Here is a 144,179-nt window from a genome sequence, read left to right as displayed (position 1 = left end):
TTCCATTCTTGGATATTCGAAGTTTATCGGATTCTCTATCTATTGCTTTTTGAGTTGTTCCGCGAGGAAAATGCACAGAAATGTTGGCTATTTGTTCTCGACGAGGCCATGTTTGATATCCAAGTATAAGTTTCGTATGTTCTACTTTTTCCTTATTTCTCCCACACCGGGGAAATGGCGTTACTGGCCGTTTAAAACTCAACCACCAATATTATCAAATAGCTTTGCACTGCAATCAATCTAGAATCCGACGTTTCTGCAGAATTCCTATTTAATTGTATTTCCCTCGCTTCTCGTATTGAAACATTAGAATAAAATTCGATTAAGATTTGAGTGGCGAGATAGCGTAGTGGTATAATCCACAGCTGCAACACCAATGGATTGCGGGCTCGATTCCGACCGAAATCATATCCAGAATTCCTACCCAAGTGTTGGGGGTTTATCTGTGCTCCTCCTCGTCAAATCATCCATGTAGGTGGTGTCATATAAAAGCCTATACCTGGGCCGTGCTGCAAGTCGGCAGCTACGGAATAATTTATCTTCTAACATGGGGTCGCAAAGGAAAATAGTTTGAGCAGCCCCGATGTAGTTACCTATGACAGTCTTGCATTTCATGACACAATGCCTATTGCAATTTTATATTATAAATTAGCTTACATAGCAATCGAGTTATCTTCATCGCTTTATTCAATAAAATACTTAGAAATATGAAATTGGAAACAGTGTTCAGCACGAATAAGGTGATGTTATGCCAGTGGCTTTTGAAGGATCATATATCATCTCCATATTTCAAGAAGACTCGTCATCATCGTTGAAGTCAATCGGTATCCTCCCTAATTTTTCGTCGAAACGAGATTTGCTATTTCGTTGGTCGAACTGCTTGATCACTGCCTCGTCCGGTCGGTCGGGTGAGTAAATATCTTTGCTGTACTTTGCCCCTTTTCGCTAAAAAGGAAAGAATGCATCGGAATTAGCGTCACGTAGCAAAGCATACTGGTTGTGTAAATTTGAATCATGTGCCATGTCAAGGCCGCATCGACTGATACATTGAACAAGTACATCGTGAAGTCACAGTATGAGCAAATGTGAACCACGTACGTTAGCATAAAATAGGACAAAGGAACAGTCCAGTCCTGTATGCTAAGTATAGTAAATCAGTGAAGTGATTAACTGTAAAATTTCACTGGCGTATATAGTTACATCTGTATGTATGAAATTATAGCAGAGTCAATATTTACGCGTCGAACACGAAAATATGTACCTATTGGATTCTTTTTCTCATTGCCCCAAGGTACGGATCACGACATTTTGGACGTGATGTTTTAGTCTTCGTCGTAGTTACTGACTTTTCGAACGGACTCCAATTGTTTAGCAACTCTGCCAGTGCTCGCTCCGAGTCGCTGTTCTCAAACCGCATGGGCTCGCTGTAATAAGATAGTAGGCTACTTATAAAACAATTGTACTATTCGAAACCCTCATATTCTATTGATGATGCTTGGAACATGATGATGATGAAGAACAGTACCTTTTAGTTAATTTACGAAAATCAAAATACATTCTTACTTTTGTCAAAATATCGCCGGGTTGACTTGAGTTTCTTTCTGCGCGTCCATATTCTTTTCTTTATTTCAGAGCGAATAATAGCCTATTATATATTTCATATAACTGAAATGAACAGAATAATACTTTTCGAATCCGAGTTTTGCAATGAATATTTAAATAAGGTTCTCAATAGATTGATAACTGAATGTAGGATTCGCACGCCTGAAATACATGTGTTCACATTCTGTATATCTACATGCAGGTCTAGTAAGTCCTACCCTTTCTCTCTTTACGAAGTATAACCAAGAACTAATGCGACTAATAGCCTACCCTTAATTGCCGATACCCTATCACTCTCCACGAAGTGTAACCAATAATGACAAGAATTAATGCGAGGTAGCGCAATATATAAGGTGGTTTATATAGTATGGTACTCCGTTACCCGTAGATAACAGAAATGGATGGCTTTGATAAAGTTGGCTTTCTGATGAATAGACAACAGACCTGTGAATTCAAGTCTGGTTGTGAAACGGACCGGATGAATTGATAAGAGTCCTTCAACGTATGCAATTAAATATTAGACATCACGACCCGCCCGGCAAGCACCAGACGATACGAAAGCGGCAAAGATAAAGAGAGAAGCTCCAATCGCGTAATATTTGTTATGATTAGAGCCTGACCGATTATCGGTTCGCCGATAATATCGAGTCGATATCACACTTTGAAAGAATTATCCGTATCGGCAATTGGAGGTGAAAAAATATCGGCAATTTTCGTGCAGTCACAACATGGTGGTAGGAAGTCAGAAACCTACAATCCTTGACCACTAGACTGGGTATATTGCTGTATTTCATATAGCTTACAGTTTCAAAGTGTTCAGATTCCGGCTTTCTAGTTTATTTCATGTTGGAGTATGACAATGGCTGTAAAGCTGTTGATAAATATGCTCTGCAGTTTTGAAAATGGGCCTTTTGCGGCGGATTCTACCTTATTTGAATATTGGCTGAATACAGTGTTATCGTCGAAGGTGTTACATATCGGTTGTATCGGTATCGGCCCAAAAATCCAATATCGGTCGGGCTCTAGTTATGATACATGAGCTACCAATTTATGTTGGCTGAATCGATTCTATTTGACGTCGCTTACGCGGTATGGTTCTATTCATTTATATCAGTGGTTCCCTTGTCTCCAGCGCCCCCCAAGGGGCGAATTGGATTTTAAAGGGGGTGGAAACGCCGAGGGGGCGATATGGGGGGGGGCGCTGGGCTCAGGGGGCGGTATGGGGGGCGCTGAAGAAAAATGGCGTCGCAGTAGATGGTGTAGTAGAAACATATGATTATATAGTACAGTGGTCGGGAACCTTTTTTCTCAGAAGAGCCATATTGGCCCTATTTTCCCTCTCAACTCCCAAAGAGCCATATATGCCAATCAACTGTTACGTCAAAATCTTAAATTCGTGGCGTCATGGTAGCACTAAATCGAACTCACTACATGGGATTGCTCGTGTGCGCCAAATTTTCTCTGTAAAAACTGGTATTTATTGTTCGAAAATAAAGGTCGAAACTAGAGGTAAGGCACAGACAGGCCATGCAAGCCTCACCATTGATAACGCAACCCATTGTAAGTAGCTTAGAAATTATTATAACTGATATAAATCGAATGTGACTGTCACACTGATTCCATAAATCTAAATACTGATCGACTTCTCAATTCTCAAAGTATTCGGCGGTAACATAACGTCGCGCTACGGGCATACATTTTACCGCCGGTACTACACAGAGCTATACTTACCAATCAAGAACGTGGATAGCTATGGCGTTATTTGTTATTCGACTTTGTAATTTTGAATGTCACATCCAGAACAGCTCATTTCGCGCCGAAGATCAGGAAGACAATGTGTATTTGAACACTGCGTTTTGAAATGGGCGTCGCCATGTCTGCTATGCTCTTTGATTAATCAGCGTATCGCACAATGCAAGATTTCGAGTCGGGTACATAGAACCCGTGAGTGATATTGGCCGCCGACGTGACAGTAACTTAAATTTGATGATTTTGAAAAGAGGGGCTCGGGCCCCTAAACCTGAAGACGGCATTGTCTTTGCCTTTCAAAGACATGTTTATACTGTCACGAGAATAATCATTCTGGCCGCGATGTAAATTTACCAACAAGTCGCTGCAATATTGATCAATTCAGCACGAAAATAAATATTTGGCAAAGAGCCATATCTTATACCCAAAAGAGCCATAGGTTCCCGCCCCCTGATATAGTAGAACAATTGTTCTATATATCCCTGAATTCCCATTACAAATTAACATTCGACAATATCAAAGTCAAGTCAAATTTCGAAATTTTTCGTCGCGCATTACTATAATCCATGTAATATGAAATGCGCGTACTTTTGGATAGTCAATTCCCCGTCAAAACACTTCCGTCAAGCTAGCTCGGGGTATTTTCCACAAAAAGTTTCCAACTATACTAATTGTACACTGCAGCGCATACCGTGTCGAAATCGAAGAGTTACTGCTGTACCACTTTTGAGAGTGACGCCCTTTGTACATTGAAAATGATTTAAAGCTTTCCGGCCAATATGATTAACGAAATAGAATTGTATTTGAGAGCTACAAAATCAATTCGTCAGAATATTTCTTCACCGTATCATATCATTTATCGTCTTGTCACCCGCAACGCGGATGAATAACGTTATATAATACGGCTTACTTTGTTTGAAATACATTCATCTTAAAGCTAAGAGCTGAGTGGGGCACTAAATTCAATGTGAGAAAAGATCTCTGTAACATTCTCATTTGATTTACTACTAAGACGAAGCAATAAAACAAACACCAATACAATTAACTTGCCCGCGTATGTCGCCAATAGCAGAGGTGAAATCGCGATGTGTAGATCGGGCTCGAACCAGATGGTATGAGCCGGTAGGCCTACTTACCCGATGGTTCATTATAAATAACAATCTTGATTTGATCCCGAATATGGCACATAATATTATATAGTATTATATCGTTAATTACTCGAGTGGTCCTCAGGCTCGATTCAAGCGAAATATATTTCCAATGGTAAAGTCCCATCCCTAAAAGACCTGCCGAATTCGACCACTTTCCCATTGTCTTTGTTATACTACAGTCCTTAAAATAGGGGGGCGCCAGACCCATGCATTGGTGAAAGGGGCGATGTAGGAAAAAGGTTAAGAACCACTGATTTATATGATGTATCAAACGCACCTTATTATATCCGGGCCAGGGAAGCGGCGGGCTGCAGAGATAAAGAGAGATGCGACAATACCCACAACAGTTGCTATCACGCAAGATCAATTATTTTAGAGGAATAGCGTATATGTCGTTTCTGTAGCGGTACCAATTATGCGTAGGCCTGTCCGCTTCATCAAACGCAGTTTATATGTGATAATCCAAGTAATTGAGAATTATAGTTCCGTAGTTGTCTGAGCAAACAATAGTTAGCGTTTTCATATGTTACATTTGAACGTAGGCCTACTACATCCTCTGTTTCAACAACTCTCCCTGTGATCACATCAAGGCCAAGGGGCGTCTAATTCACCTCGTTACTCACATGACTCATTGTTCGTCGAATTACATTCTCAATCATATCTCATGGTGAGTCGCAAAATGAAACATTGCCAACCGATTGGCACCGGCTGCAATTTTCGAAAAATTTACTTCAATTTTCAAAATCGAAAAACTGTACCTTAATGGGATTCGAACACCGTAAACAAGGAGTCGTTAGATTCAGAACTTCAACGCGGATCCGATTGCGCCACTCAAATCATTTCGAGCACTGCGTCTGGCCACTTATGTCGAGAGCAAGCCGAGAATTCGTTGATGAGAAACGTATTACATTTACTGTACTCTTTATAAACCTTAACATGGATATCTGGTGGCATAGGCTTCTTGTGAATCATATCGGCGAGGAAATCATGATCATGGAGATGGCTCAGTCGATCTAATACGCCCTAATATCGCCACTATCCAATAGATACAGTAATGACGGTTTGCACAATAAACACGCGCCAGGCCGCAGAGTGAATGAGTCATCGGCGAGTGAGCGAGTGTCGCGCGTGTATATATTAGGTAGCGTAGCCTTCCAGGGCATTTACAAAGCTTATAGAGCACGTAAATGGGTCACATTAGTATTGATAAACGGAGATTGTCAAGACCTAACCATAAGGACAAACTACAAACGCATATCTTACTACTACGTAAGGTCTATGGCGTTAGTTGGTAGCACTTCATACAAATATGATACACACGTTTGCATGGAATACACAGCGTGTAGAATTGGTCTTGTTGCGATGTATACATCACTATTAGCTGTTAGTGTGATGTAGATATAATCTTATGGGCATGTACTCTCCACAGAAACAATCTAAGAGTGTCTAATACCGATAAAATACCGGATATAACACATTTTGTTACGGATATTCGTCCCTGCGTTTGACACTAGTGTGGTAGTCTGCAGGAATTCTCTTCACGATTTTCAGAAGCGGCCTTGGGGTGACATTGGCATAACTAATGTTGTTTATTTTGGCCTTGAAGGTGGAGATTGGCTAGTTCTATTGAAAGAGACAATCCGTAAATGCCTTTCATTACTACAACGAAAGATATATATCGTTATACGACAGCTCTTTGTATATCCAGATGAACACTTTTGTGTAGGTATATGCGCTTAGTAATATTGTATTTATTCCGATTTATACTTGACTATTAGCCATTATCTAGAATCGTATAGGCAACAACTATTCACAGACACAATCTATGAAGGTATATCACTATTAGAACTCGACACATATCCCGTTATGTGACCAGTATTCATCCATTTGCTTGAAGCTGGTACGGTAGACTGCGAGAATTCTCTTCCCGGTTTTCAAATGCCACCTTGAGCGATGCAGACATAACTAGTATAGTTGTTTTAGCAAGCAAATCAGAAGCTGACAAGCACTATTCATAGAAACAAACCACAACAACTGGCTATGATGAATAAAACCAAATAGACGGCAGGGTATATGATGGGTATCGGGAATGCGCGTTTCCGCGAAATGATGCGGTCTGCGGATATCTTTGTCACGCGGCCTATCACATAGATTTTGAACACCTTATATGTAACTAATATCAGATATGAAGATATGTGTGAACTTGTATGGACACTAACTTTTCACAGAAAGAAACAACTATGCTCTAAGACGGCTAGAACAAAACATACAGTACGTTAATTGAGAGTGGTCAATGACGCGCGCGTTGCCGAGACAGTGTATTTTGCAACATATTTATCTACAGTATTTGATATCTGATTTCGACGTCTTAGATATAATATATATAAATTAATATTGTATCAATGAACTTGCACAAACAATATCTATCCGCAGAAATGAACAGCAGCGACCTAGCACGATTAGAACGGGATATATAGTGGTTCTATTACAGTACGCTACCCTCGTACCGGCAATGGGTAAAAATACCCACGTCGGCGCCAAACGGTTAAAATTGAGTCGCGCGCTGAAAAGGGTTGGGAAGCACTGGCCTAAGCATGCTCTTGGTGTGTGATTTTAAGGGCTATACTCCAAGTCGCTTCAAGACCTCTCTATCTTTTCATTGTATCGCAGTATCGCAGTATGGTATTTTAGACGATGTATTTATTAATAAACTGATACGTATTGCTCTCCATATTTACTTTCTATTGGCGGGTACATTCCTCGGACGCAAGGCATGCACGGAGACCTATGGGGTTGCCATTGACATGAACCCAAAAATAAGAACAGTCGCAAATTAGATTATCATTATGCACATACTTCGTATTTAAACGAGGGTTTGGGGTCGAAGAATCTGATGACTCGGCGAAATACCTTCACCTCGTTGTGATTAGAGGCGTCCACTGAGATGGAAAAAGGCTGCAGTGTACCAGACATGGGGTGATTACTTCATGAATGTAATCGATTGCGATTACGATAACTTCTGAATGACGCGATTACGATTACGATTACAGCAAAATCAGGAAGTAGTCGATTACGATTACATTAGAAAAGTGATCACGATTACATATATTTTGCATCTTAGAAGTTATATTGGAAGGCAATATATGGATTGCGCTGAGAAGGCCTAATGAGATAAGGTACCAATACAAACGATATGGAGCCATTATCTTTTCTAACCCCAGGACCCAACTAAATAATTACATTCACCAGTATAGTGAAAAGGACCTAGAATGTATGATGGTATATTCATTGCGCGTATGCAACCGCTGATTATTGCAACTATCTCGAAATAAGTCTATTGTATTGACAGTAAGGAATTGTACATGGAAATAAGCTCCAATTGTGGAGTAGGCCTACGCCTTTCTAAGATACTCCACTATACCTCCACTATATGCATAGCACCCGTTTGCGACATCTTTAACGTCAATCGTGTTTCTTGAATTTGGCAACTATGCTGGTGTTAATTAGAGTGATTTTATTTTGGACCTAAAAACGGAACATTTTGCACTGAAAAAAATTAAATTACAACATTTTTGACGCTACAAAAACTTCATTTGGACAAAATACTGCCGTCGTGTATGTAAATTAGGCATTTTGGCACATAATGTTATATCTGTTTCACGTTTCTTCATTTTTGGTTGGAACTGTCTGTCGTTACGAAGTAGCTTGGCCTGATATAACTCTATTGACTTGAAAAATGACAAAGTTTTACATGAAAAAGCTTTATTATAACGAAACAGAGATGGAAGCGGGCCGGGTGAGCCGGACCCGAACCCGGCCCGAACCCGACAAGTTCAGCCCGAACCCGGCCCGAACCCGACGGTTGAGTTTTGAGCCCGTTTCGGCCCGAAACCAAGTTCAAATAGCAATTTTCAACTGTTGCGAGCAAATAAGCTGATATACGATTCAAATTTCGAGCATTTCAACGCTTTCAATGCTCTAACTTTGTTTTCTTTCGATAGCAATCTTGCATATGGCAAGAGAGCTTAATATATCTGAATGAGAATACGCTGAAAACAGCCCCACTGTTAACTTAGTCTGCAACTTTACCCTGAATTTTAGTCGGTTCACTATAATTGAGATTTAGTCGCATCTGCATGCTCGATCGTGGCGTCTTTGGTATCATAGAAACAAGGAGATCGCCCTCTACAGTATTATGCCATCGAAAAAGCTATCCGCAAGGTGTATCATAGGGCTATAGGCTGTTGAAAGCGAAAATATTAAGTTTTCCTCAACAATTCTGTTTTTATAACTGCTGATGAACCCTGATAAACTGTTCTGCGGCATCAAACATGTTGCTATTTGAAAAGATAATGATCTTCTCTTCTCAACAAAACATCAATGATTTCTTTACCGTTATTCGTCTCGAAATAGTGTGTGGAATTATGACCTCGGTTTACAGAATTTCGGTAGGCCTGATATCTCGATGCGATGCCGAGTAATCACGGCTGAGTGAACACTTCTTGAAATAGTGATTACGCGATGCCTACGCAATGTCGACGGCTTGTAGCTACCTTGCCTGCAACGATACAGTCATTGGACACAAATCATATAACAGATATGAACAAAATTTGAATGAATTGCCTAAAAACTATGTACATACATGACGCTCACAATATGAAATGTTCATAACAACAGGATTCGTGTTCAAGTCAAGAATCAAATTAGACTTTTTGGTGATAGAACAGAAAGCATCGTTAGACATTGTGAGACCATTGTCAGACAAAACAACATCCACTCTAATGGCACTCTCTATCTATAAGCTACTTGCGGCCATTGTTTATACTGGAAACAACATAAATTGGCCGGCCTCTACGCATTGGAAATATTATGATAATTAAATCAGAAGACTGCTGACTTTCAATAAAAACTAACCTTGGCCAACTAGCACGTATACACACGGAGAAATTTGCTACCGACGCTTGGGCTTGAGATCCATGTCTATTTATAGACGCAGACTTCAAAGGGGTTAAATGGTTCAATACCAAACTAAATTAAAGAAATAAAGGAATGAAATTGGCCAAGATGAGAAAAAATAGTGTGTTCAAAATACAATTCAACTTTCATCCATACAAAGGGCGTTGCATTCACACGTTATACGAAGAATTGATTATTTCAATAGCCTCAACAGTTACTGGAGACAGTCGGGTTCGATCTGGGACAAGGTCAGACCGCACGATGAAAAATCTCTTTCGGATTGCGCACTTGAGCACTGGGCTGCAAACATCTTTCTAGCCACCCTGGAGAGCGTTGGAAAGTCCCGTTCATATTTTCTCCAGAAGTCCAGCGGATTGGGGTGCGATGATGCATTTTGGTATTCCTTGTACCGTTGAAGTTCCTGGAGTAAGTTTCGCTTGATACTGTCAGACGAAGCGAGGCTTGGAGCAGAATGTCTGTCAAGACCGTCGCGAAATTGGGAGAATGGATCATCAAGTTGGGGATGGTCATTCTGGCAAGGTTTTGCAAGTTCAAACGCCTTATAATACGCTAGCACGGCGTAGCCTATCGTTGGTTTGGAATTAAATTGCATAACATCAAATATATCGCCGAATGGTTTCATGAATTGTAAAATTTCCGCGTTCATTCTTCGATTAACAGATGCTATGAGCTGCATGCGGTCTCTGTGTGGTTCTGAAAGAATGCGCACCAAAGCTTCATAACTTTCGTTGATGGAATATGCTCTATCAATATAGCCTTGCCATCTCCGAGTTGACGAGCCTTTTTTCAACGACACGGGCAGTTGTTCCTGCACACCGGAGGCTTGATTACAATACTTTACCAGAGAAGATGCATTGTTATCGTAATCGAGCAATTCTGACTGTGAAGTGCATACCCGTGACCACATGGTTGAGAAGCAAGTGTGTAGCCTATGTGCCATACAGTCAAGGCGTGCGGACGTTTCCAACATTCCTACTCGAAAGGCAGCGACCACATTTGCACCGTGGTCGGTAGTTGCCGTAATGTTTGAAGCATCAATAGCATATTCAGCCAATATAGTCTGTATAGCCCGTGAAATATTTTCAGCAGTGTGACGTTCAGTCCCAAAATGACGTACCGCCAAAACTTGATGTTTCATTTCAAAGGACTTATCAATCCAGAAGACGTGTACGTCTAGGTATGACGTATATGCTTGTATTCGTCCGTCCACAAGTCCAACGTTACTGCGACGGCTTCGGCTAACTGTGGTTCAACTAAAACCTCTGTTATCCTTTCCCTTATTACTGCAGCTTTTTCCTTGCAATATAACGATATAGTTTTACGTCCATATATCACGTCTGATACATTAAAACGTCCATGCGTCGCGGACATGTTCACAAATTGCTGTAATAGCTTTATCAGGCCGTCATTTTCAACTGAATGAAAGGCATGATAGCCACGAACGCAAAACTCCAATTCGGCAGTTTTTATGTCCAGCTTTTCAGATTCGCTTAGTCTAAGCGTTTTATTTGCAAACTGTAACATTAGCTGCTGCTTCTTTTTTCCATGAGGCCCAGGCTTGCAATGTTCGGAATGGCGCTTGATATGGGACGACCCTGTTTTTTGGCAATCGTATTTTAATACTAGTTTGCAAACACCGCATGAAACTATTCCGGTCAAAATTTCCGGCGTGACACCAATTACAGCATTAGTAGGCTGACAACGCCGTGCTACGACTTTCATTGTCCTCCAAAACTCTGATCGACCTGGAGCAGGAGAAAACGTAAACCGTTCTGGATGTCTTTGCAATTCTTTTGATAATTCATGTATCGTCTGCATTATTTACTGTTAGTGTAGCCTACTATATAACAATACTACCGCTGTCACATAGCCTAATACAATATAAGTTAGTTTCCGTATAGACCTAAAGCAATTCACCATGGACGACAAAATCACTATGGGCGGCGCATCTAAAAGCTTTCTTTAATAAATATTAACACCGCCTTAACACATCTATCGATCAATCCTGCTGTGCCACAACGGAAGCCGTCGTCTCATCACCTGCTTCTAGCTGTTCAGTTCAGCATGCCTCATCGAAAATAAAACTAAATTGGTAGTAATCCAGGCTCCAGCATGGTTATCCATCCATCCGTAATTCATGTTTTCGTCACAATGTGGCCTGAACAATGATCAATGTCTGGCGTATTTGGGACGCTTGTTTACTATTTAGCTGACATTGTTTCATTACAATCATAGTCTTCGGGCCGTCTTATAATGAAGTTTATCTGGGTTCGTACTTCGTAAAAAGTTTATTCACAGATATTGCCATACTTACGTGATACGGCAGGGGTGGGCAAACTTTTGAGCTTGCGGGCCGCATTGAACATCTATATCCAATGGCGGGCCGCACTATATAAAATTGAGATTATAAACAAAAACGCAATATTGGTATTTGATAATATAGTGAGGACATGGAGGTAATATATGTGGTTATTCAAAACAAACAAAACATTGCATTGATGATATCGTACTCGCGTCAGAAATATAGTGGCGAGATTTCAGCGGCTGGTCGACCTCAATAACCAATTTGTCGAAACTATAGAGATTAAAGTCGGTTAGAAGCGGATTGAAATTTAAGTCTGTGAGCAGCGATCTGTTCATTGATTTACTAATTCCAATTTTGGTGCGGTTCCAGGACACACAATGCTGACAGCATCATAACCATGTTAGCTTCAAACACACTTCTACTATGTGTAGATAATATATATAAATGCCCCAACTCTACGCATACCGAGAACGAATATTGTCGATTTCGGTTAGGATTTCTGTGATGTTTACCAGTTGAAACCTTTCAAACTGCATAGGCCTTGAGATCGAGCTGTCGCGCCAGAAATTAAACATAAAAATTATAATAGGAAGTAGGCTATGTACCTTAGAACAGTGGTTCGCAAACTTGTTAGCCCCCCTACCCTTTATGATGGTGAAACGCAAACAGGATGCAAGCAAACATAACGGATAATTTGATGGCATGGAAGGTTATGACTCTGGAGGAGAGACTTCTAACTATGAAATTCATGCTAAATACAGAGCAATGATTATGAATCGGATCACTATCGCGCGGAGCGCGAAAATTTTTTTCAGTTGAGCTCTGCTTTGCGCCCCCTTTAGATGCCTTTACACCCCCAAGGAGGGCGTGTACCCCAGTTTGGGAGCCATTGTCTCAAAATTATAATTGTGAAATATACTAAGAAAAAGTTTAATCAAGTCCCTACATTAATTCGATATTTAGTAGAGGCTATATATTTTATCAATATTTTTAAAAAGTTTCTTTAGACTCTCGCGGGCCGCACAGAACGGTGTTGCGGGCCGCATGCGGCCCGCGGGCCGTAGTTTGCCCACCCCTGTGATACGGTATTGGTGTATCTTATATGTAGTTGTGCCACTTTCGAACAAAATTGCAAATCAAATTTGTATATGAAGTCAATGCTTTTCGTAGTGACTATTCGGCCCGATTCAAGCCCGATAATTTTTATAACTTTGGGCCCGAACCCGGCCCGAACCCGAAAAGCCCGGCCCGACTTCCATCTCTGTAAACGAAATCGTGTCCTATGAAGATCTACAACAGTAGTTACATTTCGCATTATGGTACCAGCAATTATTAGAAATTGTTGTATTACAACGAAAGATACTTTCCTACATTACTAAGTAGCTTGCCAAGAATGAAAAACTTCGTTGCTGCATATGACGTATTCCGAATCACTGAGCATTCATTTCTGTATAGTTTCAACTAGCCATACAGATAATGTGTAACACTTTCAACCCGCCCACTTCTACGGAATGTTCAGAAATCAACGGAAACAAACAAACTATTTATCAATCCTTATCGCTCGATGACTTGCGCAAATGTATATTTTGTCGACTGTTGTCCATATATGAATCAATGAGTTGCAGTAATGATATTTATTAGGCTTCTAGCGTATCGGCAGCTGGATAAGAAGCGAATTCTATTATAAATGAAGCTATCTAAAAAGGAAGTGAATATATATTTTTATATCATATATATAGTTAGGTGTCAAGTTCTATACCGCCGTGATGGAATCCGTTGATAGAAGCATTGGAAAAATATTTATTTGAATTGAGTGTTGGGTAAAACTAGCATTCATATTTCGCTACGCTGCAGCAGGAAGTCTCGGTCAATTTTTAGCTAGTACAATTTGAACGTTGGTGCAGATCTTCTTGAAAAGACGACAATCACGGTTGGTAATTCCTAATCTGTAGCGAAATCATACGAATAAACGTGCATTTTAGTGAGGCAACCGCGATTGCTGTATTGAGTACTAAGGAATTTAAGGAATTTGAGAGTCATCATATTGTTTCCAGTAAAGGAAGAGTCCGGTTCTAGTATTATAGTCTATCAGGTTTCGCTATCGCTATTATAGGATGTCAATCAAAACCGTGTTTTCCAAAAACCAACGTTCAAGCAACGTGGTTTTTGTTGCAATCATCTGATTTTTATTGTTATTCGACGAGCCTTGTTCGATTCGAATCGTACGACATCATAAATTATTCACATCTATTTCGAATCGGTAATTCTTTTTCTCATTCCTAACAATGGCGCCATTTTAAATAAAAATCAGCTTCCATACAGAATCTGGTCGTAGTCTAAAGACTTGCTTGAAAATAGTGACTCGAGTTATTGTATTGATACAATTCCCCGAAAGCTTTCCTTGTATGATGAATGCGTCCGCACGTAAAAACAATTGGCGGGGACTTCAAAATTTGTGGATTAAATGGTACATATATCTAATATATTCGAGCCAGGATGAGAACAGCCACACGATTTGTGACGTTAGTACATCCTCCGTAAATATATATGTCCTATGTAGCATTGTGTGCCCATGCGCTTGCCTGTTATCTACGAGAACAAACAACCGGTATCCTTGGGTGACTTGCATGAAATCGATTTTGTTGACTGAGCTGCTTTCGCGGTCCAAAAGTCGCAGTGTCATTGTTCGAATATTTGTTATTATTGACTGTTATTGAACCCCTGAAAATTTGTGGTTCGTTTAAATACGAACCTTTCTGAAAGGTTTTATGTGAAAGCTAACGTGACATCATATCGCTAATTATAGCCCTATAATTCCGTAAATTATTATATATTATACACGATACATCAGCGACGACTCGGGCCACGTTATGCCACAATGCTGAAGTAAAATCTGAAATTTGCGCATCACTGAATGTTTCAAGTGGAACAATCGAATGCTAAATGCTAACGGCACAAATATCTGTAAGGCCTGTTGTAAAGAGATTACAGTTAACTTCCGGTTAGGTACGCACGTGTTTAAGTTCGCGTCCCAGATAAGTACGCAAAAATTCTTCACAAATTCTGGGTTCAACTTTTTCTAACAAGTCATTTATTTTAAGCAGCAAGCACCATTAACTGCATGCCGGGAAAAGTTGAACGTCAACTTAACAATCTCTTCAATATTATCATCACCAACAAACATAAATCCTTTTAGCTCGTATTTGTCAATCGAAATAGTACTAGACCTAAAACAGCGCAAAATCTCAGACATGAAGTTAGCTTCCTCATCAACGCCACCAACGCTTCCGATAGGTAATACCGTGCTTGCTTTACATAGTGAGCAGCATCCAGCAAATGCGCATGGTTCCCAAGCAACACCTGCCGTCCCCCTGGGTAATCTTTTAGCTTGCTCTTTTTTGTGGGCATTCAAAGTCTTGTTAAGCTCGTAAAAGTCCAAAACCTCCCTGAGATATAAATATTTGTACCTCTTCCTCAGTGCCGCGATGATTTTCATGTCCCATGGCTGTTTCCAACTTAGTAAAATCGGGTGGAAAGAAATCCACTTTAACGTTATTCCGTTCAAAGACCGGAAATGGTCTAGAGCGCTATCCAAGAACAAGAGAACCAGGCATCCTGTTCTCTTTTTTACTCCAGGATAAAACTCTTCTTGGAACCCTTTCCAACATGTGTCAACGTCCATCCATGCTTTACGGTAAGATATTTGACAGGCCCTCTCCAATCCTATATACAGGCCGGAGATTTAAGTTTCCCAATAAATGTACATTGTGCATGGAAATTTTGTGTGCTCCAGTGGCATTTGCACAACAACAAAAATAACAGACCACGAAACACGGTCTTTAGCTTTCTCCTTCCCTCGGATGCTGCTTAGATCTTGGAATGGCATAAGCAAGGTATATCTAGGTAGCAGACGGAAAAACAACCCCATGTCATCCATGTTATACACATTTTCAGGATCATATCGTGCAATTATGACATGTCAATCATTCAGTGCAGCCAATAGCTTTGCGTCTTCCTTGACAACTTGACCTCCTTCACCATGAAGTAAAACTTTCTACAATTCTCGACGTGCTCTGAATCGGCTAAGCCACTGCCACGACGATTGAAAATATCGATAATTGTTGAGCGACTTGTTTTGCTTGTGCAATGACCAGTGAGGGGTAACGGGAAGACTTACAAAGCGCATGCTATCAATCCAGAGATATAGAATGACGTTTTAAATGCAAGATATGTGTATTGGGTGCACTAGGTGGCTGCATGACTGCTAAGTTCGTCCTACCACACAAGTTCGCACAAACTACTCAGGATCAGGTTCCGTACTTAACCAGAAGATGACGGTATAGTCCTTTTCACACGTAATGCCGTGACTTGGTACAATTAAGGACACTAAATACGAGGAGAATGTCATGGAGAATAGTAATTTATCAAAAGGTCGTAGTTTGTGTGGCTCAGCGTTTAGCTATCAAAGAAGGTCGGTATGGTGATGATTGGGATATCTGTATCCCCTCAATGTATAGTTAGTTACATCATGGGTCATTTTGGGTATATTTATTTATGATTTATCGCCAATTAAAGATGCCTAGGGTTACAGCTGTAACACCAATGGAGTCTTCAGCGATTGGACCTTTCTATTATGCCACGATTTTTGTATTTGAGTTGTTTTGTTCCAACATTCGACCTCCGATTCAATTTCACTTCGGCAATATTCTACTTACAAGAAGTATGTACGAAACCCGGAATAGGCTTGCTCGAGTGTTCTGATATCGGATCATTTTTTGTTATATTCAAAATTATTCTACCTATATGGTTGTGGCACATCTAATGTCTGCTGCATAATTATAACGCGACAGCTTTTACGATGCCATGATGCATTTGTCCTCTCGCATGGTCTCGATAACTCATTATTTCGACAAATTATGACACGTGCAACAATTTTAAACATTTAAAAATATGACTTTTTTGTGGCAGTCGTTATTATTGCAATTGTAAATCCGATTTTCACGATGTGTGTGGAATTCCAGCCGGATAGGACCATGACCTTTATGTAAATACATATAATAAATACCCCTATTTGATGCTGCGGCTTCATCAAAAACAAGGAAACTGGCCTGCGAGCACATTTGAGTTTGAGGACTCTGATAGGTGGTGTTTACGGCTATACGTAGGAAAAGTGTCATGTGCATGAGTACGCAATTTTCTTTGCATGTCACTTATTGGCTGTAGTACCCAACACAGTCTACTTGGACTTATAAATTTCTCACATGATGTCACGCGAGGCGCGAATAAATATTTTTATTGCAATAAATGCAGAAAACACCAAATGCATATCAAACGATCACTATAATGGCATCGCGTCCCCAGTTTAGATCAGTGATTCGCAAGTGCGGCCCCCAAAATATATTAGGAAATCGGTTATTGACAAAAATAAAACATATATTTATAAAATACTCTTGCTTGACTTGACCTCCATGGTTTTAATTATAGAATTGCAGGAAAGTTGTCCGTATGGACTGCTAACGTTATGTCACTGCTGTTTCAATGCAATGTGCCCTAACTTTCCAGTTGAACGAGCAGTAGCTATAGATATAAATAGGTATTGATTACTTACAAAACCGGAGGAAAATCTCTCTCTCTCGTGGTCGCTTGACTAAAAAAAAAGAGGCTCAACTCCCGGAAAATACAGTTTTTTTTAACATTGAAAAAAAATCTTCCCGGTCCAGCTATGAAATAGCCGCCGTAGCGTTCCTACAGTGCTGACTTGATGTATATCAGTCGAATTTGGCCCTATATATAACCAAAGCACTCAAAAAAGAACACAAAATCTCAAAAAAGATGACATTTGGGCGTCCTCCGAGGACACTTTAAAAACAATCAAAAAATAGGACAAATGTATGGTAACCCTATAACTATAGATGTGCATCACGTGACTCACGTTTGAATACGCCGAGATGCATACTGCTTAGTCGGCTAAAAGCAGCATAATTGGTAGTCCTATATTCAGGGCCGTAACTACCGTCCCCCAAACCCCCCAATTTAGGGGGCCGAGCTCGAAGGGGGACCAAAATTATTTCGTGAATTGGCATAAATTATAAACTATTTTTTGAAAATTTATGCAACTTCTACAAAAAATTTTCGCGCTGGGCGCGATTTCAATTCGCCGCATATCTTGATTATTGGGTACTCTCCCCCAAGAAAAAACACGCAAGATTTATAGAAATGGGCCCATCAGCGTTGGCCATGACCGCACCACAACGCACCAAGACATATAAAGTTTTAGGTCATGTAACATGTGACTCCAAGAAGTGTGAACGATCGGCAGCGAGAAAGCGTTAGCCGTAAAGGACTGCTTTTATGATGACCAAAAACTTCGAAATACCAAAGCTTCGTTATATATACAAAATAGATATAGGTTTATTTGTCCATATAGGCGCCTAAATGACTGGCGCCGAATGTTCTTGTCTTGGCAATCTGAATCCCACGGGACAAATACCATCCTGCAGGAAAGAAAATTATATGCCAGAAGAAATACCAACCTGAAATCGTGTGATCTTCCAGTTTAGTAGGTTTGGACAATTCTACATTTTTGATATAGCAGACATCAGGATGTCACGAAATAACATCATGTGAAGAAGTCATACCTAGTGGTCTGCCCGCCCAAAGATGTTTAATTTTACGGGGTCTGCAGTTTCAAGACACCTCTCACTCAGCTCTACCAGCAAATTGGATTACGTGGGCAAAGATGAGAACCACTCGATTCCCGATCTTATTCACCGATTTTATCATGAATTATCTAAATATTCGGGCGTCGCGCTGTCTCAATAAACAGTACGATTTTAATTTCGTGGCAAAAGCGAACAACGTCATGCGGGGTCAGTTTATCACCTAATGGGAGCCCGGGGTCCTGACGAAGTGCTGTTACGTTCCTGCCAACGGGTATACCCCCGGATATGTTTAATTCCTATTGAGGGGGCCTATACCTTTACAAACACACTTCACTCAGCTCTACCGTTAAATCAGATTACGTGAACAGAGACAAGATGAAAATTGATAGCAAAACATGCAATTCCCGATCATATTGACCGATTCAGTCATGAAACTAAAGAAATATCTCGCGCTTCGCGCGTTTAGACGAGAAAAGCTGATTCACTCAACGGACACCCAATGCAGCAGATAAGTAGCGGTAAGCAGTGTACAGTTTCGAAATCTCGCTAGGGAAATAAAACTACTTCGAAATACCCATGATGACTGTTTGGGTCCGTTTTATAGCCGTAGTATTCGTGCGGCCCCGACCGTACACTGAAATTCTAAATTTGGCCCTCACACCGAAAAAGTTTGGGAACCACTGGTTTAGATCCTTCGCCACCACTGAGCTATATAAACACTGGAGTGCGCTACTCTCGATATTTGCGTGATCAATTGGCCGCCATCTTTGGGTTAAGTTGATAGTTGCACTGTAAGCTGGTGGTCAAGGCAGAAGTGGTTGGGCGATGTGACTGTTTTGATTACTCTGTGGCCTGGAGGTATCGATTTCGATGGTTCGGATAATATAAGGTTATATATGTGTCACAGTATGTATTCATTTGAAAATATCTTCCTGATATAGATTGCTTACCTCGTTGTATCCAGGTCAATAAACGTATGCTTCTGCTAAAAAATTCCTGGCTTTGAGTGCTGTTTTCACAATTACTAGGTTAAGGCAATTGTCATGGCATTGATAATTCGATTTGGATATGATACCGGTAATCCTAAGGGAGCTTGGTGATGTTGTCTTCTTTACCCCTTCAGTTTCAGGTAGGCCTACTGTATATGGCAATTTGATTTGGATATGACGCCATTCGTCCTGAGGGAGCTTGCTGATGTTGTCTTTTTACTCATTATAGCTTCAGTTTCATGTACTGCGTTCTCGAATTGTTGATACAACCGCACACTGTCATTAACTATTCTTACAAATCTTGAAAACCAACAAACAGGCACATTTCAAGTGTAGACAAATAACCAAGCTATCAAATGATTGCAATGGATAATGCCAGTTTTGTTATGTTCCAGGTACTGTATCTATAGGTAGTAAAAGCACCTACGCCTATGACCACCAGCTTCAAGTTATTAACGGAGACTGCCTCAGAATTACCCTGGCCTCGATTCGAAATCTTCTCACAACAATGGCGCTGATGTCAATGCTAATGCTGCCAGCTATGTGGTGACTATATTAAATACCACTGACTGAGAAAAATTCAGCATCATGTGACATGGCAAAGGCACAGCTACAATCAAAGTTATACCATCTAATTTTTATTCTTACTTATTCATTGTGTCAAAGTAGTCGAAATAAATCCTAGAAAGTGAAAGTGAGGATATGTGAGTTATGTGTAGCAATATGGGTTAGTGATTTCTGCAGAGGTGATCAAATGAGAGAAATAATATATTTATATCATTGAATGAGAGATACAAGATGAATGCACGAGTCCTTATTTCTATCTGGGTACAATTGCCTAGCGGTCACAGAAATTGACGCTATGTCGGTTACAGCAATCTGCGCTCTAAGAGTTAATTAACTTTACTGATTTGATCAGATAGCAAGGTAACTCAACGACTTGAGGTAATCTACACCCACCCAGGCCTAGGCTAAGTAAAGAGGAGGCATGTAAAGTAAAGAGATGGGGTGAGAGCAAGGTCAACATACCAGATCATACAGGGATCACGCAGTGGTTGCCTATGATCCTTTCCTTCCAATCTAGATGAAGCATTCCCACTCAGTGCGTTTTAGGATCATCATCATCATCATAGGTTTATTAGCAATTTTTATCAGTTCAATACACCACAAAATGCGATACAATGAAAAGACAGGAAGATGTCGAAACGACTTGGAGTAGTCTATGTCATAAATGGACGCCACAAATGCTGGTTTGACTCCTTTAAAGGCGATTTATATCCTTTTGCGAACGGGTTTCTCGAATTAAGGATATCAAAAAGGCGATCAAAACTCCGCAAAAACTTGACAGTAGCAGCACTACCCCGAAAGCATCTCATTCTTAGGTTCTTGTCACAGTATTCTATTGCATCTGCAACACTGCTGCTGATTGTTTGAGCAGCCAAATTTACTTTCATCTTTTGTTGCTGCCATTCAACATGAGACTTCTTCAACTTATTGGCAAGTCTCAAACCTTCTGAAGCCTCTAGCTTACAAGCCACTTGGCAGTAATATAACATTACAGTCACTCAATGTAAATTCAACTTAAACCCGTCCGGTAATCTAGCTTTTCAAGCCAGACTGTATTATTACAGACACCTCTGGTATATTCAGTAGGGATGGTGTGAACGTGAGGTTCACGTTCGCGTTCTGTGTGTGAACCTCGGAAAATTTGAGGTTCGCGTTCACAACAGAACCTTGGTAGGTTCTGCACTGTGAACCTTTTTCATATATTGCAATTTTCATTTTATTATAACATCTTTGATTCAAATTTATTGACTTTCAACTGCGGGCCACTCTATGCATGGACCTGGCAGCATAAACATTCAACACTAAACGAGCATGCCCTTGACAATCTCAAAAATTTACTTGTATTGTTACAAAAGTTTGCTCAAAATATCCACCTTTCCGCTTGTGCATATTTAGTGTCACTGTGCTGTGAGCTTGACCCGCAATCACATGACATCAAGAGCGAGATACACTGTATTTTGTCACCGACTGATCCTTATCCAACCAATCCATGAGATTGATATCGTCTACTGATGTAAAAATTTAGCAGGCGCACGGGGTCAATCTGGACTACATATGTATACTGTATCATAAAAACCAAATCCGTGCGACTGGGGTGTTGGCTATACTGCTGTATAACTTGTTAATCGGTAATAAGTATATAAAACCGATTTTACACTCTGCTCGATATCCCTGTGGCAATACTCAGCCGCCGAATACATTGTCCGATCAGGTCGATATTGTTGGCAAAGCGACGCAAGATACTGATTTTATGGGATTATTATATCATTTGATTGCCCCAGTTGATACATTTGGCGACGTTTCAAACGTCAATATGTACTTAAGTACTGAGCTATTATGTGGCCCCGAGTCGTCGCTCGGTATCGTGTACAGTAGATTAATATAGGCAATCACCTAATTGAAATATGGGGTTGAAATTAGCAATATGACGTGACGTGACGTCATGAGGTTCACGTTCGTGTTCACACAGAACCTTTCAAAAAGGTTCACGTTCACACGAGCCTGAACCTTTCAGAGGTTCACACCATCCCTAATATTCAGTCTACATTCTCTCCTGTACATTTACGAGCGAGACTGTAATTTTACCGCCTATACCTAGTACCTACAACCCTACACGCTGTCCTTTGTAAATTAGATTACATGCCAGCTTCTAAATTCACGTACATCCATACCTATCCCACAGCAACGCAATGCCGAAATACCGCTCTTAGAACGACATTGGGACAACTGTATATTTATTCATGATTCACTATGAAAAAGTATTGCTGCTGGAACTCTAATTCTTCTTTAGAAGGAATGCAAATATAGCACAAGTGGTCCCACGAAAAGGTGAATTAATTCCACCGCCGAATAAACTTCCAATTGTTCCTTTTTCTCGTCTTATTCCTTCTGTGTGACTAGTATCTTGCAGTTCCACTAAAAAGAACTCATGCGCAAGTCGCTATATTAAGCAAAGTTTGCAACCTAGACATGACATTACAATAACTACTAATACAAATAGGCTGACAAAAATATAACAATTTTTGAAGTACCGGTACTGGTACATTGTGTGATGACGGCTCCGCCTTTTAATGATATAGCAGAGATTCATGACCTACTTTATCTAATGCAGCGGTTCTCAACCTTTTTGGACATGCGCAAACCCTCGGCGATAGCCTAAAAGTTTGCGCCCCCTGCACTTATCGTCACGTCAAAAAGAACACACCATCTAATACAGAGATAGGCAATCTTTTTGCTAATCACGGTCACATCACATTTCAATTATTTAGGTAGCCTAAGGCCGCATTCCGGGGCATAGCAACCTATATCGCATCTAAGTCTGTCTTAAGCAGTGCAGTTCGCCAGCTATTACCAACAGCTACCAAGCGCACTGAGCTTCACGATACTGCCAAATCTATGACGTAATAAATGACTTACACGTGGGAATTGCTCTGAATCTTCAAAGAATATAAAAAATTTGCTCAAATGAAGTTGAGTGCGACTGCTGTAGTTTGAATTTGGCAAGCTTTCTTGGATGCAAAATAAGTTTCTTCTATATGCTGGATTTGCGCAAACTCAAAAATAACTAGCGGGGACTTGAAACTCGTGGTACAATACGTCTAGATCAGTGGTTCCCAACCTTTTTCGACCCATCGCCCCCTTTTCAAGGTCAACACCAATCATCGCCCCCCAAAATTTTGTGCACCGATAATTGGGCATACAGACTGTAATCACCGGCGGGTTGACTAAAAAAAAAAAGAGCTGCAAATAACGTTTTTTCTCTCGGAATTGCTAGGTGGATGACTAAAAAAAAAAAAAAAAAAAAAAAAAAAAAAAGGTCAGCCGTTTTGACGCGTCATCGCCCCCCTATCGCCCCCTTCGCTATTTTCGCCCCCCGTCGCCCCCTTTGTCCATTTTCGCCCCCCTATCGCCCCCTTCGTCATTTTCGCCCCCCTAGATCGCCAAATCGCCCCCTGGGGGGCGATATCGCCCACGTTGGGAACCACTGGTCTAGATATTAGATATATCCGATCATTTATTAAACCAACAGTATAAGTATGGCGAAGTTTGTACTTGTGAAGTCAATAAATATTTGCGGTGTACTAATGCCATTCTTTACGTTTCTCTTTCTGCAGAAGGAATCGATTGAGCTGATTGCCAATTATCATGCATGGTGCACCCTCATTTTGCCGCCCCTGGCAGCCAGCGGCCCCTGGCGCACAGCCAGAGTCGTCAAGTGGCTGCTACGCCAATGGTTGACATTTGGCATATAGGAATTTTAGTACATATTCATATTGGTTGGTACGACATTTTTGCATTTATCACGTTCGCACTTTCGACTTTCTTCGACCATAACGATTAGCACATAATATCTGTAGCAAGTGTTGTTTACTCGCGGACCTAACCAAATATTAGATGCTGTTAAAAAGGAAATTAGAGTAAGCGCATTTGTGTCTTACGTCCGATGAATCTTTATCATGCATTAAATCGAATTATTAAGTCACTCGGCACTTTATCTACTGACCATTGTAATAGCCTGTTTGCAATGCGAACTACGCCATTTAGGCTTAGACACGCTCTCCTGTTCTTACACTGATCACATCAGGCCTATAGTCAAGATCCTAAAGGCATGGGCGTACATATGAATAATTGGTGATGTCATTAAACTTGCTTGCTGATCCATACGAAAAAATGGCATAGTTAGTATTTGTACCGCGTTTGTTCGTACTACAAACTTTGTAATACTGTGAACTCTACCGATTTAAATCGAGTACCCTGTGCAGAGCAAAATCAAATCCACTAAGGCGTATGCCTTACTATATTCCTTCTGCAGTCTAATTAATGCTTAATTAGACTCTTGAAACTTATTTAACTTCAAGTATAAGGGTATTTGTGATATTAAAGATTATTTGGCATTATTTCAGTAGTTTGCCAAAATTGTACGATTGCCAAGAGCCATCCCGCAGTTGACAACCCTTTACCGATATAACTGTGTATTAATCGTGAATCTTGAGTAATAAGTGTGCAAAGAAGGTGTACTCGTTGGCGTTGACAATCACAAGGATATCGCACGTTGTTCTTGAAAAATATGTTGATTTGTGTTTTGTATAGATAAAAAGTGTTGAAGCCCAAGCCTGTACAAAAATGACCGTCATCAATTAGTCGGATTGTGAGGGCTTATATAGCAATGCATTCTTGCTTTAAACGCCCAACGTACCGGTACCATTCAATCGGCATCTTTTCGAACGTTGTCGGAAAATGAACCAAAGGTGCTAAAGTTGCAACATTGATATTACGATTCAAAACAGTTTCACTCTTTTGTGCGTTCTAAATGCGAGCACATTCACATTGCGATGACGTAACATTTTATTTAGTGGAAAAGTGATATTATTGCGAGTGAATATTGTTCTTGGGTTCGCCCTCAACCCTTACGAGGTGGGTGTATCATATATGATATGGCATGTCTTCGACACCGGTTTCTCGATGTTGACACGCCCTAGACATCGGGAACAACGTTTTTTGAAAAGCTGATACTTTTTAGATGCATTTGGTACCTTACTCAAATATTTTGGTTTGCAAAAATAGTATAAAAAATAATTTAGCAAAGGAAAAATGGTTATCACCTAAAATTTCCATTGTCGGAAAATCTGCCAGAACATCAGAAGTCGACATGTACATTATCCTGTGCAAATATTCATCGTTTCAAACATGAAAACGTGTTCTGGGGAGTTTTCTGAGGGGGATTTGTTAATTTTGGCCCTGCCACGCATAAACTGGTTTACTCTGCCTGTAAATGGTTGTACATGACAAAAGAAAGCATATCGCGTTATTTTATTTCATAAACTAGACGGCAGGGGCCGATTGAGTCTTTATCATGAACTTGACGTTGATGGTCACTCACTGACCACGCCCATTTGTAAATTTGATATGAATTTTCCATTTTCGATATCTGACGAACTACGCGGTTCACAACCATGGTTGATGGCTTCTTTTAAACTAGGCAACAGTGGCTACGCACTGGAGCATCATATTTCTCTTTTTGACGCCATCCTGAGGGTCAGCCTTGAAAATTGAGAAAGAGAAAGATTTTCTTGGAAAAAAAGTCTGTTTATTTAAACTTATTGAAAAACCCTAGGGGTGTCGATAAGTGGTGGAATCGGTAGAGGGCTATACTCCGCCCCCTTTCACGGTGATAATTTGAAAAGTGAAGGTCAATCCTGCAAAATATGGCGCCACCTCGTAAGGGTTAAGCTTGTTAATCAATAATACAATACGCTGAATGTAAAAAAAGGAAGCTCTCTACCCCCACGAAGCTCTCCGAATACAAAAGTAATAAGTTTTTTACTTTCTTTTAGTGAAATTGTTTCCGGCTGGCTGGTGCGAATGGTGCTCAAAAAGGTTAAAAGGCATACTGATTATAGAGTATTACTAAGTTGTGGATATATTTGACTGTTGACGGGTCATATTTCCCAAATATAACTCGAATATGATCAGATTTACCTTATATATCTCAGAGCTCCAGATTGACAGTCTAGACCTGTTGTACAGAAAATATTTGTCATAGAATGAAATGGACGTATGTATTTTCAGTATTGGTATATGCGCTAGCGAATTAGTACCACGTTATCAATACAATGACAGAAGGGTGTCAAGATCAAAATTCTGGTGTAGCTAATGCCATCTCTACATCATTATCACCCTGGACAAGCGGTATGTAATGCCTGTATTATATTTGATCTCAGATAACTTGAAATTGTTATTGATATAACCCATACTAAACGTACGTAGAGTGTCTCAAAGGCAGCGCATTCCACTCGTTGTGTGAATAAGATGCCGAACGGATTCAAAGAAAATAATGGAATCCATATTATATTATGATATGAATATGTATGGATCCTCAATCACATTACAATAATCGCTTGTCTATTAGGATCCGCAATTTTGGCTGAAGGGGAAAATGTCAATCTAGAGTTCGCAAATAGCACTGTTAACGTCGTGACCGGAGATCAAATAAATGCAAACAAGATCGTATTTAACATTACCGGTGCTGAAGGAGAAGCAACTCCCACTGACCAAGGTGAGTGCAATGTTCTCTCATTGAATATGGTGTCTCAATTGGAGAAAATGGTCTGCTTGATCACACGATACTTGAGCATCCCGCATTATGAGGAGTGACAGTTTAATAGGGGCACGTCAGCGGGGCGTTACGGCATGGAACATTGTGATAAAAAAAAACATAATTCAACAGTTACGTCAATCCAACCCTAATCCTATTCGTTATGAGATCACGTTAGCGTGTTTTCGCCAAGGTTTCATGAGGTCCGTAACAGTGTGGAGATGACTTGAGTCAACTTTCTCGTATTACTTGAGTTGACTTGACTCGGCGCATCAGAAATGTGGATTGACTCGTGACTCGGAGCCAAATTCACGTATTAATTTCAAGTCATTAAGTAAACGGTGTCGATGAAATCACCCTATCATTGTATGCTAAAATTGTTCGCGATTCGCCGGTGTCACTTGTGAGAGCAACTTTATAGTTATTCACTGATTGTAAGTTTATGTGATACTCTAACGTTACACCACACATAGATTGATCGATCGAGTATGGACACTACGACTGGCAATGGAACCGTTGCTCCCTTATTGGACTCGGGCTTGCTGGTTCGTCGGTGAATTGAAAATGAAGCGAATTGACTGGAGTAGTAGGTCTAACTATAAAATTCAAATTGACTTGTGATTCGCATCTTTATGATTTCTCCCTACCCTGGCTCTCATAATAAAACAATTTTTAGTCTCGACGTGTTGTGATGACGAAATTCATAAAGTATCGTAATTATTGTCCTTGCATGTCAATATTTTTATCACACAGTAGCTTATTAATATCCCTGGATAGTTCTCAGGGCGGAAAGGAGTGAAGACCAAAATTATAATGTCGCAGACATGCCGCCACGATCATCATCATCATCATCGCCCGGGGCAAGCGGTCAGTAAATCATAGTTGCTAACCCTTTTATCGATCATATCCAGGTATAATAATATTTACTGTTGTTTAACCTGATACTGGTGTTATCCTTGTGTATCTCAGGATTTGCGACGCTGGCAGATGGTGAAAACATATATCAAAATTTCATCAATAGCGAGGTTAAGGTTGTGGCAGGAGATGAGATTCATGGTAACAAGGTTATCAACAAGTACTATATGAATGCTGAAAGCCCAGCAAATCCTGCGGACCAAAGTAAGTCCATGCTGTTTTTTCATAGTACGCATAACCAGTATTGAATGACACCCATAATACGAGTAGAGGAAACAACACAATATCCCATTTTTGAAATTGTCCGAACGAATATCACACCGAGCACAAACAACAATGGACTCTGACACCATCTTATTTTCTAACGGCACAATGACAACATGATGTTATCGCAATTTCGTAAACTAGATTCCTCGTCAAATGTTATATTATGCTTGAGATGTGATGGATCAGTTGTAGAGAAATGATTTTCACAACCTCTACGTCCTAAATTGTCGATTCTGTCGCCAATCAAAATTAGGTCATATTTAATTAGGCAATTTGTGGAACACTGTTTTTTAATGTGAGCAAATCCCTACCCGGAGCCTACGATATTCACGGCCTTATCTGGTACTATGCTTGCAAGAGCTAACAGGCCTATGCTCACAAAACAGAAATTCGCGATTATGCGCGATTTCACTTCTCGCTACCGGACGCATCGCTTCAGATAAGCTGCATGTATTCGTACAACAGGTCAAATCAGTACCGTACCATGAGAAAGTGGCAAGAGACAGCCTCGTAGATGCAGTTATCCACCGATTCAGTAGTAGGCTAAGTGGTGAGAAAACACTGACATGCTCATGTAAACCATTTTATTGCATGGTAAAATCAATTCAAGCACGTGAAGAAGAATCGGTACACATGTCATATTGAAAACTACTTGCAATAACCAACTTGTATCAAAAACAAACTTGCAGCATACAAGCTACGGCCATAAGTACCGGTAATGAAAATGAAATGCATCACCGAAGAATGCAAGTTACGTCTTTCTCAACTTTTGTTGTTTTATTGTCCGTTATTAAAGCATTTTTCTCACAGAGGTATTAACTAGCTTCTGCTTGTTATTGTAATATACATTCACAATGATTTTGTCGCCAATTTCAAAGTTTGATCTCGATGATCATAACATGCAAAATGCAAAGCCGCTCCCCCCCCCCCAAATAAAAAACCGTGATGCAAAACCTATTCACTGTGACTTAGGATGAGGACAGACGATTTTATCAGAACAATTTAGGATTAAAAACTGGATGAAAAAAACTCGGCAAGTGGTACTGAGGGAGTAAGCAGGCCCCCACGATCGAGTAAGTCGGAATACCATGAACTTGCTTTACAATTTACCCAGCTACTACGCACGACACCGTCTCACTGTAAGGAGATAGAAATGATTCGGTAATTTCAATAGCCACTTCTTCAATGACTCTTTTGAAATGGTAAAAATGACTTGAGCTTGATGCCAATTTTTAGGATGGAACAGAGCAGTATTATCTTTTCTGAATAGGTAACTTCTGTTGAACCAACCAGAACCCCCCCCCCCCCCACACACACACACACACACACATTTGCCTATACCGTGACAATCGTGAACCAAGCATTAATCAGGTTCAAGAATGAAGCCCCGCTCTACCACATTAAGACCATTTACATGGTCAAGTCGTCTTGGAGTCAAGTCGTCTTGGAGTGACGTCATGAGACGGCTTGCCAAAATGATCGAGTTTACATGGTCAATGGTCATGTTTATCGCATCTCGAGAGATGCACAGCACTTTGGGATTCAGCTCGGGAATATGCTACGGCACCTGAGATATCCAGACATACTTCAACATAATTCTAGAATGACCAAATACACCGTGTATGTATATATTCTTTCTGATAGTGAGCTGGGTAAGTTATATTGTTGGCTGTACCCGCTTCATAAGTTGTGACGCTGAACAAATAAGACCGCGAGCATATTATAAAAGCACTGTCGTCTCCAAGTAGAGACTTATGAAGAATGTGATTGGAGCAGGCTGACTCTGGATCTCCTCCCCAACTGGTACGAAACAAGAATTCCAAATGGACGAATATCTTATTAAAATACCGTTGAAAAATTGCTGGTAATATCCTGGTAAGACCAAATACTCCAGTAAATAAAACAATAAATGAACAGATCAACAACAGCAAAACAAAGCTGGCTACTCTCACCACGTCGCTCACGTAAATGAACACACGTGCGCTCCGAAGCAGTATAAGTGGCGAGTGAGCCATAAAGAAAATAATATCCACCGTGACATAGCCGGCCCTGTGACGAACTGTGAACTGCCAAAGCAAATACATAGAGTCACAATAACTGATGAGCGGTGGTAATGAATGTTAACAAAATGTAAAAATACACAGGGTGGTTGTACGAATATGAACTTACGAATATGATGTTCGTAGGTTCTACTTACAGTACAAAACCTCACTCTCCTGACCAAGCCATTACAGTCAGGAAGCATGATTAGGATACAATAAAGGGTTGCCTTATCGACGTAAGTACGTCGCAGGCAATTATTTTGCGAACACAAAATTGTGCTATATCAGGAGCACAAGTGTCAGGTGTGAGAAGTCATCTGAAGTCAGATCTGCTGCCCATGGACATTCAAGTATTCAAAATCGACATAATACCCCAATGAGCGATGAATTAGAAGTGAATTGAAAATTAGGATTAGTAAAATTGGCATTAAATGCAGAAAAAATAGTGTCTCATGACATTCTCAACAATAACAGAAGTCTTGTTATTGCAATCAAGGAAATTAACCTCAGTGGAATACACCTAATTAGTTCGAAGGGTTTTGTCACAACCCATAAAAGAATGGCCAAGTTGTCATGAAGTAACTGCTGACTTCGTAATCCAAGTAACGCATAAGAACTTGTTACCAATAATACAGTAAAAATCATTTACATCAATAATTGGGTGGACATTGTACAGATGGACACGCCCTTCAGGTATCATTGTGCATGCGCATTGTGCAACAATGACTGCGCTTGGGGGTAGATTTTCAATAACAGGAAAGTGACCAGTAGCTAATACATCATGCAAGTTGATGCCTGTGCTTTACCCGATTCCTTCAACTGATATGGGCACAAATTTAGGCTGGCGGAGAAGGATGGCAGCGGTATTTATTAAATAAGTCAGCGGTTCACCACTGATAACCAATTGGTTTAGGAATAAGAAAGTACACAGGCAGTTGGTAGCCCCAGAAATAAGGAATGCACGTGCGATCAAACTGGTAGAAGCTACCAGACAGGTGAGTATCACCAAAGGTGTAGACAGATGTACCTGAAAACTTATCTCGGCAATTGCAGGAGATAGAGCCATAACTGTGTTGTTACTGGCAACAACAATCAATTTAGGATGTAATGAACAATTATATGCGTCATGTAATAAAGTGCTTTGAGCACAGCCACATCCATGTATTTTGCAATGACATGTGGATGGGTAATAATTGTGATCATGATCACAGAATGAACGATTACGGCGCACCAGACTCTCTTCTACGAGTCCATGACGTTGCCGAACTTGCATCTTTTGGATTTCTTCAAAGTTGAAGAGAAGATGAAGATCTTGACACAGGATACATGATGAACGTAGCTCCTTTTCAGAGGTACATCGACGCATCGAGCCGGAATCCATAGATGTAGAATTCACCTCTATTGCAGTTTTGCGCGGATTCTTCGAGTAGGCTACATCTTGTGAGGTATGTTTGGATCGATGTCTTCGGGTTCAAGTGAACAATCAAATTCATTGTTGACCGGACCAAATGGTGACCGAGTCAATGCTATTTCCTTTTCGACAAATTCAACGAAATCGTCGGAATTTGGATCAACATTGGCTTCATCCTGTTGACTTACAGGAGATGAAGATGGAATAACAGGATGTTGAGCAGACTGCAGCAGCTCACAATTGTGAGTGTTATCTGTTGCGGGGTGCGTAGAACTATCAATGAACATTTCACAAGTGTGAAAGCCTTGAATAAAGTTGGTCGCATCAGCCGCCGCACTACGGGTGGCTGAGTATTGACAATTAGAGGATATTTTAGGTTGCGCAGCCGGCCCATTATAGGCTTCTGAGTAACGGCAACTGAATATCAAATCTGGTTGCACAGCCGGCCCATTACAGGGGACAGAGAATAGGTAGTCGGATGAAATAACTGGTTTCACAGCCGACCCATTACGTGGGGCTGAGAATCTGTAATTGGATATCTTCTCTGACAACGAACATCCTACAACAGGTGGAGTAGGGCAAGTCGCGAAAGTTTGACATTGAGTGGTAATGGCCTCAGCATCGAGAAAGTCTTCTGTGAGTGGTTTATCATTAATAGCGTTGCCAACTGGCAGTCCTTTGTTGTGGGTGTCATTACTATCCAAGCCGCAGCAACCTTTATGACTGGTTACAGAAGCTAATGATCCAAATTGTGACGAAACAATTGCTTTATACCGTTCAAATTTTGACTGAGCACTGAAAAGTTCCCATTCCAACCTTTTCAAATTGTCTTCTTCATGCGTCCACAATGTCTGTAAAGTTGTGAAGTGACATACTTACACTTTCAGCAGTAATAAGTTTACGGAATGTGCCATCAGCAATATTCTTTGCATATAGACACAGGTCATGAAATGACAAAATTCTTTCCAATATTGATTCGGCATCGACACTGCCCTCGGTTATCTTGTCTTTGATACCGGTAGTAAGATTGTTCAACTGGGTATTGACTCGATGGAATGTCTCGTCAAGACTGTCTTTTGCAGCCAGAACAGTTCGGGGAGTAGCTCCACTCAAACATTTAGTAAAATAGGCATCGGCAGCGTGGAAGTCCCTTGCTAGACCGGCCAAAATATTGTCAGTGACTTGCATATCGAAGCCTTTGACAGTAATCGCCTTATAGGCATTAGGGTCTCTTCTTGGACCAAAAGTAATAAGATTGACTCGCGCATCGAAGTCTTTTACTGTAGATGGAGGATCCATAACGAAGTTAATGGAATACACTCAATTTTTCAACCTTTGTCGTCTCCAAGTAGAGACTTATGAAGAATGTGATTGGAGCAGGCTGACTCTGGATCTCCTCCCCAACTGGTACGAAACAAGAACTCCAAATGGACGAATATCTTATTAAAATACCGTTGAAAAATTGCTGGTAATATCCTGGTAAGACCAAATACTCCAGTAAATAAAACAATAAATGAACAGATCAACAACAGCAAAACAAAGCTGGCTACTCTCACCACGTCGCTCACGTAAATGAACACACGTGCGCTCCGAAGCAGTATAAGTGGCGAGTGAGCCATAAAGAAAATAATATCCACCGTGACAAGCACTATCATGTACTGATAGAGCTTTCACATTCACCCAGTTGAAATACGTGCCGGTTTCGTGAAATATGAACATGAAATGTTGGTATGTTGCTGCAGTATGGATTCGTTCTCATGTACCGGTACTGTTCAAGCCGTCTCCAAGCGACTCTGAGGAACGGATTGAGCTCAAGACGGATTGAAGCCGTCTGCCTTTTCTCTCTTTTTCAAAAACGAGAGAGTCGGCTTGACGGAGTTAGCTTCGAAGCTGACCCAAACGACCATGTAAATGGGCTTATTGGTTCTCAAACTCGGGGGCGTGAAAACAGCTGAATGGAGCGAGAATCTGTGGTCAGCTGCAAAAACATTAGCACCGGGCGCAATTTACCTCCAATTGATACATATTTCTCTGTGTAAAGTCCTCAATTCACTTAAACGTTTTCTTATTATAGTTCACCAAGATAATTCAAATCCAGTGGTTCGGGGGCGCCCCTCTCCCTTGGGTGCGTCAAAGCATCTCCTGCCAACAAATGTCATGGATGGAACACTACCTACTATTCTAGGGCCCGTAGCTAAGTCGATTTTTGCCTCAGAGAAAAGGCGATTTGTACTAACGATAAGGTGAAACGGATACTTCACTAACGCATTGCACGATTATTATACGTAACCCGAAAATAAGATAATTCATAAAAATTATATTTATATTTCATTTTACGTACGGAAAATGCATGAAATACTCCACTTAGTTTTGAACCTCAGACAGCATGTTTTTCAGGCAAAAGAACTCAGCTAATTAGGATTGACTCAAAGTCTTGATATTCTCTATGAAAACAACTAAATCCTAAAATTCAAAATTGCTGATATCTTATTTTTCAGAGATCAGTATCGAAAAGCTCATACAAATTTGCAACGACCATACAAAGGCAGCGACCAATATTGACATCCTCGATGACTTTCGACATGAAGAGCTTCAGAAACCTGACTTTGAAGTTTACCCGCAAATGCGACAAGTTGACGTGCACGATTATTACAAAGGTCGATATGGCCATGATCAGCTGACACAGGAAATTGGATTTCTGACGCAGAAAAGAATTGAAGCGAAAGATATCAAGATCGGTGACTTAGAGGCATCCATGTGGCAGAGGGAAACGGCGAGCTCGTCAAAAAATGTTGGTGTAACCGCTATTGTCGCATCTGCTGGATCGGGAAAATCCACCCTCATACGCAGAATAGCTAGACAAGCTCTCGGTATATCTGCAACAGATGATGCCGAAGATATCTCATCTTACGGTAAAAAGTTGGTGCATCATATTGATTTGAAGGATAATCCAGAAATGAACGAAACCAAACCATCAAGATTTATATTTCGAGGGCTGTACCGAAGCGAAGAAGAAGAAGATTTGGCTTACGACTGGCTATATGAACACCAATCGGAGGCAATATTGATATTTGACGGGCTTGATCAAGCAACGTGGAACTTGGAGGAGAGAAATACCTGCAAAATAAGAAAGTATGACAAAGCCAGCTTATGGACAATCATGTATAACATTCTCTCCCGCAATATTCTCCCTCGTGTCAAAATATATATCGCATCACGCGAGTTCAAGATTTCAGAGTTACCGGCACCGGCTAGACCCGAAACCATCGTTATGCTCCATGGTTTTACTCTGGAAGATGCGCATAGGCTGTTCGCCTTTTTACTCAAAGAGGAAGGAGAAGTGCTCTGGGAGAAAATTGAAACTGTGTCACCAAGATTGCTCAATTTAGTTTCGGTTCCCGTTTTTCTGATTTTAACGGCAGTTGTGATGGGGAGGGATTCAAGTAAACCTGTCCCAGCAACGGTAACAGAATTATACAACAGAATCATCTCAGCTCTACAAAGTCTCGAAAATATTCGAAACCGGGAAGAAATTTTATCGATCGTCAACAAACTAAAGGAATTGGCATTTCGTGGTATGAAAGAAGGACGGGTCGTATTCAAAGAGATGGACTTGAATTTATTTGGAGTTTCCGCGAAGGAAGTACAAGATTTGATGACGAAAGTTCCTGGGAACAATCTTCTGAGTCGGTATTTGATGCAAGGAGACTTCACATTCTTCTTTTGCCATCAAAGCATTCAAGAATATCTGGCAGCGATCTTCGTAGCAGAAATGGAGTTCAACGAATTCGCTCGCTTCGACGAAGAACATCTCCATGAAGAGCGATGGTCCGTCGTACGAAGATTCGTGGCTGGCGTCGTCTTCTCGAAATCTCAAAATGATGTTTACAGAGGTTAGATATTACACATCCAACTAAATTTGATGATGTTGACTCTATAACTCAACGCCAATTTTTAGAGCTAGGCTATTCAGTTAACGTAGGCCTTCTTTATTGAAAGTGGGCAAAATTTTTGTGGGCCTTGCTCCAAGTCGGCATTTCAGGAGTCAATGAATCTAATAATGAATAGCATCCAGGCCTAAAAGATCAATGACCATAAATATGTCGAAAGACCGGAATTGGGCGAGAAATCTGACAGCAAAATATTATAGGTTTAGCTGGCTGACTACTTAACTGGAATCCTGTAACCTGGTGAGATCTTCTTAGACGCAGATAGACGCAAGACATACGGATATATTTCAGACGTTGGTACTAGTAGGTTTAGCAAATAAGTCTCATCCCGACTCAGCTCTTACACGAGCTTATAAATACTCGAGATAATTGCAATAGGAAGTCATATTCGTATGCTAATAGGGTGAGACAATACACTGATTTCCGATACCACAGCTATACATCGACCCCCCCCCCCCAAAAAAAAAAAGGAGGAAACTGCCATGTAAATGACAGGGGAAGTGAACAATCACAAGTATATGGGAAGACAACAGCAATTACATAGCTAAGACAATCCTAGTAATGGAATCAAACTCTTCAGTCAATAATACAACAACATTAGAGAGCATGAACAAGGTTTTCTAGCAGCTTTTATAATATACAAGTTAGCCTAACAAAACACACAACAGAATTCCAGATTAATCTAACTAGAAAATTGTTATCCAATACAACACTACAATCCAGATTAACATACAAGAAATATGTAGCCTAAAAATCTAACTAAGCCTAGCCTAGAAAAAGAACTAGAATACACAATAAAATACATCTCAGTAGGCATCGTTATCAAGTGCAATACACCAGTCAAGTCAGAGAGGCTATCCAACTTCCAACAACAGTCCGTGGCCACCGATATATACAATGTGGCCGTTACATATCACAGTAATTGTACTTCGATCAGTACAATTTAGATTGGATATATTCAACGTATATCTCAATCACACGCTCGGGCTGTGCACTTCAGCTTCTACTCATGTGTGGCAGGGTGACTGCCTGATCTCATCTGAGCGTCAGGTCTTGTCAGGCGTTTGGATTTCTTCTTTGGGCGCGGCAATTTCGGAGATGCCGCTATTGAATCGTGACGGGTCAGAATTGCACAAGTATCAGGCTCTCGATCACGTACCATTGTGGCAGGACTATCCAATGTGGCCGCGTACGTTTTATCATGGATGTGATCGCGCCGTTTGGTATCTGGTGAGAACTGAGCTTCGTCGGTCGGTTCGTCTATTATAGGCTGCGGCTCGGATGAGATTTCCCCGTGTTGTATAAGCGGCCGGTCGGCAGCGATGTCGACTGTGTGACGTCTCGTGCTCGCGTCAGATTGTATCTCAGATATGTTTTCGCCCGTATCGATCGAATGTAATGCAATGTCCCGATCAGAATTGTTGCCACGAGTAGAAGTAGAACCTTGCGCACCGCGACGAGCCGAAACGCGTCCTCGTAACGTGTTCGTCGATTCTGTAATAAACTCCACAGCAGCAATACGTTTGTCATGAAAAGACTTACGCACTTCATTACGTTCAGAACAAAATGATTTACAAGTTAAATACAATCCCCAGATCATAGCGTTCAATAGATATTTCCCTTTGACGAGGATCTTGTATAATGGGAAGGGCCATTTTTGACAGGCATGAAAAAGTCATCAAACACCGGCGGCAGACTATTGGAAAAATATTTGTGAACAAGTTTCTATACTTCGAAGCGATATAGGTCATCAACTCGCAAAATTCGATGCTTACGGTAGTAAGGCAGATTCAACCTCACAAACGACCGCGAACTGTTGTGATAGATACAAAATCCAGCTTATGAAGTATCTGAGGGTTAAGCATTCGGTCACTGACCCTAACAGACGCTGAACATAGCCTGGTGGAATATATCTAGAAAACGCGGAAACTGCAAGACACCCTAATTTCCGAATACTACGCAGATTTAACCTCACAAACGGCCGCGAACTGTCGTGATAGGTAAAAATCGAAATTATGAAATATCTGACGGCTAAACATTCGGTCACTAACGATTATACGGGCCCAGCATGGCCTTGTTTGTTTGTTTTGGGGTATTCATGGTGTTTGTCGACTGCTATGGTCATTTACACCAGGCCGATATTCTTCATATTTTCCGTAACTGCCGACTTATAGCACGGCCCACCTCTATGCTTTTGTAAGACACCGCAGACGCGGATGAGGTGGTGAGGAGGAGCCTAGGTAAACCTCCAACACTTAGGTATCGGAATTCGGAAGTCGACCTCGGTCGGACTCGAACCCGCACCCATTGGTGTTACAGCCGCGGATTATACCACTGCGCTATCTCGCCACCGCCCCAGCATGGCCTCGTTGCAAACAAAACGCGAAAAACGCGGGACACCCTAAATTTCGAGTTCGAGACCAGTTCCAGACCTATTGTAAGCGCTGAACATAGCCTGGTGGAAAGTATCTAGAAAACGCGGAAACTGCGGAACACCCTAAATGTCGAGTATAAGACGAATTTGGCGTCAAAAATGGCCGAGAACTGTCGTAATAGTTAAAAATTGAGCTTATGAGCTGTCTGATGGTTAAACGTCTGGTAACTTAGTCTTGTAAACGCTGAACATGGCCTGGTGGAAAATATCTGGAAAACGCGGAAACTGCAGAACACCCTAAATTTCGAGTGTAAGGTGAATTAGGCCCCACAAACACCAGAGGACTGTCGTAAAAAAGTTAAAACTGAACTTATGAACTGAGGGTCAAACATTCGGTCACTGACCATTATACATACACGTAGAATCTGCCCTCGTGGGAAATATGATCTAGAAAACATGGAAACCGCGGGGACTCAAATTCTACCGAATACATATAGAATAACACCTACGAAAGTATTGTCATCGGAAGAAAACATGAATTTCATTGACAAGTTGTTGTTATCCAGCATCAATTCCCGATGATGGGGAGTCGAATATACCAGTAATATGAATTTCTATATTCTTGGTTTCCCTTGTCATTTCATAATGCTAGAGCTAGACATACGTCCGTTTTTTTTCGCTCAGTGTTACTGGTCTGGGCGCGGGAGAATGCATGCATGTTTTTTATTACTTGACCTTCAATTATTTTTTGCGTTTATGATACTCACGGTTGATGATTTGGTTACTTTAACAATTCGTTTCAACACTTTACGCATTAATATTTTTCGCCATTTTACCAGTCTTAGATACATCTAATTTAGACGTTCAATAGAAATAACATGGACGGAGATGGGGTTGCATTTAAAACAAACATGTTTAAAACAAGGCGTTTGGTGGAAATGTGTATTTTATTGTTTATTGTTTTTGTTTTTTGTAAGCCATGACGTCGCGAATATTCAATTGTGATGTCATAGTGGATTCACATTGGCAATTGAAAATATAGATTAAATAAAGCTCATTTGACGAAATATATGTACTATTGCTGTTGTCCCGACTTTTCTGAGGTGTCCAACCGTCCCATATCGATATACGTCGGCTATATCTGGTGGTAATTGTCTGTAAGCTCATACAACATGCTTTTTGACAAGTACTTACACAATTATGGCATAATTTCACTTGAAAAACACATTTTTTTAAAAACGCATATTTAGAACACTGTTCAAAACATGTATTAGACGAAGTGTTTTATAACCCCGTTTATTTTAAACGTTGTCGCTGCCAAAGGGGTTGGTTGGCTCGTTGGCTGGCTTATTGGTGGAAGTTGGCAGTTCATTCCTCGACAGAATGACGTTCTGGAGTGCCGAGACGTCGAGAGTTCATCTAGGCTCCAACTCCCCTAATACGTCGCTGCTGTGAAGGAGGCGAGTGGCGCAGTGATCGCTGATTGCTGGTTGGACAACTGGCGTAGCTAGAAACGGGCGATCGCTCCCTGTAAATTTCTGGAATGTTTTCGTAACATCAATAAATATAACAGTATTTTAGGGCTGATGAATACAACCTGAAAAATATGTCCGCGCTTTGCGCGATTTAGTGTCCAACATACACGTCTTGGTTTTCTTATTGGTATCCCGAAACAAATTCTTTCAAAATACTCATGATTGAATTTAGCTGCATTTTCATGAGAAAACAACAGTACCAGTAGATACACGAGAGTATCCCAAGGTCGTTGGGTTGATTTGAGTCTAGGGGTGTCACTTCAGTATGGGGGTTGGGGACTGTTGGTTACGGCAATTTCCGTACCGGGACACACGTAGAAATTTAAAGTAGGCTACATGAGACTCTGCAGTGCGCTGTCAAAATGATTGACAACTATAAAACCGACGCATGCTGTATTCTGAGGCTTCGATATAGATTTCCGTGTGCTTGAATGGCTATGGCGCCTGATGATCATGTCCCTGCAATCCGACCCCTCCGGCATAAATGCGACTGGCACACCTCCTTTAAAAAGTGCTAATTTGGAATCACACGAGTCTGATCAAAGGAGTTTTTTTTAATTTGGTTTGGTATGTATCTTCAATTCCAATCTTTAAAGTAGGCCATAGCGTCAACTTTCACCAGAGGTTGCTAAATAACCGCGTGCTTCAACGAAATAGGCCTAATTACTGGAATCCACTTGCTCATATACACGCACCAATATTATTCATCAAATTCTTTATTTTATTCAAAAACATTCATCAGATTTTTCGCCCCTTCCCCCCAAAAAAAAGTTCTTGTGGCTATGCCCTTGATTTCGAGTCTCGTCTCTGCCATGTTTCGATGTGTTGGAGGTTTTTCTGGGCTCCTCATCGCCGATCCTGCTGTAAATATAGCGCCTTCAAAAGTCCAGAAGGGAAGAGAGACCCGAACTCAAGAAAGATGGCGCCAGAGACCAGAAAAACTACGCAAGAATGCGGCAAAGATCCCAAAAGACATTAATTCATGAAATTACTGTCCGGGCACACATGACCTAGGAGTTAATATGCGCCAAATGTGTTAATAAAACAAACAAACAAACACCGGGCCAATTATGTCGTGATTTTCTAATGCAAGTGTAAATTATTGTATGGGGGATTCACAGTATACCTAAGAATCGTGGTTCACACCGAAAACCCGGGTTTGATTCCGCGTCGGAGTTTATTCTGTGCTTCACTGCTTCGCTGTCACTGCCATTATGACGAAGATTGGTTAATCATTTTGAAAGCGAACCCAAAATGTTCCAATACGTTCTCCTTGGTTTTTCGAAGGCATTTTGATAATGTCAGACCTAGTTTTTCTGAGTGTACTAGACCACTACACTTTTCAATACTAACAACTGTATTTCTATGATATTGTCACTGCATTATAGGTGTAAAGCTAAATTTAGACGCTCCTTGTTGTCTTTAATTTGCCAGCATGCATAAAAATATATAATCTGCACTACTGCAAAATAAATTGGACTTACCTAGCACTATGCTAAACTACATTCGACCATGTTATTCATAATCACTATTGGTTCTGGTTACTATAATAATACAGCAACCATGATGTGTTAAGTGAAAGAAAATATATAAAGCCCACAAGCTTGCAAAAATATATGTTAGCCACATTTATATTTACGCTTGAAAATATTTCAATGCAGCGTTATAAGTTTATAAGAAATATCAATTGGAATTGCCCCCGAAAATTAGTAAATTACACCCAGATTAAGAACCGTTGTCCTAGAGCAGGGGTCGGCAACCTTTTGCTATAGTCGCGGGCCAAATTTCGGGTGTACAACGGGCCGGAATTTTTCTTAGTAGCCTACTATATTTTACGCCCACTTCTGTATATATTATCCTACATTGCTGCAATCTCAATCATACCAATCATAAGACCCATGTATTCACAATTCAACAACAAAGAATAAATGTGACGATTGACGCAGCTTGCTTTGTAAATGGTTTTAAACTTCTGGTAACAAGTCAGATGAAACAAGAATCAGACCCTATTCAAAATGGACGTCCGAAATACGTGATCTTAGCTTGCTCTTCGTGAATTTCATTGTCTAAAACTATTGTTCACATTCGCACGTGCTTCCAAAAATCGATGCAATTCCTTTTGCATTGTTGGTAAAGCTGGGATAAAGACCAATTTCAATAACGTACTCTTTGTCACAGTCATGCAGCGATATGCTCTTTATATGAAATTTGTCATTCAATTCAACTGCATCGCATTTTCGAAAGGCCCATTTGAAATTTTCAGGCAATGGTATTGGCGTCCATATTAATCGGAGTACTGAATAGTCAGAATTCATTTTGTAGAGAACGAATGTCGGAAAAGCGGGTGAATTTCAGTAGTTAAATTTCGTATCACAGTTACAAATGTAGTGTTGGTGCTAGGTTTTCTCCCCTCCAGTATAGTAAAGTGAGCATAATTTTCTTTGTACTGTTGACATTTCCAGAGTCACAGATTTGTTTTGAATGCGCCTCAACACCTCACGTATTTAATTATTTTCCCCCTGAAAGTGCAAATTCAATTTGTTCAGATGTGACGCTAAATGTACCAGGAAAGCAGGATGAAATACCCATTTTCGATTACAAGATTATGAATCGGCGATATTTGTGTTTTCAAGGAAAGTTGCTATTTCATTTCTCAATTCATACACTCTTGTAAGCATAGCTGTTCGACTTAATGCGCGAAGATGACAGATATAGGCCTACAGGACATCGCCATTTCCATTCACTGCTTCTAGTAATATCTGGCGTAACTGATTCAGTTAATGAGACAAAAATCATATTAACAGTTTCCACCATTGTGGCCAAAACACTATTCAGTAGGGCTGTTCAAAAATAACCCCTTTTCCTGAATCTTGCAGGTTACTTGATTAAATCGTTAGGTTGCCTTAAAAAACGACGCACACCAAATTTGAATTCATTTCAACCAATATTCGCGGATTTCGTAGAGTTTGGAAATTTTGAATTTGCCTGAATATGCCAAAAAAAAAAATTTTTCAAATTTTTTCTGCCAACCTCATGAAATTGTTGCGCTGTCTTCGAAAACGATGCAAAACAAATTTGACTCACTTTGAAGCCGTAGAAGTGGAGTTATTTCAGTTTTTCTTTGATATTTTTGTGATTATTCTTGATTGGTGGATCATCCCAGAATTATCACCAAAAAACTTGAATAACTCCGCTTCTGCAGCTTGGAAGTGAGTCAAATTTGTTTTCCATCGTTTTTGAAGACAGCGCAACAATTTCATAAGGTTGGAATGAAAATTTGAAAAAATCTTTTTTTGCATTTTTAGGCAAATTCAAAATTTTCAATCTCTACGAAATCCGCGAATATTGGAATATTGGTTGGAATGAATTCAAATTTGGTGTGCGTCGTTTTTTAAGGCAACCTAACGATTTAATCAAGTAGCCTGCGAGATTCTGGAAAAAGGGTTATTTTTGAACAGCCCTACTATTCAGGTTTGTTGTCTTGGCACAAAATGGCTTCTGGAGAATTAAACTATAGATACGCTAACGAACACGGGGGCTAGTTATCTATAATTGAACAGTTTGAGAATCTGTCATTGCGTCTGAGATGCTACAAGCGTTTCTGAAGCAAAGGAAGAACGCCGTTATTGTCACACCCCGTTAGAATGGTAAACCCTTTAAAAAAGTATATAACACCTTCGGTTGCGAGATACACCCGACCGATAAGCACTGATCCAGTCTAGTCTAACTCCATCTCCTACTTCAACCACATTCGTTTTATGGCGTAGCAATAGACTAATACGATGTATAGGGTACTATTTTATCGTAGCAATGCCGCATTCTTTTCATGCAGTGCTGCACTGCAGATTGAAACTCATTATGAAACGGCGGGTCGTATTCTTTTGATAAGTAATTATTATGTCGCGGGGCCGGACAATTTCGCTTGGCGGGCTGGATCCGGCCCGCGGGCCGTAGGTTCCGACCCTTGTGCTAGAGCTTAATTCGGTCTCAATCTGCGCTCATCTTTTCAAATATAGTTGTGTATAGCACTATATAATTAAAGCAACTGAGATTGTACCATTTTCGCGGCGCCATATCTGATTAAAACTAGTTCTATATACAACCGCATGTATAAATCAGTGATTCCCAACCGCGGCCCCGAGGGCCGCATGCGGCCCCCAGCTAGCCTTTCTGCGGCCCCCACAAAAATATTGAGAAATCGATTTATGAAAAAAAATTATATTTATAAAATACTCTTGCTTGGCTTGGAGTCTGGAGTTTTCAATTAGGATTGCAGGAAAGTTGTGAGTAGACTGCTAAGATTACGTCACTGCTGTTTCAATGCAATGTGCTCCAACCTTCCAGTTGAACGAGCAGTATCTATAGATATATAGGTATAGATATAGGTATTGACAGGACCGTAACTGTGGCACTCCAAGTGCCCCAATTGGGGGGAACGAGCTCGAAGGGGCCCCAAAATTATTTAGTGAATTAGCACGAATTATAGAGTATTTTATGAAATTTTATGCAACTTTATCAAAATTCTTTCGCGCTGGGCGCGATTTAAGTTTCCAAGTACCTTCATTATTGGATACTCATCCACCAAGATAAAATACGCAAGATTTATAGAAGTGGGCATATCGGCGTTGTCCATTACCGCGTCACGACGCACGAAGACATATAAAGTTTTAGGCCGTATAACATGCGACTCCAAGAAGTGTGCCCTTACGCTGACCGGAAACTCGGTTATGTATATACAAAATACATATAAGTAAAATTGACCACAGGCGCCTAAATGACTGGTGTCAAATATTCCTGTCTTGACCATCTGAACCTTACGAGACAAATAGGCTACCATCCCGAAGAGAAGAATTATATGCGAGTGAAGAACTACCAATTTGAAATCGCGTGCATCTTTTAGTTTAGTACGTTTGGGCGATTCTATATTTTTTGATATAGCAGACTGAAGGTCACGAAAGACCTAAGTGTTTTGAGGGGCCGGGCGAAGTGTTGTTTCGTTCCTGCCAACGGGTATACGCCCGAAGATGTTTAAATATTATTGAGTATGGTCCTACCTTTTCAAACACAACTCACTCGGCTCAACCGGTCAATCTGATTACGTGAGGAGAGAGAGGATAAAAATTGATACCAATATATTTTCAATTCCCGATTATATTGACCGATTCAATCATGAATTATAGAAATTTTTCGCGCCTCGCGCGATTAGTCGATAGCAGCTGCATAAAACGGACACCCGATTTAGATGATAAATAGCGGTCAACAGCCATCTAGCCTGAGGGGGCCGAGAGCAACGTTTGGGGGGAGGGTGACGAAGTGCTGTTACGGCCCTGGGTATTGATAACTAATTTACGGATGGATGTGCAACAAGTGACTCACGATTAAATACGCCGATATGCGTACTGCTTAGCCGGCAAAAACAGCATAATCGGTAGTCCTATAGCTCGCGACCCAAGCGTTCGAATAATTTGATATGCCGGTGTTTATCGAAAGGGGGTGTCGCACTGATTCCAAAAATACGAATTGAAATCTCGCCAGGGCAATAAAACTATCCCGAAATAGCCAGTAAAGGTTGATTGTTCTGAACAACGGGAGCGCGGCAACACAATGGCCAATGGCGTCAAGCGAATGATCGGAACAATGCGAATTTTCATATTTTGGTGACTATTTTGGGTTCCTTTCATCGCCCTGGTATTCGTGCGGCCCCGACCGTACTCTGAAATTCTAAATTTGGTCCTGCCACCGAAAAAGGTTGGGAACCACTGGTATAAATGAATGTCTTACATAACTACCTTTATGCCACATGTCAACAAACGAAGACGATGTTTGCTTGTATCCACTGTAAACAATGGATCGCCAGGACGAGGTTCTGACGCCCAAGTGTGTGAATGTCTCTCATTGTGACGCGTGCAGCGTAGAGACCGTCTATCACCGTGCGTCTCGTCACAGTGTCGTCTCAAACAATGAAGCGGAAAGTCCTCGCTCGATCGATCCACTCGCAGCTGAAGAAGATGCATACAGAGCGATACATATACATGACACCCGAAGAGCACACACTCACGCGGCTTATTCGCCTGGAACTTTACATGACGATCTACGAATCAGACGACGTCGATCTCATGAAACACGTTGACGACATCGATGTATTTCGTACCCCATTGAGCCGCGATCAAGCTCATGTCGTTGGAACGCTCGTAGCGAGGAGTCAGGGACTTAGGGAGTTGGATTTACGCTACTGCCAGATCGACGACGAGATGTTGGCCGTCATCGCGAGATGTCTCAAGGAGCCAGTCCACGTGAGTAGTTTTGTTGCGTTATACCTCCACAGTGGATCAACAAAGCGGTTTCAGGTGGAGGAAGTGAATTTGCGCCGCAACAACAACAACATCTCAGGTCGCACGCTCCGTTCGTTTCTCGGACATCCTCGGATTGAATCGTGGTCTGGAAACCTGCATTGGAAGGTCAGTCACATTCAACGCATTTAACCGAATATAGAGCCGAACACGCGATCAATAATAATCAATGCCTGTGTGATATGGCGTCACGATGGTTTTAAGCTGACACAATGTTCAGAAAGTCGAGCTGGATGCCGGCGATTTGAAAAACAAGGACGATGACGCCATCAATATCTCGATTCGTAAAGGAGGGCAATACCAGGAATGGAATCAAGGTCGCTTCAACATCGAGGTTTGTTTTGCCTCAAAATGGAGTTGGGTCGATTGTGATTTTTATCTTTGCAGGATTTCAGTATATCATTTAAGGAGTATCCTTCCGATAGATCGAAAGTGAAATTTCTTGAAGAACTTTTTGGTGCGAAGCTGAAGAAGATTCACTGAAGATTTTTGGTCCTTGATGGCAATTTATCAATAGACCCTTACCATTCGGACTTGAGCAACTGTAAAACTGCGCCTTGTCCAAATTAGAATACAATTAGAATTGGGCCGATATGTGTAGCCTAAGCGCGCGTAGCGGGACCTTTTGGTGTGAGTTTAATAAACATTTCACATCCAGCCTATACATATATTAAATGGGAAGGTCTGTCGTCTGATAACCTTCTCGAGTTGTAACCTGAGTCCCACGTAATGTGTGGCTGGGTAGTTATACTTAGCTCGTGAGTAGTAAGACGCACGTTCCTGCGTTAAGTCCTTGATCTCGCAACTTCAACGTGAATACAGCGACAGGATTGCCTCAGATAGATATATTGGTCGGATATACATACATGGAATATACAGTAGGATATCGCAGATGAGTCTGGTTTGTAATTGAAATGCGTGGGCTGATAAATAGTCAGTAACGTGGTACGAGAAGAAAGACATAAATCATGTGATATACAGATGTGAGAGAGAGCCCGGGCGTCTTCATTTCTATCTAGCATCTCATACTGAATTTATTTAGTGGTTATATCACAGGAGAAAATGGATTTCGTGCCAAGGTTTCAATTCCTTCATTGGGACAGATTCGGTAAAAATATTTAGGATTTTCTATTTCAAACGACTGTTTACTAATTTGCCAAGACTGTCAACTCCCAATCCGAAATGTTTGCCTGTTTGACCTTGTCCTCTGCCGATAACCTCTACACTAGGGGCGATCAAAAATTAGTTTTTTTTTTCTCAAATTGTACTGGCTACTTGATAAAATTGTCAGTTTACCCAATTTAAGCCTGCACACCAAATTTGGTTCAATTCCAATCTGTAGCCGCATTGTTACATGAGGACGAAGTTTCAATTATTGATACAAAAATTATTATAGAAAAAATGTCGAAATTTTCTGTTCACACCCCCTGAAAGTGTTCGGTTGTAGTGGTATTTACGGTTAGCAAAAATATAATTATTAATTAAAGAATCGTCCACCATAAATACTATTTTATTCAAATCCAAACTTAGTGAGCTACGAGCTCATAGTTCAAAATAAAATGACGTTTATGATCATGATATCTCTTTTTGCATTTCTACTACGTAAATGTAAGACCTTGGTAGCTTTCACACTCTATTTAACGTCCACTTGCGAATGAATATAACTTTATTAGTTACACGAGCTTTCGGAGCGCTGCTCCTTCATCAGGCGTAAAAGAGAAAGTAACGTAAAAAGAAGAACGCGAAACAATAACTTCATATTGTTAATTTATTTGCTAAAAGATTTTCGACTGACCCTCATTAGTAGCGAACGTCAGTGATAGGGTGGATCAAATTCGAAATTTAAGAACCATTTTGTGTCTATGACGTAATAAAAACCAACAACAAACAACTAGTAGACGGGCAAGATACGGTATAGTAACGGTACAAAACAAACGTTAACGAGTAGCCTACATATTCGGTTATAAATAACCGAAAACACAACGCATAAATATTCCATATATAAATATTCCGAGAGTGTAGAGGCGTTCCTTCTGGCGACAGAGAATTGGCTTTCGTAGTTTTATGATCGTAGATTCCAGGACCTTTAAATGAAAAAGAGAACGGCCACTAGAAAGTTGACTGTCATTGTAATGATCAGCACATTCTGGATGGGATAAGAGATGCTGTCCAATAGCCAAATTACAAGCAGTAACTTGATCATAATCACGCAGTGTGTCAACAGACTGCAATGAAGGCGTTGGAGAAACATTAGTTATTCTAATCTGCCGTGGGATATGAGTAGTGAGGGTACCTGAAATCGGTACGCACCAATCAGAGAAGGCCACGTCGCCTTAATTGCCACGCCTACATTGTCACATCATCCGCCCCTTGCCGCACCTATAGCACACCTATTGCCACATCATCCATCCATTGCTATATCATCGCTGCATTGATTGCCGCATCTTGATACTTTTCTCAGATATTGTATTATGTGTATTTAGGACTAATATCATCCGTCCATATTTTTTTAACTTGATTTTATGTGTACAAGTTACGGTTTCTGCAGTTTCCACATTTTACGACTTATGATTGCTGCGTCAAAACTTACCTTGGCTAGAATCGACAGATTTTCTATTATGTGTATTTAGGACTATGTATTTAAATTCCTATTCAGATTATACATAAATGCGAAAACTATGATGTCTATGTAAGGTTATATTCTCCGGATAATATTATTAATATCAAAATTCTACACATCATCACTAATTACTTAATATAAAATGCGATTTTGAGCGCTGCGACTTGATAATATGAACCCCTACGCTTCTGATGCATGATTTTTTGTGATAAGGACCTAGGTAACATTCAGAGTCTGCAACGATTGTTTGGATATACATTATAGCAATACCCCACTAAACTATAGGCGGTTATATTACTCTATTGGTCAGAGATAACTCATCCGTCCATATTTTTAAACTTGATTTTATGTATACAAGTTACTGTCTCTGCAGCCTCCACATTTTACGACTTATTTTCATTAGACGCAGGCAAGCGATTCTCCAGTTCGGAGCTACGGAAACAAATCACTCGCATGTGCGCGTTCCGAATAGTCTTGTAGAATTTTCTAAAGTCGGAACAGCTTAGTAGCATATACGCGAATCCCAAGGTGAAAATAATCGAACGAACTATAGCCGTAGGCGTGCGATTCGCAAGGCTTTATTTATACAAACTCTATCGATGCCTGTACGCGAACCCCAGCGTTAAAACGATTAGGTCTAATTAACACGTTCTGAAGCCGAAAATTTAGTCAACATCATTGAGATAGCCATGATTTGAAGATGGTGATCGAGTGTGACAATAGCACTCGCCAAGGTTAGACAAACATAACCTTAAACTACTCTCTACTTCACAAAATATAAAGTTATAAAAGTAAGCAGATTTCTATGAAAACCCGTGAAATAGAAGTAAAAGTAGCCTAGAAACATAACTACTTAATGAAAAATCGTGATTCTTGAAGTGACCACATTTCATACGATTCAGTCCTTTTCATGTCACTAGAATAAGGTGATTAAACTGACAGTGAAACGCCGCCGGCGTCTTATAACGTAATAATGTAAGCTGCGTCGGGTGCTGCTATAATGTTAGGAGCGAATATAGTAGAAAGTTCACGTCTGGACATCTGTAAGTAGGTGCGCATACTACCGTAGTAAAACGCATAACAGAATTCACGCAAAAGTCGATATTGCTTTGTGATGCTTTTGATGTTGTTCCATACCGATTGGGAAGATAGGACTCCTAATTTCCTAACTAACTACATAATCCCTAGTAACGTAGTCAGACGCATAACGGAATTTACGCAAAATCGGTATTGCTCTGCGATAATTTGACCACTATGTTTTGATAATAACTTGCTTCCGAGAAATAAATAACATTCATTATACGTTAGATGATACTTTTCCTTGATATTCTATTATGTGTATTTAGGGCTAATGCGACATCACTATATTGGCGACAGGCCTGATTTGAACACACTAATTTTGCGAATTAAACTTATCCCCCAACACGGACACTCAATGAAGACCACCCCGGAGACCCGCATAAATGCTCCACAACTCTCGACATATAATATACTGAGCATATAATAAGCTAACAAAACCTATACTTGAGTACTCCGAAATGTACAAGTACTTTAACTTTACACGACGTTTTTGTAAAATGAATACTAATTTTAATGGAAAATAAAAATTATGTACTCAAGTAGGTTTTTGTCTACACGCACCAACTACTCAAGTGTTTATGACACAGGAATGATTCATTAAGTATACCACAAGCAGGCCAAACATAATTTAATGGATTTATCTGAGATCATTGAGAAGAAGCGTTTCAGAGTCGAACCAAGCACCTTATCGAGCTACCTTGCTCATGGTCGACTGCTACCGGACGCATAGGCTACTCGGAAAACTACGAATACAATGCGTACCGCACTTTGCAAATTGTTTCGATTTATTCTAGCCGTTTTAATTTAAGGAAGCCCATTTCACTCAATGTATCGATGCCTACAGTATAGAGTAGGCCTATACTCTACAAAATATTCTGATTAATTCTCCCTACGTTAATTTACCATAAGAAAGACAATTTGACTCCTAAAGCCCGAAATTTTGGGGAGGGGGCCGACGGTCAGTAAATCATTTCGAAGTGCAAGTACAGGAATATCATTATGTCCTACAACTGTGTACTAACGTTCAAGATGAGAATTTAATGTTTAGCATGCTAATTCTGTTATTGAAATTGACTATGTATGGGTATATGCTATGTTCACGAAAATCAGATATGCCTAAAAGTCAGTATTCGACTGCGATAGTTTCAAAGGTGTTCCATCATTAGATGTGTGATGAAATTTAGCATGGTGCATTGTCATAAGGCTCTACAACTACGTATCAAGTTTAGAGTTGGTATTCAATGTTAAGCATGGTAATTCCGTTATTAAAGTCGGCTATGTATGGGTACGTGCTATACGCTCCCACAAACAGATGTACGCAAAAAGCCGATGTAGAGTCGCGTTAGTTTTAAAGTTGTTCCATCATGAAATGTGTGATGGGATTTGGTATGGTGCATTTTTATAATGTCCTATAACCGCGTACCAACTTTCAAGGTGGGAATTCAATGTTTAACACGCTAATTCTGCTATTGAAATTGACTATGTATAGGTATATGCTATGTTCACGCAAAACAGATATGCGTAAAAGTCGGTAACCCTGTGTTCTCGATTTCTAACTAAAATAGTTACTGAGTAGAATTTGCAATCACTTTCATCTCGCTAAATAACTCTCGCATAGCCCTATCGCTCGAAATATATCACCAATCACCTGTTCAGAGCAATAAACACATTTCCACAATGATTTTTTATATTCGTAATATGCGATAATACATCATTAATTATACGAATCATTACCATTTGCGTAGAGTAAACATCAAATTCATCTGCTCTCGGCGCTAATTTGGGGAACGAAATTGGTACAATTTGCATATTACCCTTAACGTCGAATTCATTCAGTTTCACGTTTAATTTCCGGATAAATTCGTTCACAATCAATCATAGTTTCATTCACTTTTATGAGGACATTTCGCTTGCTGTTATATGGTGAAATTAAGTGGAATTTCACATGACACCCAATAGTTCTACAGTTCCCACGAATCTGGAAAATTGGTAATCGCTCAACGAAACCATTATATTCAACGTCTTCGAAGAAGAACGAGCAGCAACTCTTATACATCAGTAGCTTCCTACATAAAATACCCTCCCATCTCAAACAATTTTTCGAATGAAATGAGTTCAGCATTACGCTCCACTCTTCTCTGGTGAGCTCAGATCGGTAGTAGACAGAAACTATATCAGTTTCATCTACAAGACTTGTTGATATTCCATGAAACACCGCCATTCCCATGAGAATTTGAATCTCATAACGCACAAGGAATCGCTTGAGAAATTTGATATCATCTTCTCTACGCTTCTTCGAGAGTGAATTTGAATACGGACGATAGTCAGATAATATATTTCGCCAGGTATTCGGATCAGCTAGATTCTCATCTTCATGTCTTAATAGAAGCTCCACCATATTCTGTACAGTTAATTGTCTTTTCACCCGCTGAGCCATTTTTCTGATACGATACGATACATAACGAAAAACATTCACCATAATATATATTCTGAATATATTTTTTTCTAACCATCCTCGAGGCAATCCACAACTATTTCCAGAACCCTCCCAATAAATGTATGTCTAATTCTTTGCGAGGACTAAGATTTCACCTAAATAGAGATCAATCATTCTTACGATGTCGAAAAAACTAAACAGATAAACAAAAAACTCTACCAACATTAAATCAGAATACTCTTACCACCTATCAAGGATAATATAGCTCCGCGAAGACAACTGAACCTTTCGTTAACCTTATGTAGCTAATTACAACCTCATTGAGAATAGCTAATTCGCGATAACACTAACCATAGCGACGTTCCAAAGCGTCATGTTTATATTGGATTCTCGCTAATACCCCAACAGCTGATAAAGTTAGATAGAGGCTACTAGCTTTAGTTTTTCCTAAACGAAAACTCATAGATACTCAAGTAGAAGACGCACCCATAAATTTATACTCGAGTGCAAGTGGAAGTCGTGATTCTCAAGTAAGCAAAATGTAAGTATTCATGAGTTGGTTTAAATGAAGATTGTCAAGTATAAGTAGCATAAACATCATATTTGTAGTAGCATGTCCTCAAGATATTTTCAGTTAGGTCTAATTTCACGCTGCTTACCATCCGTACATGCACTTTGGATTCACATTCTTTTCAAGGGATAAGCCACACATACGAGAAAAGGCACGCAGTTGAAAAATTCATGATTTCGTCCGAGTTTGTATTTTAGTAATATATACTAATTTACGATACCGCGTTTGTAACTTAATTTTAGGTCAAATTTGATTCGATTACGGGCATTATAGCGACAGAGATTTACGATACTGTAAAATGACCTACCTTATGACATCAAATTTCGTCTTCTCTCCAAGTGAAAATATCATGTTCTATAATATTGTCCATACCGAACAAATATAAATTTGCCTGTGCTGTTGCTTTGCAAGAATACTTCGCTCACATAGTAACCAATTTCTGGTGGATTCCGAATCGATATAGACAGAAATGTGGAAAGTTACATTGGCATGTCTTAACTTCTACCAATATGTAGGCCTACCTACCTATAATCTTATCAGGCCGTAGCGCTCACGCAAAGCATTATCAACTAAAGGAAAACAGACTTTTGCGTAAATCTGTTTTTCGATAGCGTAGCACGTACCTATACATAGTAAGCTTCAATAACGGAAGTACCATGCTTATAATCAAATCCCCACCCTGAAACTTGGTACGCATGTAGTTGTAGGACATAATGAATATACACCATACCAAATTTCATCAGACATTTCATGATGCAACACCTTTAAAACCAACGCAGTTCTATACCGACTTTTGACTAAATCTATTTGTCCGTAGCGTAGCACGTAGCTATACAGTATACATAGTCAACTTTAATAACGAAATTACCATGTTGATAATCGACTCCCCACCTTGAAACTCGGTACGCAGTTGTAACACAATGCACCATGTCAAATTCGGTTACGCATTTCATGATTGAACAACTTTAAAACTAGCGCAGTTCGACACCGACTTTTGCGGGAGAGTAGCGTGTACCTATGCATAATCAACTTTAATAACGAAATGACCATGCTATACATTGAATGCGCAACTAGAAAATTGGTTCACAGGTGTAGGACATTATGACAATGGAACATATCAAATTTCATCACACATTTCATGATGGAACACCTTTAAAACTAACGCAGTTCTATACCGATTTCACGTGAATCTGTTAGCGGGAGCGTAGCACGTACCTATGCGTAGTCAACTTTAATGACGGAATTACAGATGTAATTAAGTTTCAACACTTTTACAATGATTCGTCTTGCTTCCTATAACATCCCACTCGAAGCCCTCGTTATTAGGCTATGATCTCAGCCTGAGCTATGTCTTGAAGCCTACGGGAATCTGCAAATTGTTTCGATTTATTCTGTCAGTTTCAATTTAAGATAAGGGAACCCATTTCACTCAATGTATCGATGCCTACGGTACTCTACAAAATTTTCTGATTAATTCTCCCTATGTTAATTTATCATAAGAAAGGTGATTTGAATCCTAAAGTACGAAATACTTGTTCGCTTGAGCTGAGCCGCAGCGCTTGGAGTGGAATTTTACGAGGTATGTGGACTCATTTCGAAGGGCTCTATGCCATAGGAGCATACTTTACGCTCCAATTCGACTCCCATACATTCCATATAGTTACTAACAGAACCATTGAGTACCAGCCTGGAAATTTCGCGTAGCACTAGATGGTATGTATACAATTTCATGACATCCGACAGTACGACGGAGACTATCAAAATATCGACAGAAGCCCTCTATTCTTTTCTGAAATAATCAAGGTTTTATCAGGACTTCCCTTCATATAAATTCCAGCAGAATCACTAATAACCTCTCAAGTTTACTCAATTTACTCTAATTTGACACTCGAGTTCTTAATCCCTATTTTCCGCAAGTATGATACAGGCTATCGCTCGATACTCAACGATTCGTAATTTTGCTGGAATACAAGTACAATTAGGGATTAAAAAGTAGCTAATATAGGTGGTTATGTTTGTAGATTATTTACACTTCTATACTTGGCGGTTTTTCAGGAGAAACTACCTACTTTTAGGACTTTATATTTTAAAGTAGCTTTAGGTTACGTTTGTATCACTTTGACAAGTGCTATCATCAAAACTGCTTTTGCTAAACTCTTACACTTTCAGTAAACTTCTACACTGAATCTTGTAAAGTAGATAGAAGAGGAAAACTACTATCATAAGGTACGTGAGAAGCACGCAAATTTTGATCGCATACAAATGCCACAAACCGCGCTGACTTTCAGAGTTGTTAAGTATAGAAGTACTCGTACTTCTTGAGAATACCCAAGTAGCTTTTTTGCCTAAATGCACCAAATACTCTCAAGTCCTTATTGGAGTACATCAACTTCATGATAGCTACAGTATAAAACAGAAATAGACCTAGAGTACTAACGTTTTACTTACTCGGAAATGACTGCTTCTACCTTATTTTAAAGGATTCCTCGCTCGGAGCGAAATTTTATGGGGTTTTGGATAATATCCAAGATGTAGGGTCACTTTGAAGGGTACTTCGTAAAACTTAAATATTGCGCAGTGAGAGTTCGCAAATTTTCGAAGTATTTTTGTTATTTTTATTGCGATAAGTCATTCTGCGCCGCGAAAATGCGTCGTCGGATATAGAGGAAACTAGCAGCACTCATCAGGACCACTGAAAACAGTACATTTCAACATTTAGTAGCAGTAAATTTCTAGTAAAGTACAAGAAGTGATGATTTCCGAGCGAGTTAAAAAGTAAGTATTGAAGGTATTGTTCGCTCGAAAACCGTAAAACTCTGAAATAGAAGTAGATGCAGTGTAGATAGTTAATCACTTCATTCAGTATAGCGCAATCAGGTCAAACCTATACTTGAGTACTCCAAAGTGTACAAGTACTTCGCTATGTACTCCCTCCACGTAAAAAGTGACTAGAGTTTAGAGTACTTTATCGATACTTGACAGTTTCAGTTTTAGATAAAATTCAGTAAGACTTTAAATTTTAAAGTAGTTTGAGCTTACGTTTGTATAACCTTGACAAGTAACATTATCAGACATGAAAATGATATTATAACCTAATACAGAAGTTAACACACGTCAATGTGCTTCGGAATTCACGAGAAATTGCTTACTAAGAGGAGTATATTCTTGTATACACAATAGTGGAGAGAATCTTTAAAATGTAGTAAGCAGGCCGATGGGTATTCGTTGAGTTGTATAAGCATAAAAAAACATTCCCGCGCGCGTCTTAGTATTAGGTGGTGGTGGCTTAGGAAGTGTTAGGTTTAGGAGCGCGCGGGAATGTTTTTTTATGCTTATACAACTCAACGAATACCCATCGGCCTGCTTACTACATTTTAAAGATTCTCTCCACTATTGTGTATACAAGAATATACTCCTCTTAGTAAGCAATTTCTCGTGAATTCCGAAGCACATTGACGTGTGTTAACTTCTGTATTAGGTTATAATATCATTTTCATGTCTGATAATGTTACTTGTCAAGGTGATACAAACGTAAGCTCAAACTACTTTAAAATTTAAAGTCTTACTGAATTTTATCTAAAACTGAAACTGTCAAGTATCGATAAAGTACTCTAAACTCTAGTCACTTTTTACGTGGAGGGAGTACATAGCGAAGTACTTGTACACTTTGGAGTACTCAAGTATAGGTTTGACCTGATTGCGCTATACTGAATGAAGTGATTAACTATCTACACTGCATCTACTTCTATTTCAGAGTTTTACGGTTTTCGAGCGAACAATACCTTCAATACTTACTTTTTAACTCGCTCGGAAATCATCACTTCTTGTACTTTACTAGAAATTTACTGCTACTAAATGTTGAAATGTACTGTTTTCAGTGGTCCTGATGAGTGCTGCTAGTTTCCTCTATATCCGACGACGCATTTTCGCGGCGCAGAATGACTTATCGCAATAAAAATAACAAAAATACTTCGAAAATTTGCGAACTCTCACTGCGCAATATTTAAGTTTTACGAAGTACCCTTCAAAGTGACCCTACATCTTGGATATTATCCAAAACCCCATAAAATTTCGCTCCGAGCGAGGAATCCTTTAAAATAAGGTAGAAGCAGTCATTTCCGAGTAAGTAAAACGTTAGTACTCTAGGTCTATTTCTGTTTTATACTGTAGCTATCATGAAGTTGATGTACTCCAATAAGGACTTGAGAGTATTTGGTGCATTTAGGCAAAAAAGCTACTTGGGTATTCTCAAGAAGTACGAGTACTTCTATACTTAACAACTCTGAAAGTCAGCGCGGTTTGTGGCATTTGTATGCGATCAAAATTTGCGTGCTTCTCACGTACCTTATGATAGTAGTTTTCCTCTTCTATCTACTTTACAAGATTCAGTGTAGAAGTTTACTGAAAGTGTAAGAGTTTAGCAAAAGCAGTTTTGATGATAGCACTTGTCAAAGTGATACAAACGTAACCTAAAGCTACTTTAAAATATAAAGTCCTAAAAGTAGGTAGTTTCTCCTGAAAAACCGCCAAGTATAGAAGTGTAAATAATCTACAAACATAACCACCTATATTAGCTACTTTTTAATCCCTAATTGTACTTGTATTCCAGCAAAATTACGAATCGTTGAGTATCGAGCGATAGCCTGTATCATACTTGCGGAAAATAGGGATTAAGAACTCGAGTGTCAAATTAGAGTAAATTGAGTAAACTTGAGAGGTTATTAGTGATTCTGCTGGAATTTATATGAAGGGAAGTCCTGATAAAACCTTGATTATTTCAGAAAAGAATAGAGGGCTTCTGTCGATATTTTGATAGTCTCCGTCGTACTGTCGGATGTCATGAAATTGTATACATACCATCTAGTGCTACGCGAAATTTCCAGGCTGGTACTCAATGGTTCTGTTAGTAACTATATGGAATGTATGGGAGTCGAATTGGAGCGTAAAGTATGCTCCTATGGCATAGAGCCCTTCGAAATGAGTCCACATACCTCGTAAAATTCCACTCCAAGCGCTGCGGCTCAGCTCAAGCGAACAAGTATTTCGTACTTTAGGATTCAAATCACCTTTCTTATGATAAATTAACATAGGGAGAATTAATCAGAAAATTTTGTAGAGTACCGTAGGCATCGATACATTGAGTGAAATGGGTTCCCTTATCTTAAATTGAAACTGACAGAATAAATCGAAACAATTTGCAGATTCCCGTAGGCTTCAAGACATAGCTCAGGCTGAGATCATAGCCTAATAACGAGGGCTTCGAGTGGGATGTTATAGGAAGCAAGACGAATCATTGTAAAAGTGTTGAAACTTAATTACATCTGTAATTCCGTCATAAAAGTTAACTACGCATAGGTACGTGCTACGCTCCCGCTAACAGATTCACGTGAAATCGGTATAGAACTGCGTTAGTTTTAAAGGTGTTCCATCATGAAATGTGTGATGAAATTTGATATGTTCCATTGTCATAATGTCCTACACCTGTGAACCAATTTTCTAGTTGCGCATTCAATGTATAGCATGGTCATTTCGTTATTAAAGTTGATTATGCATAGGTACATGCTACTCTCCCGCAAAAGTCGGTGTCGAACTGCGCTAGTTTTAAAGTTGTTCAATCATGAAATGCGTAACCGAATTTGACATGGTGCATTGTGTTACAACTGCGTACCGAGTTTCAAGGTGGGGAGTCGATTATCAACATGGTAATTTCGTTATTAAAGTTGACTATGTATACTGTATAGCTACGTGCTACGCTACGGACAAATAGATTTAGTCAAAATTCGGTATAGAACTGCGTTGGTTTTAAAGGTGTTGCATCATGAAATGTCTGATGAAATTTGGTTTGGTGTATATTCATTATGTCCTACAACTACATGCGTACCAAGTTTCAGGGTGGGGATTTGATTATAAGCATGGTACTTCCGTTATTGAAGCTTACTATGTATAGGTACGTGCTACGCTATCGAAAAACAGATTTACGCAAAAGTCTGTTTTCCTTTAGTTGATAATGCTTTGCGTGAGCGCTACGGCCTGATAAGATTATAGGTAGGTAGGCCTACATATTGGTAGAAGTTAAGACATGCCAATGTAACTTTCCACATTTCTGTCTATATCGATTCGGAATCCACCAGAAATTGGTTACTATGTGAGCGAAGTATTCTTGCAAAGCAACAGCACAGGCAAATTTATATTTGTTCGGTATGGACAATATTATAGAACATGATATTTTCACTTGGAGAGAAGACGAAATTTGATGTCATAAGGTAGGTCATTTTACAGTATCGTAAATCTCTGTCGCTATAATGCCCGTAATCGAATCAAATTTGACCTAAAATTAAGTTACAAACGCGGTATCGTAAATTAGTATATATTACTAAAATACAAACTCGGACGAAATCATGAATTTTTCAACTGCGTGCCTTTTCTCGTATGTGTGGCTTATCCCTTGAAAAGAATGTGAATCCAAAGTGCATGTACGGATGGTAAGCAGCGTGAAATTAGACCTAACTGAAAATATCTTGAGGACATGCTACTACAAATATGATGTTTATGCTACTTATACTTGACAATCTTCATTTAAACCAACTCATGAATACTTACATTTTGCTTACTTGAGAATCACGACTTCCACTTGCACTCGAGTATAAATTTATGGGTGCGTCTTCTACTTGAGTATCTATGAGTTTTCGTTTAGGAAAAACTAAAGCTAGTAGCCTCTATCTAACTTTATCAGCTGTTGGGGTATTAGCGAGAATCCAATATAAACATGACGCTTTGGAACGTCGCTATGGTTAGTGTTATCGCGAATTAGCTATTCTCAATGAGGTTGTAATTAGCTACATAAGGTTAACGAAAGGTTCAGTTGTCTTCGCGGAGCTATATTATCCTTGATAGGTGGTAAGAGTATTCTGATTTAATGTTGGTAGAGTTTTTTGTTTATCTGTTTAGTTTTTTCGACATCGTAAGAATGATTGATCTCTATTTAGGTGAAATCTTAGTCCTCGCAAAGAATTAGACATACATTTATTGGGAGGGTTCTGGAAATAGTTGTGGATTTCCTCGAGGATGGTTAGAAAAAAATATATTCAGAATATATATTATGGTGAATGTTTTTCGTTATGTATCGTATCGTATCAGAAAAATGGCTCAGCGGGTGAAAAGACAATTAACTGTACAGAATATGGTGGAGCTTCTATTAAGACATGAAGATGAGAATCTAGCTGATCCGAATACCTGGCGAAATATATTATCTGACTATCGTCCGTATTCAAATTCACTCTCGAAGAAGCGTAGAGAAGATGATATCAAATTTCTCAAGCGATTCCTTGTGCGTTATGAGATTCAAATTCTCATGGGAATGGCGGTGTTTCATGGAATATCAACAAGTCTTGTAGATGAAACTGATATAGTTTCTGTCTACTACCGATCTGAGCTCACCAGAGAAGAGTGGAGCGTAATGCTGAACTCATTTCATTCGAAAAATTGTTTGAGATGGGAGGGTATTTTATGTAGGAAGCTACTGATGTATAAGAGTTGCTGCTCGTTCTTCTTCGAAGACGTTGAATATAATGGTTTCGTTGAGCGATTACCAATTTTCCAGATTCGTGGGAACTGTAGAACTATTGGGTGTCATGTGAAATTCCACTTAATTTCACCATATAACAGCAAGCGAAATGTCCTCATAAAAGTGAATGAAACTATGATTGATTGTGAACGAATTTATCCGGAAATTAAACGTGAAACTGAATGAATTCGACGTTAAGGGTAATATGCAAATTGTACCAATTTCGTTCCCCAAATTAGCGCCGAGAGCAGATGAATTTGATGTTTACTCTACGCAAATGGTAATGATTCGTATAATTAATGATGTATTATCGCATATTACGAATATAAAAAATCATTGTGGAAATGTGTTTATTGCTCTGAACAGGTGATTGGTGATATATTTCGAGCGATAGGGCTATGCGAGAGTTATTTAGCGAGATGAAAGTGATTGCAAATTCTACTCAGTAACTATTTTAGTTAGAAATCGAGAACACAGGGTTACCGACTTTTACGCATATCTGTTTTGCGTGAACATAGCATATACCTATACATAGTCAATTTCAATAGCAGAATTAGCGTGTTAAACATTGAATTCCCACCTTGAAAGTTGGTACGCGGTTATAGGACATTATAAAAATGCACCATACCAAATCCCATCACACATTTCATGATGGAACAACTTTAAAACTAACGCGACTCTACATCGGCTTTTTGCGTACATCTGTTTGTGGGAGCGTATAGCACGTACCCATACATAGCCGACTTTAATAACGGAATTACCATGCTTAACATTGAATACCAACTCTAAACTTGATACGTAGTTGTAGAGCCTTATGACAATGCACCATGCTAAATTTCATCACACATCTAATGATGGAACACCTTTGAAACTATCGCAGTCGAATACTGACTTTTAGGCATATCTGATTTTCGTGAACATAGCATATACCCATACATAGTCAATTTCAATAACAGAATTAGCATGCTAAACATTAAATTCTCACCTTGAACGTTAGTACACAGTTGTAGGACATAATGATATTCCTGTACTTGCACTTCGAAATGATTTACTGACCGTCGGCCCCCTCCCCAAAATTTCGGACTTTAGGAGTCAAATTGTCTTTCTTATGGTAAATTAACGTAGGAAGAATTAATCAGAAAATTTTGTAGAGTATAGGCCTACTCTATACTGTAGGCATCGATACATTGAGTGAAATGGGCTTCCTTAAATTAAAACGGCTAGAATAAATCGAAACAATTTGCAAAGTGCGGTACGCATTGTATTCGTAGTTTTCCGAGTAGCCTATGCGTCCGGTAGCAGTCGACCATGAGCAAGGTAGCTCGATAAGGTGCTTGGTTCGACTCTGAAACGCTTCTTCTCAATGATCTCAGATAAATCCATTAAATTATGTTTGGCCTGCTTGTGGTATACTTAATGAATCATTCCTGTGTCATAAACACTTGAGTAGTTGGTGCGTGTAGACAAAAACCTACTTGAGTACATAATTTTTATTTTCCATTAAAATTAGTATTCATTTTACAAAAACGTCGTGTAAAGTTAAAGTACTTGTACATTTCGGAGTACTCAAGTATAGGTTTTGTTAGCTTATTATATGCTCAGTATATTATATGTCGAGAATTGTGGAGCATTTATGCGGGTCTCCGGGGTGCTCTTCATTGAGTGTCCGTGTTGGGGGATAAGTTTAATTCGCAAAATTAGTGTGTTCAAATCAGGCCTGTCGCCAATATAGTGATGTCGCATTAGCCCTAAATACACATAATAGAATATCAAGGAAAAGTATCATCTAACGTATAATGAATGTTATTTATTTCTCGGAAGCAAGTTATTATCAAAACATAGTGGTCAAATTATCGCAGAGCAATACCGATTTTGCGTAAATTCCGTTATGCGTCTGACTACGTTACTAGGGATTATGTAGTTAGTTAGGAAATTAGGAGTCCTATCTTCCCAATCGGTATGGAACAACATCAAAAGCATCACAAAGCAATATCGACTTTTGCGTGAATTCTGTTATGCGTTTTACTACGGTAGTATGCGCACCTACTTACAGATGTCCAGACGTGAACTTTCTACTATATTCGCTCCTAACATTATAGCAGCACCCGGCGCAGCTTACATTATTACGTTATAAGACGCCGGCGGCGTTTCACTGTCAGTTTAATCACCTTATTCTAGTGACATGAAAAGGACTGAATCGTATGAAATGTGGTCACTTCAAGAATCACGATTTTTCATTAAGTAGTTATGTTTCTAGGCTACTTTTACTTCTATTTCACGGGTTTTCATAGAAATCTGCTTACTTTTATAACTTTATATTTTGTGAAGTAGAGAGTAGTTTAAGGTTATGTTTGTCTAACCTTGGCGAGTGCTATTGTCACACTCGATCACCATCTTCAAATCATGGCTATCTCAATGATGTTGACTAAATTTTCGGCTTCAGAACGTGTTAATTAGACCTAATCGTTTTAACGCTGGGGTTCGCGTACAGGCATCGATAGAGTTTGTATAAATAAAGCCTTGCGAATCGCACGCCTACGGCTATAGTTCGTTCGATTATTTTCACCTTGGGATTCGCGTATATGCTACTAAGCTGTTCCGACTTTAGAAAATTCTACAAGACTATTCGGAACGCGCACATGCGAGTGATTTGTTTCCGTAGCTCCGAACTGGAGAATCGCTTGCCTGCGTCTAATGAAAATAAGTCGTAAAATGTGGAGGCTGCAGAGACAGTAACTTGTATACATAAAATCAAGTTTAAAAATATGGACGGATGAGTTATCTCTGACCAATAGAGTAATATAACCGCCTATAGTTTAGTGGGGTATTGCTATAATGTATATCCAAACAATCGTTGCAGACTCTGAATGTTACCTAGGTCCTTATCACAAAAAATCATGCATCAGAAGCGTAGGGGTTCATATTATCAAGTCGCAGCGCTCAAAATCGCATTTTATATTAAGTAATTAGTGATGATGTGTAGAATTTTGATATTAATAATATTATCCGGAGAATATAACCTTACATAGACATCATAGTTTTCGCATTTATGTATAATCTGAATAGGAATTTAAATACATAGTCCTAAATACACATAATAGAAAATCTGTCGATTCTAGCCAAGGTAAGTTTTGACGCAGCAATCATAAGTCGTAAAATGTGGAAACTGCAGAAACCGTAACTTGTACACATAAAATCAAGTTAAAAAAATATGGACGGATGATATTAGTCCTAAATACACATAATACAATATCTGAGAAAAGTATCAAGATGCGGCAATCAATGCAGCGATGATATAGCAATGGATGGATGATGTGGCAATAGGTGTGCTATAGGTGCGGCAAGGGGCGGATGATGTGACAATGTAGGCGTGGCAATTAAGGCGACGTGGCCTTCTCTGATTGGTGCGTACCGATTTCAGGTACCCTCACTACTGATATGCTGGCGAATTCTTTGCTGCAAGCGCTGAGACGTGCCACCTACATATCGACTATCACATCGGCATCGGATCTTGGCTTGTCAATGGAAGATACTTACCAATAACTACAGATTGCCATGGAGTACTCACAGTTACACTGTTTGCTATTATTCTCGTCAATTTCAATATACCAACACAGTCCTATCAATTGTATTGCTTATGGCTGCCCATTTTCTAGCCAACTCTGTGTGTTTAAGTGAGTTGTCAGTTTAAGACTACCTCCACAGTATCAATGTATAGCTTAAAGGGGCACTGCGCTGTAAAAATGATGTGGTATCAAATTGAAGGTAAAAACGAACAAAAAGTTTTGGCCGCGGCCATTTCCTTCAGAACGCCACCGTAATGGAGCTGCAATTTATTGAAATTTCTACAAGACCAGCTGCCGCGGCTGCTTAACCCGTTACATGGCACGATGTCTTCACCGTCACATTTGCTCGACGCGATTATAGACAGTCACGCAGAGAACGAATTTTAGATAGTTGTCAGCCGATGTTATGAAGGAAATGTGTCTAAGTTTCGTTCTCAGCGTGACTGCGTCGAGCAAGTGCGACGATGAAGACATCGTGCCATGTAACGGGTTAAGCAGCCGCGGCAGCTGGTCTTGTAAAAATTTCAATAAATTGCATGCAGCTCCATTACGGTGGCGTTCTGAAGGAAATGGCTGGGGCCAAAAAATTTTGTTCGTTTTTACCTTCAATTTGAGACCACATCATTTTTAGAGCGCAGTGCCCCTTTAACATCTTAATCCATTCGCGGGCCGCACTACATGAATTTGGGATTATAAACCAAAACGCAATATTGGTATTTGATTATATAGTGAGGATATGAAAATTATATATATGTTCATTCAAAACCAACCAACCATTGATTTGAAGACATCTTACGCTCGTCAGAAACGTTGGCGAGATTTCCTAAGCTGGTCTACCTCAATAACGAATTTTCAAAACTAGGGATGAAAGTCGGTTGTCCTGATTCTTGAAACAGGGTGGAGATTTGAGTCTGTGAACCGTGATCTGTTTATAGATTGACTGATTCTACTTTTGGTTCAACTCCAGGACATACGATGATGACAGTGCCATAACCATGTTAGCTTCAAATACCCTCCCATTATAATGTGTATATTTTATGAATAGAAATACTTCTGCACATACGGTGAACGAATCGACCTAGCACATGCGCGAATCGGTTATTCCAACTGCAGCAATAAAAGTAATGAACTTGCTGGAGTGGCCAATGTAGAATTACACTCGGCTAATTCCATTATAATTCAACAGGGGCTGTAATGCATACCCTCAGAATTGTCCAATATTTACAAATGTTGTTCTTTTTTGAATTTCAAGTTTATTTAAAAAAAAATTGAAAAATGTTCAGCGGTTCAAAAGATATTGCGATTTAAAATCCTCTCGTCACTAGGTGGCGCTACTTTCAAAAATCTTTGAAATCGATATTTTTCGCTCAAATGATGGTAGAGAACCAATTAAAATGTCCAATTAACCAATTCTGGGGCCAAGGAATTCAATAAAACCAACTGTTTCGCCCTAAACTCAATGAAAAAAAATGGGGGGGGGGACGGGCTTGAAAATGTCTGTAGGATACGGCCTACACAAAAACAATTCTTGTGAAATGTGCTTTTAAGGAGTATGGTTTATAAAAAGCTTGATTTTAAATTTCACTGTTATTCCACCGTGAAATATGCCTTACATAAAAATTTCATGGTCCCAACCCATATCCCTGCTCGCCGTAAATACTATTATCACCAGTCATATATATCAATAAATTTATTCTATTTAGTTTCCGCAATTTTTCAAGTAGAATCCGTGCGGAACCAACGCTTCAACAATAATAGAAGCAAGTAACAAAAGACATAGTAACAATTGATTATGGAAATTAATACGGAGTCAAAAGATACTCTTGTAAATTTCCTTCACATGTCTGATACCACAGAAGAATTATTTGTATGGCCACCAAGAGAGGACAATTGCTGGGTCCACTTTCAGCACATTCTTTGTGAGATCCAGCAACCTCAACTAAAGGACTCTACAAACACTGCACGACGATCCGCCCTCAAATACACAATTTATCCAGAAGATAAGGCAAAGATAAAAAAAAAGTATTTTCTCATTTCATGACACCTGGAATGTGACATGGAACAAACGAGAAAATGCATTTTGTCTCTTAGCATTGTCAAAAGTCAAAAATCCGAACGTATTTCTTGTTTCGTGTTTGGCATGCATTTTGGATCGTCGACTTGCCACATGTCAAGACCAATTGTAAATATTTTTGCTATTATTATTGAAGCGGTGGTTCTGCACGGATTCTACTTGAAAAATTTCGAAACCATTTCTAATAAATTTTCATATATATGACTGGTGATAATAGTATTTACGGTGAGCAGGGATATGGGTTGGGACCATGAAATCTTTATGTGATGCATATTTCACTGTGGAATAAATGTGATATTTAAAATCAAGCTTTTTATCAACCATACTCCTTAAAAGAACATTTCACAAGAATTTTTTTTGTGTAGGTCGTATCCTACAGACATTTTCAAGCCCGTCCCCCCATTTTTATTTTCATCCGTAACATTTTTTTCATTGAGTTTAGGGCGAAACAGTTGGTTTTATTGAATTCCTTGGCCCCAGAATTGGTTAAATGGACATTTTAATTGGTTCTCTACCATAATTAAAGCGAAAAATATCCGGTTGTCCTGATTCTTGAAACAGGGTGGAGATTTGAGTCTGTGAACCGTGATCTGTTTATAGATTGACTGATTCTACTTTTGGTTCAACTCCAGGACATACGATGATGACAGTGCCATAACCATGTTAGCTTCAAATACCCTCCCATTATAATGTGTATATTTTATGAATAGAAATACTTCTGCACATACGGTGAACGAATCGACCTAGCACATGCGCGAATCGGTTATTCCAACTGCAGCAATAAAAGTAATGAACTTGCTGGAGTGGCCAATGTAGAATTACACTCGGCTAATTCCATTATAATTCAACAGGGGCTGTAATGCATACCCTCAGAATTGTCCAATATTTACAAATGTTGTTCTTTTTTGAATTTCAAGTTTATTTAAAAAAAAATTGAAAAATGTTCAGCGGTTCAAAAGATATTGCGATTTAAAATCCTCTCGTCACTAGGTGGCGCTACTTTCAAAAATCTTTGAAATCGATATTTTTCGCTCAAATGATGGTAGAGAACCAATTAAAATGTCCAATTAACCAATTCTGGGGCCAAGGAATTCAATAAAACCAACTGTTTCGCCCTAAACTCAATGAAAAAAATGGGGGGGGGACGGGCTTGAAAATGTCTGTAGGATACGGCCTACACAAAAACAATTCTTGTGAAATGTGCTTTTAAGGAGTATGGTTTATAAAAAGCTTGATTTTAAATTTCACTGTTATTCCACCGTGAAATATGCCTTACATAAAAATTTCATGGTCCCAACCCATATCCCTGCTCGCCGTAAATACTATTATCACCAGTCATATATATCAATAAATTTATTCGATTTAGTTTTCGCAATTTTTCAAGTAGAATCCGTGCGGAACCAACGCTTCAACAATAATAGAAGCAAGTAACAAAAGACATAGTAACAATTGATTATGGAAATTAATACGGAGTCAAAAGATACTCTTGTAAATTTCCTTCACATGTCTGATACCACAGAAGAATTATTTGTATGGCCACCAAGAGAGGACAATTGCTGGGTCCACTTTCAGCACATTCTTTGTGAGATCCAGCAACCTCAACTAAAGGACTCTACAAACACTGCACGACGATCCGCCCTCAAATACACAATTTATCCAGAAGATAAGGCAAAGATAAAAAAAAAGTATTTTCTCATTTCATGACACCTGGAATGTGACATGGAACAAACGAGAAAATGCATTTTGTCTCTTAGCATTGTCAAAAGTCAAAAATCCGAACGTATTTCTTGTTTCGTGTTTGGCATGCATTTTGGATCGTCGACTTGCCACATGTCAAGACCAATTGTAAATATTTTTTGCTATTATTATTGAAGCGGTGGTTCTGCACGGATTCTACTTGAAAAATTTCGAAACCATTTCTAATAAATTTTCATATATATGACTGGTGATAATAGTATTTACGGTGAGCAGGGATATGGGTTGGGACCATGAAATCTTTATGTGATGCATATTTCACTGTGGAATAAATGTGATATTTAAAATCAAGCTTTTTATCAACCATACTCCTTAAAAGAACATTTCACAAGAATTTTTTTTGTGTAGGTCGTATCCTACAGACATTTTCAAGCCCGTCCCCCCATTTTTATTTTCATCCGTAACATTTTTTTCATTGAGTTTAGGGCGAAACAGTTGGTTTTATTGAATTCCTTGGCCCCAGAATTGGTTAAATGGACATTTTAATTGGTTCTCTACCATAATTAAAGCGAAAAATATCGATTTCAAAGATTTTTGAAAGTAGCGCCACCTAGTGACGAGAGGATTTTACATCACAATATCTTTTGAACCGCTGAACATTTTTCAATTTCTTTTTTTTTAATAAACTTGGAATTCAAAAAAGAACAACATATGTAAATATTGGACAATTCTGAGAGCATGCATTACAAATCTCAAAAAATTTGCTGAATTATAATGGAATTAGCCACTCGTGATCCGAAAGTCATTCACCTTTTGACGTTCTGCGATGTTTTGCAGTTGAAACCCTTTGAAATGCGTGGGCATTGAGGTCGGGCTATCGCGTCAGCAATGAAATAACAATATATTATAGTAAGAATATAACATATTTTATCGTGGTGAAATATGATAAGAAAAATAGGTTAATCGCGTACGGCAGTGATTAGATTTTTAGTACGCATTCAATATCAATATTGTTAATACGTTTCTTGGGCCTGCGGGCCGTAGTTTGTCCACCCCTGGTCTAAATTTACCGTTGGAAATATTTAATATGTTTATCACGTCATAATGAAGATTTCAAATGGTAAATTCATCATAAGGAGAGTAGCTTGCCAAACAGTCGATCATTATGTGCAAAGAACTATGATCATTCAAAGAACGTTATCCAAAATTGCCTCTTTTGTGATATAATCCATTTGGCTTTTGAAAAGTATTGATGTTAATCGAATCAATCAGCTTCTGATGTGTCATTGGCCCTGTAGCAAATGCTTCACAGCCTGTGAAATGTTATGTAAATCAATAAAAGGTGGAGTATTTTTCAGCAGATATATTTATTGTAACACTTTGCACGATATTCAGTTTCGGTATTTTTTATTGTTGAGTAGGCCTACCTGCCTCTCGATGAAAAAATGAATAGTCTATATAATACGCATGATGTACAGAATTGTGTATCTATGAGTGTGCTGTCTGCGGTTGCGGGACTATTACGCAATTACCAATTACTGACAAAATTCAGTTGTGAGTTGGAAAAATTAATGGTTAGCGCCACTACATAAGAGATAAACGGTGTGCTTACATGACAATGACTTGGGGCTTTCGAGTAGTCATGACATGGAAGGTCCACGTACTATTTCGAGGTTTTATGCAGTGCTCGTGTCGTGTATCACCTACATAAGTTGCGCGCTCCGAAGGTGGTCAAGAAAATTTTCCACTATGTTGAGCCGCCGACGGCATCGAAACAGAAAATAAATTGCCCATTTTAAGGCGCAGTAGGCTGTATGATTTCTGTAGTGGTCAAATATATTAAAACGGAATCCCAATGTAGGCCGTCATTGATGGGATTGTCCCTACCCACGATGACGATCGACGTCTTCAAAAAACTCAAAAGCAACCACATCTGAACTAATAGCTCCCTTCGGTCGAAAAAAAGAATCGACTCGCATACCGCAGGTTGAGAACCACTGGTCTAGGGGATGAAGCCCCGTGCGATAAGTTTGTTTGATCCACCCTATTGAGTGCCCACGGATCAGTGAAACTCACAATATTCTTGACCAAATTCAACCATTATCTTCAAAATATTCATCTGCTCAGGAGCACTGAACTTCCATAACATGTCTGTGGGTAAAAGATCACTGTGAAAGTTGTGTTAATGACCCAGTTACGATACGCCATCTATCTCCGAATGGAAACACTGCTGGAAGTGAATCATTCAACGCCCTCGTTAATCATTTCTGCCCAAAGTTATATCACTGCCACCATAACAGTCAAAAAGCCAGGTACCTTTCATTGTCTTGGTTATTCAAAACAACCTATATCAGATTTTGGCATAATTACTAGCCTCATCAATATGCATTTTTGTAGGATGCAGTTGGCAATCCTACACTTCAATGAAAATTGCGCGAAAGCTCAGAAAATGTCAAGGGAAGGAGCGCCGCGGTACTGTGTCAAATATCCAAAGTACAAGAACGGCGAATTTACTGTCCACAAGATACTTGAAAATTCAACATTTGGTAACTGCCGTTGATCTGACCGCGTCATAAAATTTCGTCACATTTTTATGCCTGTTCTAGATTACTGCAATGAGCTTGTCGAAGAAGTGCAAGCACTCGTCAGAACTGGACCAGAAACTGTTGAGTTAAGCGATGCCGCTGAGACCGTTCCCCTCCTCTGACTAGCAGCATAATAAAAATTAACAGAGAGGAAGCTATTGCCCGACATAAAACCCGATATGCTTCTCTGCCTGACACAGTCATTATTTTGGTCGATTAGTTATATGCGTTTATTAGTTACAATAAAACTGTTCATTCACGATGTGGCGTTACTGAACTGGGATCCTTGTAAATGTAAATGTTGTTCGGACAGCAGTAGCAACGCATGAAGGCAGGATTTTGCCACAGAATCCCCACACCCAGCAAACAAAATTTCTGTAGGCAGTACCGTATGTCTCAGCTTCCTGGAAAATGAAAATAAGTGTAATAGTGCGAGAAAAGTACTTGGCAACTAAAACAGAGCCCCGTCACGCTCCTGCATCGAACTTGATGTTAATATATCTCCAATACGTCAACGTCCAGTAACTCTCCGAACCTCCTTACAGCACAAACTTTCGCTTATAGATGACATAAGCTGGCAACATCCACACTGACACCTGCTACTCATGATATCAAGATACATGACTGAAACGAGCAATTGCACTAGAAACTGTAGATACCACTGTAGTTAATGTAGTCTCGACTAGCGGCTTACGCTGAGCAAGCTAGGCTGATCAATGATCATACTCAAATGACCCATCATATGAAGCTGCAAGGGGTCCCATTGACGTGGGATCGAGCGCAGCAACACCTCAACCGCTGCCGTATTTGAACGTTAATTTTATAAGTATGAGTGCAAAAATGATACATTCGACATCCGAGTACTCGGACTCAGTTTCATAATCAGTTAGGGCGAGTCCGTTACAATGGAAACCTCGGCCATAACTGACGAGAATGAAAACTGCGAGAACACAAACAGCCGCTGTGACCGGTGGCGAGAAGATGTGTCATGTACTTGACGTCACAATGCACATTCTGCTTTTTCTGTAAACATACCAATATTGGGACTTTGAGTCAAAATTACGGCAATTTCCGATTGAGTTGAAACACGGAAAGTCGGTAATTTCGGTATGAAAAAAAATTCTGAACATGATTCCACAAAGTTGTCTATGAAGATGCAGTTGACCTTTAAACTAGGCAAAGTGGTGATTAATTATCCTGCTGCGAGGTAGCCTACTATGGCGTGTTGATAAGCTGATAAACAGCACGGTGGGTGTTCTTACAATCACACTAATGCACGTACATCGAACATCTATTACTGTAGAGTGGATACTTCTTACGCAATGACTAGCAAAGCTAAAAGGCTACTTCTGACGTAATAATGAGCAATGACATTTGAAAATCAGACGCTCGTGCTATCACGTAACTGGGTAACTGGTATAGCATCTCTTCCTCGTTCACGAATATCCAGTTAATTAGGCTTACCATACATCCTCTTTTAAGAGGATTTGTCCTCTTTTTTTGACTTTTTTTAAAGTGTCCTCGGAGGACGCCCTTTTGTCCTCTTTTTTGAGATTTTGTCCTCTTTTTTGAAAATTTAGGCAGATTTAGAGAAAATTGCGAGTGATATGGCGCATATTAGCAGAGAAGTGAAGCTTCGACGGGTATTTCGGAGTGAAAAACGGTGATTTTAGCTCTGAGCGTAAAAGATGACCTTTTTTTTTAGTCAACTGATCACAAAGTGGGAAAAATTAACCGGTTATTGAGAATTTCGCTCCGGTTTTGCAAGTTGCAAATTTCTGAAAAAGTGTCCTATTTTTTGATTTCCAAAATATGGTAAGCCTACAGTTAATATCATATTCATTGGACAAATAAAACGTAATCGTTCTTTCACAAAGAAATCGCTTCGATATGAGAAGTAGTCGATTACGATTACTTCGGAATTTTTTCGAATGTAATCGATTGCAATTACGATTACTTGAAAATGCTGTAATCGCCGTAATCGATTAGGATTACTAATCGCGATAACCCATGTCTGCAGTGTACACCAAGTTCATACAAAATCATTTTCGAGCGTATGAAGCAAGAACTCCAGTAACATTGTTTGTAGTCTTGGTCGTGACCGAAGCAAAGTTCTTTGCGATGTTGGAATCGAGGGATATTGCTTTGAGCAATTGCGATGTGCATGTGCAATCGTTGGTGAGGAATGACTGCTGGTGTTTGACAGTATGGAATGACAAGGTACCCTCTGTAGCAGCTGCCTTCTAGTCTATGGTCGTTGGTGCTGATCGACTTGTGTAAGTTATTCATCGACTGGCTCGAATTAATCGTTATGACACTCTTCTTGTGTTTTTTGGTCTCATAGTGGGTTGAAATAGCGATCTTTCCTATGGCCTCCAAGTTAATGCCACAATTGCAGATATTGCAATGTGCGAAACACCCGCCCTTCAGGCTTCGTTTGATACACTTGACTTCTCTCTTAATTGCCACGAAAAACTTCTTTACGCTTGCTCAGTTTACCTTATTAGATTATAGTTAATATAAGATTAGTTAATAAGAGTGTACCATTGGTGTTGAAATAAGGGCTTATTATTATACGGCCGCATTAGTAGCTAAAACTATATTCGCAATATAATTCAGAAACATTTATCTATGATTTGTAGCTTCACTACTATTTACCCCAAGTGTCGATTGCACTGCGCCCTTTTTCACTACGCAATAAATGCTGCCTTCTCCACAGCTTATTCTGCTGTAGACTAAGCAGCAGAAACCGGTTATACTGCTGTTCACTGTAAGTACCGTAAGTAAATTTCGAATTATTGCTTTGTCGACAGACAGATTCTATATTTCGTAAAGTAGGCTACGAGTAGGCACAGACATTCAAAACACAATTACTGCTATTGACCACAGTCAAGCATTTGATCTTCGTGTCAGCTGTAGCCTTGGTTTAATGATGGTGCATCGATAATATTATATAATTATCAGCAGGACCGTAACGGCCGCAGCCCAAACCCCCAATCGAGGAGGGGGAGCTCGAAGGGGGCCAAAAGTTACTTCGTGAAATAACATAAATTATAGAGATTTTTTTTGGAAATTTATGCAACTTTTTCAAAATTTTTCGCGATTTAATAATGACACAAGTATCATGATTATTGGGTACCCTTCCCCCCGACAAAAATAGGCCTATACGCATGATTTATAGAAATGGGTTATCCGGCGTCGGCCATTACTGCGCCACGACATACGAAGTTATAGGCCATGTAACATGCGACTCCGAGAAGTGTGCCAGAACGATCAGCAGAGATGAGAAGACCTTGGTCGAAAAGGACTGCCCTTGTGACGACCGAAAACCTCGATATAGCCTACATGTCCGTGTTAATTGTCCATAGACGCCAAAAGTCTGGCTGGCGCCTAATGTTCCTGTCCTGACGATCTGAGCCCCACAGAACAAATGCCATCCCGCAGGGAAAATTATTTCCCAGTAAAAGAATACCAATTCGAAATCGTGTGCGTCTTTTAGTTTAGTATGTGTTGGCGATTTCCATATCTTCAGCATGCCGCAAAATCCTAACTGCAGTAAGAATACTTATGCATCGCATTGTAGAATGAAGCAACACGACGTGTCACCAGCAGTGTACGCACAACTAGGACCGTGACTGCCGCCCCCTAAACCCCTCAAATGGGGGGGGGGTGAGCTCGAAGGGGCACAGAATTCTTTCGTGAATTATTTCGAAGAAAATTTTGCAATTTACTCGACTTTTCTGAAAATTAAATGTTGATAATCCTTCAAACAGCCCCGAAATTCCTCAGGCTATCTTCCTGATTGGAAGGTTAAACTACTTCTACTTGACTAACTGAAAATAGCGAAAAGTAAATAAGTAGATCACAAAATATTATGAAGTAGAATTTGCTGAAAATAGTTCTACTTGAGTACTTCGAAAAAGTAGAAGTACTTCGTTCCTGACCACCTCTGGTAGATAGGAGGTAATATGACATGTGTAACGAAGTCTATGTACCAACGGGTGCGCCCGAAGATATTTAACGTTCTTTCTCCACTCTTGGTAAGCTACTTAGCAAGGACAGACACTTTCTACGCGAGAACGAAGAAAAGTATTTTTCGTTGTACTACAACAAATATTAATTATTTCTACCATAATAATGTGGTGTAACTAGTGGAATTGTTCATAGTGCCAGATTTCGTTAAAATAAAAGCTTTTTCATGTGAAAATGTTTCAGTTTTCAAGTTAAGTTGAGTTAAGTTTTCAAGTCAAAACATTTTGTCAAGTCAAACAAGTTCGTAAGGACAGACAGTTCTGACCAGAAATGAAGATGAGCAGTACAATTGTAACATTATGTGCGAAAACACCTAATTTGCATACGTGAGGTTAAAATTAAGCTTTGTGAAAAATGTCAACATTTTAAAACATCGCACTACTACTAACCATGTGAATGGTTAACGTCCGAAAACGAAGCTTAGGTCGTTACGCACAGAGTAAAGGGTTCTATTGCATTGCTGAAAACTCATTCCGATGGAGCTGATGTTGCTTTCATGCCTACGAGTTCTCAAGTAGCTGCCTTGAGATGAGGAGAACGATTTTGTCTTTTCCAGTAACTCCAAACATCACAGCAGGGTTGTAACCAAGTCACAAGGCTCCGAGTCACAAGTCAATCTCACTTTTATAGTTTTGACTCGAGTCATTTTCCCTTCACCACCGAGTCCAAGTCATCGAGCAGAGGTTCGAGTCCGATTCATGGTATTATGACTCGAGTCCGAGTCCTCGTGGCGACTGCTCAGTTTCCAGTAAGAGTCTTGTTAAACCCACTTTTTATAACCCTGTTTGGTGATATCGAATACTTCGCATTGATAATATGCTAATTTTCCTCACTTTAAGCAGTTTCTGGTTGCATTTTCAAGTATTAGTACCAATAGACGAAATCCCAAGTGCGTGGTAACATATTTCTCTTCGAAATTACAATGAAATGTCGGTCTAGGCCGTCGGATTCTCGAGTCATATGACTTGGTTAGAGTCATGCGCAATGACTCGAGTCGAGTCATTTCCGTATTTTGAGAAAATGACTTGAGTCAAGTCGAGTCATCAGAAAATCGTGACTCGAGTCGAGTCATGACTTGAGTCATTACAACCCTGCATCACAGTTTATTCTTTCACGCTCTGCAGCGAAATATCTTTCCTCTTTATCCTCCAATATATCTTCTGTGGTTATATCTGAAGTAATCTTCCTTTTTTCATTATGTACTAAAACTAGAACTACTAACTTTTCAATATCCTCATTAAGGATTAGAACTATTTTTCTGAAATATGGGACTAGAACTAGAAGTACTGACTTTTAAAAATCCACAACAAAAACCAGAACTAATTACTTCTCAAAATTCGCAACTAGAACAAATGAATTTTCAAAATATGCGACTAGAACTAAAACTACTCACTTTTCTAAATCGGTAACTAGAACTAGAGCTACTCCAAAAAACGTTACTTAGTTGACCGTCAACTGACCAAATGAGTACTTGAATAAGTGTGGTCAATAGTGAAGCAAGGTGATTGTATTGCTGTAATAAAATTAAACGTTTACCTTTCATTATATTAGCTCAGCACACCGCCTGCAGCGATGATCAAAGTAGTTATCATCGGTACTCAAGTATAAATAGCGATTTACGAGTAAAAAAGTAAGTATTTTAGAACTAGTTTTGCCCTAAAAGCTGAAAACTGTTGGAGTGCTATAGAAGCACTTAGTTTCCGAGCGCCTGGTTGGCGTAGTGGTATTATCCTGGCTAGCGGCTGAGGATACCTGGCCTCGACTCGCTGATGATTTTTTACTATTTCACTGATTTTACGCATTCAGATCCCCGTTTACATAATCCTAAATATCAAGCTGATCATCAAAAAGAAATTTAATAAAGCGACGTGTAAAAAATAAATTGAACAATAAAACCGGACAAAATTTAGAAAAACACACAAATCAATCAAATTTACAAAACAATGATAGCGACAAAATAGAAATTAAAAATCACAAACATGGAGTAAACTAAGGATTTCATGTTACTATTATGCTATGTGATGGTTCGATGGGTTTGACTGTTTCTGTTTTCTCATTTTAGCAAAAAATATGACCAACCATCTTAAACCAAACCATTGATGACTTGATAAAACAGTGAAAAATTCCCGCAACGAAATGACAATGCCTCTTACGCCCGTAACTTCATGCGAAGAAAAGCCGTTTTCCGACTCATACGAAGAAACCGACAGTGCTGTTATGAAATACCGTAAAGTTATTACGTCCAGCTGTATAAGAAAACAAGAAAGGTTAGCGTACGCTTGATGCGGGGCGGAAATAAACCACACGGCAAAATTTAAACAAATCGCATAAGTATGGCAAGAAAACTTTTACTGCATTTGATGATGGACGGTGATTTCTGAGCTCATTCAAGGGTCCAAGGGCGTTACGAGCTGAAATCAAGGGGTATGAGGGGATTCTCTTCAATTTACTAATTTAACGTCAAGCATGCGTCCTTGCAAATTGTCAAGGGACATACATATCACAAGTATAAGAAAATTCCAAGGCTTTACACGCTATCTTTGACAACGTTCAACTACGTGGATGACGGGGACCTTCCCATTTGTGAACACACCGATGGAAATTCAAATCTCATACAAATAATGAAATTACTTGCTTAACATTCACACTACGAACAAAAATGGATGCATGATAGTAAAGTTAAGTGGTAGGGTCCTAAAATTGGACATCAAATTCTAGAGTTTGCTTCATGGGCAATTCTGCAACAAATTGTCAAAAGACATTAAATAATTAGGATCAGGATATTTCTCCAGCATCGCTGATGACACATCGGGATGAAGGAGCGCAGTTCGTCCTGCGATCGGTACATTCATTGGGAATTTGATCACAAAAGAGCTGTTTTTGGATTATGTCACACACTAAAATGTGATCCTCAAACATTCACTTACGGGATTAAAGATTGTTTCGCTTATTTAGGATTGTCGTGGCCAGTAATATAGCCAAATAAGGCAGCCAATATGAATGGGTACATTAATGGAGTTCAAGCCAGAATTGAGCGGCTTGCTTCAAAACCTACATTCGTTTACAGTATGGAAAATAAAATGAATCTGGTAGTTCAAATGAACATTTCAAGGTTGCACAGAAGGTGCGAATGCGTTACGCACGGTGTAGAGACCCCCGGTCTCAAGTAGACCTATAGCTCGCCGATACGGCTGAATGGCACATCACGTGATCAAGCCATCGCATATATAACCGAACATACGCTGCCTCTTTACTTTTTAAGATTCATGCACTAATGCTCTGATCAAATGACAAATAAGCAAAAAAGAGATATCAAAATGCGAGATGGACACAGAATAGCGCTTTACGTGGGTATTGGCCTCAGATTTTTACCCGACACACTTCACATAGGACAGTCTATTGTCTATTTACAGTCCTACGAGAACGACAATGGCTAATACCTATATAGATTAAGATCAGGGAGTCAGTACTTGGGCATAGCCGCTGCAGATGTGCGAATCAGATATATGAAACTCATATAAACGATATTGGATGTAAAAATAGGTATACATCATGGAGAAGAATAGGCAGCATCAATCAAAATCGTCCAAAAGAAACCGGAATACCAACACCATCGACCGAGATCCCTGTTCATCAGAGGACCTGAGGACTTAAACTATGGTGACATTAGGTCAGAATATCGTGAATACGAAGTAAGCAAGGAGTACATTACAAAAACCGAAGCTCTCCACGAACTGAGGAGAGGAATATAGATAATGTCATTTATTTACGACAAACAAGCCATATCAGCAAGAGACGTACTCTACACCGTAAAATCATGAAACAGGGGACCTAGTTTTGAGCTCTTCAGAATGGAATTACTGAGATCCGAAACCACCTGCGACACATGTCATTGCGAATGGCATACCTACAAAAACCGAAACCAAAACTGTGATGGACAAAATTAATAGCCAAGGCTTCGCGAAAGTTGTGTCCATAACGAGAGTCTACAGAAAGCATTCAAGCATATACAATGGCCCACCAACATATGGATCGAATCGTTTGAACGAGAAAAGGTGCCGAGCTATATGTAGATCGACAGGTACTTGTGTCAAATACGGACAGTCGAAGATATATTTAAAAGTAAATGCTACATCTGCAATGCAGATAATCACAGAGTGATAGAGTACCCAAAAGAGAAAGAAACATACCAGGAATACAATCATAAAGGACACTCTGCTGTAATACCTCAGCCAGAGCAACAGTGAGTCTAGACGCAATCAGCTATCTAATTGTTGCGCCCACACAAAAGCAAAACCCCAGCCAGAACGCATTAACCGACTGGTACGAGCAAGTCAGGGCTGCGACAAAAATAAAAAAGGAACGACAGGCCCACCCAAGCAGATGTACAAACCATGTCCCGAATAAATATCACAGAACGTGAAACAAGCACAGAAAGACTACAATAAGAACAACATCAAAGTACAGCATACCGAACGAATCGTATGCATCCAAGATACCAAACCTCACCACCGAGCAACGATAAGTACGGAGAACCAAGCACAAATGTTATCTTGGAAAACGAGCCACTGGATTCACACAATGAAACCGTCATAGCATAGGAATCATCAGTATTTGAACACGACAAGAGATATAGGGACCCAGTTAGCAGCAGTGAATAGGGAACGAAAAAGAAACCGAAGCAAACAGTTCCAGAATGGAAAGACGATATCGACTCTGATCCGAGCACGCTTTTAGAAAAATATATGATAACATCAAAGATAGACATCCAACTTGGGCAAGAGATTCACACAATGGATATAAATCGGATTACCGACTGGCTATGGCTTATGTCTTGGACATAAGTATTGTAAAAGGTTGTCCAAACGATTAGTAAGCCGATACAAATAAGGCCGGGAATATACGACCCGTAAACATATCCGACTGCTGTTTTCCTATCTACTCACACAAACGCGACGCGAGAGAGAAAAGGGACGAGGAAAAATGAGGAGCAGAAAAAGAATTAGTGTTACAAGTCGCATCTGTTCATTTTATGCATATTTTCATCCGTCAAGCGCTACATAGTAGACGGGAAACTAATGTGACGTTTGGTTAGCGCTTAGAGGTTGCAGTAGTTGAACTCATAGCTCTATTTGCTATATATCGCAATACAAAAGCTTCGTTGCCAGCTATATGAAAATAGATAAGGAAAAGCTCATTTGCTGGTTGACATTGGGTTGGTAGGCCTGTATGCACTATAAAGCATTTTCTGATGGCCACTTCACGGCTTCTGTTATCGTATCGCTTCAAGAAACGGCACATGCTACTATTCCAATAAAATCTAATATCACTGCCAGGAAAATATCACAGTAACATAGTTTTCGTCTAAGCTATATGGGAGCTCAGCCGACTAGCGCATGTAATAACAATGTGACGCAAACTAATATATCATCTATTTTAGATTCTGCCAGATGCTGTGTGTTTTTTTTCCTCCCCGCCTCAAACATGCGCTAATTTTTCTTATTTTACTATACAGCTGGACGTAATAACTTTCTGGTATTTCATCACAGCAATGCCGGTTTCTGCGGAGACGGAATCCATTGTCTAGTTACGGCAAGGAGTTACGGACGAATAGCTATTGCCTTTCAAAAAAAATTGAAGAATGTCTTAACAGCTATCCTTCGCATGAAGTCGAGGGCGTAAGAGGCATAGTCATTTCGTTGCGGGAATTTTTCAATGTTTTACCAAGTCATTAGTGGTTTGGTTCAAGTTGGTTGGTCATATTTTTTGCTAAAATTAGAAAACAGAAACAGTCAAACCCATCGAACCATCACATAGCATAATAGTAACATGAAATCCTTAGTTTACTCCATGTTTCTTGATTTTTAATTTCTATTTTTACCGTATTGTTTCTTTGCTTGGTTCTTATTTAATTTTGTCTTTATCATTGCCTTGTAAATTTGATTGTTTTGTGTGTTTACTCCATGTTAGCTGAATTTTTAGTTTCTCTATTATTCTACTTCTATTCTTCTACTCTAACAGTTTTTAGGGCAAAACTATTTCTAAATCTCCACCAGCTGTAGAGGATTTTGTATTATGTCATTCTTTAACGACAAACAAGCCGTGTCAACAACAGACATACCAGGTATACCGGAAAATCGCGAAACAGAGTTTCAAGGGACCTAGTTTTGAGCTCTTCAGAATAGAATTATTGTAGCCACCAGCTACACATGTCCTTGCGAGCGCCATACCCACAGAAACAGATGCCGATTGTCTACACTCTACAGCAACGGTACAAGAATATACATCGGCCGTACCAACGTACGGATTGAATCTTTTGAACAAGAAAATATGCCGAACTATAAATATATCGATGGGTACTTGTGTCAAATACGGACAGCCGAAGATATATATAAAAGAAAATGGTACATCTGTAATGCAGATAATCACATTGCAAGAGAGTGCCCAAAAGAGCAAGAACCATGCCAGGAATGCAATCATATAGGACACACTGCTGAATATTGCACCCCTGCAGTACCTCAGCAGGAGCAACAGTAAGAAAGTCTAGACGCAACAGTGATGTAATTATTACACCAGCATAAGAGCAAAACCCAAGCCAGAGCGTATTTACCGAATGGAACGAGCAAGTCGAGGCTGCAATAAAAAAACGAGCAAAACCCAAGCCAGAGTGCATTTACTGAATGGAACGAGCAAGTCTAGGCTGCAATACAAAAAAAATAAAGAGGCCGAAAACAACAGGCCCACCCAAGCTAATCTCCTGCACGAAAATCAAAGAAAGTGAAACAAACATAGAAAAACTGCAATAAGAAGAACAACACCAAAGTACAGCATACCGAACCGATCGTATGCTTCCATGACACCCCAACCTCACCACCGAGCTACGAGAAAACGGAAATCCAAGAGCATATGTTATCTCAGAAAATGAGCCGCTGGACCCACACAATGGAATCGTTATACCACAGGACTCGTTAGTATCGGAACACAGCAAGTGATATAGGGACCCAAATAGCAGCAGTGAGTCAAGAACAGAAACGAAACCGATACAAACAGACCTAGAAGATGGAGACTATACCGGCTCTGATCAAAGCACGCAATAAATAAGTAAAGATATCATCAATGCGTTGACGTATGGTAGCAGTGCTTTTTAACGGTAGAGTTGACACCTGAATTAGTTACGTGTACTCAAATCATTAAGTTACCACGCCTTTTCTGATCTTGGGTGGAAGATGAGTGTTTTTTTGCAGGAGACGACATATCGTGTCCTATGACTGATGCTGGTATGCCATATCAATCAAGTAGTCTTGGAAATTCTGGACAACAAAAGTCAATTGCAAAACCATCAAAAGATCGCAACATATTACGGAAACCAAAAACAAGAGCTGCTGGGAGGTCGAAGCCGGCAAAGTCGTCCAGGTGAGGTTGTGATAAGTAGCTTTGCCCCAAGCTTTGCCCTGGGTCGACGAGCAAAGGTGCAATGCCCGAGGTGTACGCAGCTGTTGGGATGCCGTACATACCGATGACCTTGAATTGTGGTACTTCATGCATGGCTGTCCTGAGCTCACCTAGAGCGATCAGGTTTGTATTGATCGCTAGAGGATTTGCTGCTAGTGAAGGCGGTGCAACGAGCACATCGATGTTTGGTGCAGGTGTAGATAAGAGGGTTTTGAAGTGTGCTGTGATGTCTTCCGTACAGACGTTCATGCGGGTCCTCTTGAGGCCAACTAGTTTACCGATGGCTTTTGAGGCTGCTCTTGATCGGCCTGCTTCTAACTCATTTTCCACAGAAAAAGCAATAGCTTTGACTCGTTCCTAGCGCCCAGCGTTGTAAACGTTGGTTAGATACAGCGCTGGCTCGTTATGTGCGTCCAGTGTTCCAGAGCGGAACGTCTGAGAGACTTGAGGTTCTGGCGCTCACTGAGCACTGCCGAAGCAGATATAATTCAGCCGTGTGCTGCGTTGGCGCATGCCGTCAAATGTCGTCCCACGCTTCGGCTTCATAGAGAAGTGGTCATTGAAAGGAATGAGGTTTCAGCGGTCGAGTAGATTGGTAAAATGCTCAGAGTTGTAGTTCTCGTGGCATCCTGTGTCAACCGGAAGACTTGGGAGTTAATGCCGAGTAGTTCAATCACGTCATTTCTCCTGAATAAATGCAAGGGGTTGCAGCATTTTCCAATATTGAACGATGTAGCAAGCCATTACTAATTTCCGGCGTACAATCAACGGTTGGCGAAATCGCCAGCTAGAAATGTTTAACTAAGACTGACCGGTACAACCGGTCAATCTTGTAAGGAGGTTGGGGCATGTGTAGTTCATGCAGTCACATCGTGGTCAGATCACATGATTACGGATTTCGGAAGCACCAAGCGCGGGAGATAAGACAAAGTTCACATAATCTTGAATTGGCTTGGTGATGAACGGACGTGCGACATTTGAGAAGATGGATCTCTGTGTTTTATGTAAAAACGAAGTTTCAGAAGATCAAGCTGCCCTGAAATTCGATGAGTGCAGCATGTGTCAGCACATCAATTGTGGCCCACAGGCTGTTATGTCACAAGAAGAGTACTTGAGAATGGTGGAGGAAGATTGTAGCGTAGACTTCCAATGTTCGGAATGTAGACCTGATTAGATGTGATTTTATCGTTTTTATTTATAATACATATGCTTTATTCATTATTTTTAGTAATTATATGTGATATTCTCTATTTACCAGATTCAATTGATGGGGGGAAGCTGGTCAGAGTAGAACAGGGTGTTGAAGGTAATGTCACTAAAAGTTGGATTATAAGGAACAAAGCACAACCTGACGGAGATGAGGTTAGTCAGGTTACGTCATTCTTTGCAAATGATCAAAGGCCACTTGCTGCTAAGCTGCGGCATCATATTCCAGATGCTATTGTTGCGTTACAATACCAAACTCTAAGTGCCGAGTTACCCTGGCAACCAATCATGGTGATCCGGGTCTCCTATAAATTCACTCATTGGTCACACTCAGTATGGTGGCTTTGTAAGAAATTTGCCCCCACGTGCGGCGCGATTGAATTGACTATCGTATTGCAACCCCCGCGTGGGTGATTTACTTGTGTTATGACACTCGGTATGGTGAGTCTTTAAGAACATTGCCCAAACGCGCGGCGCGATCCAATTGCTATCGTATTGCCACTCCTGCGTGGGTAATTTACTTGTTATGATTACTTTTTGTTGCTCTTCATTTTTGCATATGCTATGTTTTAGGCTAGTAGTGTATGTTGTAATAATATAAAATTCACTCGGTACATCCATCCGTCAATCATTCATAACTGTATGTTACTATGAGAACTCTACTAGTATTGTGCAAGCTTCGTAAGCATTGTTACGTCAAACCTAGTCCTAGCCAGAGTACTGCCTTTTTCCTGACACTAGAACTCCACCAACCCGTTCTCATTGGCTATAAAGTATTACAATCAATTGCATTATTACGCATTTTCGGGTATATAAACCCACGTTTTCTCTGTTACGATCCTTGAGATCTGAGATTCACCTCAGCGCCTGACGTACTCATCATTCTATGCAATACAGCCGACCGAGTGGACTCGTGTGAGTTAAGGAATCACTGACTAAGACAGCAAGCTACCAGCAAGTCGTTCAGCTACCTACTGCTAGAGCACGGCACAGCGTCAGCTGATCTGGCGTTGCAAGCTGCAGCTGTGCTGAAAAAGCAACCAAGGAAAAAGAATAAGAAGGCCTCTGGTTCTCGAAAAGTGAACAGAGTGAAGAAAATCAGCAACCAGGGTATGCCTACGCAGTACAAGTTGCCTTCCCTACACAGAAAGACAGTAGTTTCAAAAGTAGGCACAGACGCCCCCCCCCCTTCTGAAGCTGCCATATTGTCCAAAAAGATCGAAGCAAAGAGCCGAAGCACACCAATTAGGACAAAAAAGTAACAAGGTGAATGTGTAACTGTCGGCTCCAGCTTATGTCTTTTGTGTTGTGCAGATCGGAGTATGATGATTATGGATTCCGAAAGGTAATAGGAGTCAGGAAGATCACTATTAACGGTATGCAGACGCGGTCCTGGCTGCATTCCCTGCGCATTAACACATCTCTTTTCTCAGATGATCCCGAGTTGCAAGCTGCGACCGTACTGATAAAGGCCTCTCGTTCCCGAAAAGTGAAAAATGTGAAAAAATCAACAACCACGGTATGCATACGCAGTTCAAGTTGCATTCCCTACAGAAGAACATAGTGGTTCCAAAACTAGGCACCAACGCCTCCCTTTTGAAGCTGCCATAGTGTCCAAAAAGATCGAAGCAAAGAGCCGAAGCACACTAATTAGGACAAAAAAGTACCGTGAATAAATAATATTAATTATTATATTAATATTCAGATCGAAACCAGGAGCTTGACCTAAATCGACGGACCAACACAAGAAGCAATCAATAACTAAGGCAGCTCAGTCAAAGGTACGCCGTCATATGGAAATACTAACAGGGAATCGAAACCTTCACAATGGTACAAGCCGAGTGCAAAGACCTGATGATAATCATGGAAAAGGAAGTCTTCCAAATTTTAATCCACGATGGTACCAAACCAAACGAGATTACGAACTGTGAGTGCATATGCCTAACGAAGCCACATATAAAACCATATTCCTTAACAGAGACAGAGTGCTTGGATTTAGAATCTCAAATGAAGCATTTTTTACAGGTGCGACCTATATAAAGAACTGTTATATCCTGATTCTCGCTACAGCGTATTAAGATTTGCCTCACAACACGCAGTTTTGAAGAACGTTTACGCATTGCCGCTTGCCGTACAGTAGTGCTGTTAATCTTGCATTGGTGCATTTTTTCTACAGATGTAGATGGGATTATATACTTATAACCTAATAAATCTTCTGCTAGAATAGTCTGCCCATAGTCTACTATCAGCATCAGGAGACGAGACTTATTAGGGACATACTACAGAAAAACGAATGCAAACTCTGCTACGTCGACGAGGACACGACGAAATATACATATGAAATGCAATGCTTGCAAAAGAATTTTTAATATCGCCAGGGTCGATATGAATACCTAATAAGAATGGACAAATCTACAATACCTATGGCGGACCGTACAAAATAACGACCCTAAAACCGCATGCGAAATTCAAGAGCTGGATATCAAAAATGCAGCATCAACTCGACATTAAAAATGAATATGCAACGCGCGAACAAATCACTGCTCACATTAAGCTGATCGGAAGAGATATTGCCAAAAGGCTACAACTAGTTATTGACTGACCGCAAATGCGATGGGCCTAATAGCATGCCGAAACCGCTATTTCGACATTCGATATGAATGAAATATGGATATGCAAGTGTATAATACCTTGCAAGGACCGATTTATTGTTCATACGCGTTCTTTCACGCTTGAAAAGTCAATATCAATTATGGTATCCATACAAATACTGTTGATTCCAAGGTGACGATGCTAAACTATGGAGATTCGCAAAACTTCAATTACCCCCCCAAGATAGGCTCCTATGTAACGGAATATCTCACACATATAGAACAATGAATCTGATAAAAAAGCAAGCTAATCACACACTGAAACTAATCAAATTATTAAAAAATAACCTAATGAAAAAAGAGAACTGAAGAATAAACGAAGCTTATCAAAAAAAGGGACTTATATGTATATATTGTGGATATGTCTACGACTTTCGTGTATTTTTTCGGCGCGCATATTTTGAAATGGAGTTACCAAAGAAAAGATAAACCCAAATGGCATGGGAAGCCTGAAACTGGAGATATAGCGTGTTACGTAAGAATGTTCAAAAGACGCTCGCGTTGCCGAGACAAAATGTTATGCAACATATTTATTCACGGTTATTCACGACATAAATATCATGTGAAGGTATCTATGATCTGTGAGCTCGTATGATGAATAGCTCTTCTCAGATATAAATCTCAACTGCTTTGCATGATTAGAGTGTTATGTATCGCAGTTTAAATCGCGCCGATGACAGGTACACATTGTACCAATTTCTCTATACCGCGTGCAAATAAATAACAAAGTCAGCGTGAGACCGCATGCCATTGCGCGCTGCCGATTCTCGCTAATTCACGACACTGATAATACCAACTGCCAAATTGCAAGTCAAGAAATATTGCAGTTACAATCAGCATTTCAAAAGGACGACGCAGAGCTCTGGCGCTCTCTCTCTCCTATCCTCCAGGTAACGGCAATGTCACAATACCTGATCCATATTTGCTGGGGTTGTTCAAAAACAATTTTTCTGCAATTTTTCTACCTAGTAGGATTGTCTAAAAAACACGCTGCATGATAAAATTTGACTCCATTCTATCTGGTAGAAGCAACGTTATCAGAGTTAGATATTGTCTTGGAATATTTTTTATTAATTTTTCAGTGCCATGATTAATAATTTGGAATTAATCCCTATAAATATTTTTTTTTTCAGATACAAAATTTATCACTTCACTTTTACCAACCAGCCAGCAAAAATTGCAGGATAAAATTATTCTTGAACATGATATAAAAGTCATAATCGTATATTGACTCCCACAATCCTGTAACACCCTACAGCTTGAATTATTTATGAACACTCTGTACAAAAATCTTTAGAAAAGGGTAGTGTATTGAACTAGCATACAAGAACCATGCAGTATGCAGGCCATGAAACTAAGGACCTGCTGTATTTCATGGCAGGCTAATAAACTCAACACCATTTGTTAGAAGGTGGATTCAAAATGGGTTACGAGACCCAACAAGGTCGACGGCCGCGGAATGAGCTCAAAAATCGGCGGCCTACTTGGGATGCAGTGAAAAGTTATCTAGCCATACCTCAGCAAGCTGTAGAAATTCAGTCGAGTAATTCGTTTTCCTGTGGCATCAAGCGTATCTTTCTTATACAGCTGGTCGCAATTACTTTGTCCCGATTCTGATTTCTTTCTTTCTATCACGAGCTGAACTTCAAGCATTTGAATACGCATGAAGTTCAGAGCGTAAGAGGTGCTGACAATTGGTTGCAGGAGTTTTTCCATATTTCAACCAGTCATCGCCGATTTGATTTGAGTTGGTTGATCAGATTTTTTGCTGACATGAAAACATGAAAGTTCGGGACATGAAACAGAAACAGTCAGACCCATCCAGCCATCGCACAGCATAACATGAAATCCTTAGCTCACTCCATGCACATTACACAAAATGGAACGGCATCTTTTGTCTCCGAAGGGTTTCGGAGGGAGTAGAGATTCTTACGGGGGATTTGGAATTGCGATTTCTTCTGTAATCGCACAATTTCCCCCATAAGATTTACCTCCACTACTCCCTCCTACCAGGCAGCACTGTAAAAGAAGAATCATACATGAGAAACTCATTTCAGAGACAGCAGATCGTAAACAAAGCATAATAAAGGCAAATTAGGCCACCACTGGCATTGCATGCCAAGACAGGCAATGTCACAATGAACCACACCTTCTAGGGATTCTGCTGACTTTTGAATTAGTACATTGATGGGCAGGACGGGCAACCCTAAACTGCCTTGACATATTCGGTTTTGCATTTTTACTGCGTATTTAGCTGCTTTATTTATCAATGCGGCGATTTTTTTTTGACGTGTCAAAAAAAGTCAAAATTGTAGCGTTAGGTCAAAAAATGTCAAAATTTTTACAAAATCAAGATTTTCTAGCAACCCGCATTTTGCTTGTATCGCAGATTTTGCACTGTCGGTGAACTTATCATATGACATTTTACACCTTTTAGCCTACTTTATAGGCCTGCTGTTGTAGGCGGTCATTATGTATCATAAACATTCCAATGAAACAAATAATATGAGATGGTGTCATGCTAAACGTACCGCAGTATCCTAACTTACGGAAGACTGCGTGGTCATTGCATAGTTCTTATATCAAGAAGCGCATGATGAAAAATTGTGATATGGACACCATTGTCAGAATGAAGCAACACAGTTTGTCACTAGCAGTGTACGCTCAGCTTTAGTGTTGTTAGCCAGCAACTTCTGCTGTTGAACGTTCTTTTTCCATTCTTGGCTAGTTACCTAGTAACTTTGTACTACAACAAATTTCAATCGCTCCTACCATAATATGTGATGTAACTACTGGAATTCTTCATAGAGCCAGATTTCGTTAAAATAAAGTTTTTTTTCGTGTAATTATTTGTCAGTTTTTGAGTCAAAACCTACACCGCCCCATTTGCTCTAAGCGCCCTATTACGGCCAAATTTTATAGCCAGCGACCTCCCAAATCACCCATTTCATGGACACAGCCTCCTTCACGCTCGTGAACGCCCCCAGTGGCGCGTTGGTGCCCACTTTTGCCCACTGCTGTGTTATTGTGTAGAGAATGCAACTAGGAATGTGCCGGCATACCCTGGTTGTTGATTTTTGTCCCTTTTTTCACTCTCCGGGGACGAGAGCCCTTAATCAGTATCGTTGCGGCTTGCAACTTAGGATCATCTGAGAAAAGAGATGTGTCAATGCGCAGGGAATGCAACCAGGACCGCGTCTGCATACCGTTAATAGTGATCTTCCTTACTCCGATCACTTTTCGGAAGCCATAATCGTCGAATTCCGATCTGCACAACACAAAAGACATAAGCTGGAGCCGACAGGTACACATTCACGCTAGGGCAAAAATACCTTTTCCAAATTTTACCGGCTAAAACAACGATGCACATCATTTGGTTAGAAAATTTTGAATGCACAGAAAAACTTTTCACCAACATTTACTGGATACCCGATGAAATCGTTTAGCTGTGTACAAAAAAATGGCTCAATTTCAACCATTAGAAGCAAAGCTATAGGTCAGGGCTGTTCAAAAATTACTTTTTTTTTCTTGATTCAAACCATTCACCGATTAAATTGTCAGGTTACCCTAAAAACACTGCACACCAAATTTGGTTCAATTATTACAAGTATAAGCCGCCGCAGAGTCAGTTCAAATTTATAATTTATCAAATATATTTTAAAAGTATTTTCAAATTCTTTTGTCAGCACCGTGAAATTGTTGAGTTGTCTTCAAAACCCATGCATAACAAATTTGACTCAATTTCAACTAGTAGAAGGCGAGTTATTTGAGTTTTCGTTGGTAATTCCCGGATTATTTTTGATTTTTTTGGGTAAACCGACAATTTAATCGGCGGATGGCTGGAATATGGAAAAAATTCATTTTTGAGCAACCCTATTCTATGTGGAACAGGAAATTTCAGAATACAAAAATAGTGTACAAAGCGGCTAATTATATGGTTAATACTGTAAGAATTTTTTTTGCCGTTTTTTTGGTTAACTCTAAGATTTTAGCAAGTAGCCAGTAAAATTTGACAATAAAAGGTGCTCTCGAACAACCCTAGTGCACTCGCTGTTCACTTACGAATAGTGAAGACCGTACCGGACGCCCGGGGTTACTGGTAATCGAACCCGTTGACTCCTTCGGAGCCCATTCGGATTGGATACGGTCGGAACTGTAAAAAAAGGGTTAAATTCAGGTGTATCAGCTCAAATATTTCGACGCCATTGGTTTTTAGATTCTAATATCGGCGTTTAATTCACCATTTATAGCAGGGGAGTCCTGCACTTGGACCGAATACTATTTTCCGGAATAACTTATACTATCAACTTAGGGCGGAGATAATAAAGTTGGGTTAGCAATGGAGTCGATTATCGCGTTCGTCAGGATTTATCAACCAAGGATAAAGTAAACCGGTTGATCGCAGAGCATAAAGTTAAGTTAAATCTCATTATTAAGGGGACTAGCAACCAAAAAACCTAAATTTTGGATGGCTACCTCGATACCCATGAAATTTTCACAGTTGCTAGACGTCGCTATGCTATAAACAAAAAACTAAAATATTTTGTTCTACCATGCAAATTGTGGATTTCTTGGTTTCAAGGACAGAAAATGCACCGATACGGGAAATGCAAAATCTCGATATCGTGAAGTCCCTTTCCCGATCTAACGCCCTCTTCAGGAAGTACTAGGACAGCGCTATCCTATGCTGAAATTTCAAGGATTGCGCCCAACCCAGCTCAGAGAAATTTGATTTTAAAATATAAAAAATTTTAAAAATCCCTTTTTTTGTCAACAATTCGCTGTAAGTTTACTGCGATTTTCTGAACCTCTTGAGATGGCAGACTATGAATAAAAACTTTAAGCATAGCACAGGTCTGAATCTCAGCTTTGCAAAAGTGATGCTACGTAACAAAATTTTACATCCGAGAAAACGATTATCAAACATTTGAAAGGTAAGAAGTCAATTTTCACCCAGAGATAATATAGATAGATATGTTTTATAACGGTCAAACCATATATTTTATAGGGTTATCGGACGAAACATGTGATCTTTTGGTTGTAACTTGAAAAAAACACACAGCTCCATTATGTTATTGAAATTTCGGAGTTTTCAGTTATTATTTGCGTGGAATAAGGCCATGAGGTGACAGCAGGGATACAAGGTCAATATTATGTACCAGAAAAAAAATACGAATATTTTGACTTTTTTGGGGTACGTTTGCATGTAAAATTTCAAGTGAGACGGTCATTTCCACAAGGCGAGATAGCGACCCGTGATATATGGATTAGAGAAGAACAACATGAATATTAATGCCAAGGTTAATCTCCAATCCCCTAAAATTGGGCCTAAGACCTGAAGCTTACCTGGAAATTCTTCCACAGTGGTAGCAGCTACGACGGGTTTCCTAGAAAATAAGACGACGTCTCACTAAATCTCACTATTACAGTCTTGACTGAGTCAAGTCGAAACATTTTCTACCGACTAAGTAGGAGTCGAAGTCGGGGTGCAAGGGATTGAGTCTGAGCTATAGTGTTGAGACTAGAGTCTCAGTCCAAGTCATACTGTTCACTGTTAAGTCTCAAACTCAAGTCTTGTTAAACTCATTCTTGGTTAGTACTCGAGTGATTGATTCGAAATAGAATATCAGGCTTCGAATAGAATATAACTAATTACGACATCACAACATAACGAATGATGGGAAAAGTTCAGTTATGTACCTTTTTATGCCACCACAAAGAATATAATCTTATTTCCACATCACATCAAATATTATCAGGTAGGTTTTAGACCATTACTATTTCAATTGAACTTTTTGACATTGTTGCAGGATTGTAACCAAGTCGCAAGTCAATATCTCTTTTATAGTTTTGACTCGAGTCAAGTCGAGTCGTTTTCAATTCACCACCGAGTCAAGTCCGAGTCCGAGTCAACAAGAAGAGGGACGAGTCCGAGAGATTGTGTTGACTGCTCAGTGCTCAGTGCTCAGTTTCAGGTTAAAGTCTTGTTTAAACCTACTTTTTTAAACTCTGTTTGGTGATATCGAATGGTTCGCATTTATGACATACTAATTTTCCTCGCTTTTAACAGTTCCTGGTCGAATTTTCAAGTACCAGTACTGCTACACGAGATGCCAATAATGCGGTTACTTTGCTGTTTTTCGAAATTACACTGAAAAGTCGGCCGGCCTCACTTTCATAGTTTTGACTCAAGTCACGTCGAGTCATTTTCAATTCACCCCCTTGTCAAGTCCGAATCCAAGTCAGATCTAGCATAGGGTCGAATCCAAGACATAGTGTATTGACTCGAGTCCTAGTCCAAGCCATTACGGTCCCTGTTCTGTTTTCAGTTCAATCCAGTTCAGCCCACTTTCCACTCTACTCGAGTGATATAGAATGGCTCGCTTTCATAATATCGTGATTTTTCCTCAATCTTAACAGCTTCAAGCCCTATTTTTTCCCAGTATCAGGACTGAGAGACGAAATACCTGTAATGTGGTGACTTCACCATTATTCTAAGTTACAACAAAATTTCTTCTTTCGGCCGTCCTACTCTGGAGTCATATGACTTGGTTCGAGTCACGCACAACGACTTGACGATAAGTCGAGTCAATAGAAAAGTTGACTCGAATTGAGTCATTTTACGCTTTTGAAAATTCGACTCGAGTCAAGTCGAGTCGTTCGGGTCACATCACTTAGTCGAGTTCATACACAATGTGGCTCAAGTCATTTTCAATGTCCAACAAAATGTGACTCGAGTCAAGTCAACAAAAAATTGTAACTCGAGTCATCACAACTCAGGGCCCCATCTCACCTGGACGATTTGGCCCTCCCGGACGCCAAAGTTCGGCGCTTGGTTGCAATCTCGCAGCCATCATCTGGAGATGGTGAGCGTTTCCTTTTACCAAGATTTTTCTGTTTCGCGCTAGCTTGTCGGGTGGACCTATAGATATTGTAAATACCACCGTGAACACTATTTACTTCAAATCCAAATTTCTCTACTGTAATGACTTTCCCTACAATACAACACACATCAAATGTGATGGAGAAAAATTAGTAATTACATCTGCAGTAATGGTTGAGCTTGTTTTTGCTCTGAAAACGTCCTACCGTATATACCGTGTATAATACGCACCATTAAAATGGCGTGTAAATTCTGGGAAAAAAGCCTGTACCCATGTATAGTATGCACCCTAAAATATATTGGTACACGCGATAAATTGGCAAGGATTGACCTAATTTTGCTCCTGTACAAACGGCAAACCCACTCAGGAGTTCGCTTGCTGTGGTGCAGCGCAGACGTCTCTCGCTAATTGGCAACAGGCTTCACGCTGATTGGCAGTGCGTAACACTTATAATACAAATTACTGGAAACGATGGCTGAATGTGATGAGCGATTAAAACAAACATGAAGAAAGGTGTGATTTCAAGATCTATTTTGAGGGAGAATTTTTCAAGACTCATACAGATGCGTAATACGCACCCGCCCCCGCCCCGCCCCCCATTTTAGGACTAAAAATCGGAAAATTTTGCGCATTATACATGAAAAATGACGGTAATTGCTGGTTAGGTGATACAAAGGACCATTCGTCCTTCATCTTTAATATACAGTAGTAAAATCATGCAAATTCTTATTGTAAAATACACTTGGCGATAAAGATTTGTTAACTTTCCCATGTACCCCCTTAAAAAGCTCAATGGCTATGGCCCAGAGGCTGGAAATCCCATGTATAAAGGGTCGGAATTTGTTACAAAGGATGTGTAATCTCTCGTGGAAAGCAATCACCGCATCAACCACACGCTCGTTCGAACTATGTTGGAATTGTTGCTAATGTTATTAACTTGTCCGAAATCGTGTGTCACGCGTCAGTGTTGAATTGCTCGAGGTACCTTTCATTGTTATGTCACAAATACACAAAATGACTCGAGTCAAGTCAACATAAAATTGCGACTCGAGTCATTACAACACAGGTCAAAACTTATTTACTGACAACAATCTCACCTGGACGACTTGGCCGGCTTCGACTTCTCAGCTCTTGATTTTGGCTCCCGTAATTTCGATGGTTTTGCGAGTGACTTTTGTTGTCCAGAATTTCCAAGACTATATGACTGATATGGCTTACCAGCATCGATTATAGTACACGATATGTCGTCTCCTGTAAAAAAAATGCTCATGACTCCCCCAAGATCAGAAAAGGCGTGGTAACTAGGGCTGCACGAAATGGTTCGAGTAAGCTAAAGTGTCTGAATCATGAATTAAATCTCCCGATAAAATGCACCGCTATCTTATAGGGTAGGCCTACATGAATGGCTAACTTCTACAAATGGACTTAGGCGGTGGTCTGATTCTGCCCATTTGCACCGATTCCAAAGATCGGTTTCACGTGATTTTATGGGATAAGCGAATGGGTCAGCATTACTGGTTACCATTCAGGACTTTTTTCACCTGAACATGCTGAAAAATATGACATTTGTAATAGAACCAGCTGCGAAGGGCTTGCATCCGACCACTGCTAGGGTACCATATGATAACACGGACCTGGGCATTATGCTACCCACGAGCCAAATGCGGTCCGCTACCAACTTCTGAGCGGTCTGCAAAAAGTTCGTAGGAATTTAAACCATAAAATCTATGTATCAATGTTATTGCGTGGACAAAAACTACTAATAAACTGACCAAAAATGTATTTACTTTGAAATCTTGTTTATATACGTAAATTTAGCAGGGTTGTAACCAAGTCTCAAGGTTCCGAGTCAGAAGTCAATCCCTCTTTTACAGTTTTACCTCGAGTCAAGTCGAGTCATTTTCAATTCACCACCGAGTCAAGTCCGAGTCCAAAGAATAGAGTGTCAAGCCCAAGTCAATGCGCATGTTGACTGTTCAGTTACGATTATTAAATGTCAAGTCAAATATACTTTTTGCAAATCTGCTTGGTGATATCAAATGATTCACATGCATAATATACTAATTTTCCTCACTTTTACCAGTTTCTGGTCGCATTTTCAAGTACCAGTACCGATAGACGAAGCAATAACATTATGGTAACTTTACTATTCTTCGAAATTATACTGAAATTACGATCTTGGTTTACCCAGTCTTGAGTAGTGAAATACGTAAAATGACTCGACATCACTTGAGTCAATTTGTGCTTTGACTCGACTTGTACTCGAGTCATTTTGCATGACTCGAACCAAGTCATATGACTCGAGACTAGGACGGCCGAGACAAACATCACATTGTAACTTGGACGAATAGTAAAGTCACCACATGATTGGTATGTCGTCTATCAGTCCTGATACGTGGAAAACAGGGTCAGAAACTGTTAGGACTAAGTAAAATGAATATATAACGAATGTGAGCTGTTCTTTATTAGTCAGGCAGATTTGAAAAAAAGTGGATTGAACAGGATTGAACTCTGTTCGCTGACTTGGACTTGACTCGGTAATGAATTGAAAATGACTCGACATGACTCAAAACTATAAAAGTGAGATTGACTTGTGACTCAAAGCCTTGTGACATTTTTTTTCAGAACGGATCAGAATTTGGATTGGATTTAACTATTTTCTGGGGGATTGAAATGTCGTGTGGCGAATGGCGACAAACTTTATTAATGTACTTATGGTTACTAAGTTATCTTGAATCAAGTGAATCGTTGGTTGTGAAAAATAATTTCCGAATCCCTCCATTGCATCAATTAGTATTTTTTCTGAATTTCCATTTGGAATCGGATTAGGATTGGACATGGACTTGAATATGAAAAAGGTATGGATTAGGATTTGGATTTTAAGTTCGGATTCGGATTGGATTAGGACATAGAAATTTCAAATCCGCTCATCTCTGAGGTGCCGCCGTGCTGGCTTGTGACGTTATGATGAATACTTGTCAATTGTCGACAACATCATAGTTGCACTACAACGCACTTTATTCTATGCCATTGCTGTCTCAGAATTAAAATTCAGGCCTGCTGTTCAATTATGATACATCAGCAGATGTAGTGGTTGCATATATAATAGCATCTTATGAAATACGTTGGTGCCGGAGCTACTCCTCAAATAACAGGCTCTAGCTCCGGCTGAATTTTATGTAGAGCTCCGGCTCCAAAGCCCTGGCTCTAACTCCAATTCCAATCTAATTCGGAAAAATGTGTAGCTCCAACCTGAATTCTAATCCAAATTTGAAAAAAACTTTATTTCTGATTCTAATTCGAATCTAATTTGGAAAAAAATATGTATTTCTACTTGTAATTCTAATCTTATTTGGAAAAATGTGTAGCTCTAATTATAATTGTAATCTAATAGAAATAATTTGAGTATCTACAATTCTAATTCTAATCTAATTTGGAAAGCCGAACATTTCTTAGTCGTACAAGTCTGGTCTCAGAAGCAATTTGGTGTTGACCGCCGTAATCTAATACTGACCTTTGCCTTTGTTTTCAGGTGTGCCGCGCTTTGGCGCGATCCCGCTATCATCAGATGATGGCGACAGGGGCCTCTTCATGCGCTTGATCTTTCGCCTGACGGGCATCTGCTCGACTTCGGAGTCGGAGCCACTGGGTGGCGATCTCCCAATCCGGGAATCTGAACACAGCATTCATTCATTCTTATGATTCGAGTCGAGTGCTGAAATTACATTCTCGTTGGCGCTAAGAGCTTTCGGAGGTACACATCTTCAACACGCCATTGAACAGTATATTCATACTGAAATGAACCCGAATATTTTCGGCTGACACTCGTCAGGGTGGTAATTGTCAGCAGCTCGTAGAGAATCGGAAAGAACATGGTCTATCGACAATTGTATCACAAGATATGACGTCACCAGCATGAATTTTCGCATACGAGAGCGTCCATTATACTACTTTTCGATGGCACAAAAACTACTTTTGTTGACAAACGCTTGGTTGATGCATTTTGATAAAAGTCGACTGGGACCAGACACACCAATGAGACGTACCGTAATTTTCCATGTATAATCCGCAAAAATTTACACGATTTTTTGCCCTAAAATCGGGGGGTGCGTATTATACATGGGAACAACACGCTTGAAAAAATCTCCCTCGATAAAAAAACTTGAAATCACACCTTTCTTCATGTTTGTTTCCACTCGCGCATCACTTTCAGCCATCGCGGGTAGTAATTCGTATTATAGAGTGTGACGCGCTGCCAATTAAGGGAAGCGCGTTGCTAATTAACGAGTGCCGTGTGCACAATCACGCGATCTCCTGCTGAGTTGGTTTGCCGTTTGTACGAGAGCGAAATGAGGTCAGTAATAGACAGTCGCGCGCAGCAATTCTCGCCAATTCATCGCGTCAACGACAGGCCCGAACAATGGCATATACAAGAGGCCATGTGCGCATGATATAATCGCTTGCATAATCAGTCGCATGACATAACCGTTAGCCTAGGCGCAATCGCATCTGTAATAGGCATCGAGCGCAAGATGTCGGTTCGTTGGCCTAAACTAACTCGCCGCCGACCTCGCAGGCTTTGGCCGCTATCTACTATTGTTTAAAGACAATCCCGCTAATTGTATAATGATTAGCGATCGTCCTGTAATGATTGTTCAAGAGTGACATCGCAAGACAGAATGACATCGTATACAAAATCGGAACTATGGATGTACTGAAATGCAGGGTGCGTACTATACATGGGTACAGGCTTTTTCACAGAATTTACATGCAATTTTAGGGGTACGTATTATACATGGGGGCGTACTATACTTGGAAAATTAAGGTAAACGTCTGAAAGCGTGAATTTTATCAAAATACACAGACCGAGCCTTCGTCAACAAAAGTAGACCGTTAACCCTGACGAGTGTCACACGAAAATATTCGGGTTCATTTCACTATGAATATTATATTCAATTGAATTATTGAAGTATGTATTGAAGTTCTGTACCTTCAAGAAGCACTTTTCAAGCGGTGAAACATGACCTTAATGGGATGCAAAACCAACATGCAGTATATTCTGGATTGTCGCGTCCGGCTCAAGTCATGATTTTATGGTGACTCGAGTCGAGTCATTTTTTCAGATGCATAAAAGGACACGACTCGACTAGAGTCATTGTGCGTGACTCGAACCTAGTCATATGACTCGAGACGGGGACGGCCAAGAGAGACATTTGTAACTTTGAAGAATAGTAAGGTTACCACCTTATTGGTATTTCGTTTATCAATCCTGATACTTGGAACATAGGGCCATAGACTGTTAAGACTGAGAAAAAATACGATATTATGAATGCGAGCCATTCTATATCATTGGAGCAGAGTTGAAAAATTGGTTTGAATTGAATTGAAAACTGACCAATGACCATAATGACTTGGACTCGAACTCGACCCCCTACTATCCGACTTGTACTCGATCTTGACTCGGTGGTGAATTGAAAAACTATAACAGTGAGATGGACTTGTGACTGGGAACCTTGTGATTGGTTACAACCCTGTTCGAATGATTGTGTCCAGCCCTACTGAGGACCTGGGTAATCTAATACTGACCTTTGCCTTTTACTTCGAGTGGTGGAATCCGGGGCACCAATGTCCTACGCCTTCGTGCCTGCTGGTGTTTGTCGTCCGAAGATGGTGTTGTGCTGGCTTTGCGGGCAGGCCTGTAATCAATGTAGTTACCATAGTAAATACTATTCACTTCAAATACAAATTTTTCCACCCCAATAATTTCTCTTCTGAAGTTTGGAATTGCGCAAGATTTGTTTTGGACTGTTTTCTCATACAATCTGACAATTTCACGGGGTAGCCAGAAAGTTGTGAAAAAAAAATCACAATCCAAAAAGTTCACCTAATAGCTTTGCCTCTACAGGTTGGGACTGAGTCAAATTTGATGGTCGGAGATTTTATCATCCAACCAAACAATTTATCAACTATAGTCAGTAAACTTTGAGAAAAATAATTGCTTTCGATAAACCCTACTGTAGGCTACCGTCCTCAGTCCTCAGCGGCCATTCCAAACTTATGCCGAGTCAACAAAAGAATGCGACTCGAGTCATTACAACCCAGGCCAAAACCTATTTATCGACCGCAACCTCACCTGGACGACTTTGCCGGCTTCGACTTCCCAGCCGCTCCTGTTTTTGGCTTCCGTAATATGTTGCGATCTTTCGATGGTTTTGCGAGTGACTTTTGTTGCCCAGAATTCCCAAGACTACATGACTGATATGGCATACCAGCATCGGTCATAGGAGTCGATATGTCGTCTCCTGTAAAAAAAAACACTCATCTTCCACCCAAGATAAGAAAAGGGATGGTAACTAAAAGATTCGAGTACTTGTTCTTCAGGTATCAATTCTACCGTTGAAAAGCACCGCAACCGTACAAGACACCGGGGGGGGGGGGCGTGAAAGCATCTGAAGGGGGCGGAAAGTGGTGGCGAGTTGGAAATGACTCGACTTGACTCGAGTCAAAACTATAAAAGTGAGATTGACTTGTGACTTGGTTACAACCCTGTTCGAATCATTGTGTCCAGCACTACTGTTGACCGGGGTAATCTAATACTGACCTTCACCTTCTGCTTCGTGTGGCAGAATCCGTGGAACCAAAGTCCTACGCCTTCGTGCCTGCTGGTCTTTGTCGTCCGAAGATGGTATTGTGCCAGCCTTGCGGGCAGGCCTGTAATCAATGTAATTACCACCGTAAATACTATTCACTTTACATATAATTTTATCTACCTCGATAATTTCTCTTGGAAGTTTGGAATAGGGCAAGATTTGTTCTGGTCTGTTTCCTTACACTACCTGACAATTTCAAGGGGCAGCCAGAATAGCAGTGATTCTCAAACTGGGGGGCGTGAAAGCATCTGAAGGAGGGCGCCAAGCTGCGGCCAAGTGCAAAAAATTTTTGCGCTTTGTGCAATTTACCTCCAGTTTATACTTGTTGCTCTCCATATAGTCCGAATTTCATATTGGAGAATTATCTCATCAACAGTCATAACTAGGGCCATTTGTTTTTTGACATGGCAAAAAAAGTCAAAATCGTTTTCCAAGTTAAAACTTCTTTGCAACCTGCATCTTGTTTGTATCATAGATTTTGCACTGTCGGTGAACTTATCATTCGACATTTTATAGCTTGTAGCCTATTTTATAGGCCTACATTCGTAAACGGCCCATTGTCTGCTCATTGTGAATCATAAACGGTCAAATGAAACAAATAGGCTGACATTGTGTTATGCTCAACGTACTGCAATATCCTAACCGAAGCAAGACTAAAGTGGGCATTGCATGGTTCTTAATATAAAGAACGCATGATGAAAAATTGTGACGTAGACACCATTGTCAGAGTGAAGCAACACGCTGTATCACCAGCAGTGTACGCACAACTTCAGTGTTGCCAGCCAAACAACTGCTTCTGTTGAACGTTCTTTCTCCGCTCTTGGGGAGTATCTTAGGAAAGTATCTTTAGTTGTACCATAAAGTATTTTATTTATTTCCACCATAATGCGTAATGTAACCACTGGGGTCAGATTTCGTTGAATTAAAAGGTTTTTCGTGTAAAAATTCGTCAGCTTCCGAGTCCCAGAAGTATTTTTTCAGACCAATCTACTTCGTAGGGACAGACAGTTCCAACCAGAAATGAAGTAGTACAATTCTAACTTTACCTAACACCTAATTTGCATACGACAAGTCAAATTCGGTCAAAATTAGGATTTTTACGGTCAAAATCCATCGTTTTTAGTTGAAAAAATCGCCTCAGTCATAACTAGGGCGATTTTGTCTTTGACATGTAAAAAAAAGTCAAAATTAGGTCAAAATTGTAGCGTTAGGTCAAAATTTGTCAAAATTGTTTACAAAGTCAAACATTTTTTGACCACTGCATTTCGTTTGTATCGAAGATTTTGCGCTGTCGGTGAACTTATCATTTGATATTTTACAGCTTGCAGCCTAATTTATAGGCCTAACGTTGTAAACGGCCCATCGTCCGCTCACTGTAAATCATAAACGGTCAAATGAAACAAATAGTGACATGGTTTATGCTCAACGTACCGCAATATCCTAACTGAAGCAAAACTGCTTGGACAATTGGACATTCATGTTCTTATATCAAGAAGCGCAAGCTGAAAAATTGTGATATAGACAACATTGTCAGAATGAAGCTACACGGTGTGTCACCAGCAGTGTGCACACAACTTCAGTATTGTCAGCCAACAACTGCTACTGTTGAATATTCTTTCTACATTCTTGACCAGCTACTTAGTAAGGACAGATACTTTTTACCCGAGAATGCAGGAAAGTATCTTTCGTTGTACAACAAATTTGAATTATTTCCACCATACTACGTATTGTAACTACTGGACTTCTTCATAGGGCCATATTTCGTTAAAATACCAGTTTTTTACGTTAAAATTTGTCAGTTTTTGAGGCATACCATTTTTTCAGGCCAATCTACTTTGTAAGGACAGACAGTTCTAACCAGAAATGAAAATAAGTAGTAGGCCCTACAATTTTAACATTATGTGCGAAAACACCTAATTTGCATACGTGAGGTCAAAATTTGGTCAAATTTCAGTTTTTTTAGGTCAAAAAAAGTCAAAATTTAGATTTTTTAGGTCAAAATCTTCCGTTTTTAGGTAAAAAAAAATCGCCCTAGTCATAACCTTCCATGCCATAAAAACATTCGTTGGGGTTGCTAGCATTCTATTTGCATTTTGTGATATGACGATGAGGGAGGCGCAAAATTATTCAATGTAACATTAAAGGGGACGTGTCTACAAAAGTTTGGGAACCAGTGCAGTAAAGTTTGAGAAAAAAAATAGAATCCATAATTTTTCTCCTCTAATAGCTTTACCTCTTCAGGTTTGGACTGAGTCAATTCGATGGTCAGAGATTTTATCATCCAACCAAACAATTTATCAACTATAGTCAGTAGAATTTGAGAAAAATAATTACTCTTGATAAACCCTACTGTAAGCTACTGTCCTCAACGACCATTCCAAAATTATGTCAAGTCAACAAAAGATCGCGACTCAGGTCATTACAACCCATGGCAAAACCTATTTACCGACCACAACCTCACCTGGACGACTTGGCCGGTTTCGACTTCCCAGCGGGTCCTGTTTTTGGCTTCCGTAATATGTTGCGATCTTTCGAAGGTTTTGCAATTGACTTTTGTTGTCCAGAATTTCCAAGACCATATGACTGATATGGCATATCAGCATCGGTTATAGGACACGAAATGTCGTCTCCTGTAAAAAAACACTCATCTTCCACCCAAGATCAGAAAGGCGTGGTAACTAAATGCTTCAAGTACTTGTAACTAATTCAGGTATCAATTCTACCGTTGAAAAGCACCGCTACCGTACTAGACACCATAGGCTGCGAAGCTGCCAAAGAGATATGAAGTCTCTTGGACAAGGAATGAGTTCAATCTGAGCTGAAACTTCACATGATGGCAGTTTCCGATTCATGCTAGAATTTAAAATGTTATAGTTGTAGCGTCCATACCCCGGCGCTAGATTGTAAGTGTTACCGGACCTTGCACCGATCAGAATATGTCTGAATTGGGAGTGACTGATGAACGCGTGCAGGTGTCAGTGCTGGGATCAAGTCACTACCTTCGAGTCACGAGTCATTGCACATTTTGACTGGAGTCAAGTCAATCGATTCTTGAAGGTGACTCAAGTCAAGTCACAAGTCCAGTCACGAGTCAAGTCACAATTCCAATTCCAGTCAAGTTAATTGTTACAAGTACAAAGCATCATTACGTCATTGCATTTTGATAGCTGTTTGAAAGTCAAAGATGTAAAAGATATGTCATTTATGATTGAACCGGGTAGAAAAAGATTGAATCTGATCACCGCTTAAGGTACAAACATGTCCCTGAGATGTTAATACGGTGGCGTATTCAGGGCTAGGGGCTCGGGCCCATTTCCTCAAATTTAAGTTGCTGTCGCGCCGGAGACCAATATCACTACAGAATTTGAAGTACCCGCCACGAAATCTTGAATTGCGCGATGCATTTATTGATCGAAGACACTAGGAGACATGGCGGCGCCTGCATCACAATGCAGTTTTCAAATACACAATGTCTTCCTGATCTACGACGAGAAATGAACTGCCGTGGAAGTGACATTAAAAATTAAAAATTCGCAACGTTATGTTACCGCCAAATACTTTAAGAATTGAGCAGTCTAATTGGAATCAGTGCGACAATTACATTCGAATGATATCAGTTATTATAAATTCTATGATATTTACGCTGAATTTCGCTATCATAGGTAAGGCATGCCGTGGAAGTGCCTCACCGATGTCTTACCTCTCCTTTCATGCTTTATTTTCAAATAATAACTAAGCAAGTTGCGTGATTTTGATAGTAAATATATTCAAAATCTAGCAGACCGGTGAGGCACTGCCTCACTTGCCTCCCCTGACCCCATGTCACCGACCCATCACACATTACAGTGGTATACTGCTGCGGAGTGACGATGTTTGGCTCCACCTACGTATATCATCAATCACAGTAAAGGTCATCTCATATGTTTTCGACCATGCCTGATTCATTGCGCTTTCAAAGAATAGTAAAGTAACCACGCTATTAGGATTTTGTCAATTGGTACCGGCTCTTGAAAATGCGACCAGAAACTGTTTAAAGTGAGAAAAATTAATATATTAGAAATGCAAACCATACGATATCACCACAGTTATAAAAAGTGGGTTTAACAAGATTTCAACTGGAAACTGAGCAGTCAACACAATGACTTGGACTTGGACTCGACCCTCTGCTCGCTGACTTGAACTCGGACTTGACTCGGTGGTGAATTGAAAAAGACTCAACTTGACTCAAGTCAAAACTATAAAAGTGAGATTGACTTGTGACTCAAAGCCTTGTGGCTTGGTTACAACCCTGTTCCAATCATTGTGTCCAGCCTTACTGTGGGCCAGCGTGATCTAACACTGACCTCCGCCTTCTTCTTCAGGTGATGGAATCCGGGGCACCAATGTCCTACGCCTTCTTGCCTGCTGGTGTTTGTCGTCCGAAGATGGTGTTGTGCCGGCCTTGGAGACGGGTCTGCAATCAAAGTAATTACACACGTAAATACTATTCACTTTAAATACAAATTTTTCCACCCTGATAATTTCTCTTCCAAAGTTTGGAGTTGGGCAAGATTTGTTTTGGACTGTTTTCTCGTACAACCTAACAATCTCACGGTGTAGCCAGACAGGTTTGACAAAAAAATCACAATCCAAAATGTTCACCTAATAGCTTTGCCTCTACAGGTTGGGAATGAGTCAAATTTGATGGTCAGAGATTTTATCATCCAAGCAAACAATTTACCAACTATAGTCAGTAAACTTTGAGAAAAATAATACTTTCGATAAACCCTACTGTAGGCTACCGTCCCCAGCGGCCATTTCAAGCTTATGTCATATCAACGAAAGATTATAACCCAGGGCAAAGCTTAGGGCAAAGCTACTTATCACAACCTCACCTGGACAACTTTGCCGGCTTCGACTTCCCAGCAGCTCTTGTTTTTGGCTTCCGTAATACGTTGCGATCTTTCGATGGTTTTGCAATTGACTTTTGTTGTCCAGAATTTCCAAGGCTACATGATTGATATGTCATACCAGCATCGGTCATAGTACACGATATGTTGTCTCCTGTAAAAAAAACACTCATCTTCCACCCAAGATCAGAAAAGGCGTGGTAACTAAATGTTTTGGGTACTTGTAACTAATTCAGGTATCAATTCTACCGTTGAAAAGCACCGCTACCGTACTAGACACCATAGGCTGCGAAGCTGCCAAACAGATATGAAGTTTCTTAAACAAGGAATGAGTTCAATCTGTGCGGAAACTTCACATGATGGCAGTATTCCGACTCATGCTAGAATTTAAAATGTTATCGTTGTAGCGTCCAGATCCAGGCGCTAGATTGTAACTGTTACCTGACCTTGCACCGATTAGAATATGTCTCTGAATTGGGAGTGACTGATGAACGCGTGTAGGTGTCAGTATCGGGATCAAGTCAGTCACCTTCGAGTCATCGCACATTTTGACTAGAGTGAAGTCAATCGATTCTTGATGGTGACTAAAGTCAAGTCACAATTCAAGTCTAGTTAATTATTATAAGAACAAAGCATAATTACGTCATTGCATTTTGATAGCTGTTTGAAAATCAAAAAAGCAAGATGTAGAAAATATGTCATTAATGATCGAAAGGGATGAAAAAAGATTGAATCCGATCATCGCAAGGATACGATACAATAGTGACTGTAAAACCGTGCATTGTCATCACATTTGGCATCGGGCCATATCTGACAGACTACTAGACAAATTTCAAGTTAATATCCATGAATTAGCCAATATTGACCACATTGAGTACGTTATATTGTAGTTTTTGCAGCGGCTCGAGTGCAGTTTTACTGGCAGCCGCAAAAAAAGGATGCCATGTTGTAACTTTGATTATTGATTTAAAGAGTATCAGAAGAAGCCAGGCTGGTAGGAAGCGTCTTACGATGTAGAACATGCCACACTTCCATGATAATTTAGTGTCTGAGCTTATCAACAAATTTCAAGTTAATATCCACGAATTAGCCGATAATGACCACATTCGTCTCAGACAGACTTGGACAACTTGATAATTCTAGCGATCTAATTTCACTAAATTAGAGCGAAATGCAAACAATCTAATTCCAATCTAATTTGTGAAATGTTTCAGTACTCTAATTGAACCAGAGCAATCTAATTCTGACCTTTCCCTTCATATTCAGGTGTACCACGCTTTGACGCGGGCCCGCTATCATCGGATGATGGCGACAGGGGCCTCTTCATGCACTTCGTCTTTCGCCTGGCGGGCATCTGCTTGACTTCAGAGTCGGAGCCACTTGGTGGCGATCTCTGAATCCGAGTACGGCAATCTTAACAGAGTATTCAAATATTTTAGGCTGAAACTCATCTGGGGTAATCGTCAGCAACTAGCAGATAATTGGAAAGAACATGGTATATCGACAATCGTATCGTAAAATATGACGTCACCAGCATGAAATTTCGAACACGAGAACGTTAACCATCGAGTCAAGTCATTACCGTATTTTGAGAAAATGACTCGAGTCAAGTCGAGTCATCAGAAAATCGCGACTCGAGTCATTACAACCCTGGTCGGCGGCCAACTAACTAATCCAAGAACGACGCAACAACAAAATAACCACATCAATGAAAATTCAACAGAGTGATTGTTAGGAACAATCCCGATGTTCAGATATTGCGGGCTATTTTGAGGTTGTTACAATACACTGGCCAGATTTCAATTTGTATTTTCGACGCGAGTGCAACACTAGCTTTCGATTAAGACCCGTTGCAATCAATTTTAGCACCCAGGTCGCCAGCTATAGGACTATCAACAATGCTGCTTTTGCCCGGGCTCAGCAGTGAAACACATTGTGCGTGCGTGATAGCTGGAGCTGCATATCTATCCTTACGTTGGCAATCTATACTCCTACTGTGGTACTCACTTTTCGTAAGCTGCTCGTTTATGCGGGCCTTCGCCAGCAAAAGACAAAGTCGCTTTGTTTTTTGTTTCTGGGGGCGCGTGGCAGTCACGACAATCGGGCTATTCTCACACCTGTGAATAACGAAAAATAACTCGTAGTAATTTTTTTAAAGAAATTTAGTTACCGTAACACATATATTTCGCAGCATATTTCATACTTTGAGGTGATGCAAACGACATACCACAAAACAGGCACGTGGCCAGCCGAGAAAAGAGGGATGTTTTGAAGATTGGGAAGTGGTTCGCAAACACGATGTTCTAATTCAGTGGTTTTCGACCTTTTTGTCATCGTGGACCCTTTTTGGACCTTGACGGACCTCCGCGGACCCCCTCTAGTATTCGTTTAAAATTAGCCCAATTATCGGGCAACCGTCATCTATCTTGCGCAAATATTAACTGTATAGGCTTGTGATAAACAGCCACAAAACGAATTTTCGTGAAAATAACATCATACTGATTGATGAGTTTGCACGGGATATAGGATGCTTCTATGGAGAAGGTCATTCAGTTGCTGTGAGTCCTGACGCTTTAGCAGTTATGAAACGAAACTGCGTTACGATTTCCCTAGCTTCGAAAATTACAAATTACGTTGTGAATCGTGTAGCAAATTTAGAGGCTTCGTAGAGCCCCTGAAAATGAAGGTTGAGAACCACTGCCCTGGAGAACTCAAAATTGCCAAAAGGTTAAGTAATCTACAATAGACCTCACCTCTGTTGTGTTTTTTCCACCTTGCCGGCATCCGATGTGGGCATCGGGGGCGCTGTCGTTGAGGATGCCTCTGTGGTGTCCGTGGATGGCAGCGGAATTGTTTCAGCAGGCCGCGGTACCGGCTCTGCGGGCAGCGAAGTTGACTGCGCTCGCTGCGGAGGTTCCGCCACCATCCCGATACCCCCGAAAAGATTACCCGCGACCTCGTCGGCAATCGCACAATTTCCCCCATAAGATTTAGGTCTACTACTCCCTCTTCCATCAGGCAGCACTGTAAAAAAAAATAATGCTAGTTGAGAAGCTCATTTCAAACACAGCAGATCGTAAACAGGCACGATAAAAGCAAATTATGCCATCCCCCCATTGCACGTCAATTTTAAAATTGAAAAATTAATATCCATGACTGTACTGCATCAAGTGATTCGATTCTGAATTGAGTACTAGGAGTCGAGTCCAGTATTCAAGTATCTCTCATTGTGACGCCATAACAGTACGAAAGTTATTGAAAGTTGAAAAAATGTATCTTGTTTGCCACCTCCAAAATTATGATCACTGACGCACACCAAAAAAGTAATTTGTAGCTTTGCAATACATGATTCCAAGCAGGATTGTAACCAAGTCCGCGTCATACTGTTCCAAATTTTCTTGCCGTGTACTATATTCTAAGCTACGCCAAGCCAAACAATAATGTTTTGTCACCTCTTTGGAAATATAGAATAGATATTAACTCAAACGTTGGCATGAGAAGATGTTTCGATTTAGGCTCAAGCTAACACATTTGAGGGTACATACGTATTATGGTGAATGGATAATAACATTGGGGGCTCGACGACCATTCGGGTCTCTTTCCACAGCCATATTCTAGATAAGGGATTACCAGTGAACCCAGCCTTACAAACTCGGCCCTCGGTGAACTCGGCGCTCGGTGAACTCGGCCCTTGGGAACTTGGCTCATTGTTGAATTGACTTGGCGAGGGACGGACGTGCGACTTTCGAAAATATGGATCTATGACGATTACCAGTGAACTCAGCCTTACAAACTCGGCCCTCGGTGAACTCGGACCTTGGTGAACCCAGCCTTCGGTGAATTCCGCCCTCGGAAAATTTTGTATTCACCAGCAACCATAATATCCCCCCTCCCCCAACCCTAATATCCCACCTCCAGCAACCCTAATATCCCACCTCCGGCAACCCTAATATCCCACCTCCACCAACCCTAATATCCCACCTCCACCAACCCTGATATCCCCCCTCCCCCAACCCTAATATCCCACCTCCGGCAACCCTAATACCCCACCTCCACCAACCCTAATATCCCACCTCCGGCAACCCTAATATCCCACCTCCGGCAACCCTAATATCCCACCTCTGGCAACCCTAATATCCCACCTCCACCAACCATAATATCCCCCCTCCCCCAACCCTAATATCCCACCTCCGGCAACCCTAATATCCCACCTCTGGCAACCCTAATATCCCACCTCCGGCAACCCTAATATCCCACCTCCACCAACCCTAATATCCCCCCTCCCCCAACCCTAATATCCCACCTCCGGCAACCCTAATATCCCCTCTCCACCTCCACCAACCCAATTTCCCACCTCCACCAACCCTCATATCCTATACCTCCGCCAATTCTAATATCCCAGCTCCCAGCTTTAATTCAAAATTGTTCGGGGCCGGAATTCACCGAGGTCCATAGTATTCGAGAAACGCCATGAATACCACAAAATAAACAAGTAGAGTATGTGAGCGTCGTGTTATCTCCCCCGCTTACTCAATCCGTGAATACAAAATTTCCCGAGGGCCGAGTTCACCGAGGGCCGCGTTCGTAAGGCTGGGTTCACCGAGGGCTGGGTTCACCGGCAACCAGATAAGGGATCACCAATGCCGTGCTCAGGAGCCCCAGGTAGCCCGAAATGACTAGATGGGTCGCCCGCGAGCCTGATCGAAAGATTGATGTAGTAGCAGCTCTAAACATTGAGCTTTTACATGAGATTGATATATTTAGCTTTTCTAGTGTTAATCCAACTAACATGCAACTTCATTACTCCCGCTATTTACCCGCTTAAAAATTTTAGTGTTTTTATGCTATAACTCGTTCTGCGTTCACAATAGACATAACTTTCTTAAGACAGATAGAAACATAATGTTTTTGGCAGCTTTTGAGCTTTATATCATGACTGTACTGCCAGTAGTTGTCGAAATGGGCAATTCCCCAACGTCAATTTCTATTGAAGTTTTAGGTCATTTGTCAGGACTTACGAACCCTCCTTATTTTCACTCCACCCTAAGTCATATCGTCCATAACTAAACATTTCGACTTCCGAATAGCTCGGTACAGCGATAAAATACCGTAGTTGCTTATGAAATACAGCCTCTCTGTATGTAGACGCGTTTCTGCAGCTAAATGATAAGTTAGTCGAACTATGCTGCTTGATTTGGCTATGTCATCATCGACCCCACACGTTATAAATTTTGTAATTGAATTGAAAAGAGTCCACTCAATCATGGTATTAAGCAGGAAAAATATATGTTGTTATACAGCCCGATACAGGCCCGACACTTCAACTTAGAAATTATTACTGGGTCTGGATAGGTCGTTTTGAAGGTCACAAAGAAAAATGTTCACGGCTTTTGAATGACATATATGAGAATTTTTCAAGAATTTTCGGTCCCAGTGTTATATCCGTACCACATCATCATCATCATCATCATTGGTTTATTATCAATTTTATCAGTTCAATACACCACAAAAAATGCGATACAACGAAAAGACAGGAAGATGTCGAAGTGACTAGAAGTAGTCTACGGAATTAGACACCCCGCTTGGCCTAGGTGATGTAAAGAGTAGGCATGCACACTGAATGAAAGTAAAGAATATAGTATAGAAAAAGAAAGCGACAAGAAATAAGACGGCATGTCATGGGATGCGAGATCGATAGGTCAGTTTTACTGGCAGCCGCAAAAAAGGATGCCATATTGTAACTTTGCTTGGATTAATGAGTATCAGAAGAACCCAGGCTGGCACGAAGCATCTAAGGATGTAGAACATGACGCACTTCCATGATAATTTAGTGTCTAGGCTTATCAACTAATTTCAAGTTAATATCCACGAATCAGCCAATTATGACCACATTCGTCTCAGACAGACTGGGACAACTTGATGATTCTAGCGATCTAATTTCACTAAATTAGAGCGAAATGCAAACAATCTAATTCCAATCTGATTTGTGAAATGTTTCAGTACTCTAATTGAACCAGAGTAATCTAATTCTAACCTTTTCCTTCATATTCGGATGATGGCGACAGGGGCCTCTTCATCCGCTTGGTCTTTCGCCTGGCAGTCATGCGCTCGACTTCCAAGTCGGAGCCACTTGGCGGCAGTCTCCGAATCCGAGAAGCTGAACAGAGTATTCATTACTTGAGGTTTGAGCGACTAAAGCAAATAGGCTACAGGACAGTCAATGAAATGTAACCAAACGATTAGGCTACTCAGAGCTAGGTCAGGATAAGGAAATGTAATTGGTAGGGCGTCAGCGATAAGGATGATTCCGAGATTCCGATAAGGTGCGTAAAATTAAAATAAATGCAAAAGGAAAGAACCTCCTGATAACGAAGAATTACAATATTTTGGTTTGCATTTACATTTTCACTTGCTCGAAAACTGTTAGATTGCATTTGATGAACATTAGGGTGCAAAAAGTTTCTGGCAACAGTAAGATTGGCCAAGATTGGAGGTAAGATTGGGACAGCATCTCTACAAATGCGTGATCAAGTTTGATGAAGCCTTGGTTGGAAACATGATTTTTTTTGCTTTTGTTGCAACAAGCCTCGGTACTCGTCAGAGATTAAAAAAGAAACTTTGACCGTGGTGTAGGAAATAGTTCAGCACAGATTTCAGAATAGTTTATTTGCTGTTCATCCATTTTTGAAATATTAAGATTTAGTTTAGCCCACTGGTTCTTTTTTAGACACGCCCCCCTTTATGACAGTGGATATTTCGTGCCCCCTTATCTTCATAGCACACAATAAAACCACAAAGTTAGCAATTTTTACATATAGTTTGATGGTATGGAAGATTATGACTATTGATGAGAGCATTCTCCATTACGAAATTCAGACTATACACCAAGCAATAACTACAAAACGGAGGTGAATCGGGCCAAAAGTGGAAAAGATTTCAGCTCACTGGAGCGTCGCACCCCGTTCAGATGCTTTCACGCCGCCCAAGGGGGCACGCCCCCAGTTTGAGAACCAGTGGTTTAGCCTATATTGTAATTCACAAAGTTTTCTGTTGCTACCGAAGTATGGGAAATAGTTTAGCGTGACTGAATTATCTAGTTATAATGCAGCACGCATAGAACACCGATGTAAATAGGCTAATTATTACATGTGGTGACTGTTTACTAAAGCCTTAAGGTCCTGGTTCGTACCAGATTTTCACTGGTGCGACGAATAACTGATTAATTAAATGATTATTTTATGTTGTGATTGTCAGGTTTCCATGAAAATGTAATTGAGATTGTAATTGAGCAAAATTTTGATCAAATTATAATTACACAAAATAGAAATGCTTCAATTACAATTACATGAAAAAATGTAATTAAATACATTCAGCTCAATTACAAATTACAATTGATCCAACTCTGGTTTTAATACACTGGCCAGATTTCAATTTGTATTTTCGACGAAAGTGCAACACTAGCTTTCGATTAAGATCTGTTTTAATCAATTTTAGCACTCTGGTCGCCAGCTATAGGACTATCAACAATGCTGCTTTTGCCCAGGCTCAGCAGTCAAACACATTGTGCGTGCGTGATAACTGGAGCTGCATATCTATCCTTACGTTGGCAATCTATACTCCTGTTGTGGGACTCACTTTTCGAAAGCTGTTCGGTTATGCGCGTCTTCGCCAACAAAAGACAACGTCGCTTTGTTTTCTCTTCCTTTGGCCGCGTGGCAGACCCGGCGATCAGGCTATTCTCACACCTGCGAATAACGAAAAATGACTTGTAGTAATTTTCGAAAATAAATTTAGTTACCGTAACACATATATTTCGCAGCATATTTCATACTTTGAGGTGATGCAAACGAACATACCACAAAACAGGCGCTTGGCCAGCCGAGAAAAAGGGGGTTGTTTTGAAGAAAGGGGAGTGGTTCGCAGTCATTGTGGACCCCTTTTGGACCTTGACAGACCTCCGCGGACCTCAAGTATTCGTTCAAAATTAGCCCAATTATCGTGCAACCGTCATCTATCTCGCGCAAATGTTAACTGTATAGGCTTGTGAGAAACAGCCACAAAATGAATTTTCGTGAAAATAACATCATACTAATTGATGAGTTTGCACAGGATATAGGATGTTTCCTCGGAGAAGGTCATTCAGTTGCTGTGAGTCCTGACGCTTTAGCAGTTATGAAGCGAAACTGCCTTACAATTTGCCTAGCTTTGAGAATTACAAATTACGTTGTGAATTGTGTTGCAAATTTAGAGGTTTCGTGGACCCCCTGAAAATGATTCGCGGGGCCAAGGTCGAGAACCACTGCCCGAGAGAACTAAAAATTGCCAAAAGGTAAAGTAATCTACAATAGACCTCACCTCTTGTGTTTTTTTCATCTTGCGGGCATCCAATGCGGGCAGCGGGGGCCCTGCCGATGAAGATGGCTCAGTGGATACCGCAGATGGCCCTGCAGGCAGCGTAATAGGCTCTGCAGGCAGCGGAATTGTCTCGGCAGGCCGCGTAATTGGCTCTGAATGCAACGGAATTGTCTCTGCAAGCCGCGTAATAGTCTCTGCAGGCAACGGAATTGTCTCTGCAGGCCGCGTAATAGGCTCTGCAGGCAGCGGAGTTGTCTCTGCAGGCAGTGAAGATGGCTGCGCTTGCAGCGGAGGTTCCGCCACAATGCCCATACCCCCGAAAAGATCACCCACGACCTGGCCAAGCAAGTTATCCAGATCTGGCGGGTTCGTTGAACTGTAGAAAGACATAAGTCTCGTTTATTGTAAGCAGCTCAAAACTGAACCGGGTGGAAGTGTACAGCTTGTCCAAACATTAAGCTTATTTCAATTTGAATGGAAAAATCGAATATGGCACAGCACAATTCGGTAGAATGAGTGCAGGTGTTCTCAACGTCATGATAAATGACTCGAGTCCCGCCGTAATCAGATTAGGGCTGGGCAAAATCGAGTACCTGAGTGATTCGATTCTGAATCACGTAATATGCTTCACGTCGAGTAATCGAATATCACTCATTATGACGTCATAACATAATGAAAAATGTCAAAGTTCAAATATGTACCCTTCATACGACCACAAAGAATATCCATCACATTTCAGATGCTTTGGTCTTTTTCCGACCATACCGATTTCATTGCATTCGGTGACAATGTTGTGGGATGATCATGAATTCAGAAATGTGCTATCTCCAGTAGCTTTTTACCATATGTTTCGTATGTTACGATACGGCCAATCAAGGTTTCAAGGCTTCAAAAGTGAAAATTAGTATCGAAACAATAATTCACGTTGATAAATTGACTTTCAGTGGCGTGGAGCGTATCATTTCAGTACTCTAAAAACTCGAATCATCAAAATTTATATTCGAATCATTGTGCCCAGCCCTAACACCTTCACCGATAATTCCGACATCACATCCAATTTTAAAATCGCACTTCAAAACCTTCAGCTTTACAACCATTGTCAAGCTACGGCATGAAAAAAGCAAAATAGCCTGAATCTGAACAATATGGAAGTAAACGAATATTGCCAATACTTTTTGACCTCTAACGGCCAATACCGACATTTCTCGCAAAGTGTCAGATCGAGTGGCTATTATCGGCAAACTGATAATCGAGGGGGGGGGGGGGGGCTCTAGTCATGACATGACATATTTCAATCCTAGATGAGAAAAGAAATACTTCACTAGCTCAGATTTTAGAATGCATTGTCTTTTTGTTAACAGACCTTCAGGCAAGAGTATTGGAGTTTAGGGTGGAGTGAAAAATGAAAATTATTGAATTTCAAAAAAGGGTCTTGGCATGTGTTCGTACACCCTCTAGTGGTCGTGTAATTTCACCAAACGATCCGAAAATAGCTAATTTCATAATAACTTGATAACCGCTTACACTAGAAAGTCAGTTTTGGGCTTAAAAGACGCAGAAGCAACATGTTTCTATCTCACTTCCATAGAACTTACTCTTAAAAATGAACAGAAAAAAAGTTACAAGCAAATTACTTATTTTATAGGTAATATTAAGCACTGAAGCAGTGGGTAGGATGTCAAAAGCGTGTAGTGACTGATCTTATGATGGAGCAACATAACTTATTATTAATTGGAACTGGCTTCACGAGATAATTTAGTTTAAAAAGAGTTCATTGATTCGGTAGAGCTATCGTATAATGACATGTACTGTATATCTACTCCACGAAGCAAATGCTACTAACCTTTCTTCGTCTGGATCAACCCAAACTTCGGAGTCGACTGGGGTATCTGAAGAGCAAATATTCAATTAAAAACGAGCAATCTGGATTTCCATTCATACAATCTTTGGACAGTCAGAAGGGATGTTAAACGGGGAATCCGTGGACGACTTGCGGTACGAAGCTCTAAATCATGGTTTAGGAGCTGCATTGTGGAATGGGTCCTGTGCGCTAACCAGCGGTGGTCAAAGTAGTCAATAAAGCTACTCAAGTAGAAGTAGCGATGCAAAAATCTACTCAAGTGCGATTAGCAGTACTGATATTAAAAGCAACCTACAACTATTTGAAGTAGAAGTAGAATTGGCTGACCTTAAATCTACCCAAGTAAGTAAGTAGTTGTGAAAAAAGATCCCAATTCGTTCGCATACACTGTCAAAAGCTGCAAATTGAGCTGTGCGGAAGGTGTGGAGAGCCTGATTCATATTGATGCATCCCAGGAGGCATCAATTTTCGACATGTATGCCTACCTTGCGCGAAGCACGACAAAAATTCCAGTCTTGACTTATAACTTTTATGAAAATTAAATGTTGGTACTCCGCGAAAACAGCCCGAAAATTCGTCAGGCTATCTTTCTGATTGGCGGATTACATAACTTTCTCTAGACAAAGTGAAAACAGCAAGAAGTAAGTAAGTAGAGCACAAAATTTTATGAAGTAGAAGTAGTAGCGGAAATCAGATTTACTTGAGTAAGTACTGCAAGTAGCGGAAAACTACTTGAGTATTTCAAAAAAGTAGAAGTACTTCGTTACTGACCACCTCTCGCGCTAACTGGGGCCTAATATTGTTCCACAAACTGTAACAAAGTGGAAATTTTCTAGCAGATTTATACAACTTGCAAATTTTCTTAGCACCATGAGCGATTTGACGGCTGTGGTCTTTTTTATTTTACTATAGGCAACATTAGAAGTTGTCTTAATATGAACGGGGGTGGGGGCAGGGGGTACGAGAAATATTATTGAAAACTCGGGGGCGTGAGTGTGAAAAACATTAAGAAACAGTGACCTAAGTGCGATAAAGCAATTTGGAATTTTCTTTGCACTGCTAAGCAGTAAGCACTTGACAAAAAAGAATAGAGATCGAGTGGGCAAACTTCATCAGACATTCATCGGAAGTCGACACAGAGAGAAATGGGCACCGCGACAGCACTCACTCATTGCAATGTTTTCCCATTTTGGCGAGCCATCCGTCGAGCCATCCGCCTCCAGACATCTTAAAGATGAAAACGTGTTAAAAATACATCACTCTCCCTTCACGCATGTGTGGAACTCCATGAAGTGGCGTGACGATATGTCGTAATTCGCCGCAATGAATTCTATATTTCCTAAGACGATTGGGATTTCAATTTGGTTCACTCTATACTAGGGGTGTCAAACTCAAGTGACGACGCGGGCCGGATTCAACACTTCAGATCGCTCGCGGGCCGCAGCAAAATTCCTCAATCCAAAAACACCTCAAAATCTATGATTTTATTTTTCCTTTGAATACTTCATTTACCAGTCTTCACAACAGTATATTACACGGATCATAGCCGGGGTTCAATTCCAGCACCATTTATTCGCAAACAATGGAATTGGCAATATGGGCGGCTAAATACAGTTATAAGCCGATAAAACAGCGGCTAACGATGATAGAAGTTGGCATAGTTCTATGCTTCCTTAGTTTTAGTAATATATTGGTATCAACCCTGCATATGCGTTGAGGAATGCAAAAGATTCAACTGTAAACACGGACATTGGGATTTGCTTAATATTATTATATTGCAATTAGGGTTTCTCTTGAGACTGAAGACCTCTATTATATTTTCCATGTAACCTGCATATCAGGGTTCTTAGAGTTTACCTCATTGATTACTTGATGACTTGAAATTGACTCGTAAGTTTTGCTTCAAATCACGAGTCAATCTGCATTTCTGAAGCGTCGAGTCAAATCGAGTCATTTTTCCAAAGTGACTCGAGCCAAGTCAAGTCATACAAAAAAGGGGACTCGAGTCTTCTCTACAATGAGACAGGTGCAGTTGCGAAATGCCCGTCAGAACAAGAATACCAGAATTTGTGACTGCCGCGAAAATTCTCATATGATTGGATATATTGAAGCGTGCGTCAAGTGATAAAAAGTATTGACTTCGATTTTTCTCATCACCCTAAAACCTTGACTTTTGCTACTAAACTCGAATTGTTGTATTACCACTTTCTTCGCCACATGTACATTAGGACTGCCGATACAAATTTTATTCAATTTTTACAGGCTACTGAAAAAATTTACTTTTTTTACTCTCATGCAGCACATTCCTAGCCAATATAACAATAATATATATATCAAGAAGCCAATTAAGTCAGAACAAGAGTAATTTTCTGAGCAACCTTACTATTGCAATCAACATCTACTCATAGCATGACTCACCTTCAGAAAGATCTTTTCAATCGATATTCAGAGTTTGTATTGATAGGATAGGATGTGGATCTATAGATCTAGGATCTGAAACACAATGAAATTATAGTAAAACACACTACTCATTTTCGAGTTCAAGTCAGACTCAAGTCAGGTCCAACTCACTCGAGTGTAACCCTGGCGTGATATCGATGGCCTCAAATTTATAATATACCATCTCTCTCACTTTTGGCATATTTACTCAAACATATGAAACGTGGGTTTCTGGCAGGGCTGTAACCAAGTCACAATTCAATCTCACTTTTCTACTTTGACTTGAGTCAAGTCGAGTCATTTTCAATTCACCACCGAGTCAAGTTCAAGTCAAAGTCAGCGAGCCAAGGGTTGAGTCCGAGTCATGGTATTATGACTCGAGTCTGAGTCCGAGTCCAAATCATTGTGATGACTGCTTAGTTTCCAGTTAAAGCCTTGTTAAACCCACTTTTAAAACTCTGTTTATGGTGATATCGAATGGTTCGCATTGATAATATACTATTTTCCTCACTTTTAGCAGTTTCCGGCCGCATTTTCAAGTACCAATACCAATAAACGAAATCTCAGATTGACTCGAGACGAATCATTTTCGTACTTCGATAAAATGACTCGAGTCATCAGAAAATCGCGACTCGAGTCTATAGTCATGACTCGAGTCATTACAACCCTGTTTTCTGGGCTTATTTGTCAAGTATTGGACCAGATCCAAATACACCAGATTTCAATCAAGTTATATTGAATGTCTCGAGTCACGAGCAATGACTGGAGTGCAGTGCAACTAGAGTCTATATACACAAATTGTCTGGAGTCAAGTCATTCGGTAGTCTTCCCAGGCCTTATCAAGATGTAAATTACTGAAAACAGCGTCAGACTTCCTTCAGACATGCCTGGCACACGATGCTTGGTATTTTCATCAGCCTATCAACGATACCGGCATCCAAGCGAGTGCGTTTGAGATATTTAATTTCATTTTATTTCAAAATTTCGAGGATCATATATCAGGGTTACCATATTTTGGGAATCTGAAAAGTGTACACTTTTTCAAAATTTTCCGACTTAGAATACTGTAGTCAAATTCTGAAATAATGCTAATTTTTTCCCGGGTATAGGCCCACATGGTCGGTTGACTATAAATACAACGCCGGACCATTACTTGGACGCTGATTTCCTATATTCCAACCAAATGTCTCGTAAAAGAGGACATTTAGGCGTCCTTCGAGTACATTTTAAAAATAGAGGACAAATCCTCTTAAACGAGGACGTATGGTAGCCCTATACTTATATTCCATGTGGAAGGTTCAGTTTGGTGCTGGTGCGGGCATTAGCCTGTCTACCGCGCCTGCTGTAGCCGACACAAGTCTTGTCATCGCTCAACTTCCTTAACATCCCCTCGTTCAAGCATGCTGTGTCACCTAACGCGTTCTTAGCATAACTTGACATTACGAAAGATACCTCGTTCTCACCTAGACAGCGTAAAACACACGAAATGGCGGCAAACTGATCGACTTCGACATATGTTAATGATTGATGCAGAACGTCATTGCCGGGATTTTTTGGCGATATCATTCAGATAGGATTCTAGAAGTACAGAACTTCAACTTCGTGTCAAAAAATATGTCTATATTACTTGATTCATTACACTTTTTGCTTTTACACTGAGTCAGTTAATATGGTTTACCAAACTCTAAATGTATATTGTATGGAATTTTCTCATTGTGACGTAATAATGAGAACTACAGAACGGATACAACGAGCGGATATAGCGCAGTGACATAACAACAGCAGAGTATGGTGTGGTACAAAACAGGAAATAGTAATGTTCCATGCACGCCTCACTATGTCCATAATAAACCACTATTTTCCATGCTAGCAACGTTTTTCCAGATCATATTCGATCTATTTTCCGTTACACACCGTACATTCCATTACACATGCTCTAATCTTTCGAAGAAAATGGCTAATGCGTCGCACCATAGTGTCCTATATGGTGTCGACACAAGCAAATCTCACGGCTCAGTGAAATTGATTCACGTCACAATTTCCATTTGGCTACAGGTAATTTGACGGTCTTTTTTGACCGGCATGCCGAGCATTAAATTTAGTGAAACTGGTATCAATCGAAAGCTGACTCTGCACTGATTACGAAAATATAAATTTTATTCCGCTCGCGGCCCTGGAACCCCCACAATCAGCCTCTAATTTTTCATTGTTATGGAGATTGGCATTGGGACGCAACAATGATGTCTGGCGAAACGAGAGACGCAACAATGCTGTCTAGGTCCTTTTTTCTTGAGTTATTCTCTCGTTTCGCTAGACAGCATTGTTACGTCCCAATGCCAATCTCCATAACAATGAAAAATTCGAGGCTGATTGTGGGAGTTCCAGGGCCACGAGCGGAATAAAATTTATATTTTCGTAATCAGTGCAGAGTCAGCTTTCGATAGATACCCGTTTTACCAGATTTAATGCTCGGCAAGCCGGCCAAAAATTACCGTCTAATTGCCTGTAGCCAAATGGAAGTTGTGACGTGATACAATTTCACTGAGGCGTGCGATTTGCCGGTGTCGACACCATATAGGACCATAGTGTCCTATATGGTGTCGACACAAGCAAATCGCACGGTTCAATGAAATTGTATCACGTCACAGTTTCCATTTGACTACAGGCAATTTGACGGTGATTTTTGACCGACTTGCCGAGCATTAAATTTGATGAATCGGGTATCAATCGAAAGCTGACGCTGTACTGCTTGCGAAAATATAAATTTTATTCCACTCATGGCCCTGGAACCCCCACAATCCGCCCCAAATTATTCATTGTCGAGTAGATTGGCAGTGTGACGCAACAAGGATGTCTGGCGGAACGAGAGACTAGCTCAAGAGCAAGGATGCGGCCGAGCGGCGAGAGTGGGATCAGCTGACGTCGCGGCAATAGCAATGTGCAACCGCGCCACAGAGAAACGCTGCGCTGTTGATACTTTTTCTATGCGTTTCGGTACAAGCGAGCACACACCAGCCTTTCCTTGACTTGTAAGGGTAGAACTGGGTCCACGGAATGTATTAGGGCCCTACCAATTTTCGCGCAATATCCTTCAGCTGATAGAGATATGTAGACGTCTAAGTAGTCTACAATGGATATGTCAGATTATTATGATATCGATTGCCTTAGCCCGCTTGTTGCGTAGGGCTCCAGAGATGCGTGGCGCTGTTGATACTTTTTCTATGCGCTTCGCTAAAAGCGAGCACACACCAGCCTTTCCTTGACTTGTAATGGTAGAACTGGGTCCACAGAATGTATTTGGTCCCTACCAATTTTCGCGGAATCCTTCAGCTGTTAGAGATATTTCTAATAAGAAAAGTATACTTTTAAGTAATAAGATTCACTCAAGACAGCAAATTTAGATAATGTAAATATATCATATTGTAGTAATACAACTACAGTGTTGAGTTTTCACTCTAGTCCCCATAAGCACCACGTCGGTGACCTTGCCAAATTCCGAGAAGGCAAAAAAGTGCAAACTCTGTTGGGCCGAATGGACAATGGACATTCAGTTATTCACAGATGCGAAAAAATACTGCAAATCCGTTTTACGTAAGTTACATTAGGAATATATATACAGGCTACTGAATGAATATAATTCAAATATCTGTGATACCACTGTATTACTTTTGACGCAAAAGGTCCCCGGCATTCAAAAAAACTATTTGGTGATTGAAAAATGTTAAACCAAATTCCAACGTCAACGTTTATAGTGATATCAGATATATTCCAGTGAAAAACAAAGGTATGAATTTGGTGGTAACATTTTGGAATCATTTGGCAGGTATGGCCCGCAAGCTTTCTAGTAACGGATTGAATCCGGACAGCGATACCAGTTTAATTCGACACTCCTGCTGTTAACTTTATTCAACAATCAACATTTTACCTGCTGCATTCGCGGACCAAGTCCTACCCATACGGATCAAATAAAAGCTCGTAATGTATGCTCATGCTCAATGCTCCTTGCTCCCACTTAACCATAAAAGCGACTATAGAAAGTATCGACACCCGCCATCAACAGCGCGACGTGTCTCTGGAGCCCTACGCAACAAGCGGGCTAAGGCAATCGATATCATAATAATCTGACATATCCAATGTAGACTACTTAGACGTAGCCTACATATCTTTATCAGCTGAAGGATATTGCGCGAAAATTGGTAGGGCCCTAATACATTCAGTGGACCCAGTTCTACCCTTACAAGTCAAGGAAAGGCTGGTGTGTGCTCGCTTGTACCGAAACGCATAGGAAAAGTATCAACAGCGCAGCGTTGCTCTCTGGCGCGTTTGCACATTGCTATTGCCGCGACGTCAGCTGATCCAACTCTCGCCGCTCGGCCGCATCCTTGCTCTTGAGCTAGTCTCTCGTTTCGCCAGACAGCATTGTTGCGTCACACTGCCAATCTACTCGACAATGAATAATTTGGGGCGGATTGTGGGGGTTCCAGGGCCATGAGTGGAATAAAATTTATGTTTTCGCAAGCAGTACAGCGTCAGCTTTCGATTGATACCCGATTCATCAAATTTAATGCTCGGCAAGTCGGTCAAAAATCACCGTCAAATTGCCTGTAGCCAAATGGAAACTGTGACGTGATACAATTTCATTGAACCGTGCGATTTGCTTGTGTCGACACCATATAGGACACTATGATAGGACACTATGGTCGCACTAAGTAAACACAGACATTATGCCAATCTGACTGTATAAAATCCTGTATAATGTTTCCCTCGTGCGATTGGCCTCGCAGTCGTCGCAGGTATATTCGTTTTTTTATGGATGGATGTTTGCAAAATAACTCGCAAACTGATTATAGTGCACCGTGTCTCGTATAAAAATCTTCTCTAGGTGCGATTCTAGAGTTTGCAGGCGTTAACATCGTGCCAGGGTGTCATATCGTAAATGATCGAAAATATTTGAAACTTCAATTCAATACCGCGACATCTGATATAGACGGTACAGTACAGTAGTGCAGGAATCGCGGCAACCCCCACCACGCGAGCCATTTTTTGATCGCGAGATGATTTTTCGTGGCACGCCATGCAATATTATAACAATGTTTGCTGCAAAACGTGTAACATAAGTTTTCAAAATGTAACAATCGTAGACAACCCAAAATTATTTTATCTTTCAACATAAAATAGAGTCTTTTGGGGCAGGATTTATCTATCTTGAAATTTTTTTTTCGCGGGCTCTGCTCTCTTGATAATATGGAAAACCCCACGGGAACCTAATATCGTATGAAACCGTTTGGATCAGTATGTGGTTCCCAACCTTTTTTGATGTCGGGTTGCAATGACTCGTCTCGAGTCACGATTTTCTGATGACTCGACTTAATTGACTCGAGTCACTTTCTCAAAATACGGAAATTACTCGACTCGAGTCGATCTGTGTATTGAATTGACTTGGACTCGAGTCAGTGCGCACGACTCGAACCAAGTCATAGGCCTATGACTCCAGGCTCGAGCGGCCGAGACCTACATTTCATTGTAATTTCGGAGAATAATAAAGTAACCTTACAATTGCGATTCCGTATATTGGTACTGGTACTTGAAAATGCGACCAGAACTGCTAAAAGTGAGGAGAATTGGTGTATAAATGCGAACCATTCGATATCACCAATCAGAGGTATAAAATGCGGGTTTTTAACTGAAAACTGAACAGCCAACACAATGACTTGGACTCGGACTTGACTCCGTGGTGAATTAAAAATGACTCGAATTGACTCGAGTCAAAACCATGAAAGTGAGATTGACTGGTGACTCGCAGCCTAATGTTACTTTGATTAATACCCTGGGGCTATTACATGGTCAGAATACAAAATTTCGGTATTCGAGAAATCGTCGAACAGTTCGATCTCATCACGAACACGACGAGAAAAATCTTGGTGAATTCGGACAAATATCGTCGACAGACCACGAACACTCAATACCATTCGTGTTCGCGCGATCGCCATTCAGGAAAACTTGTTTCGACTTGATTTTCACCACCAATAGTTCTGTTCTGCATTTCACCACAGATTTCTTTGCAAGAGACTTTGCAATCGATCAACTTTTTTACTTATTCTGCCTCCAAGTTTGATCCAAATCGTGCGGCATTTAACGTTTCGGTAATTTCCTGCCGCCTTCCATTCATCATAAGTTTTGTTTTCGAATCGGATATGGTTCCAGTAAAACAATTATAGCTTTATTCTACCTTTCCGACGAGCACATCAAGCTCTTCCGTACACCACCTTCTTGGTATATTGCTGACTTATTTTCAGGGTACACTCATCCGAGTGCCTAAGTATTTGATTCTCGAACTATGCTTCATCGCGAATATTTTTGGACATTTGGAAATAACTTTATAAAACTTGAAATAGGCATAAAGCTAAGCATGGCGCTGCTCTTACTGTTTCAATAGATGCTATAGTTAGATGTGACAATGAAAGCAATTATAACATTGCCGATGACGCATGGGAATTGCCATGTCATAATTAATTGGACTGCCATGTAGAAAATTTAGGTCGCAAAAAGTCTTTGATTCGTTTCCAGCTCATAATTATTCAAGTCATAAACAAATCATCATTTCTGAGCTCAGCATTGTCTGACTTCTGCTTGCACTTCAATATTAATTGCAAGAATTTTCCGTTAAAAATTTAGATAATTATAGTCAAGAAGTCCTACGAATCCTATCCAGCTAATTGATGTACGAAACGAAGTGTTAATGGTTCCCACTTCCAACTCATCCCGAACGAAACAAGTATGCCTAATAGCCTAAGTATCCCGATTATAAATATTCTGTTTGGTTGAGCAAGACGCGAACACGAATGCGACTATGAGCCAGTGTTGGGATGACTCGAGTCATGACTTGACGCGAGTCAGACTCGAGTCACCTTTTTCGTATGACTTGACTTGACTCGAGTCACTTCGCTAAAATGACTTGACTTGACTCGACTCGGCGTATCAGAAATGTGGATTGACTCGTGACTCGGAGCAAAATTCACGAGTCAATTTCAAGTCATCAAGTAATCGGTGTCGATAAAAATCACTGTATTTTGCATATGGTCTGATTGTTCGCGAAACGCTGGTGTAACCCGTGATAGCGACCAATCATTCTATGAGCGTGCGTTCTACTGAGCCTATACATTGTTCTCTCACAAATAAATTGACCACAAACGAAGTGATCGAAGCTTACAGCTTACGTTATCGTAAACTAGTATAGTGAAGTAATGCAAAATGTCTATTTCTGATCTCTGTTCTTTTATCCAAACCTCTTGTTTTATTGAAATTGAATTCGAATATAGTTTATTTAGTCCTCCGCCATTGGCGCAGGCTCGAAATGGATCATATCAATTTGTAAATGGGTAATGTATTGCATCTTATTAATTCGCATCTTTATTCTATATTTCGGCTGGTAACTATCAACTGATGCTATGCAATTACTTTCGTAGTTTAACAGTTCTATGTATATGTGAGTGATGCAGCGCTTTCATGCGTGTATATTTAACTATATATTCGCTCATCGGTTCAGAATCAATGACCACTCAATCAGTATTTCAGACAGACAGCAAAATTCAATGACGTAATCATGCCTCATACTTCGAAAAGGCTACTTGACTTGAATTGTGACTTGACTCGTGACTTGACTTGACTTGACTCGACTTGACTCGAGTCACCTCCAAAAATCGAGTGACTTGACTTGACTCGAGTCACCTTCGAAAATCGAATGACTTGACTTGACTCGTGTCAAAATGTACAATGACTCGAAATGACTCGTGACTCGTAGGTAGTGACTTGATCCCAACACTGCTATGAGCTAGATCACGAATGAGCATGCGCATACAATGACCCCCCACCCAGGTATGGAGCCTCTTCCTCATTAAAACACTCGACTAGGCTACTTATAACGAAAAGTTGAAGGTATATATATATAGCTACCCAGTCACGTGCGGTCAGGGAAGGCAAGTGAGGCACTGCATCACCTGTCGCATGGATGAGTAAAGAAGATTGTGAAAACCTTCAACGATTATTGATATTTACCGTCGATGTTGTTTGTCCATGAATACCTAAATTTTCATGTCATGACTATTGAAATCTTTCACCACCGCTCTCGACTCGCTCTGGCCTATTTTAAAATCAATATTTATTGAGCTTGCAGGATATATAAAATGGAAATTATCCCACTATACGTAACTAGGTGTCGATTTTTCGTGTATTGCTCGAGTCACTTCCCAAAAATGACTTGACTTGACTTGACTTGACTCGGCGCTTCAGAAATATGGATTGACTCGTGACTCGGAACAAAATATACGAGTCATTTTGAAGTCATTTAGTAAACGGTGTCGATTAAATCATCCTATCTTATGTATGTCGGACTTGTTCACGATATACGTCGGCGTTACTTGTGAGAGCAACCAGTCATTCACGGATTGTACTGAAGTTGCTGAAGTTCTAGTTAAATCGTCTGCACCTACTGCCACCAAGGTGTATAGAAGATTCCCAACACCTGAATCGCGAGACTCATTGCTGCACAATGCATTTGACAAATTTGATAATGATAACCTTACCCCCCTCTCAAGACACAACTTCAATGAGAACTTTAATCATTTTATTGCCAATATATTGCGTTTGATAAATGAGCATATTCCTCTTCAAAAATTGTCACGAAGGCAGCGAAAGCTGCAACTTAAACCATGGATTACTCCTGGCATCGTTCGCTCTATTAGAAAGAGAAATCTCTTGCATAAAACATGGTCCCTGAGTGGAACTGACGGTGATAGAAAAAAATATAAGTCATATGCCAATAAATTAAATCACATCAAATCAAAAGCAAAGGAATCATATTATATGAATTGCTTCAGCAATCATTATGGAGATCAAAGGCAAACTTGGCGTTTGATCAAACAGTTGATTAATGTAAAACGTACTAATACAAATTTTCCACTTAATATCATCAAAGACGATGGCACCAAGATTACTGACCCTCGCAGTATCTCACAATCACTCAATGAACATTTCGTTTCCATAGGTGACAAGTTGGCCTCTTCTTGTGCCAATTGCGCTGATATATCCCCAGTGGCTTACTGCAGGTCAAGCTTAGATTCGTTTTTCATAACTGACACAAGTGAGGAAGAGATCTATGAAATAGTTAGAGATATGAAAACTGGAAAAGCAGAGGGTCATGATGGAATTTCTACCGACCTACTAAAAACTCTCATTCCTGCCATTGGGCCCACGTTAGCGTATTACTTCAACCAATGTGTAAAATTGGCCATTTTCCCAGCTGCTTTGAAAATAGCTAAAATTACTCCTGTTCACAAATCCGGAGCTAAAACTGACATGAATAATTACAGGCCTATCTCAGTCCTACCGTGTATTGCTATTTTATTTGAGAAACTCATCTATAAAAGAATGGTGACATTCTTTGAACGAAATTCCCTGATATCGAGTAGCCAATTTGGCTTTCGACACAACACCGACACAAATCAAGCCATCACTGATCTCATTACTAAACATTATTCAACTCTAGGCTCTAACGATGTTTGCTGCAGTATATTTTTAGATTTAAAAAAAGCTTTTGACACGATCAACCATTCTTTATTGCTTGAAAAATTACAGCGTTACGGTATTAGAGGTAAATCTCTGGAATTATTTCGTTCCTATCTTTCAAACCGCTTACAGTACATTGACCATCACATGTCATCTCCCTTTCACTATGGAAAAATCGAGACCGGTGTTCCCCAAGGCTCAACTTTAGGTCCAATTCTTTTCATAATGTACATTAATGATCTGCCAAACGCATCAAAGTTCCACACTACTCTCTTTGCAGACGATACATGCTTATTTGCTCGCGATTCAGACCTAGCTTCTCTCCAGCATACAGTCAACTCTGAAATGGAAAACATTATCACTTGGATGAATGTCAACAAATTAGTAATAAACCCTGCCAAAACTCAGCTGTTGATTAGCAACAACAAGGCACCGCCCACTCACACACCCCATTTTGCAATAACAATACTTGGCGTCACTGTGAAACCAACCTCCACTGTGAAATATCTAGGGATACACATTGACAATGATATGTCTTGGAGATCCCATATCGAATTGCTAGTGTCAAAAGTTTCTCGTGCTTGCGGTGTGATGTCACGGGTATCTCGTTTACTTCCCAGATCAGTTCTAAGAACTCTATACTTTTCCATAATTCATCCTCATCTGTTATATGGTATTATTTTTTGGGGCACAACTTTCAAAACGTACTTGCAAGCCTTATCTGTTCAACAAAATAGAGCTATCCGCTCAATATGCCGTCTAGGGTCACGGGACAGTGTTCAGCAAGCATACAGATCCCTCAACATATTAACAGTTCCTAAAATGTGCTCTCTAGAAATTGCAAAGTTGATGCATAGATACCATAATGGCAATATTGCCGATGCATTGCTAGGCCTATTTCTTCTCCAAAAAGACGTCCATACTTATAATACCAGATCTGCTTCCTCTAACAACTATTTTATTCCACGTGTGTCTTCAATGGCTCAAAGATCCATTGTCTTTTTAGGACCAAAACTATGGGGTGAGATTCCAACTGAATTGAAAAATATGTCTTTTAACGAATTTAAATATCATTATAAAAAGCAGCTCTTGCAATCATAACCTTATGGCTACTGTTTAGTTTCTTCATTCTCTTACCATTGAGAGTTTGGTACCGTTTGTATTGTTTACTTGTTATTTTACCATCTGTTTAGTTACTTGTTATTATATAGCTAGATTGACAGCAGTGAAATGCCAAATCATTAACTGTAGTCTCCAAAAATGTCGACTACCGTGTTGTATCAAGCTGACTTCTTCTGATTTTCAACTAACATCAAACAAGAACACCAAGTGGATCAATATCTTATTTGTGACGTTAAAAAATCACTCGTTTTCCTGAAAGGACAAAACATAAACGATAGACAGAGCAGAACTACGACAAAACAAAACAGGCGACCGCCACCGCGTCACTCGACATATTGAGCCCTGCGCCATACCATGTGCAGGGTGCACTACGAAATAGTCAAGGCGGTGAACGATGAGCCATAAAGAAAAATCCACCGCGACATGGCCGGCCCTGTGACCAACTGGAAATGTCAAGGTACATTACAGAGGGTCACAATAATTGATGAGAGGTGGTCGTGAAACGAAACAAATCAAATTGTGAAAAATACATCATGACAGTTCTAAACGACACAACTTACGAATGTCACGTTCGTAGATTCCACATGCAGTACGAACCTTTACTCTCCTGACCAGCCCATTACGATCAGGAAACACATGTTCAATAACACCTTTGGGCCATCTACCACGAGGAACAGTAGTGTCGTTAAGCAAAACAATATCGCCAACCCTAAAGTTGGGTTGTACTTTTAGCCATTTCGAGCGTGCCTGTAATTGCGGTAGATATTCTTTGAGCCAACGGCCCCAGAACAGATCAAGTTTATGCTGTACATATTTCCAGTTTTTCGCGTACTCATCAGCTTTGTTGAATACATGTGAGGGTAGTGATGGATCTAGTCTACCCAATAGAATTGAATTCGGCGTCAAACACTGTAAATCACCAATATCATTTGAGACAGGAGTAAGCGGTCTGTCATTCAAAATGCGAGCGACCCCATAGAGCAGAGCAGACAAGGTATTGTCATAATAAGGGGCATTATTGTTCAATCCATGGAGAATACGTTTACAACTTTGCACAATCCGCTCTACTGCACCTTGAAAATGAGGAGCAAGGGCGGGAGAAAAATGCCACTGAATATTTTTAGCAGCCAATGCACTGGCAACTGACTCTACATTCAAGTTTGTAATGGATTTTCCCAACTCTTTCTGAGCACCTACAAATGCAGTACCATTGTCACTGAACATGTGCGCTGGTCTGCCACGAACATCAATAAATTTTGAAAATGCCATCAGGAAGGCCGATGACTCAAGAGAGTCCACCACCTCCAAATGTACAGCTCTTGTGCATAAACATGTAAACACACAGCCATAGCGTTTCACTTGGCTTCGATTACGACGACAAATAAGGGGACCAAAATAGTCAACCATTGTATAATGAAACACATTCTTGCCGGGCGTAATTCTGCATTTTGGGAGGTCTGCCATATACTGACAGCCGGGTGTTGCCCTTCGACACTGACAGAATAAGCATTTTTTCAGTACTTTGCGGATAGTGGTCTGACCCTTTACTACCCAGAATTTTTTGCGTAGGATAGACAGGACGTGGAGAGTCCCACAGTGGCCATTTTCAACATGACATTGTTCAATAATTAGGCGAGTAACATGGTGGTGGGATGGTAATATCATAGGGTTCTTGGATGAGTCTGGCAAGTCTGATTGATTCAGGCGACCACCAACCAGCATTACACCATTACAAACAAATGGAATTAGTTTAGTCAATGCGTTAGGGAGACATTTTTTGTCAATTGGTTCACTGGCAGGAGAACGGACAGTTAACAAAGGAGTAACATTTGTGAATGATTCAGACTGACAAAGTCTTATAACTTCCCTCAGGGCAGTGTCCAATTCCTTAACAGTAAGGAATCCACGATCAGGTTTGATGCTTGCATCATCCGGAGAGCCTTTAGACTTCCAGTGTAAAATAGCACGTAAGCGTAGGATCCACGCGGTCGAACGAACGAGTCTGTTCAATGATGAGAAACTTTCCAGATAAACAGCCATTGTATCGGGAACAATGGCGATGTCAGAGGCACAGATGATTTCTCTTTGAAATTCAGTTTGAGATAACTCACACTCCTGATATGTGCTATGCATCCATGAGCGAGGTGGTTGGAGAAGGAATTCAGGGCCATTAAACCAAACTTTGGCACGTTTCAACTGATCCGGCATAAGACCACGAGAGCCAATATCTGCTGGGTTCAAGGCAGATTCAACATGATTCCATTGATCAAACCGCGTCAGTGAACGGATTTTTAAGAGTCTCTCGTGAACAAAGGTATGAAACCGTGACGTCGTACTCTTTATGCATTGAAGTACTGCCGTGCTGTCCGTCCAATAATGAACAGAATCGATCTTGTAATCAACGTCTTTGAGAATTGCTCTTGAAAGTTTGACGCAAGTGAGCGCAGCCGTCAGTTCCAACCGAGGTATGCTAGGAGCATTCTTCGGTGTGACTCGAGAGATCCCCCTGACAAAGGTCAAATGAATTTTGCCATTAGCATCTTCAAATCGGAAGTAGCTACAAGCAGAGTATCCTATTTTGCTTGCATCAGCAAAATTATGCAGTTGAATGTTGACAGGATTGAAATCCGGGGGTTTATAGCATCGAGGGAATGATAAGTCTTCCAAGTTTTTCAAACCTTCTGTCCATTTCACCCATCTGGATTTGAGTGTACTCTCCACCGGGGCATCCCACTCGAGATTGAGACGTGTAGATTCTTGTAAGATAAGCTTCGCTGGAAGGAGAAACGGCGCAAGGTAGCCAAAAGGGGTGTATACTTGAGCAATCTGGCTCGCAATACCACGTCTCGTGATAGGTTTAGGTAAAAGTTTTGTACTGACTTGGATGGTATCTTTAGCAACATTCCAAATCACGCCAAGCGTGCTTTCTGAATTAGAATTTTCAAAATCAAGATTCACAAAATTTGGTGCTCGGTCAGACTCTGGAATTTGAGACATGATTCTGGCATCATTACTGACAAATTTTGTAAGGTTGAATCCATAATTAGCAAACAGCGAGCGAAGTTGTTTGATAGTTTCATTACAAAGCTCAACAGTCTCTTGACTGGAAACGCAGTCATCAACGTACATGTTTTTTAGGATACAATCCAAGGTTGCAGCGTCAGCATTAGTACCGTTGAGGGCAACGATTTGACGAAGACAAAACTGTGCAATAGCAGGAGAGCACGTGCTCCCAAAAACGTGAGAAGTCATTTGGAAATCAACAATGTTTCCATGAATGTCATTGTTCTCAAACCACAGGAATCGGAGACTGTCCGAGTCCCTAGGGTAGGTCTGGATCCGAGAAAACATTTGTGCCAGATCTGCTGCCCACGGATATCTGTGCATTCGAAATCGAGATAACACTCCAATGAGGGAGGAATTTATATCCGGCCCGCTGAGCAACTGGCTATTCAAGCTTTTTCCCGCAAACTTCCGGCTGGCATCAAACACAATTCTCATTTTTTTCTGTTTTGTGTGGAAGTGGATCAAGTAGAAAGTACGGTTCGTTGGTGGAAGTATGTCCGACGGCATAGCCTGAGCATATCCCCTTGACAGATAGTCATTAATTTTTTCGTTGTACTTCTGAAAAAGTTCAGGATCTTTCTTAAATTTGGTTCGTTGAGTTTCGAGAGACTTTACAGCAGCTTCCCTGTTCGGAGGTAAAGCGACGTCATCTGATTTCCAGAGCATCCCGACTTGAAAACGTCCATTTGTTATGCGAGAAGTTTTCTTCATAATATCAATGGCTTGTTCGTCTTCGACAGAGGGATGAATTTCATATGGATCACAATCCAGATCAGGAAAATCAGCATTACATGCAGAACACATTGGTAATGCTGGAGGAACACAATGTTTCCTGAAATTATCATCAATAACAGAAATCTTGTTATTGCAATCAAGAAAATTAACTTCAGTAGAGTCGACATTTGTTCGAAGGGTTTTGTCAGAGCCACCCAAACACCAGCCAAATACAGTGTGTTCAGCACCAGGCAAATTATCTCGGGGTCTGATAACTTCATCTGCCGGGTAGCACATAAGAACTTGTCTACCAATAATAAGGTCAACATCATTTATATCAATAAGCGGAATATACAGTTCTTTCAGGTGTGAGCATTGTGCAACGGTTTCTGCATTTGGGGTATGACTTTCGACATCAGGAAAGTGGCGAGTAGCCAATACATCATTCAAGTTGATGACTGTACTTTCCCCAATCCCTTGAACAGAGATGGACACAAATTCAGACTGGCTGGGAAGGGTACCCGCGGCAGTATTCATCAAGCACTTAACTGGCTCACCACTAATCCCCAATTTGTCTAGTAAACGATAAGTACAAAGACAGTTGGTAGCCCCAGAATCGAGGAATGCATGAGTGGTAATCCTGATAGAGGAAGCTCTACAGGTGATTACCACAGGTACTACAGACAAACGAACTGGGCAACTTCTCTCCCCGATCGAGGGAAATAGAGGCATCATTGTGTTGTTGCTGGCAACAACATTGGATTTAGGATATACCTGTCGTTTAAATGCGTCATGTAATAACGAGCTATGAAGATAGCCACACCCATCAACTCTACAGCGATATGACGATGGGCAAGAATTGTGATCATGTCCATAGGATAAACAATTACGGCATACCAGGCTCTCTTCCACGAGTCGTCGACGTTCGTCTATAGACATCCTACGGAAGGTATCACAGTAGAAGAGAGGATGGGGGCCTTGACATAGGATGCAAGATGAGTGCGGCTTCTTTTCGACGGCATCTTGATCTGTCGAGCTTGAAGCCATGGCAGATGTGGCATTCACCTTTATTGTAGTCTTGCGCAGATTCTTCGAGTACTTCTTGCTGTGAAGATCATTAATGAACCGACCCAATGGTGACCGAGCCAATGATGTTTCTCTTTTGACAAACTTCACGAAATCTTTGAAATTTGGATCGATGCCGGCTTCAACCTGCTCGACATGCTTTGCGAGAAAACGGTTCAAAAATGAAATGGGATATCTACTCAAGATACCGTGAAAAACACCAGTTGCATTCACTTGGGATATTGAATCACATTGTTCGAGGACCCGTTTGGCAGCTTGTAGCTGGTCGGATGCCTCTATAAGCATTTGTAAATTTGTAGTATCGACTGGTGTTTCATCAGTCAATTGTCCAATAAATGCTGCTACAACATAGGATGTGCGACCATAGTTGTCGTACAAGACATCTCGAGCATATTTATAAGCAGCATCATCTTGCCTCCCAATGCGGCAGCACTCTAGCGCAGAGCGGGCTTTTCCGGTGCAAAGACTTATCAACTTATTTAGTTTGGTTCTTGCAGAGTGCCTTTCATTAGGATCAACATCCTCGGGATCAAATGAACAATCAAATTCATTGGTGAACCTATGGTAATCAAGGGGATCGCCATTGAAGCTACTAATTTGAATAGTTTGTAGGTCAAAACCGCGTTTCACCGATCCCAACATGCCACCCCACGGGTTCATTCTACTATCAGTGAAGACTGGTACCTGGTGAGTTACAGGCAGAGAAGGTGGAATTATGGGATTTTGTGGCGGGTGCAGTAGCTCACTATGGTTGGCGTTAGCGGCTGCAGAATGCGGAAAACTATGAGAAGGCATTTCACACGTTTGAAAGCCTGGATTAAAATGGATTGCATTAGCCGGCCCATTATGAGTGGCCGAGTACTGGCCATTATATGACGTACCTGATCGGGCGGTAACCTGAATATTGTTCCGCTCACTTGATAAGGTAGCGGCGTTAACTTGGTCATGGATAGCCGGCCCAGTGTAAGATAGTGGAAATCTGTTTCTGTAGGTAGGCACTGGAACTGACGAAACGTGGCCGGCAGAACGACGTTGGTCTTGATGTTGGCTGATTAAAACAGGCGCCACAGGTTCTTGATGAGATGGTGATAAGTAACGATCAGTAACATGGTGATTGCTCCTTATATTAGGTTCTGGCAACGAACATCCTTCAATACGGTGAATAGGAGGACTCCATGTTGTAAAGGTTTGAAACTGCATAGGAGTAGCTAGAGTGGGTGAAAACTCTTCCACAGGTAGTTTATCAGCAACAGCAAATGGTATTCTTTCGCTAGGGGTAACATTGCTACCCAAGCCGCAGTAACTCTCTTGACTAATCACAGAAGCTACTGAGTCAGTTTTAGACGAAGCTCTAGCTCGTTCAAGTTTGTCCTGAGCATGAAAAACATCCCACTCCAACTCCTCCAAGTTGTATTTCGATCCTATATCCTTGTTTACAGAGGATACCGGTACGCCGGCTATCGAACCTTCATAGTTCAGTCTACTCCTTGCGTCCACAATACCTCTCAAATTTATGTCGCTAGGCGGCGTACTTACTGTTTCAGAAGTAAACTTGCCATATGCGTCATCAGCAATCTTCTTAGTATAATAACATAGGTCATAAAATGACCTGATTCTTTTCAATGTTAATTCAGCAGAGTCACTGACGTCGGTCATCTTCTTCGCTTCGAGAGTAAGATAATCCAAGTGGGCACTGACTCTGTGAAATGTCTCATCGAGACTGTCCTTTGCAGCCACAACCGCAGCAGGTAGAGAAGCTCCACTCATACATTTCATGAAGTACGCATCAGCAGCGTTGAGGTCTCTTCTTAGACCAAAAATGTTGTCATTGACTTTCGCATCGAAGTCTTTTGACGGAGTATCCATAATGTACCGCTAGGTAACACTCGATTTTTTAACCTTTGTAGTCTCCAAAAATGTCGACTACCGTGTTGTATCAAGCTGACTTCTTCTGATTTTCAACTAACATCAAACAAGAACACCAAGTGGATCAATATCTTATTTGTGACGTTAAAAAATCACTCGTTTTCCTGAAAGGACAAAACATAAACGATAGACAGAGCAGAACTACGACAAAACAAAACAGGCGACCGCCACCGCGTCACTCGACATATTGAGCCCTGCGCCATACCATGTGCAGGGTGCACTACGAAATAGTCAAGGCGGTGAACGATGAGCCATAAAGAAAAATCCACCGCGACATTAACTATAGATATACATATATGGGTTATATGTAATTGGTATTGCATGTTGACCTATATATGACTGTCTGTTTAATGTATGAGGTGACCAGCTGACTTGAAGGCCTGAAGGTCGTATCGCTGGCCACCATTTCACAGCATTACTTTCTTACACATGAAAATAAACTTCTGTCTGTCTGTCTGTCTGTCAGACGTTTCACTGTTCGTCCATTGCTGCATCACAAATAAATTGACCGCAACGATCACAGCTTACGTTGTCGTACTAGCAGGAGATTAGTCTAATAGCAACGTATCTTTGTATCTTAGACGGCTCAGTGCTTACATTGCGCGCAGTGCTCACTGCTCACTGCTTTTACCATCACTCTGGTATGGTTTATATAGAACGAATATAGTACATGAGCTTATATTCTCACGGATTGGTGGTGTATTGTACCATTGATATGTATTCGATACTCTATATATTAGCTGATAATAACAGACTGCAGCATGTACGTACAGTTACTCACGTATTTTATTAGCAGTTTTACGTGTGCGTGAGCGATACAGTACCTTTTTGCATGTATGGTAAACTTTATATCTGATATTTGTTTCAAGATAAATTGCCATTTGATCTGTCCTTCACCGAGTTAGCAAAATGTAATGACTTTGCATCACATACTCCGAAAATTCAATTTGACTAGAATCGTGACTTGACTCGTCACTTGACTTGACTTGACTTGACTCGAGTCACCTCCGAAAACGAGTGACTTGACTTGACTCGAGTCACCTTTGAAATTCGATTGACTCGACTTGACTCGAGTCAAAATGTGCAATGACTCGAGATGACTCGTGACTCGAAGGTAGTGACTTGGTCCCAACACTGATGAGTGTAAAAAGGTTCTAAGAGAATTTTAAACTTTTGTAAGTGCACTTTTGCTAAATAAAATTCGGTTTTTGTGTAGCCTATGTGCGGTTTATTTTAATAATAATAATAATAGTGATAGTTTTATCTAATCAATTTACAACAAGATTGCGATAAAATGAATGACAAAATAGTTTTTGAAATCAGACACACGTCTATTATGGGCCTAGGTCAGTGGTTCTCAAACTTTTTTAGACACTCCCCATTTTATGATAAGTGATAATTTCGCGCCCCCGTTATCGTAATTTCACAAAATGCAACCAACATGCTAGTAATCACAACGGCTAGCTTGATGGCATGGACGGTTATGACGAATGTAGATGAGATAATTCTCAAACATGAAATTTGGATTGTACATATATAGAAACTACTATAAATTTAAGGTAAATAGCGCAAAACACGAAAAAAAATTTCACATCAATACAGCTTCGCGTCCGTCAGTTTGAAAACCACTGTCATAGGTGATGAAAAGATGAGGCATGTAAAGTAGGCTTATCCTCCTTTATCATAGGTTTACCATATTTTTGAAATGAGAAAAGAGGAAACTTTTCAAAATTTTCACCACACTAGCAAAACCGGTGGATAATCCCGAAAAAATAGCAAATTTCTCTAACATTGTGATCGGTTTTGACTAAAAAAAGGTCAACCTTCCAACCCGGCTCCCGAAATACCCATCGGAACGTTACTTCAGTGCTGATTTACTGTATATAAGTTGATTTTGCCATGTATTCATGTAAATTATATATAAAATCTCAAAAAAGAAGACAAAATCTTGAAACAGAGGACATTTGGGCGTCCTCCGAGGACACTTTCAAAAAAGTCACAAAAGAGGACAAATCCACTTGAAAGAGGACGTATGGTAACCCTACTTTATCAGGAAGTCGAAAATGTCCTCCGATAACCCCTTAATGTCCTTTTCGGAAACTCCTTTACAGCTTTGACAGCTGGACCAATCGCCAGGCTATCGCCATAAATGACGGGAAATGTTTAATGAGGACGTTTGAGCGATTCATTCGGGAGTAGGACTGAGAGATGACCCTTTTGCATTAAACACCACAACAGTATCTTAAAAATATAGGTAATTCGGTTGTCGAATCGAAATGATGACCTTTTTTCAGTCAGCACAAAAATATTTCTAGTACAAATTTTGAATCAGCTGTTTTCAGTTCCGGTAATCCTTAGTGAAAAGTGTCCATATCCATTGTCCACCTTTCTTGATTCCAAATGCTGGTTACCTTATGTAGGCTTACCATATTTTGGAAATGTAAAAGAGGACACTTTTTCAGAAATTTGCAAGATGCAAAACCGGAGTAGAATTCTCAAAAACCGGTGAATTTTTCCCACTTTGTGATCGGTTGACTAAAAAAAAAGGTCATCACTTCCGCTCAGAGCTCAAAATACCGTTTTTTATCCGCATTGCCAGGTCGATGACTAAAAAAAAAAAAAAAAGTCATCTTTTCGCTCAAAGCTAAAATCACCGTTTTTAACTCCGAAATATCCGCCGGAGCTTCACTTCTGTGCTAATTTGCGGCATATCACTTGCAATTTGCTCTAAATCTGACCTAAATTTTCAAAAAAGAGGACAAAATCTCAAAAAAGAGGACAAAAGGGCGTCCTCCGAGGACATTTTCAAAAAAGTCAAAAAAGAGGACAAATCCTCTTAAAAGAGGACGTATCATCATCATCATCATCATTGGTTTATTAGCAATTTTATCAGTTCAATACACCACAAAAATGCGATACAATGAAAAGACAGGAAGATGTCGAAGCGACAAGGAGTAGTCTATGGAATCCGACACCCACCTTGGCCTAGGCAATGTAAAGAGGAGGCATGCACACTGAATGAAAATAAAGAAGATAGTATAGAAAAAGAATGCGACAAGAAATAGGGCGGCATGTCATGGGAAGCGAGATCGATAGGTCAGTCGTCGTCCGGTAATCTTGAGGATGGACTGTATTTATTTAGTAGTAATAATTGCTTGTATTTCGACTTGAATGTGGACATGCTCGTCGACTGTCGGATGGCCGGCGGGATACTGTTCCACACATCAGGTCCGGCATATTTGATGGAGCGATGATCTTTTCGGTCGATCATATGATATTTGGACGACGTGGACGCGCGTGTGTTGTACTTGTGCGCTTTTGATTCAGAGGTAAAGAAGTCATTGAAATATTCGGGGCAACGACCGCAGTAAAACTGATACATAAACTTGGCGATTTCTAGTTTCCGCATATCTTCTATGTTTAGGACGCCGAATCTCTTCAGCAGCGACTTATTGTATGGACAGCCAGGACCCTTTGGGGCCCTAGCTATGATTCGGAGTACTTTATGCTGTAGTTTCTGCAGTGGCTTGAGTGCAGTTTTACTGGCAGCCCCCCAACAGAGGATGCCATAATGTAACTTCGATTGGATTAAGGATTTAAAGAGTATCAGAAGAACCCATGCTGTCATGATGCGCCCAAGGCTGCAGAACAGGCCGCACTTCGGTGATAATTTAGTTTCTAGGGACTGAATTTGACTCTTCCAGGACATGTTCGAGTCCAGTAGAACTCCGAGATATTTGGCATTATCTGTGTTGGAAACGGGCTGACCAGCGATATTAACGGTTAGGTTATTTTTTGAATTTACTGTCAGCAATTGCGATTTCGAGGCGTTTATGCAAAGGTTGTTCCGTCCACTCATGGACTTTGGGCATTTGGTCACCAGTCAGGGCATCCAGCTCTGCCGTCGAAGATGCGGAAGAGAGGAGGTGAGTATCATCAGCGAACAGTGTGGTGTTCAATGAGGAGGTTTCAAAAATGTCGTTGACATATAAGGTGAAAAGGACCGGTCCAAGTACTGAGCCCTGGGGCACACCACAGGTCACCGGGTGAGGAGAGGACAAGGTGTCTGAGATCGCAACCATTTGTTGGCGTCCAGTGAGGTAACTTTTCATCAGCTCAAGTTGTGGGCCCCGAAGTCCGTAACGCGCCAATTTCGAGTTGAGAATTTTATGATCTACGCAGTCAAACGCTATTTTTAGGTCGAGAAAAATGCTACATCCCACATTTCGCTTCTCTGAGATGGTAAGCCTACCTTATGTAAAAGCAATATGTAGTTTGTATATTTGAATTCATAGGAAATGCAAACTTTCATGGCAAATTTTGGAGATTGGTGCATAACTTATGCAGGGGGAGATAGCGTAGTGGCGAAATATTTTTCGTTGCTATTATTTCAGCAGATATTCCGGGGAGATAGCGACAGCGTAGTGGCGACCGTCGTCGCCACTCAAGAAGGCAGACCGCCGTCGGAGGCTATCCTGGGCTCCTCGTCCCCCGTGTTGCTGTTCTTACGGGGACAAAAAAGCCTGAAAGAAACACCCGATCAAGCAAAAAAAGCAAGAAATAGCTGCCAAAAAAGAACCGACGAAAAAAGAATAACATCGAAGAAGACTGCGACGTAGGGCATTTGGTCGAGGTGGATGCTAGTTTAAGAGAGCCCATCAGGTTCGTTGTTCGGTATCCCCCTATCTATTCATCACATGGCACTGTGTGTCTTGTATATTGCATTGTAAATTGTGTGTGTGTCTTGGGCATGAATATGAAAATATAATCTGTTGATTGAGGTATGTGCGATACCGACGAGGGTGATACAAACGTCAAATCGCTCTCATACACTGGTTATAAACCCAATGTCTGAACTCTGAACCCAGAATTGCGAATTCAGTCAGAATCAGATTTCGGATACTTCGTCAGATTTCATGCGATTTTCCAAAAAAGTTATCGCAACTCGCTTTTTCAGCAGTGTATTGATGAGTTATCTGACAGGCGGTAGCAGTATGGGATTGAGAATTCCTCTCAAGATTTGGGGTCATACGTGTAAATATATACCGTATGTAGCTCACTGCTAAGTGCTGTAAGTGTGGCATTATTGATTATTAGGGCGTTTTTTTTTTACCTAAAAAAAAGAAAATTTTGACCTAAAAAATCAAAATTTTGACTTTTTTTGACCTAAAAAATTTTGACCTAACGTATGCAAATTAGGTGTTTTCCCAAATAATGTCAAAATTGTACCAGTGCTCTACATTTCCGGTTGTAACTGGCTGTCCCAACAAAGTAGTTCGGCCTGAAAAAACGTTTTTGGCATAGAAACAGGCAACTTTGTACATATAAAAAACAATATTTTAACGAAATCTGGCCCTATGAAGAATTCCAGTGGTAATACGTATTATGGTGGAAATAATTTAAAAAAAATTGTAGTACAACGAGAGATACTTTCCTATATTCTTGGGTAAAAAGTGCATGTCCTTACTTGCCAAGGATGTTCAACAGCAGCAGTTGTTGGCTGACAACACTCAAGTTGTGCATGCACTACTGGTGACACACCATGTTGCTTCATTCTGACAATGTTGTCTATTACAATTTTTCATCATGCGCTTCTCAATATAAGAATGATGCCCCAGTTAGGATATTGCGGTACGTTGACCATAATACCATGTCCACCTATTTGTTTTATTTGACCGTTGATAATTCAGTATGAGCAGACAATTAGCCGTTTACAACAGTAGGCCTATAAAGTAGGCTACAAGCTGTAAAATATCAAATGATACGTTCGCTGGCAGTGCAAAATCTACGATACAAACGAAATAACGACGTCAAAAAAATTTTGACTTTATGAACAATTTTGACAAATTTTGACCTAACGCTACAATTTTGACAAAATTTTGACAAATTTTGACATGTCAAAAAAAACAGCCCTATTGATTATGATAATGATTAAGGTTGGATTGGAGCAGTTACTGTCAGTCTGTCACTACTGCCATTTACGATTTACATACTCACGGCTCATAACATCACTTCTTTGTTTTGACTGAAATTAAAACCTGTCACTGGGAGAGGTTTCTTTTGCTTGGAATAGACGTCAAAATGCGGCGATGTGTTTGTCATTTTGTCAACAATGCAAGAAACGTTGTTTTGTTTCAGTTCGTATAAAACAATGCCCCTATAGCGCTATATAAGCCGCGATTCAATTTCGACGCACTCTGTGCTGTGAAAGACTCTTAGTATGGGTAAGAGTACTGTATGACGAACAAAACGATACTGGTATGTCTTTAGTATTTTTTGGTACGTTTTGTTTGCCTAATAAAACGGGTGAGCAGCGATGATTCTCCAAGCTGAAATAAAATAATAATTGTGTGATCACAGGACCTTGATTCCATAAAGTAGTCTTTAAATGCTACCAGCAAAGTAAAAGCAAGCGCGAGTAAAATCTGGGTAGAAGTCAACTTCGTTTCGCCCTTTCATCGGAGCATAATAATATGAGCATATTGTTACTTCGTATATCTGCTGCAGCATTCAAAAGCATGAAATTGATCAGTCTTGATATGATACTTACTACGAAAGCTTTCACCTAGCCTTGCAACTCATAAATACTTTGAAGGCAGCTCCCATCTTCTCGTTCTATCTCGTACAAACTTTGTCTAAAACATGTAATGGCCGATCTTCATTGAGAAGCTGCTAATTAACGTTTAAAAGTCCATGTCATAATCAAATTATCCTTGCAGTTTATTTCCAACCAACTCTGCGACATAGTCGACATGCACAAATTAGACGCACCCATATTGTGCTACTAAAAAATTTAGTCTCATTACTAGATTCCTACTGTTAGAGCCTCCGAAATCCAGTTGGTTGTAGGCTAACTCAGTATAGACAAAGCGGTTACACAATATTTTTATCAAGTTATGATAGACCCTCCCAAAGTCACAAAGCGCTGCAGAATATATGGTTATCGTATGGTTCCTCAACATAATTATAAGCATGCAACACAATGGAAAACGATAGTTGTGCATGGGACACTTTGGCATTTGATTTCATAACCATTTACTAACCCTAACCTGATACATAACCCTGAAATTAACCGCTAAATATATCCTAACCCAAGCCTAAATTCAACCCAAACCCCCCAGCCCGTAATTTAACCTCGTGTGTCACATGCCCAATTGACGCATGCCGAATTGCCTTTTTCCTCAAGATACTGTCATCTTGTGATGAAATATTTATATTTCTTTCTACGTCTAACAGGTTTCTTACTATAATTGCCTAGCACTGTGTTACGGTCAGAAGGTGGAGACAGTCAACGCAAGCCATGATATCCTTGCAAGATAAGGAGTACACGTGCGACGTCTGCAACAAGACCTTCCACAAGCTACGTAATTTCCGCGCCCATCAACGCAGACACGTCGTGCCGATAGCCCATTCCTGTAAGACGTGCGGCGATGTGTTTTTGGATTCCGCGATGTTGAAACAGCACCAAACGCTGCACTCCACGTCGGAAACCATGAGCCAATGTGACGTCTGCCAGAAGCTGTTCACCAGGAAATCGACTTTGGAAAGTCACATGCGTCTTCACACTCGGGATAAAAAGTATCAGTGCACGATATGCGGGAAATGTAACGGCACTAAACACGACTTGGAATGCCACTTGAGGACGCACACCGGCGAAAAACCGTACAAATGTGACACCTGCCACCCGCCCGCATGCTTTTCGACCAGGTCCAGCTTGACCAGGCACATTCGGACTCATTCCGGTTACCAGCCTCACGACTGCAAGTTTTGCGGTCAGACCTTTTGCCGAAAAGACCAGTACAACCGGCACATGACCAAGCACTTGGAATACCACTGTCTCAGTTGCGGCACCGTTTTCAAGACTTATGTAAAATACTCGAAACATCTAAGCACGTGCAAGGCCGGTCTTGATGCGGTTCAAGAACAGGACATTTCTAATCGGACAAACAAAATAATAACCAAGCCTACTGTATCAGATGAGTCTTTAATAGCCGGTAACTCAATGATCCCGAATAGTTTTTATAAAGATGGTACGTCCGATTTTTATGCGAACTCCGCAATTCAGCCGATTCTACAATTCAGCCAACTACAGTCCACAATTAACCCTGGTATCTTCGAGGACAGTAGCGCTGACGAAATACCACAGCATGGTAGATTCAAAAGATGTGTGCCTAGCAATATCGTGCACGTCATGGTTGAACAAGACCCAGTTGAAAGCGATGTGGAATCAGGAAGCTAAGTCTCGCTTCGCGGACTTCCCTTGATATATGCTTTGTGCAATCGCTCCCTTTTCTGGGGTATCCTCAGTTCAGACTTGGTAGGAATTCTGTGAGGGGATTGTAACTGTGTTAAAATCTAGAAATCAATTTCTTAAACAGTGAGTGTGTCATCATAGCGTGGACACAAGCAAATCTCACGGCTCACTGCGATTGGTCTGCGTCACACTTTCAATTTTGCCAAAAGGCAATTTTACGGTAATTTTTGACTGGCTTGCCAAGTGTGAAAATAGATGAAATTGGTGTCAATCGAAAGCTACCGCGGTACTGATTGCGAAAATATAGATTTTATTCTGCTCGAGGTCCTAGAACCCTCTAAAATCAGCCTCAAATGTTGCATTGTGAGGGAGTTTGGCATTGTGATACATAAAGTCAGTCTGGAATAATACAGCGCAGGTCAGGAGCAAGTGTTCACGAGAGTGTGAATTCTCAATATCCTGTGAAAAAACGAAGTGATGACTTTCTTTTAGTCGTTACGCACTGTTATCCAAGGGACTGCACAGTGTGTTGGTAAGTGCGTGTAGACTCGTGGAGAATTAGAGGGACATTGGTCACAATACAAAACTCCTTTATTTTATCCTTGATTTTGTGGGTTTTCAGGACCACGAGCAGAATAAAATTTGTATTTTCACAATCAGTACCGGGGTAGCTTTCGATTGATACCAATTTTTTTCATTGTCGCGCTCGGTAAGCCGGTCAACGATTACCGTAAAATTGCCCTTAGCCAAATGGAAAGCGTGCTGCGTGACATAGACCAATTTCACTAAGCCGTGAGAATTGCTTGCGTCCACACCATATAGGACACTATGGTTTCATGACCAGAGTCACTTTCGGAGGGCTCAAACTGGCATGCTTGCACTCCTCACTCGAGTGGCTATCGCAACAAATGATATGTTCAAATTGTTCATTCTGCCAAATTTATTTTCTTTCCGGAGCGAACATCGGTAAATGCGGTTAACCAAATTGAATTTTGTCGCTGTGAAGTACTTGATAATTATGATACCGTAAGTGAACAGAGCCGCGAACGAAAATAGCAATGCACTATCTTTGAGTTGAATAAATTTAGCGATTGTTTGTTGCAATCGGTATTGAAGTTTTGTACTTCAAGAAACCTATTCAAGTGGATATATCCTAACTAAGTCCACTTCTATATTAACAGCTATCTAGGCATTGAAACAACTTTGTACGTTTTCACTTGTGTTTGGCAAGGACGAAAGCAGTTTTGTGCAAGGCCTACATCGCTTATCTGAGTTGAATTATCGTGTGAACCACGTGAAATAGGCTCTGTAGCATGGTAACTGAATGTATTTTTGGATATTGTACAACTATCTGTAGTGTCGGTGGTAATTTTGCAGTTAATTAACATTTCAAATTTTCAAAGTATCCTCCGATTATGCGCTAAAAGTACGCAAAGTGTACTGTTTAAAACTACTTTGAGTAGTTTCCTGCTTGCCGTTGAAGTAGCTTCAACTGAAAGGTCCCGAGGGAATCACTTTCAAAAAGTAGAATTGGCGAAGCATGGATCACATGCTTTCAGTGGTTAATTGGAGGTGGCAACGAGATTTATCATCATAACTATGACAGCTGACACCACAAACAGCCATCATTTTGAAAATATTATTTCTGTTATGGTGATACAGAGGCTATATTGCCCAGTTGCTATATGACAATTCAACTCATAAAATTCATGCAAACATATCCCAAAACTAGCAAGCACACCAATCGCATGTCGGCTTTTCTTTGTTGAAATGAGTTCGTGTCGCTTTCACCACAAATGCTGTATCATTTTGCATGGTACGTCGCGATTTTCAGTACAGGTATGGCGTGGTGCCTTTTCTTGAATTATTGACGGCCCTTGTTAGCACTGGTTGCGAAGATTCGATTACTCTAATCAATATCCAGTGCTAATGAGTCGAGCTGTGTGAGACGATTCTGATATTATCGGCACTCATATTATTCCCGCTAAGAACTATATTATCAGCAAGAATTATAGCTCTTATTTCTTTACCCAGCGTGGACGCCTTGGAAGTCAAGGTTGTAATGTCTCGAGTCAATTTGTGTATTGACTCGACTTGTACTTAGACATTGTGCATGACTCGAACCAAGTCATATGACTTATGACGAGACTTGGACGTTCAAGACAAACGTTTCATGTAACTTCGAAAAATAGTAAAGTCACCACAACATTGCCATTTCATTATTGCTATTTGCTATCAGTCCTGATACTTGGAAAATGGGACCAGAAACTGTTAGGACTGGGGAAAATTACTACATTATGAATGCGAGCTATTCTATATCACTCGAAGTCTCGAACGGTGTTGAAAAAGTGGATTGAACCTGATTGAACGCAAAACTGAACGGGAAACACCATGA

At 40.3% G+C, this 144,179-nt stretch overlaps 2 protein-coding genes and 3 long non-coding RNA genes across 5 annotated transcripts; 2 read left to right on the top strand and 3 right to left on the bottom strand.

The window, feature by feature from the left end:
- Positions 1-27,025: 27,025 nt before the first annotated feature.
- Positions 27,026-45,924, top strand: LOC145437645 (uncharacterized). Its single transcript, XM_080314932.1, has 7 exons — positions 27,026-27,464; positions 27,567-27,716; positions 33,731-35,125; positions 45,038-45,384; positions 45,439-45,549; positions 45,662-45,775; positions 45,829-45,924. The coding sequence occupies exons 1-7, from the start codon at positions 27,422-27,424 to the stop codon at positions 45,922-45,924; spliced, it is 2,256 nt and encodes a 751-aa protein (XP_080171058.1). The 5' UTR covers positions 27,026-27,421.
- Positions 45,925-69,253: 23,329 nt separating this feature from the next.
- On the top strand, positions 69,254-69,895 carry LOC145437221 (uncharacterized). The gene is made up of 3 exons (XR_013914621.1): positions 69,254-69,360; positions 69,446-69,594; positions 69,655-69,895. It is a non-coding gene; the product is annotated as an uncharacterized LOC145437221 (long non-coding RNA).
- Positions 69,896-90,091: 20,196 nt separating this feature from the next.
- Positions 90,092-95,478, bottom strand: LOC145437637 (uncharacterized). Its single transcript, XM_080314920.1, has 4 exons — positions 95,373-95,478; positions 92,956-93,109; positions 91,768-91,896; positions 90,092-90,361 (listed from the first exon to the last, which is right to left on the bottom strand). Exons 1-4 carry the CDS (start codon positions 95,476-95,478, stop codon positions 90,202-90,204), a joined length of 549 nt encoding a protein of 182 aa, XP_080171046.1. The 3' UTR covers positions 90,092-90,201.
- A 1,933-nt stretch (positions 95,479-97,411) lies between these two features.
- On the bottom strand, positions 97,412-98,152 carry LOC145437213 (uncharacterized). The gene is made up of 2 exons (XR_013914616.1): positions 97,992-98,152; positions 97,412-97,554 (listed from the first exon to the last, which is right to left on the bottom strand). It is a non-coding gene; the product is annotated as an uncharacterized LOC145437213 (long non-coding RNA).
- A 26,506-nt stretch (positions 98,153-124,658) lies between these two features.
- Positions 124,659-126,794, bottom strand: LOC145441168 (uncharacterized). The gene is made up of 2 exons (XR_013915761.1): positions 125,269-126,794; positions 124,659-125,204 (listed from the first exon to the last, which is right to left on the bottom strand). It is a non-coding gene; the product is annotated as an uncharacterized LOC145441168 (long non-coding RNA).
- Between the last annotated feature and the right edge of the window lie 17,385 nt (positions 126,795-144,179).

Source organism: Botryllus schlosseri, chromosome 1 (genome assembly GCF_051294905.1).
Source record: "Botryllus schlosseri isolate E-star chromosome 1, Bs_hap1, whole genome shotgun sequence".
Taxonomy (NCBI): Eukaryota; Metazoa; Chordata; class Ascidiacea; order Stolidobranchia; family Styelidae; genus Botryllus; species Botryllus schlosseri.
This window is presented reverse-complemented; position numbering and strand designations above follow the sequence as displayed.

Coding starts and splice junctions, on each gene's coding strand:
- LOC145437645 (XM_080314932.1), top strand. CDS start 27,422: ATGCCGCCACGATCATCATCATCATCATCGCCCGGGGCAAGCG. Junction 27,465..27,566: donor ATCATCGCCCGGGGCAAGCG/GTCAGTAAATCA, acceptor TGTGTATCTCAG/GATTTGCGACGCTGGCAGAT. Junction 45,550..45,661: donor CTGGAAACCTGCATTGGAAG/GTCAGTCACATT, acceptor CACAATGTTCAG/AAAGTCGAGCTGGATGCCGG.
- LOC145437637 (XM_080314920.1), bottom strand. CDS start 95,478: ATGCCCGTCAGGCGAAAGATCAAGCGCATGAAGAGGCCCCTGTCGCCA. Junction 91,897..92,955: donor AAGCCGGCCAAGTCGTCCAG/GTGAGATTGTTG, acceptor CAATATCTATAG/GTCCACCCGACAAGCTAGCG. Junction 90,362..91,767: donor GGGAGGGCCAAATCGTCCAG/GTGAGATGGGGC, acceptor CTTATTTTCTAG/GAAACCCGTCGTAGCTGCTA.